Source organism: Cebidichthys violaceus, unplaced genomic scaffold, assembly GCF_023349555.1.
Source record: "Cebidichthys violaceus isolate CVI_PGR_0920_01 unplaced genomic scaffold, fCebVio1.0.p SCAF_8, whole genome shotgun sequence".
Taxonomy (NCBI): Eukaryota; Metazoa; Chordata; class Actinopteri; order Perciformes; family Stichaeidae; genus Cebidichthys; species Cebidichthys violaceus.
In genome coordinates this window covers 12,152,641-12,274,536 of record NW_027176964.1, presented here as the reverse complement: position 1 = coordinate 12,274,536, position 121,896 = coordinate 12,152,641, and the positions used below count along the sequence as shown (strand labels likewise).

The 121,896-nt window shown below is 39.7% G+C and overlaps 9 protein-coding genes across 15 annotated transcripts; 5 read left to right on the top strand and 4 right to left on the bottom strand.

Moving 5' to 3' along the window:
- Positions 1-345: 345 nt before the first annotated feature.
- ranbp3b (RAN binding protein 3b) lies at positions 346-12,612 on the bottom strand. Of its 2 annotated transcripts, XM_068737944.1 has the most exons (17): positions 12,521-12,612; positions 10,396-10,451; positions 10,205-10,241; positions 10,034-10,111; positions 9,854-9,925; positions 7,057-7,122; positions 6,746-6,838; positions 6,405-6,514; positions 6,056-6,169; positions 5,258-5,358; positions 5,083-5,158; positions 4,883-4,979; positions 4,155-4,279; positions 3,950-4,070; positions 3,263-3,405; positions 1,752-1,947; positions 346-1,538 (listed from the first exon to the last, which is right to left on the bottom strand). In XM_068737944.1, exons 1-17 carry the CDS (start codon positions 12,540-12,542, stop codon positions 1,495-1,497), a joined length of 1,551 nt encoding a protein of 516 aa, XP_068594045.1. In that variant the 5' UTR covers positions 12,543-12,612; the 3' UTR covers positions 346-1,494. The 2 variants fall into 2 exon arrangements, with proteins under 2 accessions (XP_068594045.1, XP_068594047.1); XM_068737946.1 differs by lacking the exon at positions 6,746-6,838.
- A 7,638-nt stretch (positions 12,613-20,250) lies between these two features.
- ccl25a (chemokine (C-C motif) ligand 25a) lies at positions 20,251-22,716 on the top strand. The gene is made up of 5 exons (XM_068738200.1): positions 20,251-20,324; positions 20,923-21,008; positions 21,290-21,407; positions 21,763-21,874; positions 22,067-22,716. Exons 2-5 carry the CDS (start codon positions 20,945-20,947, stop codon positions 22,088-22,090), a joined length of 318 nt encoding a protein of 105 aa, XP_068594301.1. The 5' UTR covers positions 20,251-20,324; positions 20,923-20,944; the 3' UTR covers positions 22,091-22,716.
- Positions 22,717-25,086: 2,370 nt separating this feature from the next.
- Positions 25,087-27,611, bottom strand: LOC137865966 (serine/threonine-protein kinase NIM1). The gene is made up of 4 exons (XM_068701575.1): positions 27,542-27,611; positions 27,116-27,388; positions 26,135-26,403; positions 25,087-25,842 (listed from the first exon to the last, which is right to left on the bottom strand). The coding sequence occupies exons 1-4, from the start codon at positions 27,609-27,611 to the stop codon at positions 25,087-25,089; spliced, it is 1,368 nt and encodes a 455-aa protein (XP_068557676.1).
- Positions 27,612-31,038: 3,427 nt separating this feature from the next.
- pnhd (pinhead) lies at positions 31,039-35,633 on the top strand. Its single transcript, XM_068701782.1, has 7 exons — positions 31,039-31,103; positions 31,617-31,712; positions 31,902-32,041; positions 32,368-32,644; positions 33,408-33,589; positions 34,418-34,476; positions 35,385-35,633. The coding sequence occupies exons 1-7, from the start codon at positions 31,052-31,054 to the stop codon at positions 35,533-35,535; spliced, it is 957 nt and encodes a 318-aa protein (XP_068557883.1). The 5' UTR covers positions 31,039-31,051; the 3' UTR covers positions 35,536-35,633.
- A 1,435-nt stretch (positions 35,634-37,068) lies between these two features.
- admp (anti-dorsalizing morphogenic protein) lies at positions 37,069-39,274 on the top strand. Its single transcript, XM_068701556.1, has 5 exons — positions 37,069-37,605; positions 37,706-37,842; positions 37,944-38,066; positions 38,181-38,370; positions 38,683-39,274. Exons 1-5 carry the CDS (start codon positions 37,311-37,313, stop codon positions 39,108-39,110), a joined length of 1,173 nt encoding a protein of 390 aa, XP_068557657.1. The 5' UTR covers positions 37,069-37,310; the 3' UTR covers positions 39,111-39,274.
- Positions 39,275-44,802: 5,528 nt separating this feature from the next.
- On the top strand, positions 44,803-48,951 carry LOC137865974 (calcium and integrin-binding family member 3-like). Of its 2 annotated transcripts, XM_068701585.1 has the most exons (6): positions 44,803-44,853; positions 45,699-45,733; positions 46,109-46,220; positions 46,695-46,842; positions 48,538-48,733; positions 48,930-48,951. In XM_068701585.1, the coding sequence occupies exons 1-6, from the start codon at positions 44,803-44,805 to the stop codon at positions 48,949-48,951; spliced, it is 564 nt and encodes a 187-aa protein (XP_068557686.1). The 2 variants fall into 2 exon arrangements, with proteins under 2 accessions (XP_068557686.1, XP_068557687.1); XM_068701586.1 differs by lacking the exons at positions 45,699-45,733; positions 46,109-46,220.
- Positions 48,952-49,681: 730 nt separating this feature from the next.
- On the bottom strand, positions 49,682-54,855 carry LOC137892568 (ras-related protein Rab-8A). Its single transcript, XM_068737822.1, has 8 exons — positions 54,685-54,855; positions 53,988-54,048; positions 53,422-53,482; positions 53,248-53,325; positions 53,033-53,122; positions 52,826-52,891; positions 52,692-52,742; positions 49,682-52,436 (listed from the first exon to the last, which is right to left on the bottom strand). The coding sequence occupies exons 1-8, from the start codon at positions 54,806-54,808 to the stop codon at positions 52,347-52,349; spliced, it is 621 nt and encodes a 206-aa protein (XP_068593923.1). The 5' UTR covers positions 54,809-54,855; the 3' UTR covers positions 49,682-52,346.
- A 7,034-nt stretch (positions 54,856-61,889) lies between these two features.
- LOC137866088 (tropomyosin alpha-1 chain-like) lies at positions 61,890-72,778 on the bottom strand. 4 transcript variants are annotated; one of them, XM_068701749.1, is made up of 9 exons: positions 72,425-72,778; positions 70,001-70,126; positions 64,665-64,798; positions 63,887-64,004; positions 63,727-63,797; positions 63,532-63,607; positions 63,067-63,129; positions 62,918-62,987; positions 61,890-62,236 (listed from the first exon to the last, which is right to left on the bottom strand). In XM_068701749.1, the coding sequence occupies exons 1-9, from the start codon at positions 72,536-72,538 to the stop codon at positions 62,154-62,156; spliced, it is 855 nt and encodes a 284-aa protein (XP_068557850.1). In that variant the 5' UTR covers positions 72,539-72,778; the 3' UTR covers positions 61,890-62,153. The 4 variants fall into 4 exon arrangements, with proteins under 4 accessions (XP_068557850.1, XP_068557852.1, XP_068557851.1 ...); XM_068701750.1 differs by lacking the exon at positions 61,890-62,236 and adding an exon at positions 62,467-62,702; XM_068701751.1 differs by lacking the exons at positions 70,001-70,126; positions 72,425-72,778 and adding an exon at positions 66,090-66,483.
- A 10,898-nt stretch (positions 72,779-83,676) lies between these two features.
- On the top strand, positions 83,677-94,801 carry ap1m1 (adaptor related protein complex 1 subunit mu 1). 2 transcript variants are annotated; one of them, XM_068738198.1, is made up of 12 exons: positions 83,677-83,864; positions 84,854-85,010; positions 85,137-85,204; positions 85,333-85,463; positions 86,073-86,220; positions 86,426-86,552; positions 86,858-86,997; positions 88,446-88,517; positions 88,818-88,976; positions 89,212-89,337; positions 93,475-93,550; positions 93,956-94,801. In XM_068738198.1, the coding sequence occupies exons 1-12, from the start codon at positions 83,823-83,825 to the stop codon at positions 93,976-93,978; spliced, it is 1,269 nt and encodes a 422-aa protein (XP_068594299.1). In that variant the 5' UTR covers positions 83,677-83,822; the 3' UTR covers positions 93,979-94,801. The 2 variants fall into 2 exon arrangements, with proteins under 2 accessions (XP_068594299.1, XP_068594298.1); XM_068738197.1 differs by having other exon boundaries at positions 86,855-86,997.
- Positions 94,802-121,896: the final 27,095 nt, after the last annotated feature.

Below are 121,896 nucleotides of genomic sequence, written 5' to 3'. Positions count from 1 at the left end.
TTTCCTACCGAGTGACCACACACACAAGGGGTTTGGGGGTAGCAGCACTTATGTTCCTAGTTTGGATGTATATGCTTATGTTGGATTATGCTGTTATGACAGGTACATGCATCATTCATGACCCTGGGCTTGATGCATACTTAATAAGCAGGTTTTGGTGTTATTCCTGCCCCATGGACCTGATCAAACACATAAATACAAAACAGATGAACCACTCTCCCTTTCTTTGGCTGTTTATCTTAAATACAATGTCAAGTATACCACTCTGATGATGTGCTCTGAAATGTGGATTTAAGTTTGGATCTTTCACAGAAAATCAAGTTTCAGAAGGAAAAATCCCAAAAGGTCAGTCCAAAATGGTTTATTTTGTAAAGGGGGTAGTTGGAGATGAGAAGACATGGTGCGCTACTAAATGATATATTAAAATGTACATGACATTCAAAGGGTATTAGAGTTATCACTCAGATTTTCCACACATGAACTTAAGTCTTCATTCCAAATGACAGTGGATAAAAAAAAGTTTGTATATCTTAAAAATAAAAATATGATCAACACAGTAAACCCTTGGGATGCTTATAAAGACAAGAACGAAATAACAGTTACATGCAGAATGTAGACCGATGAGTCAATTTTCATAATTTGGAAATTACAAAAAAACCACAAGGTGAATGCCTCACACAAATTTAGAGAAAAATTTGAGGTGAATTCTTCAGCTGTTTCATCTTCACATCATTAACTCACATTAGCAGAAACTGCATTGTTTCAGTCTTTTATTCTGTATAATATAGGTCAATAGGAAATATAAGAAACTATTAATGACAACTTGAGTGGTCTTGGCTAGCCATTACAAACAGCACATATGTGTTGAGATGCCTGATGAAAACGATGATCCAAAATAAATTACATTTGCCAAAACCTAACGCACACACTGGTTGGGATGGGAGGGATGAGGGGAGGGGGGGGAGAGAGACAGGAGGATGGTTGGACTCAATGTAGGAACAACTGACTGATGACTAGTCAAATACACTGTGAATGAAGCTCCTCTGGATGTGTGGCGTCCAGAGGTACGGCTGTAGAGTGAGTAAAAAGGTCCCAAAGTAGAAACTGCAGTCTTAACATGTGCCATACCTTAAAATGTAGAGGAAAACACCCTTACACTCATCAATATGATGAGCAGAAAAGTCCCAAACCAAAGCTTTGAAGTCTTTATTTTTGCTATCGGGGAGAGGAAAAAAAATACTCGAAAACAAAAATAAAACACAAAACAGGAGAGGGAGGGAAGAAACGACTCCAGATATTACGTTGAATGCAGAGAAGATGAACTGCACGAGTTGGGTGAGACACTCCGGCACAAGGGGTTATTTCCTGGAGCTAGACTTCTAATATCCAAAAGTACTGGTCTGGAGGACCCATGTTGGTCAAGGGGTGTCCATGGAGATGCCTACAGCAAAATGCCTCAACGGCAGCATGTTAGCAGGCTGTCCAAGAGTGACGCTATGTGCTTCCTGCTGCCTGGCTCTCTCCTCCCTCTGAATTACCTGCAGAAAGAAAAGTGACAGCAGGTTGTCAAGGTCTTTGTAAGCGAGTGGTCTAAATATTAACATCACAAAATAAACTGCTGCTATGGTACCAACAAGCAAAAAAACAACAATCAAACCCACAAACACTCCAAATCATGACGTTCATTTAATTTAAGAGTAAGTAAACCATGGAGTGTTGAAACACGCAGACTAACAATAAAAATCACTGACTCGTAGCAGGAGTGGAGGCTGAAGCTGAGGCGGAGGCGTTGTCTTCCTCGTCGCTGTCATCCTCGTTGGACTGTGGTACCTCGGCCTCAGGGATGGTTGTTGTTGGGGTCTCGGGCTCCTGATCCGCCCTGCTCTTCAGGGCTAAGATACGGTGATGTAACGCTGCAGCCAGCTGACCTACGTCCTTAGAGCTACCCTAAAGAGTGGAGACACAGCGGGAGAGACTACTGAAAGGAAGGAAAACTAAACAAATAAAAAACATATGCACAATGCATGCTGGTTTCATTTGTGGCCGACTTGGTCTGACATCATACGCACACATGGCCAACGATAACCTCACAAGATCGAGGTGGCCTAAATTCTAATTTTCTGTGTAATTGTATTTTTTAACACTAGATTGTTGATAAACAAGCTTATTATACTACAGCTGAGACTTGAGGCTATTCCACTACCAAGCCTACTCCTGGCTAATGTCCGGTCGCAGGAAGATAAGATGGATGAAAAAGGACTTCAGGCTACAGCAGGTCTGAGACTGATGTGCCCACATCTTTACAGAAACCTGGCTCTGTCGTATTATCCTGGGTCAAGCTGCAATTGACAACCGGACCGCATGGCTCCAGTGAAACGAGAGGAGGTGGACTTACATCAATGATGCTTGATGCTTAAACAGTCATCAAAGTTGATGAACAATGTTTCCCTGAATGTCAAATTGTTAATGTTAAGATACCAGTCATATTATCTGCCAGTTTTTATTGCTGCCATTTATATTGCATTTTGTTACGCAACCCTGTGTTGCAGAATTACAATAACTGAACCTTCGAAAATGGAAATATTTAAATGTGGGCATGTCTTTAAATCAAGCCATTTCAACAAAAAGGTTACTTTCACTTTAAAAGCCATGACAACTACCTACGTTACCTCTTGAGTCACAACAGTCCCATGAAATGCAATATACAGAATAGTTACAGTATATGTGCACACAACAAGGTTTATGGGACTTTGGCGACTCAAAGTGGCTTTCTGGCTCTGGATATCTCGTAGTGACTAACATAACCGTTACAGTAGCAAGCACCTGAAAAAGAGACAATTCCTTGCCCGAGTCCACTTGAATGGGTGGTCTCAGGCATGGAGCCCTTGGACTCGGTAATACTTATTATAAACTCTGTAACTATTTCCGGAAAAGTCCACCATCTCTCTGCAGTGACGTGAAACCGCCTCAAAGTGACAGCTATCAGTGGTGGTGAAGATGTGCTGGGTGAGGCAGATTATGTGGCAGTCACTACGATGTCTCCACTGTGCTCTGCACGCCTGTCAGCACAGAGTGTTTACTGCAGCGATTTTACACACAAATACTATATAATACTAAAATCGGACATGGCAATATATGCACAGTATTAGAACATATTAAAAACGACCAACACTCTGCAAATTAAAATGAATAACTCTTCCCCATGCTTGGAAGAAGAAGAAAAAATGTTCACAACTGCAGTATAATGTTTGATGATACATACCGATATTAGGAAGACCTTGACCCCCTGGTCCTCTGTGTCCATGGCAGTGATTCGTACACTCTTCTCGCTAGCTTTGTCCACCTGCATCTGGGGCCAAAGTTTAGTGTTGAGGATCAACCGGAGGCTGCCCTGGGTCCTCATCACTGGAAGAATTTAAAAAGAAACACACACACACAAAAGCAATGAAGTACAGACCCAAGCAGCTGTTTTGGTTTTGTCTATGGTATTCCACCTGACTCTATGTAGTGCTGTGAGTTCTTGTTATGAAAGATAAAAATACTTCAGGCGTGGATGAATAAAAAGGTGTTTTTCATTATAGATTCCTTTCTTTGATGATAAAACACATCTTCCTCCTTATTCCACCATCACACATGCAGTGCAGCATGTGTTGCCTAATCCATAGAAGTGTGTATCACAGGAATGGGCTCCCCCTTGTGTTCAATAGCAGGTATTGTAATATTTATCAAGCTGAAAACCACAACTAAGAACCAGTTGTATTTTACTGAGTGTGTTATCTCTAAGTCATGTATCTGGCACAAATCATCAACTCACGAACAAACATCAGCATTCATTACTGCAATTAAATCATGATCATTGAACCATAAAAACTGGAGCTGTGCACATTCTTAATGGTCAGATGTTTATTTACTTTTTTAACCCCCAAGACGTTTTTGAAGGTGTGTTTACCTAGACGAGACTGTAGCGTGCCGTCCTCTGTTGATGCCATGTCGTTGAGCCTCAGCAAACCTCGACCTCTTTCTATCCACGACTGAGCAGTCTTTTCAAAAACATATAACTTGCACTGCATCTGAAGCAACAGAGTAACAAAAAACAAGAATTGTATCGCTTTCTGCCACATGTATTCACTGTATATGTGGAATTAATCTTCTACCTGTAAAACATTGCTTTCTGATTCCTCTCCAGTTTTGACGTCGACTTTCTCTAAGATGCACTTCTTGGCTGTGGCTTTGGTGTAAGCTGCTGCAGACTCCTCCAAAGACTCTGACACGCTATTCACTGGTGAGATAAAACACAGGGGTGAGACATCTGTACCTAGTTGGAGCTGAACATTTGGTTTCTGCGATTTTTTGTATCAAAAAACTGATGTGTCAGTTTGAGAGAGTCTCCTCTCACTCCCATATCATCTTGCAGTGACACAAGAACAACATTCTGCAAAGTGTTGGACTATCTGGTGCTGACAGGAGATAATGAAGGACTCAGGCTGCCTGGTACTTTGTCACTTAACACTGGAACTAAAATTGCTACTGCTACAAACTGCTTTAATGTTTTAGGAAATGGGTGGGATATGTCACTAGTGGTTTGAAATTTGGACCTCAAATCAAAGATGTGGTATTTATTACACCCGGAGCTCTTTATGGAGTGCTAATCAAAACACTACCTCCCAACTGAATTTGAAGTGGAAACAAAGACATAACATGATGAATTGATTTCTGTGAATGTTTCTAGGATTAGAATTTCAACGTCACATTTCTGTTGAACTGCTTATTTGATAGCCTCAGGTCTTACTTTAGTGCTGCCAAGTGTCTTTCTTAAATCTAATAGTTGACAAGTTAAACATCAAACATGTGAGCTAATAATGAATGAGGTTTGTGTTTTTACCCTTCTCTGGGGTGGCTTCCTGTGATGAGGGCTCTGAAGCAGGGGCAGCTGAAACTTCTTTAGTTTCCTCATTTGAGGACTCGCCCTTTGGGGGACTCTGAAAGCACAACAAAGCGGATCATTGGAACTTGTTCAAACCTCAATCACCACAGGTATTTAAATATGGCCGGCTCACTGTACAACAGGTTGCACAAACTCACCAGAACTCGTTCAGACATGTTCTGCCCAAAAACAAATTTTGCCCCACTGTCTGTACTGTTTGTGGCATTTTTTGAACTGAAAGGACAAGAAAGAAGAAAAAAGTGAGTTGATGGAAGTTAAATATAGATGACGAGGAGTTGCTAAAAATACTCTAGGAGAACACCTTTTCATTACCTTGGGGTAGAGATGTACTGTAAGAAATAATTAGTGGCCTCTGACTGAGAGTCCAGTGGCACGCCATCCTTTGACTTGCCTTCTTTACTGTTCTCTTCCAACTAGAGAAAAAAAGTGTTACATTTGGAGTTATGCTAAAAAGAAATGACGCAATGTGTGAGAAAGACCAGAAATGTTCACAAATCCACATTAATGAAACTCCTGACTAACTTGCATCCTAGCAAGCGAATGAACATTTCCAAAATGATACAAAAATATATTGGACATTGTTCAAAACACTACAGGACATGCACCTGTTATCAGGAACTGAAACCACAAAACACTACAGGAAATTGTTATAGCAAGAGAACTGATAGTATAGAAATGCTTAAAGGACCAGTCTGAAGGACTCAGAAATGGAAAATAATTAATAAATGTGTTTTCATTCATCACCTGAAACTAAGAATGGCTATGTTTTCGTTAGCTTTGAATGAGCCGTTCATATCAACAGCGAGCTTTGACACATTGCCTTTTCCGGCTTTTTGAAGTACAAGCAAGAATTTAAATTACTGAAGAGCATATGGGCGAATATCCAACTATGTATTGCACCGAAAAAACAAAAAAACCTTAACATTGAATCTTAAGAAGTCACAAATATAAACGTTGACTATAACAAGGCAACTCATTATTTGGAGTATCTAACCTTCTGCATCTGCCACATCTAAATGTGCATATCCGTTTTTGTTCATCACACATTCTCACCTCAGTTTGCACACTCACCGTGTTAAACACATGTAAGAAAAGTGGAAAATAACCCACCTTTGCTCTGTCTTTGATATTCTGACCAAACACAAAAGATATTGCTACATCCGTCTCCTTCTTCTCTTTTTCGTCTTTGTTACCACTTGCTCCATCTTCCTCATTTTCATGTTTCTGAAACGGGAACAAATAAAAAAAATCAACTGTATTATTTGTCTGTATTTTTTTTCTATACAAAGTCAGTTATAAAACAAATGCAACCTTGTTCTGAGTAGAATAAAAGCAACTTTTACTGACAAATATTACTTGCAATACACTTCAGTCTTAAGAGCCTTAAATAAAGCCTGTACTGAACTGTTTATCAATAACAACCCCGTGATTATAAAAGGGAGTTTTAGCCTCTCCTCACCTGTGACCTGGCCAGGGAGGCTGAGTGCTCTGTGTTGTTCAAGAAGAGTGACTGTGTCACAGCTTCCCCATCCGACGACTTTTTCACACCGTTAGTTCCACAAATGGAATCTAAATGAAAAAACAGAGGACAAAAAGAAACTCACGTTTTTTGTTTTTTTACTTTCCCAAATGATATTTAGCCTGTAAGGCACATGCCAACAACACAGTATGCACTTGCACTATGCAAGTCATCAAAATTCAAAGTTGAATGAATTATCAGACAAAGAAGATTTTAATGATATTTGAGAATGTTTTATAAGTATCAACTAATGAGTGCAGGTGACTCCAAGCTGCACTCACTGGACTCTATATGTGATTTAGAGGGCGGTGCCTGAAGAACTGCAGGGCGGAGGACACTGCGTTGCTGCTCCTTGGGTTTCTGACTTGGGACGCCTGCAACAGAGCCAACTTGTCTCATACTTTTTGAACACAATGAGAAGTTCTGGGTCTACATGTTCAAGTCTAGATCTACCATTTCTAAGAGGGTTCATATAAAAGGGTGCACGTCCGGGTTCAAGTTTTTTTTTTTTTTTTTTTTTTTTCTTTTTCATTCCATCAAGTCAGTGTGAGAAAATGCTACACGATGAAGGCTCAAAACCTCAAACACCAACCTGAACTTGGTGCCTGTCCATGTATGAGAGTTGGTGGCTTTAAACGGAATCCCACAGGCTTCTCCTCTGGTGAGACGGAGCACAAGAGAAGGCAGACATTTCAAAAAGATTGTATACAACTTTTTAACTGTATGTTCCTTCTGTTTTTGCAATGTTCTAACCTCATGGCCCAACAGCCCTTGTAAAGCCTTGAGGGTTGTGTTTCAATCAACTCCTGTGCAGTAACATGGTGGGCTCTAGGATCTCTGATCTATTTCTCTCCATCTCAGTGGCTTTATTAGTTTGACATGACTTGGCTCTAATTACTGTTAAAGCAGAAAGCTGAAAGCATTCGTAAAAACAGCATTCTTTTTTTCAACATTTATCATCTTGTGTCTAGTGAACATTTATTTTATATTATTTTATTACAACCCGGGCCTTGTTTTCATTTTAGTAACCAGGATCAATCTTAGGACATGGAGGTGCACCAGACACAGCTGTGCAATGGACAAAGGCAACAAAAAAAAAGTCCAATTTAATCAAATTAGCAAAACGACAAGTACAGTACGGTGGACCTGCCATACCTACTGTAGTTCTCTATGCGCGTGTTTGATTTGTGTTCATCTTTTCATTCAGTTCCAAATAAGTACTTTATGCAATATTCTGAAGACGGTTGTTTAGTATAACTTGTTTGTTTGCTCCAGTGGATACCCTGTCCCCTCTGTAAAGCCCTGCCAACTCTAAACACTTGGTGGCTGTTGATAAGAATTAAAACAATGAAACAAAGCAAAAACTGTACAAGACATTAACAGAAAATGTACCATTCTTAAATAATTCACAAAAACACATACATTGCAAGTCCCACTGCAGTCATAATTATAGGAATAGCCTGACTTATAGACATTGTATGTTGTTGTATTGTATTCAGATCGATTGACAGTCTGAACAAAGCCAGGTATTTTGTTTATTTCTGGTATGTGTACTCAAACCCAGCTAATGAAGCTGAGCTGGTGATAATTTCACCAACAGTGTGATTTTAGTTTTGCATTACTCCCTGCAAAGAAATGCACATGGTCAACTACAACAACTATTCTGTCAGAGATGTGAACAGCATGCTACCAACTGCAATCTGATAAATACTGTATGTTTGAACCACAGGGATCCCAAACCTCAGCAAACGGTCATCACAAGCAGGGAACAGAGACCTGAACCAATCCTCACATGAATATTTAACCTAAACCGACGACTTACACTGCCAAATCTGAGACAATCGCAATGTTATATTTTATTCCTTTTTTTAAAAAACAAGACAGCATGTCTCTCAAATACATAATAACTAATAAAAAGGACAGCCATTATATATGTACGGTCTATACACAATAAGGCACATCAGCCCACCAGCACCAAACCTGTCTTGTAATCCCTCATAAGCCATTCCACTGACAAGTACAAAAGCACTACACAAACAGCAGCCAATTTCCAGCTCATGACACTGGCTAGAATAGTAAACCCTGTGCCGTTAGCATTATCAAGCTCAACTTTTTTCAATATTGGGGTCAAAATGTTTTGCTGGTAATCAGCATTAATAATTATGAGCTATCCTCATATGGATGGAACTGTTTCTTGTGTACGTTTGCTGCTGAAACGCAGCGGCGGTGATCAAGAGTCTAAACAAAGCCAGGTATTTTATTTTAGGCCTACATGTTGGCATAGGCTACAGTACATATATGTATTAACATGTTTATAGACCTAAATATGATCAAATTCATTTTATGGGCTATCGCTGTAATTTGTTTGATGTGATTATTGCATATTTTGTAGCCGTCTTCATTTCAATAATAAAAAGACAATCCGTGAAGTCCAATTTTTGTCCTCATCTCACATTAGACAATAAAAGCAAAATAAAGTACAATATAAGTAAATAATGACCGCAAGTTTGAGGAAAGTCTTTCCCCCTCCCACCGCCATGTTAATGCATAGGTGTACCGGGGATCAAGCCCGTTGGCCACAACAGGATGCGCTGTGTGTAAAGACGCAACGGCAGCAGTTTTTTTTTACTCAGACACAAACTGTCACAAGAGAAAAAAAACTTGTTCTAGAAGCTGTTCATCTGACTGAGATCTGTTTCTCTTGCAGACTGAGTGAAGGGTCGTAAGCAGAGGGGGGTTCTCTACCCTCCCTCTCTTTTCGGGACAGCCCTAGTACCAGCATGGTCGTAGGTCTTTCTAAGTCACAATGGTCCCACAATGAAGAAGCCTCCTCTGAATTGTAGGGGATTTTGAGAAGCTTCTCTCCAGTAGCAAGTTATATTTCATGTAATACTGACAATAAGCTTATCAGATAAATGCAACAAACAGCCTTCACCTTCCAGAAAAGATCCACTTATGCCTGTTAAAATTGGCTGTCTACGGAAGTTGTGCTTTCTGTAACTGCACATTTTCCTCAAACCATGAATAACATCAGACCTCCTCAGCAGACACTTGAAGGGATAGCTCTAAAATTTCCACATGCAAGATAACTAAAGCTGTTCAGAGTGAAAAGAGTGCATTTGCAGGCAGGGAATACACACAACTTCACTGACATCTAATTTACAACTATTGATGTCACAATGTTAGAAACAATAAACACATGGTGAAAGAGTTTTTCTGGCATATTTTTGTGATAGCAAACGTTATTGTTTAGCAAATCATTGATTGTGTTTGTTGCCTTTAAACTGTTGAGAGAAAAAAAAAACATGCTTAACCTCTGAAACTAATATTTTTACTGCAGGGGGGCTTTAATCTGTGAAATGAAACTAATGGTGGTCTAGATGCCTCACCTGGCTCAGAGTCAGAGTTCCCAGTTGGAGACTGGCAGAAACTTGAGGGCATGAATACATTGTTCTTGGGAACTGCAAAGTAGCGAACAAGCATTGCACTCAGCATACAAATCAATGTGTACACCACAAGCAAAAAACTAGAAAAAACAAATGCTCTGCTTAGTCACCACATGCCCTTACCAGAATGTGGGGGTGGGAACGATGACGTCCTTTCCCTTTTCACAGGGGGGCAATAGCTCCCCTCGTCTTTATCTGAATCTGAAAATGGAAACAAAATATTAATATAATTGCAGTTTCAATAAATATGAGAAAGATAATATTAACAAAAGCCAGTTTGGACATTAGACTTACCTTCCCCATCCTCTGCACTTGAGCCCTCCGCAGATCGCTGCAAGAAAAGTGAAAGATTTGAGCTTAACAACTCTTCTGCATTGTGTGCTTTACAAGAATGATGTGCACTGAATGTCAGTATAAATAAAGTCCACATATGCAATAAATATGGCTTCAGCCTCAATAGATACTTGAATAACAGAGACACTTACCTTCTGTGCTTTATCTTTTTGGAAAACAAACACAGGTGGCGCTATGGCAGGCTTGTCTGTTAAGAGAAGATGTAGGCTAGTTATCCAAGCACTAACGTAAACAACCCCGTCTGTCTGAATCTTCTCCATGGTATAGAGAACAAAAAAGCTAATGATATTGCAGTGACAACATGAGTGTTGATAAAGCTAGAAGGTTGTGTGCATTGGTACTAATCAGCATACTCATATAGCACTAAGTCAAACACCAAAAATCAATGCACAGTAATACATACCAAATTAATAAACATATGATACCAAAAGTCATCCAAAATATGGGGAGGTGCACTTAGACATCCTCTAATTCACAGACTGTATCGCAGACAAAAGTTTTGGTTCACAAAGTTACAGTGTCTGCCTTATACTTTTAGTGAAGCTTTAATAGTGGTAAAACAACTGTTCACAGTTTATTTAACTGTCAGATTTAGCTGGGTCACAAACAAATTTAAAAGAGGAAGTGACTATGGTGACTTAAAAAATAGACTTCTATAATGCTGAACAATGTCGAATTTCAGTTAATGTCAGTTAGTTAAAAGAAAGTAACTCTTAATCATACTAACTTACACCTACAGTTAGTCATGCAATCCTTTTAGGAGCAGGCCTACCAGTAAGAGTACATCACATTATGTTGACCTAAAACAAATCATCAAATACCAAACAATATCAACCCATGTATAAAACATGAACATAAATACCAATGTATCACAAAGTCTTCAGTCATTCCACAAGGCCGATCAGCAACTGTAGCTACTTTTGAAATCAAAAAGGGGATTTCATTCAGCTCACCGCCAACGATTCAGTTGCAGCTATAAAGCCACCATCACAACTAACCAAGAATAGAAATGGCAACGTAATAATCTGATGTCACCTCGGGCCACTTAACGAGTCTACCTTCACACTGTAACCTCTGTAAGATGTCTAATCCTTTAACGTTAGCAGACAAAGGTTTTGCTCTGTCTGGGTTGGGCCTGTAACACTGAGCAGGTGGAGCATCGTCGTGAGCCTTGTTGGGGCATAAATGCATGCGGTAATAGAGCCATATAGCCAAGGATCGTCTACTGGACCAACATTCACCATCACAAACACAACCAATCGTGGCTAATACTAGCCGTCCATGTATGAAACACGTTTAATCGCAGACAGCAAGAACATGTTGTGTGACCTATATTAACGTCCAGCTTTGTATCTTACTGCGGCTTGCAATCCGCTTACGTTATCTTACTTTACGGATGTACGAATTCAGGCATGCAACACTGATATTATCACAGTAGAAGTCCAAGCAGCCCGAGAAGCTCCCGGCTTGTATTAACCAGCTAGCATTTACACTATCTGACCCGTCCCAGCAAATAGTCGGCGCCACCGGTTGTTCCCTAAAGCCCCGAACGTAGCATAGCTCACTGGCTAGTTATTAGCTTACTGGCTACAGTTATTAGCTAATGTGCTCCATCCCGCATGAGTCATCTCGTCTGACAAGCAATGTCACAAAGAAGCTCACTAAATTCCCCCATAGTCAACAAATCAACGTAATGAAGAGCAGATCTGATCGGAATACATTATACAGTAGAAAAGAAGCAACTATTACACCACAGCAAGTCTCTTGGCTAACGTTTTTCTCTCTACGCGCCTAAATGAACGTAAAGCAGTCCTGCAATTGAGCGCTAACTGCATTAAACAAGGAAAAACGCCGAGCTATTAGCTATCAATAGAAATATCACCATAATAACGTTGGCCCATCACGCATGGATTTATTTCAGGATTCGATTTTTTAGCTCACCACAAATGGCAAAACATACTGCCTATAAATAGCCGGGTGCTAGCGTTAGGAGGTAAGCCAGCTAGTCGCAGGCATCGTTCGAGGGCGTTCCGAGGCATTCCAGGTATTACCCATAGCCCAGCCGTTAGCATTGTTAGCCTGCTTGCTAAACGCTGTAGTCTTGTAAACGCCGCCAAAGCTATAATTCACCAGAACTCACGATTAACATGCAGCCGAGCGGCGTCATTTCAGTTATCAAATATGCAAACAATGTACGGGCATCGTTGATAGCGGCCCAGTAGCTGTATTGTTTTTCTCATACTGCCACTTACTCACCTTCGTTTGCCAAGTCCGCCATTTTACTTCGACGCTCACACACCCACAACCCACCGCGCAGATAACACAAGTTGAAGCAGAAATGTTTTCACTCGCAGAGAGCACATTGAGCGCGACCCCCTGCCTCTCCTGTGCCCGTCAGTGAACCACAGTGAAAACACTGTCTGTCCATGACTGTCGATATGTTTATGTTTAGAGTGGAGCACGTGTTTCAACCAACCCTAAATATCAACTTAAAGTTTGCTTGGATGGTTTAACCTGCTATTACAGGAACTCCTCAGACCCCTATATAAATAGTTTATAGTTGACCATGTTGTTATAACACAGATTAAAAAAGCCCAGAATCAAATTAAAAACGTAACAACATTTCATGATCTTCTCCAGCGAATGGAGTTTGTTGAATTGTCATGGAGACATTTGTCATTTTTATTTTTGTCACAATGATTGACGTAAAGTTTGCTTGGATGGTTGACCGAAGTGGAGAGCAGGGCCGCCTTTCAATCAGAGGGTCGGAGGTTCGACCCCCGGCTCCTGCCTCTACTAGTCTCATGTCAATGTGTCCTTGAGCAAGACACTTAACCCCGAAATTGCTCCCGTAGCTGCGTCTACGGTGTTTAAATAGATACTGAATTGTAAGTCGCTTTGGATAAAAGCGTCAGCTAAAATGACTGTAATGTAATGTAACGTAAGAAAAAACAAAAAGATAGAGCGCCAAGGCCTTGACTGATAACTACATTTCCAGGAGGAGAAATTGCTGCACAGATATGACACTCCAGAAGCAACCTCATAATAGGATGAAAGATTTCCAGAGTGCAACAATAATGTGCCTTAAAGGGACGTTCCTGAGGAATAACACAAGGACTGAAAATAACTTAAAGCTTCTGTAATAAGTACTCCTAGTCAGATGTGGCAGGGGGAAGACAAGGTGAGTCATAGATTAGTCATAAAGTAAAAAATCAATAAATTCATTCATTGTGTAAAAAACGACCATGAGGTATAGTTTTCACAATGGTTTCCTCTTAAACCCTTCCCACATTGATTTTTTGGTTTGTTTTATTGACATTTACCTTTCCAGTTTCAGCTGAAGCTCTAAAGCCTTTGCCAGAAGTGTTGTACATGTGTACAAGTCGTGGTTGTATTTACGATGACAGTCAATAATGTGAAGGTAAACAAACAAGACATAGTTCACATTTCATGGATTCAGATTGTCTCATCGTGTTTACATTATTCACACGGTGGCTCAGTGCTGCCTCACAGTGAGAAAGTGAATGGGTTTGAATCAATCAGAGAGCTAGGCCTTTCTTTTACATTGATAAAAACAGACGTGATGATCATATTATTATGAAAATGAATGAAAGGTATTTAAATCTAAGATCCTAAGTTCTTGGATATTCTTTGGCAAATGGTCTGCAGTCATTTCAAGAATGAGTCATTTCCTTTAACAGATTTTTTTTTACAATAAAAGTATTTTTTTAACAGTCATTGTTCCCATCAAACCCTTTATGTTTATCCTTGAGGTTTATAAAACATGTTGAATACATTTAACATTTGCAAATCCCTTAAAAATGTGCTTTGAAATTATCATTGTTAACACCAGCTTGCACTCTCCTCATACATCATGCTGTGAATCAGACATGAACAATGCAATGCCGATTGGTTCACAGAACTTTAAACACAGAAATGCCGCTGATCAAATACAGGAGTGTCACATTCTTAGACTTTTGGGGACTCTAGACAAAAGCCAGCATTAATTGAACCCCTCTCAGTTACTTGATATTATTGCCTGATATTTGTGCCTGAATTAACTGTTTTCACGTGGGTGTTTTTACAGGTTGGTGTTGTGTACAGACTGCCTGTGATGTTGCTTTGCATGTGACATTTTTCATTTTAAAGCCAAAGCAGTTCACTTCATCTGACACCAGAGGGCAACAGCACTTAATGCTGGATGTAATCCTCCTTTATACACAGACAGTTAACGCAACACTGATCACTCCGGTGAAACAATGTTCACACTGAGTGAATTATCAAACCCAAGATGCCATGCTTTTAAAGTGGTACTATTACATCAAATGGAAATATTGTAAATGGCTTGTGAATCATTTTATACATATTTTCCCCACCGAGCAGAACAGAACAGAAAAGAGCAGGAAAGAGCAGAACAGAACAGAAAATTGTATGTGCTTGCTATTCTTGAGCAGGTTTTAATAAATCATTTGAACAGATTATTTTACTCTATCCAACAAGTGTCATTAAATCAATCTATATGAAGGTTCAATCATAGAGAAACATTTTGTTTCCCTCCATCTAAGGTTGATTTTGCAATGTTTTTTCAGGACGTCACTATGTTCTCAACTGGCCAATGGGTTTACATGCCATTTGTAATTCAAGACATACTCTCAACAATAATTAACAATAGTTGCTCTCTGTTGAGGAATGAAACTCTCTCTCCTTCATACTGTACTGCACAGCAGTTTATTTGCTACATTAAAAGAGTCGAAGCAACAGCTATTAAACAAACATGTGAGAAATGCTTCCATTAGAAAGTGACCGGGTGGACAAAGAAGCAAAAACACTGGTCAAATACAGCACAGACATACACATTTGTTTGCATTGTTAGTGTAATTATGGTTAAGGAACACTGAATAGAGCTCATTTCATAAGAGTTTTCATTGCACAATACCTACCAAAAGTTTTCAGCAAGAATCATACTTCAAATTTCCCTTCAGGCACAACTCGAACAAGCCACTGCATGTGTTTATGCTGTTTGCCACAAAAGCCGTCATCTGTCATAGAGCTTGGCTTGTGCTTCGAGCCATAACAGTTTCGTTTCTTTTCTTATCCATCAGCATGTTGTCCAATGTCCACTGAAAATCAGCCAGTCAACATTTGTATTGGTTGCAGGCCAGGGAGCTTAACGCTCACTAAACTCTAATTACACTCTAAATGTTTGTGCTTGTTTGTGGTGCTGACAAAACTGACTGCGTTCCCATCCAGTGTAGCAGATTTCCAAACAGGCTATGTAACCTTGTTATAATGGTAAACAGGCTATGTAACCTTGTTATAATAGTAAAAGTGGCTCCATCAGAGACTGGAAAAGCTGATATCCAGTCCTTCTGATAAGTGTAATGTGTGTGTAAAGATATGTGCTGCTTTGAAGTCCAGTAAGACCACCTCAGACACACTGTTACTTTAGAGACTTCTATCTCCCCCAGATGATTGTAACTAACACCTGAAGATAAAAACCCGGGGGAATGTCAAACAGGGGAATTTATGATCCAAAGATTCTTTCACAAAACCCAAAACTATCTCAGTTGTAGAGTGATGTAATATTTGATCTTATCTTCTTATCAGTGTTATCTGAAGAGGATAGCTTCTGGGTATAGAGCCAAATACACCTAAGTGATGAATAAATTAGAATAAAATAAGAATGTTAAAGCTTGAAAACCATACTCACAATTGTGCAGTGGAGGAGCTCTAAAAAGGACTGTAGGACTTTTCATGGTGAACAAAACTGAAGAGGTCTAATGCCAGAGAGAATGATCAAATTAAATGTTTGTGCAAAGCCCCAGATTGTATTTGTTAACGTCCAGTGCTAGCGTTTTTAAAATAGCATCTGTCTGCAATATTTATGGATGGCATCTATGGTTGTGAGGGAAAGTTCATGGTTAAGGTAGAGAAAAAGCAAATATTAATCATAGGTTAAACTGACATTAGGTTCTATTACTCCATGACAAATCACAAATAGACAAATCTATACCAAAGTACTTTTTGGAAAAAACTTTTGAAAAGTATCTTTTTAAGATAATAACCTAATTCTATTGTAAATGTCTCGTGAAATGGGGACTGGGAAGACACCACATCTTTAATAGTGACCTTTTGCTGCATAGTGGGTTTAACCAAAAAATTCAGAATCTTAACATCCTGTCACAAAAGGATATGCATCCTATTACAGATGTAATTACACCATCTCATGGCACCTTTAACATAACAGTGAAAATACTTTCTACCTCTGCCGATACTGGGATTGCCTTTGCTGGTCATTTCTTTCTATGTCGTTTTGTTGGTGGTATCTGAAAAGTAATGGCTGGATTGTGAACAGTTGGCTGTCGACATTCATGCCCCCAAGAGGGTGAAACATTTTGATGTTGAGACGTATCCTCACCTAAAACCATCTGGGCAAAGTTATCGAATCTCCTGAGCCTTTTAACATTGACACAGATATTTTTATTTACACGTTCGTGCTACATGCAGGAGAAAAACTACTGATTTTGCAACTCCTCTGACTTTTTTTTTTGTCATCATCCCGCCCAGAACATTCTGTTTTGATCCTTTACCTTTTTGTTCACTTTAATTTTTCATTTTCTTGCACATGCAGTTTACAAATGGATGGTTGCAAAAGAAGTAAATGTTAAATCAGTATCATTATTCAGTCTACAGCATGTGAGACAACTCTGTCTTCAGTTCTAATGTAGTTTTTTTGTACTGTGTGCCAAAGTAATGTTTCTCTCACAATGATAAATGGCTTCTCTGAGTCTTCTTTCATGTGCAAAACGACAGCAACGGTGAAGGGATAAAACAACATCTCATATTGTCTGAAAGGAATGCTGAAGACAACACAATGTATCATGACACTGCCTGAGTCCAAATGCCTCTGGCAGTGGACCATCATCTCTTGACAAATATCCAATGCCATTAATCCATCAGGATTTTTCGAATACGCAATCACAAACAGGAATAGAGATAACCACAGCCAACTCTTTAGTGTTGTTTTTTTCTCGTTTAGGTTGCAGATTGTTTCGCCAATGAACATTCAGATCTTTATCATTTTGTACTGTGATCAAACTCAAACGTCTAGCAGGGAGCAAGACCAGAATCGCACAAAAAGAGGCAATTTGTGACTAAATCACAGCAAACCAAATTTATATAAACTGCTTTGATGATCGGGTGGCAACTGGGGTAGGAATAGGAAATTCTCAGATTTTTTCTGTGTGCCATAATGCACAATGTCGTGTGTTTGGTAGTAGAAGTGTAGTAAACAACCAAAGTGAGCACCAGTATCCTGCAGGCCAAAGAAAAGAAAAGGCAAGGTTCATGAAATGCCTCATTGGCCTTTAGCAGTGTTTGGATGTGAGTGAGTATAAACAGTGAACAGAGCTATCCGATGTCCACTCAGGCAGTAAAGGCTCATTAATATCTGTCGCAAAGCGTTCAACAAAAATCTCTGTGAAACAAACACTACGGCGTGTTTTCAGGAGTTAACAGGAAAGGCTTTGAGTGGATACGCGATATGGCAATGCTGACAAGTGTTTTTAATACAAAGCTTTTTACCTGTCAGATCACAATATGACTAAAGGAAGGTTACTTCATATCTGATTCTGGACAACTGATTTTTCATGCATCAGAGTCAAGCTCTTCTGAGAATACTGACAAGCATGACTGAGAGAGTCAACAGGATTTTGCGTGGTGTATTTCCACACTTTTTGTGGTTTAAGTACAGACAGCAACCTAAATTTACAATGTCTTCATTTGGCACACTGTCCTCAACTCAATCTGATTGTATATAGTTTTTAAATTGTCAAGGAATAGTGATATCATACTAATAAATTTGAGGCATATGGGCCATTCATTTTAGATGTAGCCCACATGCATTAATGACTTTAAAATGAAGGGACTAATGACTTGTTACTGCCTCTTTCCAGTCAGCTGCAAGGGTCAAAACGGGTCTTTCATCATTTTTAATTGTCAGTTATGGTGAACTTTATTGATTCTGAGATACAGCCTTTATGGTCTGATAAGATTTATTGTGTTCCATCTGTTGGGGACTTCCACTCACAATTAAAAGTAAATGAGCAACAGCAACACTTTCACCTCTACACTGTACATCAAATAATGTTCTGCAAATGATATGCAGTGTATATGTTTTACACTTTAAAGAAAGCTAACCAGAGACAGTGAACCCAATTTATCTCAGCATGAAAAGTGATGCACAAGAGATAAATAATGGATAAACAATAGAATAATAACTATTAAATAGTGGTAGGATGTCCTCTCTGTGTGCATGGCAGTCAGGCTTAGAAATGATTTCACAAGACATTTACAGGCTGAAAGTGTGATGCAGTCAGACATGCATTTATTGTGGATTGTTCTGTAACTTTTTACTGTAACTATTTTATTGTAGAAAAATACTAATATTCAGGATGTCTCTAAAGATGTATAGGACTGCCCTCAATAAGCCTGGAATTAAAAATGTGTTTTTATCTACAACATTTTAACACATGTAAACTATTATTGTTTGACAAATATATTTTTGTATCTAAAACAGCCACTAATGTTCTAATATTCATAGTATGAGAATCACATGTTAACTGTACAGTATTTGAAAATAGTGAAAACAGTAATTGAACTACGTTTAGATGGCACTTTTATCCAAAGCGCTTTTTAGTTTGCCTCTCATTCACCCAATCGCAAACAATACACTGTAGAGAGCAAGCCCTCTATCAACATGTTGGGTGATGAATGAGTACTTGCAAGTTATTCAGAAAGGCTCCTTGGAAATACGCCTGTGTGTGCGTGTGTGTGTGCGTGCATGCTTCAACGTGAACTGGAGCCCGTTGTTAATAATGCTATTTTGCCTTTTATATATAGTAAGTACATTAGTTGCACCTATATGTAATAATGTGTTATATGAGTATGGTGTATGTATGTGTTTGTGCATTTAAATGTATGAATGGAATGAATTGAAATGTCTGTGCATGTGCATACTTTTCATGGTGAATATGCCTATTCATATTCATGTGCATATATATAAATTGCATATGTTGTATTGTTTTAATTGCTACAATGATATGAAACAATATTTACTAATATTAACTTAATATCTACCCAGTTTGAGCAAAAACATATCAAAGTTATCATAAAAAACACTGATATGAGTGTGTGCTTGTATTCAAAGAGAAACATGTCATTACAAGGTGAAGATTCAAATGTCTGATCTGTTAACACACTTGAAACTATATAAGGCCAAAGATTTGGGCAGGATTGGCTTTTAGTGGCATCTTAGCACAAACATTGAATTGTCTGTTATTCCATCCTTTGTGTTAAATGCTGTTGTTAAGTGCAAGGATTTACTCTGCAGACTTTTTAGACAAGGGTTGAGAACAAGTTATGTAAGAATAATGTCTCTAAACACCTTCATTCAACAGCCATTGACAAAGGCTGAGTATTTCTCAAACTATAACTGTCAGTGTGAGGAGAGTTAAAACCTTTAAGAGTTTAACAGGCCAGACTCCAATTGCAACAACCACAGGCAACATAGGAGTTATTTCTATGGTAGGATATGTTTCCTATTTCTAAATCCCAAAGTATGACTAAAAAGACATATGTCATTTGTAAGAACAACAACCTTCCACCCCCACATAGATGCATGCTGAGAATTTCCAACTTCTTGAGAATTTTGGAGATGTCGTGAAATTCTGAAAGTTCAAATTTCCGGCTGTAAATGCACTTGTTTGACTTAAGTCACAGGTATCACAATTCGCTTTCTACAAAAACCCTACATTAGGAGGTGCGCACATGTAAGACTAGTATTTGGTTTCAACAACACATCATGAACTCTTTTGGGGGAAAAAGCTTGACAAAAAAAAAGCATATCAGTATTGGTTCAGAAAAAAAAGAAAGCTGAGATGAAGTGCAAAGGTGAAGTGCGTTTATGGTAATATGATACCTGGCAGTCCTTTATAAGAGTGCCTCGCCTTGCCTGCACAGACATAAGAAGACAGCAACAAAACACATCTGGAGCTTTAAGGTGAGTAGCCTTTAATCTTTAAATAGAAAGAGACACTGCTCTGTTTTAATTTGGAGTTTCCTTAATATTTTGTAATGGTCATAAGTATTATATCAGATAAGATCCAGTAAGATTTAAAGAATTTGTAGCAGTTTTGTTTGGGTTATTTTTATCTTGACTTTATTTTACTTACTTTACAAGTAAAAGCATACCTCACATTTAGAGATTTAGCCAAAAGACAAATTTTCATTTTCAATCAAATTCAAGGTACGGGCACAGATTCAGGAAAGAGATGCGTATTCTTTTTTCATCAGCATATCAAAACCAATGACATTTAATTTAGTTTCTTACCAAAAGATCAGAATTAGTCGTTTTACTATAAAAAGCAAAGAAAATAATAATAATAATGGGTGTCAAAATTTCCTGTAATGTGTTTAAAAACAAGTCAAATTTGTTAGATACATGTATATGCACATATACACGAAGAGAGCTGACATGAAATATTTGTTAAAGGATCAAAGTTTCAAATGTGAATAGGAAGGGCGTGGGAGGAGCTCGGGTGATAAGGCTGATTGCAGATAAACATTGTAATTCCTGGCATCCTTCTGGCTTCTTTCAGTGCTGCAACTACAGACCACATCATGCGGTTCAACGCGATGTTCTTCCTGCTGATCCTATCTTGTCTCTGTCTTGCACTGGCACAAAGTAAGACACTGTAAAAGCTGGTTTCTGGAATTAATGTCACATAGATGACATTTAATACACAGCAAAGATAAAAAGAAGGCCAATGAGACAGATTTATTGCCTCAGTAACAGTGTGGGCAGATGTGGCCTCATTGTGCAATATTGCCCTGTTCAGGACCTTTACTATTTTATTACCTTTTGATTGATTGATTTGACTATATTGTACAAATAATATTATACTGTGGTGGCACTGGATTGCACTGGAGTTCTGACTTTACTGCACTGGATTTCTTATACTTCAGCGACCTATGAAGACTGCTGTTTTAAGTATGTGAGAACAATGAGCCGGCGCACTCAAAGACACGCAGTGGAGTACAGACAGCAGGTGGTAGATGGAGGCTGCAACATCCCTGCTGTAATGTAAGTACATGCATAGATGATGAGAAGATCCACTGTAAAACTGAACTGATTTTAAGTGCCTAAACTTACATTGTTTCTTTTTAACAGATGTTTTCTCTCATTACTACTCAAAATAAACGTCTTATCTTGCATCTTGTTATAGTGTTGGTCATTGTTGCTTTTTATTTATATATATATTTATATATATATATTTATAATTACACCATTCTTTTTCACTACTTGTGTACATAACAGTCCTGTCTATTATTTACCTTTACCTGTCTGTAGAGAGAGATGCAGAGAAACCAGAGTCAAATTTCTTGTAAGTGCACACATGAGCCAGTAAAGCTGATTCTGATTATTAATTATTTTCTAGCTTCACCATGAAGAGGGGGCGTGAGCTGTGCACAGACCCCAAAGAGAAATGGGTTGAAGAACTGATGAAGAAGATTGACGAAAAGGGAGCCAAAAGCAAGAAACCCAAGAAGGTGGGTGACACCTGAAGTGTTTGCACTGTAAAACTGTCCTTCAAATCAAGTCATGTCTGTCCATATTTAATCCCTAACTAAACATTCTGAAAAACTCTGCCAGTGCAATATATATATTACCAGTTCCCTATGGATATCATAGTTTTGAATTTATTGTAGTAATATTCAAATGGATGTCTTTGCTCTTCACAGCACCAACGGCTGTACAGAAGCTGAGGGCAATCTGCCTGATTCAATGGGCCCCAAGCCATCTTTCATCTATCTGCCAAATCCTATCATTGAGCAATGCACGGTTTCATGGAGGTTTTATGGTGTCTTACTGGTAGGCAGTCGGGGTGGGTAGCCAAGGAACTCTTGTAGCATTACTTTTGCTTTCACTCTTCTCTAAGATAAAGGTCAAAGCTTGGGTAGAAACACAACAGCACTCTGTGGTACAGGAATGAACTGCTGATGCCAACTGGCCACTACATAAATACATAAATGCCTTCCATAGCATGGCTGCTTCAATGACAATATTTGTGACAGTTTTTCTTGCCTTTTAAGACACAAGGTATTCAATAAGCTGTTTAATTAATGGTGATAGAGTGTAAATGAGAATATTAGATATATGTAACATTTAGAGTATATCTGGCATGATGTGTCTAAATGTCCATCAAATTGTTTATTTGCAGACACAAGTTGTTAAATATAAATGTCTTCTGAAATGTGTGTCATAGAAATGGAGAACTCTTATCTTAATTTGTTCAAAATATTTTAAATGTCTGTCTTTTCGTACATTTTTTGTATAGGTTTTATTACGTGTTCCCATAAATGCATTATAACAATAAACTTGCTTATCGCTTTCCACTGTTTTCCTCTTTGACCACTTTTGCATTTTCACACTATATTTACTAAAGCAGGGAACATTATGTAAAAAAAAGAGAGGAAAAGGGACGCCCCATTCCTGTCCTTGCTCAAACAAGTTTTAATTATATGAGGAAAATACTCCATTCATACTGAAATGTGAACGGTGTAGGCAAAGTTCAACAACATGTATGTTGTATGAACAGGAGGCATACAGCTTTAATAATCTAAAAGTTTACCTTAAGGCATGAGCTCCTTAAAACGAAACACACATATTCTATAAGGCTGCTATAAAGTATAATTCTCATCATCACCTGATGGTGCCATCATTAAATGTACTTTATGCTGACAGTATTTTACTTGACAAAAGTTGAAACACAATTTTAATATATTTCATGGTAATTAGAATTTGCTTTGTACAGGATGCACAGGCAATTAGATCAAACAATACAAACTAAAAATCCCCAGATTTAAGTATTTTGATCAAAACTGCAGTGCAAAAATATCTGCAGAAATAAATCAGACACACATGAAGTTTTATGAGACTAAGTGTGAATGTGATGTGCTGATTTACGACCAGCAATATCTGATCTGACATGGTGCTGGATTCACTCATTGATCTACGTGTGTTTCTCTCTCATCTGCATGGGCATACCCACGAACTGCTGGGACATGCAGCTGATAAAATCTCACTATGAGTAACGCAGTGCCTGTGGAAATTGATGACTTTCACACAGTTTGCCTCGCAGAGGCTTCGTCTTGCAAACTACTTGTCCCTTAAATAGCAACATTATCAGACAATACAAGCCTGTGCCCTACAGTGCATTAATTATCCAATGTTTGTTGATTAAAAGAAAGGTGAAAACACATTATCTCAACTAATGTACACATGAATGAGAGGTAAGAGTGATAAAACGTTTTTAAGTAGGGCAATCAACATTAAAAACCAAAAAATCCTCCACACACGCAGGTGAAGTATTTCTTTGAATAGACTGCCAACATTGCCTAAAGGGAACAGTGATAGATAACCTGACAAATATATAATAATTATCACGACATTTATAGCATATCAAATATTGATGGACATTCAAAATTGCATAGGGTATGACTAACAGATGCACCACTTCCAGAGGTCAAAGAATTGGTGCATCTTGGGTTTCAGCATGAAAAGGATTTTGGTGCTGAGGCTTTCGGTTCTTCTTGTTTATATCACAACAATGCTGACAGTTGTGCTAAGCTTTTTGCTTTTGCATGCTGAGGTAGAAAGAATTGGCTGGTTGGCATCGGGATCAGAAACTTTAGCCTTCTTTTATCAAGGGGAAATTACTATGAACATAAAACATGAGACAGGGAAACTGTCTCATGTGTGAATTACTTTACACTAAAACAAATGTGATGAATTACAGGAAATATGATGATGAAGCACATATAGACCAGAAAGCAAAAAAATAAATGATATGAAAAGTCATGGCAGAGACTTGTTGTTTCCAAATGTTGTATCTCTGCCATCTTCAGAACTTAGAAGGCTATAAAATTCATGTTAACAGAAGTCTGTGCAAGTTCGGTGTGAAAGACTTGGAAATAAATCATGAGTTCTGATTGTAGAAAGAGCAACAAGAAAGAAAGGAAGAAAGATGAAAGCAGTTGTAAAGCATTGCTCACCACAAAGTAATTTGAAAATGACATTTTTATGTCTACAGTATTTATCAGTTATTTTCTTTGAAAGAAACAGGTAAGAAAGAAGAAGGAAATCTCAATTGATCCCATTGTATTATTGTCAAAACATACAATATCTAGCACAGAAACACAAGTAATCTAGTTTATATTTAATGTGTTTATTGAAATTATATTGTACTAGTCCATTTTCCCCATGGTTTGTCTCTAAAGTATTTTCTGCTCAGAATTTATGGAAATCGTATGCAATTTTTTACATGCTCAGTCAGTTTAAATGCAGCTCACTCTATAAAATCTGTGAATGTTATCTTTGTGGACAGAGTGCCAAACATGATCACACAGTTTGCCATCGAGTCTACACTTTCAATCACAGCAACCTGCATGTGTAGATCTTTTGTCAACAAGATACTTTCATGGCATGAGAGCTATTCAATACCAGATTCTGTCCATTTAGCTCTGCTAAAACAAGAGATACACTGTTACAGGGTCAAAAAAACTAAAAAGTAATTGAAAGCAAAACCTCAGTCAGGAGGAAATTAGCTTAGCTTATATAAAGACTGGAAGAGGGGGTAAACAGCTAGCCTGGCTCACTAAAAAAATCCAAAAATACACATAACAGAACCAACTGGCCGTTGTACATATGTGTAAGGCAAATAAGCACATTCCCCAATATGTTAAACTATTGAGAAACTAAACTACATGATGATACAGACCACAGATTGGCGTTTGTTTAAGCGGCCATCTGAGCCTGCCCTCCATGTGAGTCTGTTCTGGGACTCTTTGGTGCAAGTCTGGCTGTATCCCACAGCCTCCACAGTCCTCCTCTTTTGGATACGGTGCAGCAAAATCCGGTAAGTACCATTGATGGGACTTTTCAAGTCTGGGCTGCTGTTGAGGACTTGGACCTTAGTAATGCCAAGATCCTCCAGCGCTGCCTTCACATTCAGTTCATCTGCACTGAGGATGTGGGAAGGTTCGACCAGGTGGTAGGGTGTGGGGCTACAAGCCAGGTAGGCCTCGGGGCATTCAATACCTCTCATCCAGTCACTGTCCATGATGTGTTCCACAGTGAGGCGATCCACAGGAACCGGCCTCAGGAGGCCCGCAATGATCTCCTTGCATGATCCGGGTACATAGGGAGGAATGGCATAGGAGCCCTGCAGGATACAACACCTAAGCCTGCCTGTGTTTGCAGCTTTGAATGGCATTGTGGCAGTCACCATGAAGTAAAGCAAGATACCCAGCGCCCACATATCTGCATATTGACCAATGTAACCTTTCTCTTTGAACAGCTCAGGGGCTGTATAAGGTGGAGAGCCACAGAATGTGTGAAGGACGTCGCTGGGGCAGCAGAACGTGCTGAAACCAAAGTCACCCACTTTAATGCAGTAGGTGTTGGTGTAGAAGACGTTCTCTGCCTTCAGGTCCCTGTGGACGATGTTATTATCATGCTGGGGAAAAAAGAAAAGAGAGAAATGTTTGAGTCATTACAAATTGAATCAGCTCTCCTGTACAGTTGGTTTAAGGTACGGGAACCTTTGAATGCAGAGTCACAAGAAACGTTGTATTCCCTAGTGTTATAAATGCCTGTTCATTATTCTACAGCTCTATTAGGCATATCTTCTAGAAAGGAAGGAAAGGAAGTCTTATCAAGCATTTTGTTGTTTAAATAGTCTGCATTGGGAATCTCACAACAAAATGCACTGCTCACAACGTGCACGTAAAGACTTGCTGGTGACTTACCATATGTTTGACTGCAGACACAACCTGAGAAAACACAAGCTTGCTGTCCATGTCTGAAAGGCGCCCCCTGGTGCTGATCCGGGAGAACAGCTCTCCTCCGCTGGCATACTCCATCACCAGGTGGAGCCTCTTGAATGTCTCCACCACCTCATACAGGCGGACGATATTGGGGTGAGCCAGCTTCTCCATGCAAGAGATTTCTGAGGCAAAAGGCGCCTGTGATTGCTTGGCCAGACGCACTTTATCCAGGATTTTTACTGCAACTCTTTCTATCAGATGACAACAGATATGGGCAATGAGGCCACAAGGAACACACACACTTTATTTGTTTCTATGCTTTTTCTATCAATCAATCTTCCTTATGTTATGAAGTGTTGCTTCTCCTTTTTGCTTTGATCTACGCCTTTTTATTAATTCCTACTAGTGTCTGCTTTTCAGCATCATCGTCTTGTTGCACACAAGCTGCTGGCTGTGCGACAGTAGTGAATGGCTGGTTGGTGAGATGTCCTCTGACAGCCGGAATGAACCAAACTGGTGTAATATGTTGAGCTGAGCTGACTGAAGTGTCTTCCATGAAATTAATCTGGATGTCTGCACATTCATTTTTTCATTCAACAGTTTCCAACTAAAATGTATATCGGGTAATAAGTAATTTCACAGATACATACAAATTCCTTTTAATGATACTTAAATGGAAAATGTGATTTAATACAAATACAAATCTCTCATAATATGACATGAAAAATCGATGAAAAAGTACTTAACACTAATGGAAGTGACAGATTATCAGATTATATTCAGATTAGGTAAACTAACATGACCCACTTTTATTGGCAGTGTTTGCAGTGGTGCTTCAGATGTTTTACCTGGGAGAGATATGAGAGGTGTGGCCTTTTCAGACCAAATTATCATTACTTTAACAGATTTAGGGCAATAACACACATGCACTTTATTGGCATCAGAATGCACCCAGCATCTCACCTTTGGTCAGGTCATGTATCCCCAATCTAACCTGGGAGAAGTTTCCAGAGCCGATCACTCCTCTCAGCTCGTAAAGCCCCACCCGCCGACCAAATGTCAGGTCATTAATCACCCTCTCTGAATGGGTCAAATCATGAAAGGCCTTCCCAAATGCAGTGAGCTGCATCAACTCCTCCTCCACTGTCATGTTCTCCTTGGGCTCCAATTTTTTCCCCGCCTTTGGGGACATCAGGGTGATCTCCTCCTGACGTGGAGTTGTCTTTAACTGAGCCCCTGAGAAAGAGAAAAGAATCAAGTGATGCAACAGAAACATTTATTAAGAGGCTTGAACATATTATTTACTGCATCTTAATGCCTTAAATATAAATAAGTCCAGCTAAATACAAAAATATTACAATTTTAATTTAGCAGTGTGTTTGTACTCACTTGTTTTCCGTTTTATGTTCTTCTTACTCCTTTCTGTTTCAATGGCATTATTTCTGCTGTTCAAATACATGATTTGTATCCCAGAAGGCACTCTGTTTTCTTTTGTAATCCGATTTTAGAAAAAAAAAGGTGGTAAATTACAGAGAGAAAAGATATCCCCGAACAAAAAGTGATCAGAAATTATGTGAGCAGCATGATGTGAATTCAAAACCATCTGCATGCATCATGAAAAATGCCCTATAGGTGTTCCTCCGATATCCATCTGTACCACTGCTCTTTTTCGCCTGCTGTCTTCCTATGCTGCTGTATTGTCTCCTGCTGTATAATCCAGGGGGACTACTGCATGACGCCCTGTAATCCAAGTGTTGGACTCCTCCCAGACAGACAGACAGACAATAGACAGGCTTTACAGCGGCTTCTTAAGACCCAGAGATGAACATACCGCCTGATGCATTTGCTTGATCAGGATTATTTCTACAATACATATGACCATCATTATACTGTTAGGGGTCAAGTGAATGCGGAAAGGTTATAAAGTGCAGTTAAAGTGGTTCAGTTTCCTGTGGTCGGAACATTTAATGAAGACTCACTGTAAATTACTTTTACATTATAAATAAATGTTTAATCATCAAGAGACCAGCAGCCTCGTCTGGATGTACAGATTTATCTTTTTTTGGCTGCACAAATAATTTAATTCAATAATTTAATAAAATTCAATAAAATGTATTTGTTGAGCCCAAAATCACAAGTCACAAACTGCCTCAGAGGGCTTTACAAACTGTACAGCATGCAACATCTTCTGTCCAAGGACCCTCACATCGGAACACAAATAACTCCCCAATAAATCCCTTTAACGGGGGAAAAAGGAAGAAACCTTAGCGAGAGCAACATATGAGGGGTCCCTCTCTCGGGATGGACAGAAGGGCAATAAATGTCATGTGAATGAACAACTTATTAGAATTACAACACATTCAATGCATTAATATAAATAATTGAGATGAGAGTAGTAAGCAGAATAATGATGGAAAAATGATGACTACTAATAATAACTGCAGCAGTGGATATAATAGAATAATATTGATAATAAAAGCAGTAATAGAAATGTAACTAATAATAACTATAAACCATTCATATTCCTCTATTCCCAGCAAATCAAAACAAAAAATGTGACTTTACATTCACAACCTCAACAAAAAGCTGAAGGAAGATTGTAGCCGCCTGACCGTTCTACACAGTTACACAGTGACCCAGACACTGACCATGACACCAGACAGACACAAGGTCACACCGTCTGCACAGTCATCCTGATGAACTGTCTGTTACTCGTCACTCCCGTCAACCTCTGCCACCCAGAATGGACACAGCGCTCATCTAACAGTCATCATACATAAGCTGCATGTCTATGTCACGAGCGACTCAGTATAATCCAATCTCCGCCTCAGTGATCATCTCAGCACATGCAACGTTGGAGGATTGTTGAGAATGCATTGAGGAAAGGTTTACTGTAGTGAGAGGCTGCATTCAAACAGGTATGTTTGTAAAAGATGGGGGCATTTTCTTTTTTTTTCAGGACAAAAAACACAATATCACTGCTTGGTTATGAAAAACTTGATTTTTAAAAGACAAAGAAGAAGCCATTTACTACCAGAATACAGATTAAAGAGGAGTAAGAGATGAAAAGAAATGAAATACATAAAAAAAAAATATCATATACGTTATCCTCAGACATGCAGCTAAGACAGTTGAATGTCTTGGAGATTTATCAGCTAAACCATTCTATGGAAAGTAAGTGACATCGATTTTATACAATATATTAATATAATATATTATATTATCTTCTCCAAATCATCCATTTAATGTCCACCAAGAAAGATGAAAGTATTTTAATAGACATGTTTAAGATTCTTGAGAGTTTCAGAAAGGTAATTCTTGACCTTTGAAACAACAATTGGCAAAACAATCTCACCACAATTGTCCATTAGTAACTGTTCTGAAGCTTTCAGTTGTATCACAATCTTCCTCAACACTGGAATTTTTCAGGAACTTGTTTAGATTTCCATTTTTGAGTCCCTAAATTTCTCAGAAAAATGCCAATTCTATGTCAACTGGGCAAACTTTATTGTAAAAAGTTGTGTGACACAATCGAAAGCTCCAGAAATAACACAGCATTTCCTTTTAGTATTCAAACTTGCAATGTTTATTTTGGGTTATGAGTTTTAAACTTGTTTATCTCTGACCCCTGATGACATTAGTGAATTCATATTAAAAAAATGTAGCATATTTCACATCTTACAAAACAAACCACAAAGATATAAATCATTTAAATAACGTTACAGTTTTGTGGACTGCCCTCCGCTCCTTAAGTGCCCCTTAAATTTTATAAACAACTGTGGTCATCTTTATAGTTTTTTGACAATATGTCATATCATCTACATGATTAAATCAAGTCATCACTACGACTTAATCCGGGTTTTATTGGGATTATGATTCATTACAATAAGATTTGTTGTAATTTAATGAAAGGAATCAACAGTTGAAACTGCTGTTGGTGTCACCTTAATCAAGGTGTCTGAGTGCTGATGGCTATCTGAACGATGATCCGTTGACCCCGGGGAAAATGAGGGGATCATATCAATACTTCAAAGAAGGACTAACACCTTATTAAGACATGAATGGAGAATCAGTATAATGCCAACATTATAACATGGCTAAATGTCTTCCTGTGCTTTAAAAAAACCTTTTTACAATGTGATGGGATATGTCTGAAAAAGGAACAAAACAGAATATCTAGGTTGCCCTTTTTAGATGAATTGACTTGCAGCGTATTCTGGGCCTTTTTGCTAATTAACTATGTTCTAAGTTAAGTTTCCATTTTAATTTATGAATGTTACATTTAAACAGAGATTGACTTTGTCTGAAAAAGTATGTTATTCTAATTCTTAATCTTGGCTCTTTCCTCTGCAGAGGAAAAAGAAGCAGAGATTTTAAGGGCAGCTCTGAAAGGTCTGGCCATTTGGTGTCATGTTGAATAAACACAAAGGTGCTGGAGAATTCTGAAGGGGAGGCTCAGGCCCCCACGCTGATCCTGTTTATGTGTTTGGGCCAGGTTTTGTTTTAAGTCGGAGGTGCTAAACACCTTCCCCCTGAGATAAAAGATGATTAATGCCTTTGAATGAGCGACGCTTTAATGGCTCAAGACTACTTAAGCACTTCATTAGGGTGAGCTCGGGCCGGTCGACACACTCGAGCCACTGGGTCCCCCGCGGCAGAAACAGAAAAACTATAGAGATTTCCTTTGAAGTGGGCCCTGCTTGTAAGAACTCCATCCCACAAGGCATTCAGCATGGAAATTTGATTAGCTCTCACTTTTTTTGATCCCACACCACATTGAGAGCTGGTTTTCAGGTGACATTTGGGGCTGAAGCTTGATCCCATATAAATATCAGAGGCATCAGTGAGCAGAGGGACACTCAGTATCTGGCAGCTGAGGAGCAGATTGGGACTAGAGCCATGGATGTATCCGGGCCATTTCTTCTCCTCCTGTGTGCCCTCCACCTGACCTGTAAGTACTGTTTGCACTTTTCTCTACTGCTGTTGTGACATGTAAAGAATCAGCTTTTCTCTAACTGGAAAGACACAGATCTGCTCAAATATACGTATCCCTTATGATATGACTGTAAACATGAGTGTAGCGGAGGGAGTGATGCTGCACCAAAGGGGGGGGGGGTCCATCCATATTCCATTTCACTAAATATAAACTATTTTTTCATGCAAATTCAAAACGAAAATTTTCCAGATCAATAATAGTCATGCATATAAGTTATAAGTATTTTTTTTAAAATAAATTAATAGTGTGTTTATATGTCTGTCTGGGCTTAAATAATGGATAATTAATGCATTTCATTAAAAAAACACAATATGTTGTGTGCAACATATTGTGATATTTTGGATTTGAGTTAGCTTATTTTGTAAAATACAATGTTTTAAATCATCTTTAAGAAAACATATGCTTACTCTACAACAACTATAATGCCAACAGTGTTAACACTCTGATGTTTTGTGTTATGTTTTCTAGTGACTGTAGTGTTGAGCAAACACATAGATCACAGAAACCTGTTCACACAGAGACTGTGCTGCAGAAGACAGAGCCGCTTTGTCTACATCGGACAAGGTAAAGCACCACCACATGTTCTACATCAGTACATGCGTATGTATACATTTGCCATAGTCCCCTAATAGAAGCCAAAGAATGATTTTTCAAACAAACAGGGAACGTTAAAAGCAACCGAGACTATAACTTTTTTTTAAAGTAATAATCTTTGAGATAATAATTTACATCAAATCTATTCTCTCTCCACAGACATCTCTGAGAGTCCTGTCAGTGTTGATGTGGGAATGTGCAGGTCGCATTGTGGGGGAGCATCCAGGCCATCACATGAAGCAGGACAGCAGGAATACTCCAAACATTCCTCAATGCTGGAATTTCTTAGGAGCAAGAAAGTAAGTGAAGATTCCCCTCACAAGCCACAAGGGCGCGCTGTAACTTTGTGATTGTCGTCAGGGTTGTCCTGCTCAATCTCCAATAGACTTGATAGTGTAAATAAAGTTATAACGGAAGCGTCACGAATCATTTACTTAATGATTAAAAGCGTAATTCATATTTTAAGATTAGCCTAAGGGGGCAACTCTGCATGAACCAAACAATAAAATCATATCGTAAACTACACGTGTAAAGACACTCAAACTACGTAGCACCACTACAATGATGCACACAGAAATATGTTGTGACATGTCTGACCCAAACAAACTCTCAACCCTTACAAAAGACGAGGACGCACGGACCTGCCTCACCAGACAGCCCGGAGCCGCTGAACCAGCTGCCCTCCTGCGGGATGAACCAGGTGTGTGAGCCGACCGGCATGCGTGTGGACCGGGTGCTTCTGTTAGAGGGACCCCGAGAGGTGGAGGTCATCGAGGGGTGCCAATGTGAGATCAAGCTGACTCAGTGCATCAGGGTCCCCGCACTGAGGACGTACCACTCCGAGACGCCGTATGAGACGGTCATCGACGTGGGAGGATGCTCCCGGTCCAAGGGCTCACCAGGTGTGTGTGTGTGTGTGTGTGTGTGTGTGTGTGTGTGTGTGTGTGTGTGTGTGTGTACCTGTCTAACAACAATCAAAGCAGGAAGAGGTGCTCAACCAAACAGTGAGCAGCTAATCAAATGAAAAATGACTGAAAACGAATGGCAAGTTCTTCAGACAGAAAAACGGTCGATTAAACTATTTAAAACAAATATAGATATAAACTATACAAGAACATATAAAACCAAGTCAAGGGGAGATTTAGGAACGAGAGTTGTTATGCTCTCTCTCAATTTAGATCAAATTAACTTGACCTTTTTATTTTATTGCACATCAATATAGGGGGCAGTGTCACTGTGTTATGTTTTGAAATTATAACAGCAACAGTTATAATGATATTCACTGCAGGTCCATTGACAAAGCAGCACTGCACTGCTAGCTTTGGATTCACCACTTCTCATTATGCTGATGAAAATGAAACCGTACTTTACTTTTTGGCCATTTCTAGATTGTGACAAAATGTATTTGATTCAGTAATGAAATATCTTTATTATTTTAGGTCTCTTTTACAAATTTTACTGATATACGCTATTCTCTAACAGCACCAGAACAAAACACAACTCATGGCATTGATGTCTAAGATGCATTGATCAGAGTGGTCACAAAGCTAATCCTGTGTTATACTGTATATGTTGCTAGTCTGTTTATTTTCCTTTGGATGACAGATTATAACGCAGCTATTGCTCCTGCTCATAAACAACTTTTTCTTTTGTAATCCTCCACAGAGGGATTCTCCTGTGTCCCCACTAAGTTTGACTCAGCCTTGGTGGAAACCCCCAACAAAGCGGACCTCATCCAGACCGTGGCGGCCTGTGAGCTGAAGGAAAGCTGCTACAGGGTCCCATACGTGGAGTATTACTATGAAACAGTCCACCATGCAGATGGAGTGAAAGAGGAGAGGCTCAAAGTAGGTGTTAATTCAGATTTAACACTAAAACGTTTAAGTCTAGTTCTCATAAATCACGAGTCTTGTTCATCCACAACATAAAACGTGTCTGAATTCAACTTTATATTTGTATCTGCAGCCTTTCAAAGTAAGCTTCATCTCTTCTTTGATCAGCAGGGCATACTTAACAATAGAAGAGTGATACATTTGTGATGCCAGTTTCACACTCTGACTTTTGTAGCAAAGTTGAGAGGAAACAGGGGTCTCGTTAGGTGCCAGACAGTAAGAAGTATCTTTATTCATCAGACACTTGTGTGGAAGACAGCACTTAATTAAGCTAATCCACTGGCCAGTGGCTGGACTGCAGGATGGGTTGCATGCTTATTCGTAAGACAATACACATGCTAGACTGGCAGATTTCAGTTCTAGTTCAACTTTATTCAGAGTAATAAAATGAAAACCTGATCTAAACAACTTTGTTGGCCATGTTAAAAATGAGGATTTAGACTCATTATTCTTTCTCAAACTTTTAGCATTCACAAAAGCCCCACTTTGATGCACTTACTACAAAGTTCATTCCCAACCCTCACAAAGATCAAAATAATTCAATAAAACATCAGACTTTACATGGTGAATAATTAGATTTCAGATTTAAGTTGACACAGTTGGTCATATGCTGTTCCTCAGCTCAAAAGGTGCGAGCGCAGTGCAAACACAAATGGCTCCTGCGGGTGTCGAATCAGAGCAGTTAAAATCATAAACAGCAGCTGGGCTCCAACTCAACTGGGTCAATATTTGTGACCAGCTGTGAGCTGATTGCCCTCTCTCTGTGTTGCTAATTTTCCACAGGAAATAGATGTGGGCAGATGTTTGGGAGGCTGCACTACAGGAAACCGATGCCTTCTCAGGTAAGCATGAACACAGCTGCTACACACACCCACACCCACACGTCCTCTGCCTCTCTCATAACAACTGCCTGTGAGTTCTGACACTTTCTGCACTCAGCATGTTGTCTCCGATTAATTCCTTTAACATATGTCCCCCTGTCAGAAATCCCAGACTTCTAACAGTGTGCGATAAGAGGTTGATTTGTTTGTACTATGTTTGCTCCTCTATTCATAAAATAAAGCAAAATGATATGATGAAGGAAATATATGGTACATTAGGAATGTGAACCTCTTATTATTTTCATTTAAGTACGATAAACTGATCTTTTACAGTTAAAGTAACCCCATCATACATGTCAACATGTTGCAGCACTCAAATGAAACTATACAGTGTTTACTCTGAGTGAAATATTCAAAAGCAAGACCAAAGATGTTTCATGGCTGCACCATTATATCAAGTTTAAATATTCTTCATATAATATGCCTTTTTTAGACACATTTTCTCTTCATTCCCCCTAACATGTTCTTTATCTTTGAAAACTTTGGTCTTGCAACTATAATTTAAAATGAAGCACATTTTTTTGGATGCAAAGCGTGAGTTTGTTATCACTGCACCAACAGCAGGTCATTCTGGTTTAGTAAGAGGTTAACGCATTCATTTTGCGTATTGTAGAGTTGTAAACCCTTTATATCAGCAGTTTCTTAATCAGACTCATAATACCGTCATAAATAGCGTAGGCATGATTTATTGTAGTTAAATTGGACAGTAAAAACTTCCAAAATGTCACTGTACAAACATGATCGATCATAACAATAAAAGAACCTCACATACTAAAGTTAACTGTAACTGTGTCACTAGAAATCAACAGGAGGCCAAATGTAGATAACTGACAAAGTGATTTTAATGTTCTTTCGATTTTCTTTTGCAGGAGTCAGTCTGATCCTACAATCTGCCACTTATGGGCTGAAAGACAGTCCAGCTCCTGCGCTCCGCAGGGCTACGAGAGCCACAGCTTCCGCAACCAGCATGGTCAGATACGCACCGTCCTCTCCATCACTTCCTGTCTTTGCCAAAGCTGAACATGGCGCCCTCTACTGGAAAAACAGCTTCCAATCTCTTCTCATGAGAAGTTATAATTCACAGCCCGTTGATGACCCCACCACTATTATAACATTTGTTTAAGAATTTGCTTCCCTAAAGTATTATTGTATTATATGTAATATATGTAAAAATGATAATTTTGTAAATAAATTTAATACAACAATGTGTGAGGACTTGTCATGGGACCATGCACAAAACATGTTTACTAAACTGCTAATAAAACTTAAAACATTTTGGAAAGGCACAATCCGAAGCAAACTAATTTGAAATGACACTTATCACATTCTAACACAGAGTATATTCAATGTGTAGCCCTATTTTAAATGATTATAAAAAACGTATTTAGTATTAAAACTTCATAAACTTTGTTTGAGTTCAGAAAACAATTTAACATAACAGGAACAAGAGGAAGTATTGGGAGGCCTGACAGACAGTATTTTTGACTTTAAGACAATCTATGAATCAATGAAATCTGAAATTAATTTAAATAAGTACCAGAGTCCAAAGTTTCAAAGAGACGAAATTAGACTTTAAAGAATCACTGTAAAGGAGCACATGAAAACCTAACCAATTTCGCAAACGTTTGCCTTTGAAAGAAAACACGTGCAGGTAGTAAATAGCTCTTTATTTGATATGAACGTGTGAAACAACTCTTTTGTGTTTTTTTCTGTCACACTATAAGGGGTTTTATGACTTGCTTACAGGGTGTGATGTAGAAAAAAAAACGTAGATCTCTTAAATGTTTATTACAGTGGGGGAAACAGACTTTTTTCAGTGTCAACCTGTCTTTTACTCGTGCGTAATTGTGCGTAAAGATCAAAGTAGCCAAATGGCACAGTTAGCCAGTTTCCTAGGAAGGGATTGAGTTGGCTTTGATGAATGAATACAAAATAACCTAGTTTAAGGAACACCTAACATTTAAAAAAATTTTTTTTACATAATATATATATATATATATATAAAACATCTACATAATTATATTGATTTATTACAGAAAAGTGTATTTCTTATGGGGAAAATGAGAGAAATTGCTGGAAGTTACAGTAATCTTTTCAGCACCACATTCATTTAGCCATTACAGGAGGTTAGTCCAGTTGAATTTCTTTTAAAACCACAAAACTGCAAATTTGGTGATTATCCAGCTGTAACTGGATAAGCAGTTTATGTAAATCTCGCGACGTGTAGCCAGTGACACCCGTCTCTTTATCGAAGTAATTGGTTTCCACCTAAGACACTGTGACCATTATTCTAAATTGATGGATTCATTTAGGAGCAGTTAACCTCCCATGGTGAGTACACTTCCTCAACAGATCAGCTCCAAGTGGATTCTGTTCATATTCGTTACATTCCTCCTCTATACATGGAACGTTATAGAGGAAAAATATCCCACAACAACAACAACATCACTGGTCAATAAGTATCAAGCTTTTTCAAAGGCTGAAATTAGTTTATTTGAGCGTTTATTGCCAGACGTGGAGACAATGGGCTTGAGTAAAATCTACAATCGGGTTCACACCTTGTTTACGCCGCCATTAGTCTCCCTTTACATTCGCTGATTGGTGATTTACATTTGCGACTAAATAGCATCTTTACTGCTGTTTACCAAGGCTTTGGGGGCACTGAAGAGTGAAGGGGAGCATTTGATATAAAAAGTCGAGCTTCCAGGACCCTGCAGTCACTCGTACTCCAAGTTGCTGGCCGGTTGTGTGGTCCGAGGACACCGACGCACAAGGGATCTACTCAATTTTTAGACATGATGCTGTTCGTTATCAGCTTCGCCGCTTTAGCGTGCACCGCCGCTGCACGGCCTTCACTTAGCTATCTGGAGAATCATTTCAGCGCCGAGACCGAGTCAGAGGAAGTACGCTCAGCTGCCATCAAGAGACTTTTGGAGGTTTTTGGGATGGAGGACCAGCCTGCTGTCCATGGACACAAGCAGGCCCCTCAGTACATGCTCGACCTGTACAACACAGTTGCCGATGTGGACGGTGTGACCAAAGACCCGTATCTTCTGGAGGGGAATACTGTGCGCAGTTTCTTTGACAAATGTAAGAGTTTGATTCACGTCTGTTACTGCTACTGGTTGCTGTAGCCAGTAGAGTATGATCACGTTTGTTCTGGTCTCTAATGACATAATTTTCATTGCAGTACATAGTGAACAGGTGGAGTTCAGGTTCAATTTGTCCACAGTTGCTAGAACTGAGAAGGTTCTCACTGCAGAGCTCCATCTCTTCAAGCTGAGACCTCAGTCAACACTGACATTCAACAGACACCATTTCTGCCAGGTATGTACCATTACATACCATTATGGTTACAATTTAATGAAGGCAGTATGTCTCTGTTGGACATTACTGTAACCTCCCCCCCTCTCTTCTGTCTCATTCAGGTCAGTGTTTATCAGCTGCTTGACACCAGCAGAAACAACAACACACAGGGCAGGAAGCTGCTGTCTTCTCGACTCATCCCAGTCCACTCTACTGGTTGGGAAGTGTTCACCATCACACAAGCAGTGAGTATTCACTTCTTTTTAGGGTTTGCACTAATTTATGTACGTGCATTCTGAACATAACTTCCTGAATTATGTGTTTTTGAATTGACCAATAATGTGAACTTCTTCATGAAGGTGCGCTCCTGGATGGTAGATGAAGGCAGTAACCTGGGGCTCCATGTGGTGGTTCGGACCCTGGGAGGAAGCATGATGGATATGAAACTGATCCGCTTTGCTTCAGGACGCACCCACCACCAGAGTAAACAGCCCATGTTGGTCCTCTTCACTGACGATGGCCGCCGCTCGACTACTCTTGAAAGCATAGGTGAGATTTAGGTCTCTATTTCTCTCAAACAAATTTTTTTTTCACATTTAAATTAATTAATATTTAAATTTGCACATTTCTTACCATACAGTTACCAGACACATTTCTTAAGGAAAATTTGATGTCCAATGCTAATTGGCTATCAATACAATACGTTCCTCAGTCGGCGTCTGACAATACATCTGAATAAGAGCAATGTGGGAAGAAAAATGTATAATAATTTAGAAAAAATAATGTTAGAGGCCCCAATTCATAAGAACCTACTGTGTAAAATACTGTGTTTTCTAACAAAATACTCTTTTTGCTCACCAGACCCAAATGACACCACAGCCACAGACACTTCCAGCCTGCCGCAAACCCCAATGTCAGGTCCATCCTCCCGCTCCGCCCGCTCCCTGGACTACAGCGAGGAGGAAGGTGCTTTGCCCTGCCAGCGCCAGCCCCTCTACGTCGACTTCGAGGAAATCGGGTGGTCGGGCTGGATCGTGTCTCCTCGGGGCTACAACGCTTACCACTGCAAAGGCTCCTGCCCCTTCCCTCTGGGTCAGAACATGAGGCCGACTAACCACGCCACTGTCCAGTCCATTATCAATGCTCTGAAGCTGATCAACGGCATTGAGACACCGTGCTGCGTGCCCGACAAGCTCTTCTCCATCAACTTGCTCTACTTCGATGATGATGAGAATGTGGTGCTGAAACAGTACAACGACATGGTGGCTGGAAGCTGTGGCTGCCACTGACATCAACTAGTCACTGGTGTCGGGCTGCACAGATATTCATTAAAAATACAATGTAAATTGAGGTTTTTGTGCATAAATAGCCAGCTGCCCTTTAAATTAGTAATGTGCCATATGTGGCGTTGTAATATATGTAAATATCTATAAATTATAATATATGGCAGTGATGGAAGTGATATCATGTGAAAGATGTAAATGTGTATATTTAATTTTGTTTCTGTTGTGGAGTCAGAATAAATGGTGTACAAAAAAAAGAAAAGATTATAGAACTAATTTATTTGCAAAATATTTTTCTCTCAAAAGTGTGTGATTATTTCAAGAAGGTCTACTGAAGTGTTATTGATTATGACAACACTATAGTTTTCTGCCGACAACATTTTGATTAAGAAGAAAGGTCACAAATACACGTTTGTATTCCTAACTAAACTAAATAATTAGATTTATCCCAGAGGTCTTGCTATTTTTAAATATTATGACAATTTTGCACAAAATATTGCACAATTTTAGGGAGCATTTCTGATTGAAATTTTCACAAAAAACTTGCGATCTTGTTCAGACCACACAAGTAAAAGTACAGTGAGACATTGTCACAGCAGTTCTTGTAAATTAGGTCAGATTATACACATTTTTGGGACTATTGTTGACTCAATAGTGACTTATTTTCATAAAATGGACGGATTTATTTGAACAAAATATATGTTGTATTTCCAAAATGTTCCTGAAATTGATTGGATACTAATGACCTTTTATTGTAACATCTCCAATGAGGAGCGCAGCAAAATCATGTGAAGTACAGCAACGAGTGTATATCAAGGAAAGCTCTCTTACAATTTCATACATTTTAAGTGTCTCTTTTCAATAACACAGACTCTACAATCTATAAAACCTAATCCAAAGTGGGAAAACAGTTGCTTCAGAAAGTTATTTGTCATTGTTAATAAAGAGTTATACATGTCTTCATAGCTGGCATCATGCATTTTCTTAAACATTAGCCTAGCTTAAATCAAAAAAAAAAATACTCTAGCAGGACTTGTTGCTCAGGACTAGGCCAAAGGAGATGCAGAAGACCAATAATCCCAAAATATTGACTCCATCTGAGGTGCCTGTCATCAGCACTGTGTCATCTATAGGGTTACCAGTAATGCCGTTACAAGGCATGATGATAACCATTTGTCTTGAATAAAATAAATGTAAAAAAATGTATCACAATTACTAAGACGATCAAAAGAAAATAATCTTACTGAACCTACTTGTTTGGGTCAGATTGACGACACCAAGACTTTTGGGATAAACTGTTTTATCCTGAACAAAAGAAGAAAACCATTGTTGTCAAGTACAATTATGAAAAAGACAAAAAGCAAAACATGACGGCTGCAGATCTCACCTTTCTAAAACAAACAGCCACCAGATTTGAGGGAAACATATTTCTGCAAAGAAACAGAGTATGGTTAGTTTAGACTGAATTTTTACATTTGATTAAGTAGATTTATCCTTTTTGATGCGTATGCACCTGATCAGATCCAGAAAGGCATCCACAGTCTGCACAGCCTTCACTTTACCACCAGAGGACGCTAAGGCACCTACAGGTGATTTCCCTGGCTGGACGAGAACAACAAGCACAATGCCAGTAAAAACAGCCATAGCGGTTGTTATTATGTAATAGCAAATAGCCTGGAGCCCCATTTTACTAGAAGTCTTCCACTTCACAGATGACACACCTGAAATAAAAATAAGGTGCAGCATAATGTAACTCCATGTTTTAGATGTTTGTTTTTTTAAATACCACAAAAAAATATGTTTGATATGTACTATATGTACAGTATATAAAGTATATTTAGTATATTTGCATCATGCAAATTCTTAACATTTTCACAAGGTAAACTTACCCTTACACACCTTTCTTCAGCATACATGAAAATAATTTACCACGGTTTCATGTGCAATTCAATGCAATTCATCAAAGATCAGCAATAAATCCCAAACATGTGAATCTTATAAAGTTGAATTATAGGCTGTAGCTATTGGTGCTGTTGCTGTTTTGGATTACATTGTATTGATGTATTGAGGATGTTTCTAACATTCTGTACCTCTCAGCAAATGAGGTGAGAAAAGGCAAAGAATGCTGTTAAAGTGAGCATGTGCTAGTGACAAACATCACTGGATTTACAAGGTTGGCAGACTGTTAATGTAGAATGGCATGGAGGGTAATACTCTTGTACAGGACACACTATAATACACACACATAGCCACCCAATTGGGCCATTTGACTGTAACATCCAGGGATTTAACCTGTAATCAGACTAGAGATGATGAGAGGAAACACCAGCGACTGTAGCATCCGCAACAACAGCTTTCCAGGAAAGGTGAAGTATTTTATATTTCTGGCTGTCAGGTTACAGGATTGCAGAGCAAAGCCCAGGCCAATCCCTCAGAGAAATGTAAACAAAGCAACGTGTCAGTGTGTCTATCAAATTACTGGTTCATTCACAGGAGGTAAAAAATGCAGTGCAATCAATAAAGCACTGCTGGAAAGATAGCATTATGCTAACAAGAACGGGTGCAATCTCCAATAACATGCCCGTAATGTGATAAAGTACTCAGGTGAAGAGACCCGACAGACATGGAGTTTCATCCTAGATTTACATCAACTACAACATCAACTACAACATCAACTACAAAGAGACACGAAAGACTACAAAGAGACAAAAACAACTTACAACAAGAGACACATAATGAATATGAAAAGGGGCAAGACAACCACAAAGAGACACAAAATGACTGCAGGGAGACACAATGCAACTACAAAGAGACTCAAAAGGACCAAGAAGAGACACCAAAAAGGGACTAAACAGCCACAGACAAAAAAAATAACTAACAGAAGACCAAACAATAACAAAGAGACACAAAATGACCACAAAGAGACACTATAACACAAAGAAATACATAACGACTACAGAGACACAAAACAGAAACAGGCTTAACAACTATAACGTTTATGTGACTTTATCCTAATTAGAAGAGGTGATGGGGCCTTTTACATGCCATAAACTGCCTATAATTACTGCTGGCATGGCAAGAAAGTTGTCATCACTCACAAATAAATGTGCAATTCTTTCAATGATGCACAGACGCATTACAGTTAACATTGTTTTATCACCTATCTCGGATTCGATCAAAAAGGTCATAACATTATTCATTTTATTCCATCCATTCAACGGTGAGATTAAAAGACAGTTACTTTAGAAAGAAGTTTAATTTTGACTGATAATATTTTTAAAAAGACTCACCTATGACGATAGCAGCCACAGTGAGAAGAACAAAAGCATTTCTCCTGAGAAAACCTTTGATATCACATTTATTCTGGGGTGGAGAACCCAAGCTCGAGGGCTCAGAAGTCTCCTGGTGTGTCTGGGTGTTGTGGTCATCTGTAATGTCCTCTGTGCTCAGCCTAGACAGACGTTTAGAGTTGGGTGACATCTCTGGAATACTCTGGCCCTACACTTAATAGAGAGAGCAGAAGAAACGACAGCAAGGACATTTCATTTCTCAACATGGCATAACAAAAACTGCTTGTTTATGACAGCTGACCAATGTAGTATGAAACAGAATTTACTTTAATTTGTAAAAGAAGATACAAAGCTACATCCTCGGCCTCAGCCTCAACTCATTGAATCAAACCTTTTAAGGAGCCGGGAAGTTCCAGATAGTTCCGTCTTGCAACTTGAACTGGTTTTGGTGTAAGTTAATTTTCTATGTTAAATAAGATTCCACCCCTTCCCTTGAGCCATCTGAGTTGTCCAATGGTTTGTCTTTCAGTCCACATGAAACACTAAACAGGGTCAACACCATTTGCTTAAATGTTTGACTCGTCAGTGTGGATCTATGCAAATCAGTAACACTTCAGGATATACAGCATCCTTGTAAGATAATCTTTTAGGAATACAGTCAGTGAGCAAATTTATAGAGTCAAAACACTACCACACCAGTGAGATGTGATCAGTTTAGTAAAGTAGCGTATCACATAAAACAGTGGTGGATTTAAGGAATTTAAGACCTTTTGAATACCTCATACATTTCAATTAAATATCAGTTTCATGATCGTCTACTCAATATTATAATGGAAAACCAGTGGGGACAATATGGCCTGCAATTATTTATTATCATATCCTATTTTTAGTACTTCCCAGCAGTACATAAGAATAATTCCTAATGATATAATTAATTTAAGTAACTGTCCCAAAATGCCTCCACACAAATTACCTCTGGATAAGCAGCAGAAACATGGATAGCTGTATTAGTGACATTTTTATTTATTTATTTAAATTATATTATTATTTAAAGTTGCTTCCTGAAACTTTCTTTGTGTTGATTTTGTGTAGTCCCTGTGGACGATAGTGGTAATGTTTCTGAGCACCAGAATCCCTTCAGAAAACCTCTCATTTTACTGCAGCAGGGTCTGACAGCCGGCCATGTGCAGTCCTGGTTCTGTTTCTCCCGTGCCTCTTCTCTCAAGCTACTAGCTAGCAGGAGTTACACTTGTCTGTTCTACAGGTCTGATGACTGAAACACTGCAAAAACAGGATTGACTGCATGAAAACTTGGACTCATCCATTCACAAACCAACCTGCCCAAACACCCCACCTTGACTTTCAGTCTGGCTACTTATAGAATACACTACTTCCTACAATGGAACTGAACAATGACATTAGACATTAGTTGTAGAGTGCCCTGACTAAACAACACCATGGGATTTTCCAGCGAAAATAATGTACGCTGATTTTTCATGAAACCTTTCTTTGTGTCATTTAAACCACTTGTTCTACACTAAGGTCTTCCTTATTGCTCAATGAGCATGCAACTTGTCTCTAGTTCTTTAAACTAAACGTTTTAAAGCCAAATGCCTAATCATCACTGTTTCATTATTGTTACCTTTTAGAATCATATTATTATCATTCTTATTTGAACTCTCTTTATCTTGTATCTTTTCTTTGATTGTATCGATTTAACGCCAAATTGATTTCATCTAACTCTGTAAATGTATTGTTTTTAATTTCTCTGTACAGCACTTTGAACCTACCTCCGAGTATGAAACATGCTTTATAAGCATAACAGAATGAGGTGATGGTGGAATACGATAGTCTAATGCAATAGTCTTGTAGTGCATGTTCTTCTATTTTCAAATTATAAATAGGATAAAAAAAAGCAAAGTTAGATTTTAAATTTAGTTTTAGATCAGATATGTAATAACTGACCTTAAACTGAAAGGGAAAATGCATTAAATATTTGGATAAATATCCAATAACGGAGTTCTTAGCTGAAATAAAATTTGTCTCCCATCAAAAAGTCTATTTGCCCACTACAAAACCCTGTCTCTAAAGAGTGTAACCTGAGCTGTGACCGAGGCGTTGGCCATAGAGTGGCACTAAAGGGGGGTTGATACCACTTGGCATGATGCTGGACGACAGCCCTTATTCATTGTCAAAGGGTCTGCTATTCACAAAGGAGAAAACGATGAAATGCTGCCATTATAATGGGGACCAAAGGGCCCGGTGGCAGCCCGACACCTGATCTCCTCTTTGGCTCTGGCTTCCTTTTGTCCCAGTATTTCATATCTACCATATCCACACACCCTAAAAAAAAGCACTTGATGCTGGAGCAGCGATGGACCTGAGGCTTGGTGTTTGCGGGCTCAGACATGGGGAATAAGCAGACCATCTTTACAGCAGAGCAACTAGATGCGTATCAGGTTGGTGTCAATCCTGTTTCTTTCTGAATGAGACGATTAGCCTCACTCACTTTAAATGGTGCTTCTCTTATCAACACGAGCTACCGGCATCTGTAAACAACGCGATAATACACTTGTCAGACTTCACGACACAACCTCCAACCCAGCTGTTGGGAAGAGTCTGTCTTCAGACATTTTACAATCAACATTTAGTTAATGATAGGATGCATATAATTCATTGGATATTTCTAATCAAGTGTTAAACAGTTATTTGTATAACAGATATGTTTGCATATAAAACCAGTGGTGGAATTTACTCTACTTTATTACTTTACTGGAGTTTGTATTTAAGTATTATTTTGAGGCCCTTGTACTAGTACTGTAAGTATTTGCATTTGAGGCTACTTTGTACCTTATAGAAATTAGCTTTTTAACCTCACTACATTCATTTCATAGCTATACAGTAGTTATTATTACTACTACTACTACTACTAATAATAATAATATGATCATGCACAAAAAAAACATACAAATATATGATGCATTATTATAGATGAAACTACTCAAAAGTAAACTAGGTAGTTATCTAAATGTGTACATGTTAATGCAGCAATACATTCTACATAATGAGTACTTTTGATACTTTAAGTACTTTAAGTGTTGTCAATATTTCTTGAGTCACATTTAGAATGCATAACTTTTATTTGAACTGAAGTATTTTTATAGTTTGGTATTGCTACTATTACTTATGTAAATATCTTCTTCCAACTTGTATCAAACAAGTGATTTAGATCACTTGAACAGTTGTATCCTGGTGTTCTTTGCAATAACTTGACTTTCCCGCACTAATCTGATTGTATTTGCAGGACTGTACATATTTTACAAGAAAAGAAATTCTCAGGTGAGCAAATTATTTCACGGATATCAGAATGGTACAACATCTTATTATATCGGAGTCATTGCTGGTGTGACACACAGGACACAGCTGAATTTTGCTCCGCTCTGCATAATACTACTCTGTAACTTTAAACTACAGTATCAGGAAGCCTGTCCTACTGTGGGGCAGGCTACCATTGAGATCACATTGTATTTCAAATCTTGCTTTCAGAACTTTACAGTACTGAATCTTTTTTCAGTGTTGACCACAATATAGAGAAATAGACAGAATGGTTTTTTTTATCTAAAGTTGTCTTAATGATGCTCTAAAATACACAACTACACATTATAGAAGATATTTCGTAATATAATAATAATACATTTTATAAACCTTCTCTAGACTGTTCGACCGCTATCGGGATCTGGCACCGCAGCTTGTTCCCCTTGACTACACCAGCCAGCCAGATGTGAAGTTACCATATGAGCTGATTGGCAGCATGCCAGAGCTGAAGGTAGACCCACTGGTCCACACACACCCTGCAGACCCGCTCTCTCCCTGTGTTCCCAATCCATAATTAATGGCCAACTAATCGACAGAATTCTTTGAAACATTATATGTTACCCGACTCCTTTAAACTTGAAGGATGCTGGTGAGTCCCTCAGGGCACACTTGTTGGATATGGGTATATTATATGCCTCTTTACACAATGACAGCAAGGTAAACAAGTGTGTTAACATGCTGATCTCCGATATGTCCTGAGAAACTTTCCCCTCACCGTCATTCATTAATCAAAATTTTAGAGCTTACTTGAATTCTCATTAGAAAGACAAAAAAAAAGAAATCTAACAAGAACATGCAATATGAATTGAACAAAAACACACACTCATGAGCCCAGGAAACAAGCACCAGTTCATAGTTCTGTAGGATTAACTGCGCTGAATTGTTTTATCAGACTGTTAGAAGGACTTGTGTCCCCTCTGTTCAGGACAACCCATTTCGTCAGAGGATCGCTGAGGTTTTTTCTGAGGACGGAGAAGGAAACATGACACTGGACGACTTCTTGGACATGTTTTCGGTTCTGAGTGAGATGGCGCCGCGCGACATCAAGGCCTACTACGCTTTTAAAATTTATGGTAAACTATATGAGGAATTGGTACAATTACAATTTACAAAAATCATATCAAGAAGTTCCAGTTCTCATAATTTCGGTTGGGATTGGCTTTATTTCCTTGTTGTTTGGGGTCTCACAGATCCCAATGTTGTTTATGTAAAAATTACAATAATAATATAACAATATCAAAGAGATATAAATTACAACTCCATGTTATATATGTGTGACTGAAAACATATTGTTAAACAATATATAAATGAGACAAAATAAATGCATTTAGGCAGAGTTAACAGGCTATTTCATTTTTCAAAATTCTTCTCACCAGTTAAGCAAACAGAATGTCGCTAGCCTTTCATCTGATATTCAATGTTGTTAGTAGGCTACAATTATCAGAACAATACAAACATTAAGGCTGCCTCATGTGGCTCAAAGGTGTTCTGCAGATAAACAAGAAATTCTACTAACTTATTTGGTGGCCCTAATACAATTCCCTGCGACCCAGTCTTTGCATATTATTGTTTTATATGAATATATATATATATATATATATATATATATATATATATATATATATATATACACACATACATACATACATACATACATACATACATATATATATATATATATATATATGTATATATGTGACATAGTTGTGTTCCAGAAACCGATCGGCTCATTTTAAAGTTGAGTGCTGGCTTTGTGTACCTTTCCACCGCTCTCTCTATATATATATGAAACTGAAATAATGCACCTTTAAGGAAACAGTCCAAAAACCTGCTTATAAATAATTATAATAAAATTAAGAAAGTCATTAGGTGTCATGGTGATAAAACAAGTAAAGGTTTTTTTTTTTTGCTGTCAAAGAGGGCCAGGAGTCCCATAAAGCCAAAATAGGCCTCACCTTTGTGCAACAAATTCATTCAATCGCTTGTATAAATTTTAACTATGAAGCAGGTTCAATAACAGTAGATAAAACATGGATATCTTTTTAATTTTAATATGGTACAAGCATATGAAAAGGGATCATGGTGAAAGGTTTTGGAGCTGTAAGCATGATGGATGGTGCATGGAATGTCATAAATGATTAACCAGCCCGTCATAGAGGCAGAGAGCTTGTCAAAGGACAGTTTGTCCTCAGCACTAGAGTCCCCTCTAATTAACAAACGCTGACAGATGAAGAAGTTCCGTACACCAAAAGAGGACGAAAAAAAAACATGGAAGTTGACTGTAAAAGCATAGTCACACTGGCTCAGATACCTATTTGCCCCTGAAGGACTGGGTGTGTTGGGTGAATATTTAAGGCTAAACATATAGTGTATATTCAGTTAGTGCCGTCAGTATGGATCAAGATATTCCTTTAACATGATACTAGCATTAGTTTCTACCTTGACAATAAAACTATGGTAGTTTATGCTTTTTTTTATTTGGAGGGAAAAGTCAAGTTCCAATACACTGAATATTGTCACAAAATATCAGCTGCATCTGTACGTAACCCTAATAAACGATTAATCTATTTATTAAATTGTTTGGTCTATATAATGCCAGAAATTTGTAAAAAATGTGTCTACAAGTTTGTTTTGTCCAACCAAATTAGTCCAAAACCCCAAGATATTTAGTTAAATATTATAGAGTACAAAGACAATAATCAAAATTGTTGCTCAACCAATGATCGAGCCAAACATTTCATACCTCATTCTTTTCCATTTTCTGGAAGATTTCAACAATGACGACTTCATCTGCAAGTCAGACCTGGAGAAGACACTGAACAAACTGACTCGCAGCGAGCTGACAGAGGACGAGGTGAGGATGGTGTGTGAGAAGGTAATAGATGAGGCTGACCTGGACAACGACGGACGTCTGTCACTGGAGGACTTCCAGCACATGATTGTTCGAGCTCCAGACTTCCTCAGGTAGGCCAATAGTAACCATTAACCTTAAGATATAATCGGGGGGGGGGGGACCCTACAAGCAATACAGAAAAATACATCTTTTTTTATATTCGGTATGTATCAATGATTGTCATCTAATGTACATTTATCTACTTACATCTGTTTTTAACACTGACTCCTGATGAGGAAAGCAATCTATTCTTATTTCTGTTCACAGCACCTTCCACATAAGGATCTAAAGAAATGAAGCAATCATGTGCATTTCTTAGTTTGAATATCACCTAAGGACGGACTTATAATACGGCAGAATGTCTGGAAAGTGGGGGAACCATGATGTCACCCAAAAATCAACTATCTCATCTCATCAATAACTACATTTTTTGGCCTTCTCTGGAAAGACAAACATTCTGATCTTCATCAGAGATAATCTGATTTTGACATTTAGTATCCAGAGTAAATACTTTGAGAATTGTCTCGTCTTTACCGGAGGCATTGCTGTAAACACGTTGGATTTGTACAAACATAGTGAGTCCACGTCTGATTTTTCCTTTAATTATCATAGCTGCAGAAATAACACCGATCACGGTGTGACTGCAGCAGGTCCATCATCACGAGGAGGCCGCAACCAACCCATCAAGACAAGGCTCATTAGTTATGACCATCAACAGTAGATTTGCGTTTTGTAACGAAAGGGGTTCAGTTACAGCAGACTATAAAAGACACACATGCCAGAATATTCCAGTGGGTCACAGCGGGCCAATAAAAGGAGAGCCATTTGTCATTAAAGCAGTCAAGCTCCATTGTGGCAGCATGGGGTCAACTGACAGTGTAGTTTCCTCTGACAGCCAGCCAATGAAGACAGTGAATAGAGGTAAAGTAACTTTTATAATCTTATTTTATTAAATCAAAAGTACACATATCTACAAATTGTAGATACATTTTCATATGGGTTTAAAAAGTACAGTACAATGTAAGTAGATGTCTTTTATTTCAATGTGATATTTACAATGTATTTTTCACTTCTTTTTTTCAAAATGTAATTTTATTTTTCTGTGTACTTCACAATCGATGGAATGAAAATATGGCTGTAAAAAGGGATGTACAGTATATTATTAAAGGATATGATTTAAAAAATAAAATAAAAATCAAAGTATATCAGCTGAAAGTGATGCCGTTTGAGTCCCACAAAAGGTCTGCTCTCTGTTTGTTTATGACTTAAAGCTACAGTATCACTCAAATGAGACAACAGCACTATCTCCACTGTCTCTTCCTACTTAATCTTCCATCATGATCAATTCCACTGGCATTGTTGCAGCAATGCCACTTCAGAGTTTTGTGTTTGACTCAGTGAATGACACAAACAAACAAAAAAAGCCCATACATTCAACGGTATAGGTCTACAAGTATGGCTAAAAGTTACATCACACAAATATGCACAGGTCCAAGATTCACAATGCATAGCTCGTCTATGACAGAACTGAGTATTAGCGGTTAAGACAAATGGCCATGGTCATGAGGTCCCGAATTATTTGATATTTTTAAAAAAAAAGAAAAGGAAAGTGCAGGCAAGCAAAAGCAAATCCTCCCTCGATATTGTGCATATAGGAGTTTGATTTTCAGAATAGTAACACATGTAGGAAGGATTCATGAGGAACAGTGGAAACAGATTGAGACTCAACATCAATGTTAAATAGTGGGTACATGTTCGGATCGTAGTTCGCTGCGGCTCACGCAGTTAATAGAATACTGATGGAAATTCAGATGGCCACCTATAGTGCATACTGTGCCTCTGGTGCCACCTAGCTGTCAAACTAAAGAGCCACAATCAAACAACAGACACTGTGTACAATAATATTAATGGGCCATCTTTCAGCGTCAGACAAGCCAGCGTTCATGTAATAAGTCAAGAAAAACATCACTGTTAAACTAGAATGTTGCAGGGCAGTAGCATAGAAACAAAGGCTCGCTAATTCTTCTTTCTTTTATAAATATATATTAGTACGTTAGGGCAATGTTTTTCAGTGAACTAATACCAGGACAGTGGATCACTAGTAGTGAAACAGCCAAAGAGATCAAGTCATTTATAATAGGTGTAATAAAAAAACAAGAGTAGAAATTAGGCCCATTATATGAGATTCAAAACGTTTTTTTTTAACTAAGTAATCATATTGTTGTATTGCAAAACTATCACTTGGCACAGACTACATACAAAACACGAGTTACTGGTAAAGTGCAAGGAGAGCTGCATGGATAGCAGGAGGAGGAGGGGCTTACAGTGAGAAACTTCAAGAGTGATTTTAATTGCTGATGAAATAACCGGAGACATCATTTAGCTCGACTGTGAATCAGAGCTGCAACAAAACCTTGAAGTCAAATTAAAGGAAACACTTTAAATTATTTTGATAAGCTGTTTAAGTCAATTTTCAAACAAGAACACTTCCTGCTACTCAAATGTGAGGATTTGCTGCTTGTCTTTGTTTTAAGCGATAGTAAACTGAATATTCGGACTGAAAACAAAATGACACATTTGAAGACATCACATTGAGTTTTAGGAAAGTTTAACAGCCATTTTTTTTTTTTTCCTTTTTACGATTTTCTGATGTTGTATAAGAATATATAAGAATAATTATTAAATGCAGCCCTATCAAATTACACAATTACAAAATGTTGGATTATTTATATTGTACTGTGTGCACATCCTAATATTTTCCAAATTGTGTACTTACATATGGGTCACAATGCAGTGTTAGCATATTTTCACTTTCACACCACAGTGTACAATACTTTCCAGCAGGTAACTACACCAGAGAAAGCCTAAGCTGGAGAACGTCATCTCACCAATGTTCTGCTGATGGTTTAAAAGCAGAAATCTGAATTGTATTTTTAGGTTTTGTGCCTTCCAGCACCTGAAAGCTTTAGCAGAAAGGGTACAATGAGTTGGAGGCACTGTGTTATGATCAGGACAAGATGAAAGACATGTTAAGTCACATCGAATGATTGTCAAGGGCTACTTGCAAACCAATGAGCAGAACTCAAATGGAAAACCTTCCAATCCAATTCCTCTCTGATCCTTGACTGCCTGATGAGTGATGAGATTCACAACTCCTAAAATGAAAATGAAAGCATGTGCAACTCTGTTTCACTAGAGTTCAAGCCAATCAGTCTCTGGTTGACATTTACCACTTAAACATGGAAAGGGCACTAATAAAAATAGATCTCAATCTCGCATTTGTATTCGCAATCCCAAAACCTTGACATTAACTGAATGATTTCTCATCCCCGGCTGTGCTACCGGCTGTGTGAAATATGAGTGTGTAGAACAAAGAGACTAACACCAGAAGTAAGAGCCAGTCTTTTGTGTGATGAAGAACATCTGGACAATGCTCCTGGTGGAGTCCTCTACCAGTAAAGCACTCATGAAGACAACAGATCTCCTTTAAATGGAAGAGATGCACCACTGGAAGTTTTCAGAAGAGGAAGAGAGGAGGGGGAAGTCCTTCGCTTACTGGGAATATAATGGCTTGTGTGGACTGGGAGGACAGGCTGTGGATGGGAAGAAAGAAGGAAGTGCTAAGAGCAAGCACAGTCCATTTATGTCCAGCCAGCTGGCAGCCAGTACCGAAGACCTTGGTCCTCAGAGAAGGCTGCAGCGGAAGAAGCTGGTCTTTTTCTGAGGCTCTGAGATCTTGACTCCATGACTGCTCCCCTGCGCCGTGTTGCCCTCCTGCAAAATGACAAATGAACAGGTCAATGCTGTCATGTAGAACTGCTGGTTCAGCAGCTGCTCTCATATGGTTCAACAACGTCCTCTACAGGAATCCTCATGTACTTCTCAACAACCAGAGGCCCACTGCTATTGACAGGGAACGTTTTATTTTACATAAGAGAATATTCAAAGAGATGCTGAAAAATGAATTATTACATTACAACAATTTCTCACATTGCAAAGAACTAAGATGTATAATCAATGAGTTCTTACCAATTTTGTGTCCATTTTTGATTTGATGTCTCTGGCAAGTGTCAAAAATGCCTGTAAACCAGAATAAATACACATGTTGTTACATTGATGACGTATGATCTCTTATTATAACTCAAGGAAGAATGGCTTCTTACATTTTCCACGTTGATGTTGGCCTTTGCACTGGTCTCCATGAACTTTATTCCATACTCCAATGCGAGCTGAAAGAAAAACCTTACATTTTACCAAGTCTGTTGACATGTTTTACAATTTCATATTAATATAATAGTGCAATGTTTTTATTTATTATCAAATATAACCCAGTGACAATGTATTACTTTAACTTAAACCAAGCTTCTCACCTTCTCGCCCCTGTCTTTGGACACCTGCCGCTTGTCGTTGATGTCACACTTGTTGCCGAGGACCATCTTCTCAACATCTGATGATGCATGCTGGATCAAGAGAAGAACAATGTTTTAGAAAAACAACACTCTATATGGAGCCATTTGGATATTTGAAAAAGTAGCAAGCAAAAAAGAAAAGAAAAAAAAGAGGGTCTATTTGAGACATTAAATACCTCCTCTATGTTCCTAATCCAGTTCTTGATATTTTCAAAAGACTTCTCATTGGTGATGTCGTAGACAAGCATTATGCCCTGTAAAGAAAATCAAATGTGTTGACAATAATAGAGCTCAAGATCTGTGGTTTCATAGTAGAGTGGATTTGTATTACAACACTTGGAGACACTCACCATTGCTCCTCTGTAGTAGGCTGTTGTGATTGTTCGGAAGCGCTCCTGACCAGCGGTATCCCTGAAAAACACCAGAATTGTGACATCTCATATATCAGAAAGTATCATCAAGTGTATCATATATCAGAAAGATCAGGACAAATATGAAACGCCTTTAAGACCAATATTGGGATAAAAATATGTCACTGCAGTTAAGTATGCCAGCTATGTATTAAGAAGGTTGATTTATGTTAAATGGACTTTTTCCAACACGCTAGTAAAAAAATGTTGATGATTTTTGTAGCCTACAAAACCTGTGACTGTATCACTGAAAAGAGAAACTGTTAATGAAAAGGGTGAAATCAATTCTGCTAAAACTACAATAATTAACGTGTAGATTCTATTCTAAAACAATTGAACAATCTTTACGGCCGATAAATCACATTTTGAGAGCGTTTAATGAGCTGTAGGCACCCTATCTGTAAGGACACTTAGGTTAAGTGTGAGTCATCCATTCTTTATTAGCCACACATTGCTAGCATGTCAGACGTTCTGAGTTAAAAGGAATTACATTTTTATAAACTTACCATATCTGTAGCTTGATCTTCTTGCCGTCAAGCTCTATTGTCCTAATCTTGAAATCAATGCCTAGAGGGATAAAGAAGGATCGGCAACGTCAATCATAACGTTAACTTGCTAGCTCACTGTAGCAACCTGTCAAACATTAGTCGACACTACTGTGATACAAAAATGACACTTGTGGACTTAGAAAAAACGGCAGCTCGGCTTCTTGTCATTGCATACGGCAGTAATATGTGCATTATAGAACAACAGAGCTGGTATCATGCTTAAATTAACCAGTTACGACGTGTTACAAGTCAGGTTTTCCGGTTTCGTACCAGGATATAGACGGCGCCTAATGGCTAACGCTAGAGCTAACAGTTACTTAGCTAACCGCAAATGTTACCGCTAGCTGGAAGGGGAGCCACCCGGCATGAATATATAATACAACTCAAACGTTGGTACTCATACATTTGTCTTCTTCAAAACACACGGGTTACAGTGTTTCCTTGTCATCTTGTATTAATGAGTTACTTCTATGTATGACATCGAAATGAAGTACAGGCTCTTTACTAATGACAAAGAGAAACTAACGTTACTTCCACCCTTAACCGTAGCATAACCGTAGCATTCCAGTAAGTAGACGGAGCCACTGAGACAGATCTTTGGCGTGTTGTAAACAGTCAGAAATACAGTTCAACGTCACATCACCAAAAACTGTACCTATAGTTGAGATAAACGTCGAGTTGAAGGCGTCTTCTGAAAACCTGAAGAGGACACAGGTCTTCCCGACACCAGAGTCGCCGATTAACAGTAATTTAAACAAATAGTCGTATGTCTTCGCCATACTTGATATTATTGCGGAAATCCCGCCCGGCGGAACAGCGAACTGAATGTACAGAATGTACGCTCCCTGCTGGCTGTTTATATCTTACTGGGACCAGTAGGCGTTTACTAACTTTACTAACTGCAGCCGTCATTAGTCGAGTGGCAGAGTCTACTGAAGTATGCTTTCTAGGTACTTGTACTTATATAGAGTATTTTCATTTATGCTACTTCACTCTTGTGCTTACCAGTGACATCCTAAATGTTCTTCTTTTTACTCCACTACACTTATTATGCAGCTATAGTAATATATTATGCAGATTCCTATTTTACCTGCAAAACACATTTTCAATTTATAAAACATGATGCATTACAAGATAAGATAAAATGCTGCATACATAATACATTTATACAATGACATAGAATAATACTCGGTAGCTGGCCATTTTAGATAAGTAGCCTACTTCTACTTTTGATATTTTGTGTATTTTATTCATGATAATCCTTCTTGACTTTTACTTAAAATTGGGACTGCACTACTTTACACTACATTGTGGTGTTGCATTTTAAAAAGGCACTGTTGCCATCATTCTTTTTTAATTTTTTGGCAAAAAATGTCAATACAAGATCCATTTGAGTTGCTGCTTTCTGAGTATTCAATCACATCACATGGCCTTCTTCAGTACACTACTGTGTACAATATTTTCCAAATTGTGTACTTACATATGGGTCACGATGCAGTGTTAGCATATTTTCACTTTCACACCACAGTGTACAATACTTTCCAGCAGGTAACTACACCAGAGAAAGCCTAAGCTGGAGAACGTCATCTCACCAATGTTCTGCTGATGGTTTAAAAGCAGAAATCTGAATTGTATTTTTAGGTTTTGTGCCTTCCAGCACCTGAAAGCTTTAGCAGAAAGGGTAAAATGAGTTGGAGGCACTGTGTTATGATCAGGACAAGATGAAAGACATGTTAAGTCACATCGAATGATTATCAAGGGCTACTTGCAAACCAATGAGCAGAACTCAAATGGAAAACCTTCCAATCCAATTCCTCTCTGATCCTTGACTGCCTGATGAGTGATGAGATTCACAACTCCTAAAATGAAAATGAAAGCATGTGCAACTCTGTTTCACTAGAGTTCAAGCCAATCAGTCTCTGGTTGACATTTACCACTTAAACATGGAAAGGGCACTAATAAAAATAGATCTCAATCTCGCATTTGTATTCGCAATCCCAAAACCTTGACATTAACTGAATGATTTCTCATCCCCGGCTGTGCTACCGGCTGTGTGAAATATGAGTGTGTAGAACAAAGAGACTAACACCAGAAGTAAGAGCCAGTCTTTTGTGTGATGAAGAACATCTGGACAATGCTCCTGGTGGAGTCCTCTACCAGTAAAGCACTCATGAAGACAACAGATCTCCTTTAAATGGAAGAGATGCACCACTGGAAGTTTTCAGAAGAGGAAGAGAGGAGGGGGAAGTCCTTCGCTTACTGGGAATATAATGGCTTGTGTGGACTGGGAGGACAGGCTGTGGATGGGAAGAAAGAAGGAAGTGCTAAGAGCAAGCACAGTCCATTTATGTCCAGCCAGCTGGCAGCCAGTACCGAAGACCTTGGTCCTCAGAGAAGGCTGCAGCGGAAGAAGCTGGTCTTTTTCTGAGGCTCTGAGATCTTGACTCCATGACTGCTCCCCTGCGCCGTGTTGCCCTCCTGCAAAATGACAAATGAACAGGTCAATGCTGTCATGTAGAACTGCTGGTTCAGCAGCTGCTCTCATATGGTTCAACAACGTCCTCTACAGGAATCCTCATGTACTTCTCAACAACCAGAGGCCCACTGCTATTGATAGGGAAAGTTTTGTTTTACATAATAGAATTGTTAGGCTGGCCACGCAAGCCGACACAGAGATTAGGTGCTAACCAACCAAAAGATGACGCACTTTTCCAAAAGTGCGTCATCTTTGACTAACTCTTAGCCAAGTCGGTTTGTAGGTAGTGAAAAGGTTTCTGGACATGTACATTCCACCCTGTAGCCAGCAGGGGGCAGGGTGGCGCTTTACTTTGCTTTAGGCAGGCGTTAATTACGACCATAACGTCGTTGTTTTCCTCATTCTAGCTAGCTTAAGTAACCAGCAAATAGATTTCTGTAAAGATAGATTAATGTGTGTGTAACGGTGCACCGTGCTTTACGAGCACGGTGTGTCGTGCTCGTAAAGATGGCGCCGTGGTAAACTTTGCTCTTAATATCAACTTCATGTCCATCAAGAATTTTATTTTTGACTCAGTGAACATTTCACTTGTAATATTTTGCTATTGTGTAAAACTGTTAAAATGTTTAGGTAGGTTAACAAACGTTGAAGCACTTTGAACATAAGAGAAAGATAAAGTTAAACTGTAAACTCATGCACTGAATGGCCTTATACTGATACTAGCAGTAAGCTAGGTTTGCTAACAAGCTGCATCCTTCACTGTCACACTGGGAATATTTTAGCCTTTGTATTGGTTTGATTGTCACTTACTGCACTGACCACATGTTCCCACAATACAAAACAAAGATTTTAACCTCTCACGCCTTCTGCACTGCAGGTTACTCAGTCAAATAACATGTTTTTTTTCTTATTGGCTCATTTAATTTTGTGACCCCACCAGTATCCTAACATGCCACAACCTTCTCAGCTGTGTCTTTTCTCTGTGTAATTGTCAAACGGTCCTGAAATGCAAAACACATGCATAATATACACAAAATATATATGCATGTGTATGTGCAGAGATAGTTAAGTGACATGTGGAAAAGACTCTTGCAGCCATTCAGATCAGAGGTCAGATGTCAGCATGTCCCAAACGAACAACGTGTTCATGTGTTCTGCTTTTTGTCAGTTTATTGCTGCTTTACATTCAGATGGCATGTGGTCAACAATAGGCTCCACGCTGTTGTGTGCTGAGACTATTTATCACAAACTGGTTCAACTCAGTTGTCGGCACAGTTAATAATGGATAAATACAATTTCTGCTTTTTACATTTTTTTTTGTCATTTCAGAGGTCAGTTTTTGTCACAATTACTTTTAATGATGAAGGGAAATTCAACTGTGCCAAAGTATTTTTACAGGTGAGGTCTGATGAGGTGTAGTTTTATGTTTGGGCAGTTTGAAGAGGCCAGATTGGGAAATGCAAATTGACCTACAGTAAAGTAACAGGCTAGTAACTGTCTGTGTCAGGGGTGTTCAGAAAATATCAGTACACTTTAGCATTGCATGTTTACTTTTGTATATAGCTTAGTGATACTGGATTGATTCTCAAAAATACTACATTTTTGATTAATAGTTGACATGCAAAGATTCATGGCAGACAGGGGCTCAAAAGTAATAATATGATGTTGGATGCTACAGGCACTGTGACAAACGCAAACACAGATCCCACTGCAGATCTAATTGGGTGGAAAAGTAAACTTTTTTCTCTCCGATTTGATGCATCTGTTTCTAGGTCCAGTGTTTAGTATTATCTTTCTCTTTCTAAAGATCTTGAGACCAACAGGATATAATAGAGAAGCGGCACAGGTTAGCTGGTTAAAAAACAGATCTCCTTTGATATTTCTCTTGATTTCTACTGTTTTCTTTTGCGCATTGTAATTTTATGGATCAGCTTAATATTCCCTGACTTTGGAGGTTATTTTACAATGCTTCTTTTGGTTGCTGGACACCAAGTTTCAGTGTCTTTGTTTTACATTATGCACATGATGATTCAATGTGTATAGATTAGATTTAATCACATCGCATCAGAGCTGGGTGTACTCGTGAAACGTAATGTTTATCTTCTCATCGTCTGTTATGAACTTCAAGGAGAGAAATAACCCTCAGGTTTTTAATTCCTCAGGTATTCAAGCTTCTTTCAAGAACATATGCAAATACACATGAGACAATGGCCAATGAAAATGCCCAGTGTGGATCGTTTCGTACAAACATTCAGAACGGAACTGTTAATGGAGCACAGTGGTCCAGCATTGCAGGTGGTGAGTTTAATAATTGAACATTATTCCTCAGTAACAGTGTCTGAAATATAAATGAGATGTCAGATGAAGCCACTAGGGGTCGCTGTAAGACCAGTCACGATTGAGGAGGAACCTCTGAGAGGTGGAGGGTGAAAGATCAGCACGGTTTCTCATAGACTTCTGGGTAAAGCAGTTTTGTTTTTGTCTCTCTATCACGCATGCAAGACTTCAACTATCTTCACAGCAACTGTTTTGAGGTGACTGTGGAGCTGGGTTGTGATTAATTCCCAACTGAAGAGGAATTGTTTACCAGCTGGGAAGAAAACCACAAGGCTTTAATCACATTTATGGAAACGGTAAGAACATGATTATGGTTCAGTTTTTCAGTCTTCTTGTTTTTGTTGATATTGTGATCTTTGGCTTCGACATGCTCCGATCCAGTACCAATGTGTTGGATCTATCCCCCCCCCAACTTCTAAACACATCACTTCTTAACTACAGTGTAAGTGGAGGCTATGAGCTACTATGTAGTGACGTCAGCTCCTAACAATGGGACTTGTCCTGTGAGAATGCACTTTGAATTACAGAATGATACCTGCTGGCAAAAAAACGACCAGACGCAGCTGATTAAAGGTGTCACCACTGAATTTTAATGACATATTCACGACAAGCATTACATGAAGACATGCAGACTAGCACACAAGCATCGGGCAGTGGCAGACAACAGCATCAGGCAGTACAACCACAGAACAAGAGAAGTATACTACAAGCAGTAAGACAAACATGCACAGGATAACAGTAAACAGCAGTCAAAGGTTAGGGAATATTAACGGGTTGGGAAACAGCAGAGTATATCAGCCAGAAAATATCTGTGTTGTGTTGTTCCTCAGGCCCATGGAGGTATCAAAGGAATCGTTAAAGATGAGAAGGGACACGCTGTCACAGGTGCACGAATATCAGTCAGAGGAATACGGCATGACATTACCACAGGTATTTAATATCAGCTGCCAACAAGATGCACCATTTTTCACAGATGAATTAGCCAAAACTATGACATTTAGATCTGTTTCCAAGTTTTTGTGGCCAACATGACACAATTTGTTCTATCAAGGGGCCCTCCAGCCATTTATTACCATCTTCCATAAAGTTATGGGATTTTGACAGATCAATATTGGGGCACTTGCAAGTTGTAAACATCTCTACCATCCATCCTATTTGACATGAATGCTGCACCAGACCCTCGCTGCCTGGTGAACACCCGTGTCTGGCAAATTCAGATTCAGATTCAACTTTATTGTCATTGTACAGAGTACAGGTACTAGTACAACGAAAAGCAGTTTAGCATCTGACCAGAGATGCAAAAAGAAGCAGTAAGGTGCAGTGGAATGTGCTAAATAACAGATGAATACAGATGAAAACAGTATAGATACAGATACATTATGAAAAGAAAAATAACAATATGAGTAATATAACAATATTGACTGTATAAACAGTATGAACAGTGGATATAAAATGCAAGGTATTATATAAGTATATGGGGGGGGGGGGCAGCGCTTGAGGTGGACGTTCTCGATGGCAGGGAGTGGAGTACCGGTGATGCGTTGGGCAGTTTTTACCACCCTCTGCAGTGCTTTCCGGTCTGAGACAGAGTAGCTGCCATACCAAACTGTGATGCAGCTTGTAAGGATGCTCTCGATGGTGCAGCAGTAGAAGTTCACCTGGATCTTCTAGTGGGGCAGGATACATGTTGGTCAAATTTGGGGAGTACAGACTTCAGGTTGGAGTAATTGAAGTCACCCGCAACAACCCCCAGTTTATAGCACTGGCTTTCCCTGTGATGACTGTAGAGTAAAATTAGTGGAGTGCCCCTTCAAATATGTCCCACTCAAATACAAGCATGTAAGTCCAAACACTCAGCCTCCTTTTCCCTGCCCAGCTGAAAACGGAGACTACTGGCGCCTCCTCACCCCTGGCATCCACGTCATTTGAGCCTCAAACGCAAGGAGAGGGCAGAGAAGCCCTGGTGGTGGAACTACTTTGTCCTGCCGGGGGGCCCTGCACCGGCCTGGCTGCTCAAACACTATTAGAGAAGAAGAATATCTCTTTCTACCGTAAACACACAAAACAAGCAATCGTGTAATGAATGTGTAGCTTTTTATTGATGTCACACTGCAGAAATGTGTAAAAGCTAGCTGGCTGGCCTTCATGTTACCTTTGAGCCTTTTACCTACAAGTGCTCTGTTTGGTCCCAACATTACTTTAGTTAATACAAGAATGTAAAGAAGTACAGGATCTTTATTAATGACAATAGAGAAACGAACGTTACTTCCACCCTTAACTGCAGAATTCCAGTAAGTAGACGGAGCCACTGAGACAGATCTTTGGCGTGTTGTAGAACAGACAGAAATACAGTTTCAACGTCACATCACCAAAAACCGTACCTAGAGTTGCGACAAACGTCGAGTTGAAGGCGTCTTCTGAAACCCTATAGAGGACACAGGTCTTCCCGACACCAGAGTCGCCGATTAACAGATAAGCATACATAATATATTTATACATAATACTCAGTAGCGGGCCATTTTAGATAAGTAGCCTACTTCTGATATTTTATTCATGATAATCCTTGACTTTTACTTAAAATTGGGACTGCACTACATAGTGGTGTTGCATTTTAGGAGGCACTGTTGCCATCATTTTTCTTTTTTTGGCAAAAAAATCCCAATACAAGGTCTATTTTAGTTGCCGTTTTCTGAGTTTTCAATCATGTCGCATGGACCTTCTTCAGTCGATGAAGTTGCACAGTTGCCATGGAGAGAGTTTAGTTATTGTTTAGTATTTATTACTCCTTTATACCCTTCTGTGTGTGGTGCTTGTGTGAAACAATGTCAGAATCAGTGACATTATTGTTGTGGGACCAAAGGCCCTGCAGCTAAGCCATATCTCCAGATTTGTATTTGATGAATCCTCTGTCTTAGCAGAGCACAAATAAAACACTGTGCATGTCAGCACATGTAAACTGAAAGGAGAGGTAGTTTATGGCTCTGTTTTGAAATGACACACATGCAGAACTGTGCATACATAAACATAGTCTACATAACACATAAAACTCAGTTCATCATCAGTTTTATTTGTGCTCAGATTTCGGTCTACAACACAATTTCCAGAACCAAAACTGATAAGCATATGGACCCAAAACCATTTTTAAAAAAGGAAAAGAAACAATAAGAACCATAAATATATAAAAGGGGTACATGTGTGTGTTAACATCCAGGATTAAGAGTGAAAATTACAGAGAATGGATGGCATGTAGAAAATATCTTTTGCAAAACAAGCGTTTGCTTTTTTATTTGCTTGATGTTCTTCTTGGCATTTTACAAGCTATTCAGCTCCTGCAGTGTTTGGTCCAGGACTTGATGCATTCCTACATTTTGCTCTTTTTCTTTCGATAGGCTCTCTGAAATAAAAAGTAACAGCAGATATAAAATGCAATTAACATTAATTGATCATATAAGAGCAATGGGTGATCTATATCATGGTTAGAGCAGAAATACCAAAAGAAACACACTTGTGTACAATACGTTAACCTACAAATCTGACCTTTTCATAACGGCCCAAAAAATATATAAACTATTGCAGCTTCAGAGTGATGAAAAGCAGGCAGAACTCAAATGACAGAAGACAGAATAAAAGAGATAATATCTTTATTGAGCTTTAGTTTAATGCAAAAGGAGCAAGGGGCAGTGAGAGCGAAGGGGGAGGAAAAGAAAAGACAAGTGCTTCCAATCGGACGAGGGGAGACAAAGAGAAAGTGGAAATATCATGAGCTAATTGCAAGGTTTACAAGGTGTTCATATCATTGAGGGCATGATCCAGCTCCTCGCTGATAGCCTTGTATTTCAGCTTCTGAGTATACAGTTCGTCTGCAGATCAAAGGGCAGAGAGAGGGAGCAGGTGGAGGAGGTTCAGAGGAGAAGGCAGAATTGTGCAGACCATGATGGGAAATCAGGAGGAAAAAGAGAAATCAAAGATTAAGAATAAGAAGATTAAGAACGTTAAAGTTTGGAACAAAGGTTGAATAAAGAAACAGTGGATCACTGAAGGATTGAAAAGATAAAAGGATTCAAATGAAGTGTACCTTCTAAGTCATCTATGGTCTTTTCCAGCTTAGCCACGGACCTCTCTGCAAATTCAGCGCGGGTTTCCGCCTTTGAAAAGACAACACACATGGTAACCATCCCAACACTGCTTTCCTCAGACAATATAGTATAGTAGGCATGAACTTACCTCCTTAAGTCTGTCACTCAGGACTTTAATCTCCTCCTCATATTTGTCTTCTTTCTCAGAGTACTATAGAGACAGAGATATAATAGATGACGGAAATTATCTCACAGCCAAAACAATAAATATAGCAATGTTATCATAAAGGAAAATTCTTCATTCTGCCTTTTTGTGCTCAATATCTATGTCGTAAACATCATGGATATACATGTTACAAGACATTTGTCTCTTTTTTCAGAATGTCAGATGAGAGTTCTACAGTTTTGAAGCTCATCGTGAACAGAATATGGATATGTAGGCAGCTGAACTGAGTGGGTAAGACTTCCTCAGCTTTATAAAATGTGATAATACATCAAGATGCTCTGCTGAGTGGTCGCACTGAGCCACTCCGTTGATTGTGAATGTGTGAAGTTGTTCAAACAGCAGGCTGACAATGCACCACCAAACTGCTGAGAGATTAACAACACTTACCTTATCAGACTGAGCCTCTAGCGACTTCAGGTTGTTGGTGACGTTCTTCAGCTCTTCTTCCAGGTCAGCACACTTGCTGTATGAATAGAGGAAACACATTTGCATTTTCTGAATATGTCTGATGTTGACCTGTTATCTGATAACAACTGAATGACATCTGCAAGCATTCATGTATCTTCTTCAATTTGTGCTTACAGTTCTGCAATTTCTGCCCTCTCTTCTGCTCTCTCCAGCTCACCCTCGAGGATTACCAGTTTACGGGCAACCTGATATCAAAAAAGATGTTAAATCACAGTTACGCAGAAACGTATCTGAAAACCGAAAGTCAGCTGAAATATGATCTCCGTGCCCATACCTCCTCGTATTTGCGGTCCGCCTCCTCAGCGATGTGTTTCGCTTCTTTGAGTTGCATCTCCTGGATCTCCATCTTCTCCTCATCTTTCATTGCTCTGTTCTCAATCACCTTCATGCCTCTGAAGATCAGAAAAGACAGACGGCCTTTAGTTAAACACAAATTGACTTCCTCTGACTATATGTTCATGCGTTTGTGGTTTTGAGTATCAACATTATTCGGATGCTTGGAGTCTGTTCTGCACCTTATGCTGGCATGCTCTCCATGAAGCTACAAATGAGCTCACTGGACATACTAAACTGACAAAAAACAACAACAACAACAACAACAACAACAACTACCAAAAGTCCTGATGGGAAAAAAATAAATAAAATAATATTAATAATAAATATATATGTATATATGAACAGGCTCTTGTCCTGTACTTTCTTTTGTATCTGTGTATATTTTTAATTTATATTGATAGTTTAGCTTCCTTATATTTCGCTCTAATTTTATATTTTTTGTATCTTAATCTGGTCTGTTTCTTGTGCATCTAACACCTAATTTCACTCCTGGAGATCTTATTTTATCTTATATTGCCAGAACTAATAGCTCTGCCACTTTGTCCACAACTAAAATGTATCACCTACTCATCCCACTGCTCCAAAAAATATGACAACATGGGCAATTTTTGGGACCCTCAAAGCTATGAGATGATCATTTTCCAACTTTGCAGCTGATGGTGTGTCTAAAATGTTTGTGGTTAATACACTATGACTGAGGTCTGTGTGGATTTCACCTTTCACTCTCATCTGCAGCCTTCTCAGCCTCCTCCAGTTTCTGCAGGGCTGTGGCCAGTCGCTCCTGAGCGCGGTCCAGCTCCTCCTCCACCAGCTGGATCCTGCGGTTCAAAGATGCCACATCGCCCTCCGCCTACAACACACACACACACACACACACACACACACACACACACACACACACACACACACACACACACACACACACACACACACACACACACCCACACACACACACACACACACACACAGAGAGAGGTCAGAGGTCAGCCAGGAAACAAGCTGCTGCCACAAAAGGAAGCATCCTGTTGAGGATGGCCAAAGCTGCACATTGGAAACTAGCTATGTGGAGTATAATATTGGTTTTGAGTGTTTTGTCTTAATAGCACTGCAGTAACGGTTAGGTGTAATCAGTTTAGGTATACTCAATTTTTGCAGTCAAATGGTCTCAATATTATGAGCTGTATTTTGATAGTTGTTTAATTATGTATATTTATTCTTTGGAACCGATCAATACTTTCTAGGTATGCATATAACCTCGGTTTCCTTTTTCCAGCAAGTCAGATTTCTTCCATGTAAATCAATTTCACTCACAACAACCATTCTGGACTTTGAAGCTTGACCAGACACTTTGAAAACTGCTGATACAGAGAGCGACAAGAGTGGCAGATTTAACCCTGTCATATCCGAAGTGGCACAGCTGGTCTGACTGTTTGTAATGTTAAACCATTGATGTTTGAGGGGACAACAGATTGCTTCTTCTGGGCCTGTTTCCTGTGGGACTGATATCACAGATAACCACCTCTGCTCTCTTCTTCCTGTGCAGTAACTGAGTAGGTGGAGGAGGGATTATAGTCAGCTCCTGATTTCAGATATATGTCAAATGATATTCAGGCAAAACGCTCATAGGGCGAGCAGGACACAGATTACTAGAAACAAATAATTTAGGTGTTGCTTTTTTACATAATTTTGGTGAAAATTCCAGCTTTTAAAAACGTCATAAGACTGCCACACCTTAATATTAAAACAACACGCTGGCGGTTGATGCAATAGTCAGCCGAGTGCTCTCGTTGCAATTGTAGGTGTTTGAGAGGATCTAGGGCGGGTTTAAGTTAGATAACGTAGCCGAACAAAAGTCTGAGAAGGAATGTCGATACCATGATGCCCCAACTTCCCATAAACCTCTAAAACGACCAAATCGACACATTACAGGATTAAATCGACAAACTTACTATAATACGCAGGAAAACGTTAACATTCTTGGAGTGTTACGCGAGTATCGATGTCACTACCTGCAGTCCAACACTGACAGTTTGCGTGTGAATTATTTACAATATGCAGTAAACATGTTCAACTGGTATGAGAGCAGTAAATATAAAGTAAAGAAATGCGACTGAAGTTGGATAAATGATTAATTATCTCACTTTTTCGCGCAGTTCCCGTTCAGTGTCCAACTCCCTTTGTACTGCCAGTGCACGGTCTTCTGCCTCATCAACTTGGAGCTGGAGAGATTGGATTTTCTTCCTCACCACCTCCATAACCTCGATTACTTTGTTTTCTCAACAACAACAAAAAGGAGCCCAGATAATGTAGCGGTCTAGATCGACTTGCTGCGTCCTTAAAAGTTATTGATTTGCGTAAAAGTCGTAGGCTCCGATGGAAAACTTTTTTTATCTCGGGCAGGAAGTCAAGGACGTGTAGGGTTGGGATGGGGAAAGAAAAAAAAGGGGTTGGGAGTTTTCAGGAAATTTATGGCGAGATCCTCCAATCCTGTGAGGAAGCCTGTCTCAGATGACATCACAGGATTTAGGAGGGGAAGGCGCTGCTCGTTTCCTCCACAAAAGAGGTGTGTAAAGTCAATGCGCGAGTCTGTCTATCGTGGACTTATATGGCAAATGTAAGGTGTTGCTTAGGCTGCGTGTTTCTGCTCCGCTTAGAAGGAGGGAGGGCACAGAGGAAGTTACCTCATCTGATTCAGAGATATGAATCATATCTAACGTGAATCATAACACACGGATATAAGTGCCTGTGTGTCTGTGAGGGAGGGAGAAAAGATAAGACAAGTTCAAGCTTGAGTGGGTGATATACGCGAGTTGTAAAATTGTTGTTGAGTTGTGAAAATCAAAGGTCTAAAGATTTACTCCTGGAAGGGGAGGAGGGAGGATCAGTGGTGGGCCGGTTATAATGCAGCTCAACGGGGGTTGTTGACCTGCAGCAGCTTGGAATGTAAATGAGTTTGTTTGCCAACATGACCCGCAGCCATCGGGTGGCGACACATTCCTTCAGCGCCCCCTTCGGTCACCTCCTCGTCTTCCTTACTTTTCAGTGCAAAACTCGGTTTTATTTTCTCTGTCTGTCCTTGTATGACATGTATGTGTATTATCAGCACCGTGAAATACATTAGAAGAAGTAGTAGTGGACTGACATACAATAAGCAGATCAGCGGGCATCCGATGGGTCACCTGAGACAGAAATAATTTGCATTCTTGTAGTCTGACCTTTAACCTTGGTGTTACTGCTTTCACTAGTTTTAGATTCACAGTGAAGGCTACTTTCATTTGATGGTATGTATTCAATTGTTTCAACTGAAACATAAATTGATCATCCGAAAATTCATCATTCAATTCAGTCAGGATTTCGTTTAGCCCACAGCACTGAAACAGCTTTGCTCAGGTTGACGAATGACCTGCTGATGACAGCCGATGCAGGATCACCCTCACTCCTCATCCTCCTGGACCTGACTGCTGCATTTGACACAGTGGATCACACTATCCTCCTAGAGCGCCTCCACACCACCATTGGACTATCAGACTCTGCACTCAAGTAGTTTCAGGCCTACCTTTCTGGCAGAACTGAATATGTTTCACTGGGAAGATGCAAGTCCAGACTGCTCCCTGTCTCCTGTGGTGTTCCACAAGGGTCGGTCCTCGGCCCCATCCTCTTCATTACTTACATGTTCCCCCTCGGTCGTGTCATCAGCAGACATAGGATGTCTTTCCACTGTTATGCTGACGACACACAACTCTACATCAAAACTGCCCCAAGTCCCTCTGCAGCCATGTCATGTCTCACCGCCTGTCTTAGGGCGATAAAGGCATGGATGAGCAACAACTTTCTCCAGTAAAAACAGTAGCAAAACCGAAGCCCTCCTTGTTGGCACTCCACACCAGGTTCAGTCATCCTCCATAACTCATCTCACCTTCGACGGTCAGGTCATCCCCCTCTCCTCCACAGTCACTAATCTGGGAGTTAGGTTTGACCCTCACCTGACCTTTAATGACCATATACAACACCTGTGCAAAACCTCCTTTTATCATCTCAAAAACATCTCCAAACTCCGCCCCTCTTTAACCCTGTCAGATGCAGAGAAGCTCGTCCACGCCTTTATCTCCTCAAGACTGGACTACTGTAACTCACTCTTCACTGGGATCACTGGCAAGAACATCCAGAAGCTGCAATACATCCAAAACAGCGCTGCCAGGATCCTGATGAGAGTCCGGAAATATGAGCACATAACAACCATTCTACACTCACAACACTGGCTCCCTGTCTCATTCCGGATTGACTACAAAGTCCTACTACTCACACATAAATGCATGAATGGACATGCACCTCCCTACCTACAAGTACTCCCCATACCTCCACCCGCACCCTCAGATCTTCAAACAGCTCGCGCCTCGGGGTCCCCAACACCAAGCTCCACACCACGGGCGACCGGGCCTTTAGCTCGGCAGCGCCGCGCCTATGGAACAGTCAACCTGACCACCTAAGGGCAACGCAGACACTGGACTCTTTTAAGACTGGCCTAAAAACCTTTTTATTCAGGAAGGCGTTTCTGACCTTGTGTTAAATCACTGTCAGCGATTTATTTTGTGTTTCTGTTCATTTACTGTTTTCTATTATGCTTATGTTTACTACTTTTTTATTATAGTTTGTTTTAACTACGTTTTAACTATGTTTTTACTATGTACTGGCTCTGTGGCACTCTGAGATTCCCTGAATGAAAAGTGTGTTACAAATAAAATGCATTGTTATTATTATTATTTACTATTTTGACAGTGGATTAATAATTTTACTAATTTTTCAACTGAAATGCCAAACATTTGCTGGTTCCAGTTTCTCAGCTGTGAGAACTTTCTGCTTTTTAAATAAAATATATATTTTATGTAAAAGTTTTTTGGTTTTGGACTGCTGGTAAGACAAAAGAAAACATGTGGGGCTTTAATAAATGGTGATTGAGTGAACCTGGTAGAATTGTTTTTCATTATTTTCCGCCATTTTATAGATCGAACGATTAACTGAGATGACAATAATCAAGAAAATTTGTGGATAATGAAAATAATCTCTAATCTTATTGTTGCTCCCCGATAATGCATCATCCTAAAAATGTGAAAAACTAGACGGTAAAAGAAGGTAATTTAATCAGATATCGTCTCTCTAAGGTAACTGAGATATTGTTGTTAAAGAAAGATCATGTTAAATAGATGCTCTTTGAAGGCAAATGATTATTCACCATTGTTGCTGATAAGGTATGTACTGTAAGGGCCAGACAGAGCAGAGTGTCATAACTCCCCCCCCCCAAAAAAAAGGCCAGAGCATTGATTTCATTAGACACTGCAGTATGGAGTTCTCTGTTTGCTTAAGCAGCATTCCTGGGATTCCTGGTCGGCTACAGGCCGGCCAAGTTGTGTCTGTGCTTGAGAAAAGGCTCTTACAGACCTCACAAAGACACCAACAACTCAGTGATTCTCTATGTTCTCTATTCTCTATGAACACTATGTGGGGTAGAAGATAATTAGTAGTTTTGTGTAAATTGTTTCCAACGTACATCCTGTAATTCAAGGCAAACCTTTGGTGTGACTTGACTGTATTTTTTTTTCCCTTTGTTTTGTTGAAATCATAGAAGCCAAGGGATCTGCAGATTGTGCTCTTTGTTACAAATAAACAAATAACTTTTAAAGCAGTTTTTGATTATTATATTTTCTGAGCGTCACTCTGCTGCTAGTTTCATCACTCAAGAAACAACCAAACTATTAAGGCGAGTCCAGACATGGCCTTTTTCAGGGAGTGTAAGCAGTGGAGGCAACACTTAGACTGAGTGTATAACACTCTTAATTCAATGCTTTTTTTATAATAAATTTTCATAGAGAAGAACATCTGTCTGCAAATTTTTAATGTGTCTCTTTTAGTGGTCTTTTTCCAATCCTGGAGTGATATTTAGTTTAGCCTGTCTGAAAGAGTGGTAATCAATATGTTATAAAAATAAAACTCAGAAGTTGTGGCGTTCCACTGCAATGTGGATAATGTGTTTCAGATGGCGTCGTGGTTAACTTGCATCTCCGGCCTTCTTCTCCGACAGTTCCAGTTTCTCCTGAGCATCCTTCAGGGCCTCCGAGTACTTGTCAAGCTCATCCTCTGTTCCCTTCAGCTTCTTCTGCATAGCGAGCAGCTCATCCTCCAGCTGGAAGAAGGCAAACGTGACAGAGTCAGAAAGGATACAGCAAAACCAAACCAAGTAAGTCTGAATAAAACACTGCTTTGTACAATCCATGATTGCTTTGATGTAATGACTGGGAGGGAGTGCTCATTCGGTGAGATTTTTAGATTAAACCCACTTAAGTAGATCTTTTAAATTCCCAGAAGCACTCTGATGTCAGGACATGACTAGTGCCAACCTCTGCTCTATGTAGGAACAGCAATGCTTTGAGCTAAATGCTAATATCATAATATGCTAACATACTCACAAGGATGATGGTAACATGTTGATGTCTAGCAGGTATAATGTTTACAATGTTAATCATCTAAGTTTAGTGTGTTAGCATGCTAACATTTGCTGATTAGCAGTAAACAACAAGTATGGTTTAAGCTGATGGGAATGTCAGTTTTTGATCATAAACCAAAGCATTGAACAAATTTACATTTTAGGCAGAAGATGGCCCTAGATGAAAAGTCAGAGGACCACCAATGTCATCAGTATTCATCCCCTAGGAACCATGAATGTCTGAACACCATTTAATTGCAATCCACCCTGATAGTTGTTTAAATATTGCATACCGGATCAACGTGTATTTATAATCTACAGAAGCAGCTGTCAAACATTTTCATCAGGGCTAATTCTTTGGGAGAAAGTAGCTCCAATGTAAACCCTTTGTGAAGTCTGTGGATTATCAATTATCAAGTATGCATTGCTTCTGAAAAGGCACATTGCTGCTGAATTGCTGCCAGAGACTGTTTGTGATGTATGTTAAGAGTGAGTATTGCTTTTGGCCTCTGATATTCATGCCATCGTGCCAAGAATAGCAAAGAAAGCATCTCTTAGCACTGCTTGAATCAATGCCATAAAAAAAACTAAATAACTATGCATATAGTCTTCTAGGGTTTCATGCTGACTGTTCCTTGATGTGGAAGACATGATGGGGGTCCATATGTGCAGTGCCATAGACAACTGTCACTCCTTGGGTGTGATTAGGGCATTAGAGACCAGAGAGAAGATTCTTTCCACTTGCTTCAATGTAGAACCAGTTTTGTCTGTGCCTTTCCAACTCCCTGCTCTCCAGCATTCCTGTCGTACCGCCGCGATGACGACACCACGTCTCACTGGGCAATAAGCAGTAGTAGTGAAGTAGCCTCAAATGTCATATTACATCTCCAGATTATTGTGTCAAGTGGTACAAGTATCATTAAGTTAGCCCTGGACATATCAAACTCTGTAAGGTTCTTACACTGCAGCACCGAATATGGATGTGCAGATATTTGTGCAGGAATTTGTGAGGTTGCTGTTGATAACTTGTAGACTTAATTTCAGATAAGAATGCTGGCTAATGAAGTACTCTCCTGGTTAAGAGTCAGAGCAACAGCTGCTATGGGTTGTTTAAACTCCTGCAGCACCACTTCTGGTAGCTTCAAGTAATCCCTCTGGTTCACTGTGGATGTGGATAGCAGTCGTCACTCTGCCATTCTGTTTGTGCGTCCCTGTTGACATCCTCCACCTTCGTCTGCCCACCAAGAGACAAGACTCAGGGGCTCAGTATCAGCTGCTCTCTGTAATTCAGCATTTGGTGCTTTGGGAAATACTTGACATTTTATGTTAAGCCCCTCTGCAGTCTGCACAAGTGGTTTGCTATTTATTCATGTATTTATTTATTTACGACCAGACCATAAAAAACAACAATATTTTAAGCTTATATGTGAATAGCAAATTTATCACATTAGGCTGTTTTCACAAAATAATCAAAAATAAAGCTGGTTTATCAGTGAATGAAAGAGACTGAAAATACTTCAGAAGGAAATAATTTAAATACACATGAACCTATTTCCAACTTTGTTACAATACGGTTTATATATTCTTACCACTCTAGATGGAGCTGTATAATTAGAAAAATAGTTTAAATCAATAACGTAATAATATTTTTTGATATTGATGTATATCATCATATGGAAAATGTACACACAATTACGTATATGATAATGAAGTTATGGAGTACATCACAAAAAAACTTCAATAACTAATTTAGTAACTTTTTAATTACAGTTTGCTTAGATTAATCAATTTGGACAATTATAACCACATCATTGCAGTAGCTCTCTATACTTCTTGTATTTATTTCTTCAAGTACACTGTGTGGGATCAATAAAGTTGATCTCATCTTGAAAGTCAATATATTATGATATCTAATTATTGCCCAACTGTCAACAATGAGTGTTAAACAAGAGCACACACTGCTCTGTCAGTCCGTCACCTCCACCAGCCTTGTCTCACCAGCTTGCATTTATCCTCCGCCGCCTTCTTGTCGGACTCGGCCTGTTCTGCCCTGTCGATGGCGGTCTCCTTGTCCAACTTCATCATCTGCATCTTCTTCTTGATGGCGTCCATGGTGATAGTTGAGTCTCAGTGTCCCGCAGGCTTCGGAGGAATAAAAAAAGGTTTTTATTGCTTTAGGTGAAAAGCTGTTGCAGATGTTCAGAGGAAGACGCCTCACAAGAGCCCGCACAAGGTTGACGGGAAAGAGCAACCAGCAGATGCAGAGAGGAGGAGAGAGACAGAGGGAGCTCAGAGCGAGAGGGCAGAGAGGAGGATGCAAACTGAGAGTCGGCGGAGCTCTATGCGACTTAAACTTAACTGGAGGTTTGGAGACAGCCCCAGTCTCTAGTGACAGCCCTTTCCCACTGTTTACCCCTTTCGCCACTCCCCTACGTTGGCTACTCTAGAACTGTGCCCCCCTCCCTCATATTAACTTCACCTCTTGAAGGCTCTTTGGAGGAGCAACATGGTGTAAATCTCCTTATTTGGTTCATGTTCCCTTTGTTTTGAACAGGACAGGAGAGAAACAGCAGATAAGAAGAAAGAAAATTATCCAGAACTCAGTTATCAAAAGGACATTGTTCACATTAGTAACTGGAGTTTATTTTCCCCCTTTGGACTGCATATCTATATTCCTGGGCTCTTACTTAGGAATGTTCAAATTGATGTTAATACCAGAGTTGGTTAGAAAGGACATAGTTTTCATTCTACCGCTGCATGAAAAAAGGGCTTTTGGAAAATGATCCAGCCAGAGAAAGTTTGGAGAAAGCTGTCTGCATGTGATCTACACCAGGCAGCTGGAGCGTTCCAGTCGAGCTACACACATAAACCATAAGTCTACTGCAATTAAGATCCTCTCAATTACTATTGCTCTGAAATACCTTTATTTAGATCTGTCTTCTGTTGCTTGTAAGGCGCACAACATAAAAGGCATTGTTGACTGGTGGATACAGCTTTTGTTACTGAAATGGTTTCCAGGAATTACATTTTCTGCACCAATACGAGATATTTTGAAAGTGGGTCATGCATGGTGTTCCCTTTATTTATTTGAAGTTTAAAGTTGAATAACATGGCAAGAAAATCAAATGTAAGAAGTTGAAAACAATGTAAAGTAGATATTGATATTTTTGTAACTTCTGATTAATCTTGGTGCATACAGTGGTAAATTTGAAATTGCTGTAGTGAGTGGGAGCTGTGTGTGTGTGTGTGTGTGTGTGTGTGTGTGTGTGTGTGTGTGTGTGTGTGTGTGTGTGTGTGTGTGTGTGTGTGTGCTGATGACATCAGCGCTAATGGACCTGTCTGCTTGCTTTCAACTCTTCTGTGCCAGTTGCCTCAGCTAAAAATAAAGATTACAAGGAAACTCAAAACAGTGAGGCATACAGTGGCCATTTAAGTGACATCTGAAGATAAACTTGGACACATGCATCTCATGTTTTTCATATTGCTTTGCCACTATTGCAGTCTGTATCCCCCTATTGGATGTCATTCCTTATACAGAAGAGGGATTTCTGAAGTTTTGAGGAGCATATTGCTACAGCGATATCCATGTGACAAAAATTCTTCTCCAGTTTAAGCTACATAAACCATTTAAAAACTCAGCAATTATATTAACAATGCTTTGTTGCAAAGATATTTTTTAGTTTATGAAAAGTTGTCACTTTGGAGATTCATTTGGTGTGAGGTCAGAGCCAGTTCTGCCTCATATATCACATCCAGAGGAAAGAACTGTGTGTTACACAGTGTGTAACTGAAATCTGCCAAATTGAACGCCAGCAGATGCATTGATTAACAAATATTTTCTCATTGACAGAGACCGATATTGCTGGATTCTACCTATCAGGGGAGGAAAACTGCAGCCTTTTTGGCATAAGTTTATGAAATTGGTGGCAGTTTGATACAATGCGTTCAACACAAGCTGGCATCATGACAATGTAACTGTGTGCCTTACTTGGTCTGTCAGGATGTTGGCTGCACACAATGTTATGATAACAGATTGCTCAGATCCAGTTCTGACAATTTAATGTAACAAATATTGATTTTGGAGGTGTTTTAGTGATGTTTTCTTTAAATAAAAGTCTTCTTGGGTTGTATAGTGAGCAGGAGGTTTGGAGCCGAACCAGGAGAGGAGAACAGAAAGAGGAGGTACAAGGCAGAGAGAAATAGAGACGGAGTGGATCAGATGCAGAGTGAGAGAAATCAGAACCCTCCCACAGGAAATCGAGCTAAACTCCTCTTCTCCTTGTATGGTAAAAACTCCCCCAAAAGCCACAGGATCGCCTTGGGAGTAGAGTCAAAGTCCTGCTAAGTATAAATCACAAAGCCATGGGAATAGTGGAACAGATTAGAGTGTATATGAACGCTACCATGAAGAATTCAAACTAGCACAGTTTTAGGAGCCTTAAGTGCTTGATGTCATGCAACGGATATGTGGACATTGACACTACAGTTCTGGGTTAAATGTCCCCACCGATAACTTTTACTAACTGAAAACATATTTGTTACAGTAATCAGTCCAAGGTGACAAAAATGAACGACTAATACTCCTAAAGTTTACTGTGGCAACACCTGCACATGTGACTTATCAAGTATGTCACACCTGTGTGATGTGTTGACTCATAGTGTACTGAGACAAGCCCTTTCTGCAACAGTAAACATGTCAGCTCTGCGGCTTCTGTACAAACATGTCTTTGTACACAGCTGACATCCAGAGATCCCCAACTACAGCCCCAAACACAAACACTGTGTATAGTGTATTGAAGTAGCTGAGGGAAGTGGCAATCTGTTATATTTGGCTCTGTAACTCAGTCCAGTTGTATCTTTGACTTCTGACAATGTCTAGACTCCATCTTACCAGCCAAGGGACCAGAGATCTGTCACTTTGATGAGGCACAGTTGTCTCACACAAGCCCAGCGCTGAAAGGCTTTTCACACCAAGAGGGGAGGGAAGAAAATCAGATGGTACTCCTTATTACCGTCCCTTCTTCAGTTGCCTCTGTTTTTAACTTTATCAAATGTCAATGTGTCATATTGTGCATTTTCCAAAACTACCCAACTGTTCATTCACACATTACTTTTTCTTGTGTCTCTGCTATTGCTTCACATCTCGATCTCCATCATACACTAAGCTGAAAAGTACCAGCTGCTTGTTTAGTTTACTTGAGCAGGCTTTTAGACCTAAGTTATTTTAATGTTAAGCCTTTACCTCAATAACTACTCCAGTAGCTTTGTGTATTATCACACAGGGACATATTCATAAGTGGTATATTTTTAGATGTATGAAGCAGCAATGCCTCTCAGTATTTGTTGCTTGGCTGCCATTTAAGACTTGCAGTCTGTGAGATGATCAAGTTCATTAAGTTTCAGTATGACGTTAAAGAACTGGGGTCACATCTCTTGTGACAGTGAAGACTTACACAAACTCAGAGCAGTTGAATAAAAATCTGAGTTCAGCTTTAGTGAAGCTAGACACATATTTCCACCATTGCAATGGAAAATACATATTGATTGGCTGGTTATGTAAGATTCACCATCCGACCACCCAACTAATGACACTATATGACCAAAAGTATGTGAATGTTACAGGTCCCAGCTTGAAAGAGCCTGATAACAGATTTTATGCCTGAGAAAACAGGAAGTAATTGAGACAAACATGTGGCTTCTTGAAAAAGTACAATGTGTAGGAGCCAGATAAAAACAAGGGATGTAATACAGGGCTACTCTCAGCTTAGCTAGCGCTCGACAGTCAGTCTTAACTCACGTAGCTACCAAATAACTACATAAAAACACAAAATACTCGATAAAATGTTAAGTACACATTGGTCCCCAATTCATATATCATCTTTGTTGCACTTTACATATTACTGACCTGAGAAAACAGGAAATAATTGAGACAGGCAAATGTGTGGCTTCTTCCTTCAACGTTTTCTCAAGCTATGAGGAGACGCTGCACGCACACAGGAGATTTCTGTGAAGAGTCTGCACTCTATTCCCACCAGCCTCTGGGGACACCTTGTAGACGGGGTTGTCATTCACTTGTTCTCGAACAACATACACTGTTTGTTCCCAATAGGACCTTAACTTCCCTGGACCCCCTCTCTCACCCAGGTTCCGGACCAAGACCCTGTCACCAGGCTGGAGGATGACTCCTTTCAGGTGACGATCATAATATCTCTTGCCTCTAGCGCTTGATTGTTGACTATTCTGAGAGGCAACTTGATAGACTTCTCTCATTCGTTTCACCCATTTCTCTGCGTAACCCCTGGGAGAATCGGCTTCCTCTTCTGTGGACAGTCCAAACAATAGGTCAACAGATAGGCCCTGATGACGTCCATACAGTAAGTAGTGTGGTGAAAACCCTGTGGCTTCATATTTGGTGCAATTATACGCATGCACAATCTGTGGTAGGTGTTCTTTCCAGTTGCTCTTCTCTTTCTCTTCTAGGGTTCTCAGCATCTGAAGCAGGGTTTGATTTAGACGTTCTGCTGGATTACCCTGAGGATGGTACGGTGTTGTCCTGGAGTGGCTTACTCCGGTTAGTTGTTGTAGAGTTTTGAATAGTTCGTTTTTGAACTCTCTGCCCTGGTCATGGTGTAGCTTGGCTGGGTATCCAAAACGGGGAATGAAGTCGTTGAAGATTCTTTTGGCAGCTGTTCTTCCCGACTTGTTTCTCGTTGGATACGCTTGGGCAAATCTGGTGAAATGGTCTATGACAACCAAGATGTATTCATAACCACCCTTGCTCGTCTCTAGATGCATGTAGTCAATGGAGACCAGTTCCAGTGGTGAAGTTACCTTGGTGCTCTATCGTCCACTGGACTGGGGACCTTGATGAGAGCTGGTCACCTTTCCCTCTCTTCAGTATCCTCGGTGGGTTTTCTGCTGTACTTCCTTTTACCTGCAGCAATTCATAGATGGGCTTGGCGATGCGGGAGAAGTCTTGGATGTATGTCCTATAATAACTGAGGAATCCCAGTAGCTTCCTGACATCTCCTACCGTGTTGGGCGTCTTTTCCCTCAAAGCTAAGACAGCATCCAGGTCCTTTGGGTCTATCCGTACTCCCTCTGCAGAGACAAGCTTTTCCACATACCTGACCTCATGCTTGAATAAATCACATTTTGTTGGTCTGAGCTTCACACCATGCTGCTGCAGAGCTCTCAGGACCCGCCTTATCCCCTCAATGTGATCTTCAAAGGATTTGCCATAACAAAGGACATCGTCCAGGTAGGGAATACAGCATTCATCCCACAGGCTGTCAAGCATTTCCTCCATGCTTCTCTGAAAGGGAGCATTGGAGAGGCCAAATGGGATCCTCACCCATTCATATAGGCCCCAGGGTGTGACAAATGCTGTCATGTGACGAGACTCCTCAGTGATGTAGCCCTGGTGATAGGCCTTCCCTTGGTCCAGAATGGTGAACCAGCTGTGACCTCCAAGGGTTTTAATTAGGTCTTGAATGCGAGGTAAGGGGTGTCGGTCCGGCACAGTCTTTTGATTGAGTAGTCTGTAGTCAATGCACAGTCTGAGTGTTCCATCTTTCTTTCTAACAGACCACTGGAGCAGCAAATGGTGATTTTGACTTTACTATCCATCCTTTAGCAAGCAGAACCTGTACATATTCCTTGACCTCCTTGTAGAGTGGCTTGGGAATAGATGCATAAGTTCGCTGGGGAGGAATATCATCCTTAAGGTTGATGCTCAACAGCATTTGGTTGACTTCTTTCTGTTGTTCCTCTGTTAGATGGCTTATGTCAACAGGAGGGTGCCACAGTGGGATTGAGTTACCATTGTTTAACTGAGTGGCTGGTGCAGAGTCGGCACCATGTACTAGGTTTTCAAGTTTCTTGTGACTTTCTGGCTCTGCTACTTCTATTATTTTCTCAACAAGCTCAATACAGCCAATAACTGTCTTGCTGGGCAGTATCACGTCCTGCTCTGTGTGGTTCCCTATAGGCACTTCAACATAGGGCCTGTCAGACTGACGGACTTCCACTAGCCCCACACCCATGTCTAGTCTCTACAATGGTAAGCTGTTGAATTTGGGTCCAAATAACACCAATGAGTCAGAAGAATGAAAATTGTCTGGGACTTGACATTTGACATAGGCAACTTCTCCAGGACGGATGATAGCCCCTTTCAAACCGACCTTCACAGTAGTATATTCTTCCTCTGGTTTTTGGGTCTGCACAAAACTCACTATTGCTTCAGCTTTGACGCTGTCAATTTCCATGGCTCCAGCGAGGAGATTGGTGAGGATAGACAGGACTTTGGGTCTACTTTGTTGCCCCATGATGAGCCCTTGAATGACATTAAATCCAATCAATAGCCTTTCTATCTTTAAACGACTCACTAGGAACGGCACTCGAATAGACAGGTCTGGGTCATCGTTGCCTTGTAGGTTGACTATTACCTCAACCCATCCGTCGTAGGGTACTTCGTCTCCTGTGATGGCTAGCACATCCAGTTCCTTGTCAATGAGCTCACTGAGAGGTTGAATGTCTTGACAGGGTAAGTATTTTTCTTTCCAGGTACGATCAAGGATACTCACATTTGCTCCAGTGTCTAACAGAACGGTGACAGCATAGCCAGCCATGCTGCATCTTAGCTGGGATCTGAGTCCTATGAGTGGAGCTACTTTGTCTGTGACTGGCTGTGTGTTGTTGGACAGCTGAGGGTAAGTGACTGAACTGACATCGACAGTTTTGGATGCCAGAACATCACTGCAATGGGACTTGGTCTTGAATGCAGTCACAAGTCGTCCCTCTTCCATGACCGAGGCCCGTTTCCCGACGGCTTTGGTTTCTTCAGGCAACCTACAGCACGGTGACCTTTATCTCCACAAGCAAAACAATGGCTTCAGTTAGGTAGACCTTTTTCTACTCACTGAGGGCATCCAAAAGGTCTTTTTTTCCTCTGTGACATAGCTTTGTCAGTGGGGTACTTATACACAGGTGAGTATGGCTGTTCAGGCGCCTGAGTTTGTGTTCTAAGTTGTTTCAATGACTCTATGGTCTGGTTTAAGGGCTCGGCCTGAGCCGTTAGTCTCTGAATTGTTTTGTCTTTATTTTCAGTTTCAGTACTCTTATCACCTTTGTTTGTCTTTTCCGGTTCAGCATGAGTACTGTGAGCTTGAGTCACTTTGCGGATGGAGCTGCGACCCAGTCTGCGCTTCCTTTCACTTTCTTCATTGGTAGTTCTGATTACTTGCCTCAGTAGGGATTCATCAGACACGGTAGAGTCAGACAGAAGAGGTTTTAGATCTTGCCTCACATCCTCATGTTTCTCACCCAGACCTTGGTAGATGGTGTTAAGGAACACACACTGTACTGTGGATGCATCATACTTAACCACAGAGTTAGATTGTCTGGATGTGAACATTATCTTCTGCTTTAGTCCAATTGTCCTGTATAAAAACTGCTGAGGTGTCTCATGTTCGTGTTGTTTTGCACACATCGGTTCTTGAAACAGCTCTGTGCTGCCCCTCTCACCAAGATGAGATTGGAGGAAACTTTTCAGCTCTGTGACAGTCATTTCTTCTTTGTTTGTGAGCATATCTCTGAAGTTTCCAGGTTTGATTATGCGCAGAACTCCTCTGATGATCTCATTCTCTGTGTGTCGCTCTCTCAGTCCCTCATCTACTTGTTTGCAGATGCCGTTATAGCTCGTATCTGATGCAGTGTCCCCGATCTGCCCTCCATGTATTTTAAATTCCCTACGCTGTAGCAGTGGGAGATCCCTTAAGGCTATCATAGTTTCACCTGCATGAGTGGGCTGTTCTGTTGTGAACTGAGGTACGTATGTAGTGAGGTGAATGATCAATGTGTAGCCTACTGGTTTGGGTGGGCTGTTTTTCGGTGCTGGAGTTACGTAAGCATGAGGGACTGTGTTTAGCCTGCTGGGCTGGTCACAGTCCCTCAAACTAGGCAGCTGCTTGTCTGCAGTGTGTGTGGTAAGTGGAACATTTAACTGGAGGAGTTTGCTGTAAATCTCCTCATAACTGGACAGTGACTTCTGCATATCAAGCTCATTGGTATCGGTATTAGCAGTGGCTGTATCAGTTTGTGTGTGTGTCCTATGTGTGTCAGTGTTCACTCTAGTCACTTCATTTAGCATTGATCCAGAATAATCATTAGCAGTAGCTCTGTCAGTGGGAAATGAATGCATCATGGTTGGTGTTTTAATCTCCACCTCAGTATTAAATTGTTGAGTCTCTGGACTCTCGCTATGGTCCTCAATGATCTGATCTACTTTATCTTTCAGGTCCAGTAACCATGACATACCCTCATCTTCTAACATCATTAGGGAGTTGCTAGACATATAAGCAGACAAATATTCAAAACAACTCTCCTCGTCATTTTCGTCCAATTTATCTGATTTAAGCTCATCAACTGGTCCAATACTTTGAGTGAACTCAAAGATCTCTTCAGATGTCAGGTTGTGGAGTCCTTTCTTTATTGTCCAATCAAGTCTCTTTCTCTCGTTGTCAGACATGCCGCACGTTGTCGACGCCCTGGGACTGTTGAGTTGCACGCTCTTGGCTTGGATTCCACTCTGCTGGTTTCCTCACCCTGGCAGTCGCACACTCGTAGTGCCCCTCGCTCTGGCAACGTGTCGTCACTCTGGCCCACGGTTCATGGATCATGTGAGGAATTGTATGTATATTGAGTGTCTGTGAGGGGGTTTGAGGAATGTGAGAAGGTCTGAACCTGCGGGGGATGGAAGCGTGCTGACCAAAGGAAGATGACCTACCAGGACAAAGGTGTCAAAGGCCCGGAGGGGCTTATCAGATTACAGCCAATCACTGAGATGATCGATAGGCTGAGGAATGTAACTTTGGGGGGACAAGAGAACTGTAAATCCGAGGAGAGAATCAGACCTCCGCGTGGCCCGGACGGGGTCTCACTTTCATGAAATGAATATGTTTGTTTTGTTATTAATAGTGTATTCGGTTTGTAACTGTTTTGCTTCTGTCGTTATTAAATATCTTTTGATTTAATTTTAACTTGGCCAGCTGATTTTTTGCCACTACTTTGTTGACGAAAGACGCAGCAGTGGGAGACATGCGGCCTCCCTTTGTCTGCGAGAGAATTGAGACCCTAACAATCACTGGATCAGCAGTTGACCCCCATAGCATTGCCGATCCCGGACAAAATATGCTCGTCAATGTACTTTTGTGTTGTTGTTGAATATATTTATTGATTTTCATATTTTTCCACAATAAATAAGGACACAAAAGCAAAACAGATATACAGATAAAAACACAGAATAAAAGAAAAAAACATGATGATCATGGTCATCCTGATATGCATAAGCTACATTTCTTCATCAGAAAAAACAGAGTTGGTTGGGTGACTTAGTTTTCAGGTAGAGCATTAAGCGTTTTTTAAAATATCTGTGTCTTGCCTTCAGTAGTATACGTCAGTATTTCCATTGTAAGGCAGCCATTGATTATTAGTTGGTGCTTCACATTTTTTCCATTGAAGAGCTATAAAATACTTTGCCAATAGCATTCAAAAACTGAGCAGTTTTTCCTCTGATTTTGGTAGTTTCATTTCATCAGAAAAGAGACAAAGACATGGACAGAGAGGTAATGTACGGAAACAATATTAGATACCCAGAGAATGTGCATCTCCTGGCAATTCCACATACAGTGTATAAATATCTCGTCCTCTGAGACACATTTGACAAGTGTCTGGATTTTTTTTCATTAATTTTGTGTAAAATAATCTTGTGTTCTTGTAGTCTGCGACCGTTTTTCACTGCCTTTTTCACATTTAGTTGCAATAAATGGAAATCGTAGTACTACAGCATACCATAAGACAATAGTGAGCTTTCAACTTTGTGAGAAGTGTTTGCATTGAGGTTTCATTGAAACATTTGAAAATGGTACTATCTTTTGGTGTTCATTATGTGGCAAGAGCTGTTTTACCTAAACATTGGTAGCAGTAAAAGTTGTCTAGTGCAGATCAACCATTCATCCAGTAGAGGGAACTACAGGATGAAAACAAGGTTGATGACAGAAAGAAGCAGGTCTGTGTAACATGGCTCAGAAACCATGGAAGCTTCAAAGAGCGTGTTTACATGAAAGAAATGCAAACTCTGGATTTATAGTGGTGTTGCGGCGTTCCGTCGGTGTTGTTCTTTGTTAAGCCGCAAATGAGCTGCAGACACAGTGATTTCAGTTTCGTACGCGAATGACAGGAGATCGTTTAGTTCTTTTCCGTTTGTCTTTATTTTGAGCAGCAACGCGTTAACTAAATAAACAAATAATATTCTCTGTCACACGGTAGAAAAACTACATGTTCCTTGCCTAAGCAGCTCTTCGTTTGCACCTGCTGACGTCATTAAAACACGACAAAAGGGAGCGTCAATCATTAACATAAACGCCTTTCAATATATTTCTTAGTTCCTACACAAGCATAATTCAGAAATGAAATTATTAATATTCCCAAAATTCCAATTAAATAATATATACACTTTAATATATACACTTGGGGCTCTTACAGTGGTCTTGGTAAAATGTAATTATTTCTGATGTGTGCATTGCGTTTTTTAGGGCGACCGTGGCACACTGGGTTAAGAGGGTCGTCTGGTAACCGCAAGGTCGACGGCTAAATTTCGTGCATGTGTAAAAAATGTAAATGACAATAAAAGAAATTTCATTGTGTTCCAAAAATCAAATAAATGAACATTGCATTTCGCCATGCATGTGTGGATGACATCCACACATTATCAAACAACATTTTACACACGCTTTACTACAAAAGATGATATAGAGACAATTTAATAATGTTCTATATCCGAATCCATGTCCATTCCATATCAATAGAAATAGGATGAGACTAAGACATGGGCACGGGCTCGTAGTTTCTGTCTGTACTGTTGTCAGGTCAACAACGGGAGAACGGGTGACATGTTGCATCCATCAGTGACCTTGTTGCACAGGTTTATATGCAGAAAAACACTTTAAATTGTCACACAAGGCAACGATAATTTAACTTTTACATGATTTAACCTGATGCATGCTCAATAAAACAAAACGTTTCTATGTATTTCTTAGTTTTTACGCCTATGTATCAATATACCAGCCATTATCCCCATCCATTCACAAAGAAAGTGTCTATTAAATGATTTTGGAACCTCTCTGGAGCACTAACAGTACATCCTCCGGTCTACAGGGGGCGCTCGTCAGATGCCCGGATGGTGTGACAAACCAAACAGGGAAGGGTTGCTTTCCTCCTCTTCAGTATTATGAATGAAAGTCTGTTCTTTGATTTTAGCCCCGAAGTAGTTATTATCAAACGTTATCAATAAGCTGCTGACACGGAGCTGAACTAAGCTCGCGTAAATTAGTTCAAGATGTCTGCGAGTGCGGTGTATGTCTTGGATTTAAAAGGAAAGGTAAGATAAAGGGGCAGCCTGCTACGTTGCTAAACTGTCTTTAGCCTAGCTAGCAGCCCTGCTAACACATTCTTTGCTGACAGATCACGATGTGGTTTAATCTGCAGTAGAGCAGCTGAGCATCGGCATAGGTTGATATGCTATGTTAAGGTTTTGGCCCTTTTAATTTAAGCCAGTAAAGTGCACAAGGAGGTCAGATTCATGTGATGGTTTAACTGGAAAATATTAGGCCACGTAGCGACAGGAAAACAAAACAGGTGACCAGCTGTTAGCATCAGGGACATGTCAACGGTTGCCAAAACTCCCTTCACAAGTCTACAGTTTAACGCCTCTTTGCTTACATGCAAGGCGTTACATACATGGTATGATGTTCCTACAACCTATTTTCACCCGTGTGCGTCTTCTGGTAAATACGGCGTAGAAGTTATTAATCCAGAAAAATCACATTTAGCAGCTGTTCGTTGCTACCACGTACAAATGTTTCAGTGGAATAAAAAAACAGTTAAAACTAATAGGTGCATCAGAGACAAGGCAGCTACTTGTTTGACAAATTGCGATATTGTAACGATGTTTGCATGTAGATTAAGATGTCAGATTTTCCACCTAGGTTAGTATTGTTTGTGCACAAAGTATAAGTATAAGTAAAGATTAATACACATGAATGAACCCATGTGACAATATGTTTAATTGGCTGTATTAGAAACTTTACCCATTTGTGACTGACAACTAACATTTCAATAACTTCAACCATAAGTTACAATGAAAAACAGGACACAGTTTAAGAGGAAATATATACATTTACATACACATACATTACATACACATGTGTGTATATATATATATATATATATACACACACACACACACACACATATATATGAACATACACATACTAATGTGTAAATGATAATAGCAAATACAAAAATACAGTATTGTAAACTAGTAGTGCAGATGTTGCTAACATTGAGTAACATCAATATTCCTTTCAGGTCCTCGTGTGCCGAAATTACCGGGGTGATGTGGACATGTCAGAGATCGAGCACTTCATGACCCTTCTGATGGACAAAGAGGAGGAGGGGACCCTGTCTCCAATCCTGGCCCACGGGGGAGTTCGTTTCATGTGGATCAAACACAACAACCTCTACTGTATCCTTCACTCTGTGTTATTGTACCCAACCAACTTGTCAACATTTGGTATTATGTCTCTTGTGTCGCTGTGGTGCGTGTATTTTCAACTCTTGTAGCTAAAATTCTTAACACGCATCACATCAGTGGTTGCAACATCCAAGAAAAATGCTAGCGTCTCTCTGGTCTTCTCCTTCTTGTACAAAATTGTCCAGGTAGGACTGAACTCTTTTTCACTGTCTACAGCAGAATTAGATAGTAAACAACACTAACAAAGCCATATATACTTGATGTTTGTAGTGACGGACAAATGGGAATATAAAACAGCAGTTGTGTTTTTCAGGTTTTTTCCGAGTATTTCAAAGAATTGGAGGAAGAGAGCATCAGAGATAACTTTGTCATCATATACGAGCTGATGGATGAGCTGATGGATTTTGGCTATCCTCAGACTACCGACAGCAAAATTCTTCAGGAGTGAGTTTCTTCTTTAGTCTCATTGCTGCTAACTTTATGTACGTTCTTTGTAGATGCAACTAATGAGTACTCCCGTTATTGATCCATAAAAACAATATTCTGGCAATGACAAAAGCTGTTGAGAAGCTTTAATGTTTGGTATTTCTACCTGATAATCAACTTTAGTGATTTTGTGACATTGTTGATAACCCTAACCCTTGTGCAAATATTCAGAATGACATTTCCTCCTGTTTTTACCAATCAGTTCAGCACACAGAATTAGACAAGCTATTTGATGTAACGTATTTTTATGCAGTGGTTGTTGTGTTCATCAGGTTTCACAGATTGTCATTTCTATAAGTCAAAGTGAGCTTAGTGTCCTCACCATGAAGTACTGCAAATGACCGTTTACGTGACTTGTCTGTGCTTGCTGCAGACATGTAGTAAGCTAACTCTGGATTTCCCCCGAGTGTCGTGAGGAAGGACAGTCAGACAATCCTCCCTAAGTAACCATAAGAGTCTCTGCTCGTCTTTGATGCTTTCGGGAACTCGCCTCCGCAGACAGTTGATTTTCCCTTTCCTCTGTTTTGCCTCTGTGTTTACATTTTTTTTTTTTTTTTTGTCTTTCAGATACATAACCCAGGAGGGGCACAAGCTAGACACTGGCGCCCCGCGACCCCCCGCCACGGTCACCAATGCTGTCTCCTGGAGGTCAGAGGGCATCAAGTACAGGAAGAATGAGGTCTTCCTGGACGTCATTGAGTCAGTCAACCTCCTGGTAGGAACTCCTTGTTTTAGAAGCGCTGTGTTGCTCAAGGAATGCTAGTCACAATGCTTGTAAACTTCCTCCCTGTGTGCGTCACAACATCAGCTATCTGAACTTCTGTGGGCTGCTGTGAGAGCTCTCCTTAAAGCTCTTTTTAAATGGCTAATGCTTTCTATGATGGCGTTCTCTGTAACACTTTTATTGCTCTATTTTTCAGGTTAGTGCCAATGGTAATGTTCTACGTAGTGAGATCGTTGGCTCCATTAAGATGCGTGTCTTCCTGTCTGGAATGCCTGAGTTGCGGCTTGGCCTTAATGACAAGGTTCTGTTTGAAAACACAGGAAGTGAGTCCTCTTATAACAGACTTTTGGTTGTTTTGTGTGATCACACTATTCGAGCTGGGTGAGGAGCTGCCTGACGGACGATTTGATGATAATACATATCCCTTTCAAACTATACAAGTGTGAAAATTAGACAATTCTTCCTGGCGCTCATATCTGTCACCTCATACTTAGCAGAAAAAAAACAAAAAGTTATATACAAATGCAATTTGACCTTGGCCTGATTTGTACCAGTTCATGCAGTGCAGGTACGCTCTTGTCTCTCTTTTTCTTCTTTTCATTTCATCTCTTGTTTTTTCATGGAGGAGGAAAGAGTAAATCCGTAGAGCTGGAAGATGTGAAGTTTCACCAGTGTGTCCGTCTGTCTCGCTTTGAGAACGACCGCACCATCTCCTTCATTCCTCCCGATGGAGAGTTTGAGCTCATGTCCTACCGCCTCAACACTCACGTGAGTACTATAGATCTATCAGCAGGGACTGGTGGTCCGATAGACTGACCCCTAACAAGAGGAAGGGTGTCAACTTAACGCCTGCCAAGCACCAAATCCCACTGCACTTACTGGTAATTTTCTGAGATATCAGTTTTTAGTTCCTTGGGTTCCACTAGCCTTTTTGACTTTGCATGTTGCATGCATGTTGTCCTCACAGCATATCAACCGATGAATCAGCTGTTGGAATTACAGGCAGACAATCAAATACAATGTATTTGGAATCATAATTAAGCAGCCCACCACAATAACTCCCGGCACTCTTAACGGCCAGTCTCCCCCTAGTAGCAGGTTAATCTTTACAAAACTGTAAATCCTAGAGATAGCTTGAAGGCTTATATTTAGCAAAGGTGTTTACAACAACTTTTTTGGGAGGCACAGTCAGTAAGCTAATATTTAAGTGACGAGATCTTGACCAAACCAGCATTTGCTCAAATGAGGCTAAATTGCTTCATCAAGAGAACCAAGAGCATTTCAAATACCAAAAACATAATCCGTGGAGAATCATATGGAAGGAGGACAGGGGGAGGATTTAGGAACTCAATTAAGGTTAAGGACATTTAAAGTGACCTCAAATTCTCGAATACATGTTTCACAATAGAATTGCCAGTAAGCTTGTGGGAAAGGAAGTAGCACAGTGGAGCAGAGGTCTCTCCAGTTGTAGCTACTAGGGGTCAAACTTGAAACGTCTAGAGTGGCACATTGCTCAATCATACCTGTCATACCTCCTCCTTCCACAAATTCACCCCAATTTCATGATTGAGTTGTGGTAAAGAAGGAATGAACACAACAAGTTAAAAGTTACATATTCCTTCACTAAAAGTATCACTCAGTGTGTATCTTGGTCACAAATATAAAAAAAGACCCAAATTTAGGGGATCAAGATTGTTTTCATGTGAACACATTTTGTGCCTCATTATCTTCTGATTGGCTGATATATTTTTATCAGATTTTTTTTAATGCGATTTTGAAAAACTCTAATATCAATATCTCAAAAGATATAGTAGTATCTCAAAGATGTAGTATCTGCCGGGCTATATACTGTATATATGTTTAGTAAGAAACATGTTGCATAACGACACAGGGTGTCAAGTACCCCCCCCCCCCCCCCACGTTTTGCGCAATCTGTGTCTTTCCCTTGATTTCCTCTGCAACACAGCACACCGCACTGATTTCACACAATGCAAAGTTTGAGTGTATGACTTTTTGTTGTTTTTGTTGGTAGTAAATATATGTATGCCTACAAATGCATGTCCTATTCTTAAATGTTTAGTGTTGGTTCTATCCACCAGGTGGTGACTGTGTCACATGTTGTTATTTAAGCGGACATGTATGTTCAGTGTAATAGAGCCTGTTCAAGATGAATTTGATAGTGGGTAAAATGTGTGTTTTCTTTTTTTATTTCTCAGGTGAAGCCCTTAATCTGGATTGAATCTGTCATCGAGAAGCACTCCCACAGTCGGATCGAGTACATGATCAAGGTAGGTCACTTTTGCGCTCGTCATTCATAGCAACATTCTTGTTGTTGTCAAATCTGGTTCCCATAGTTTATTCTTAAAATAAAAAGTCAGAAAGAAACATGTGATTTGACGGTAATGAAGTTCAGCTCGACTCATAGTATGTGAACCATCACATCAGGGTACCGAATTGCTTTTCAGGGACTTAATTGTTGCTTATGTTGTGTATCTAGTTTTCATGTGAGGCAAACCGTATACAATACTGTCATCAAGCTCTGCTTTGATGGCTGTTAAAACTCGACCTGCTTGTTTTTCTCGTCTCAGGCGAAGAGTCAGTTCAAAAGGCGCTCCACAGCCAACAACGTGGAGATCCACATTCCTGTGCCAACGGACGCTGACTCACCCAAATTCAAGACCACAGTGGGCAGCGTGAAGTGGGTGCCCGAGAACAGCGAGATCGTCTGGTCAATCAAGTCCTTCCCTGTGAGCATAAATCCTGACTCATGAGTATCGTGCAGATGTTAAAAAGTGATCGCGTGAGCTTACGGTTGGGTTTTAAATAATGCTGCAAGATGTTGTGTTGCAATTTACTTGTTTCTCAACGGACTCTTGTTATGGTGGGTCAGTGCTGTGCTATAGATAATGTTTATAATGACTTAGCAGTAGAATATCAAATGTAAGTTTTGTATGAAAAAAAATCTGTGTTGTCTTCTCACAGGGTGGGAAGGAGTATTTGATGCGCGCCCACTTCGGTCTGCCGAGTGTAGAGGCTGAAGACAAGGAGGGGAAGCCACCAATTAGTGTCAAGTTTGAGATCCCATACTTCACCACCTCAGGCATCCAGGTACTCTGTCAAACAGTATTTGCATATAGTTCCACAAGTAATTTGTTCAAGCTACTTGCAGGAGCAAGAGGGTAGAAGTAAGTTAAGCCGAAACTCAAATCCCCTTGGAGATAAAATACACATTTTAATTAAAAAAAAACAGGGTGTTTGTCACAGGAAATACACTAAATCTGTTTACAGTTCGAACTGTGTTTATCATTCCTATTTAGTAAACCATCTGGGAGCAGGTTCAAGCAAATGCCTCAGTTTATCTGCACCTGCTGTCTGATTATCGCCCAGCGTACATGCATGCGTAGTCCACATATCTTGCGGTGCTCGGTTGTTTAATCCTGGATTTAGAATTTATGGTACGGAGCAACGTCTCTCGTATAAACTCTGTCTCTCTCTAGAGCAGGAATTCAAACAATTCATATTTGACCTGTTTTTGGCCAGAGGGGGCAGTACGGATGCACTGTTAAACTGTGAGACTCTTTTTTGTGGTAGAGAAATTGTCTACAGTTGAACAAACCAGAAAGCAACTGCTCATCAACTTGGACTGAGCCCTCTGCCTTCATGTTAATCACAGTGATAGAAAATGTCATTCTTAGTTACAGGTGAGTAGATTCATTGGAATTTGATTGTGATTCCCATGAAAATGAGAGAGGAGGTAATGTTTTTCCTTCATGTTTGAATAAAAACTTGCTGACCACAGACTTACACAGATGGGCTAAACTCACTGTATAATCCCAGTTGTCCTGTGATTATATGTGTAGCATTACAGCAACACAAACTTATGTTTCTCCATGTCTGAATGTGAGGAAACAATGGCAACTTGACAAACTCCATTTGAAAATAGAAGTTTTCCACAATGATTTATTTTACATTATTCCACCCCAGTGTTAAATTAACCAGATCTCAAGTGTGCTTCATCGTCTAAACCCTAAAGCAATAACTTTTGAATGTTCTCAACTGATGTTTAAACCAGAAGTTGTAAAAAAAACGGTGCATTCATTTAAATGCTGGTTTTCTAAAGACCTAGAACAAGTTATCAATGCCACTGTTGTTAAGAGCTTTAATATGATGGATGCTTTATTATTGAGCAGTAATTCACTGTCAAATGTCCTATTCAAAATATTACTTTTATAGCAATCTTATTTTTAATATTAAGCTCTTTGATCAACTTAATTCTTCTCAGCTGATGTGGGGCCTGAATCTCTCCTTCTTACACTTCTGTTTACTTCTTAACTTTAAACACTGCTTTCTGTTTCATTCAAATTAAAAGAGCTGAGTGGTCATATTTTCCAGCTTCTCCACATTTCCTATGATACTCAATAAAACCTTATTAAGTTGTATGGACATTATGCAGCCCACTCGGAAACAAGAAGCTTGAGCCCACGGTAATTGAAATATGTGATACTTTTAATTGGGGTGGTTTTGGCAGTACAAGAATGCTTGCCATTTTCCAAGGTAATTTGGCAGCTGAAAGAAGTAATCTTCTTTTCCTTCCTTCCTTTCACATCTTTCCCAATCCACAAATGAACAGATGCTTGAATAAAAGGAAGCGCATCAAGTCATTGTGCAGCGAAAAAACAGGTGTCGAGATGCTTCGCATATCCATGAAATAGAGATAGGGATAGAGATTACTCCTTTGGTGCTTATGGTTATTTATAAAAATGATTGTCCAAGGTAATTTTTCAACGCTTTTATGATCACAAGCAGAAAAAAACAACAATGTTCCTTGGGCACTAACAACAGAAAACTTATTTTTTTCTTAACTGACCACTGCTTTATTTACAGTGAAAGTGAACTTTCAGTAATCCACACTTCTTTTTATGGACCATGGCAATGTGTAAAATGTGTTACATACAGCATACACATGAAACATTGAATAAGTAGAATAAAAAAATAACTAAAGGTAATAGAAAAAAACAACCAAAAGTCATATAATACACAGTGCAACTAGATCAAACTTGCTCATCTGTTTGGTTGATGGATCCTCTTTTTGTGGTGTTCTACAAACCATTGTTAAACACCACAAAATATATATATAACGTACTTTAACTGAGTGCTAAATGGTTTTTAGGGTAATTTTTTCAAGAAGACATGACATGTCAACTACATAGCTGAAACTTGTTTGAGAAGTTAAGGGCGATTTAGGATCTACAGGTATCAGTCTACGATATTGGTGCTTTAGTTGTAGCAGTTTACCAGTTCCCAAAATTGTTGAACCAAAAGCTTAAAAACTCCTTGCTCAGCGTTTGCAATCATACTGTGGTGCACCCACCATCTCAAAGGCAACTTATGAAGAGCCATATTCCCATCGAACTCTTGTGTCAGGCCAGTAACCTTTTCCTTATTACAGGGCAACAGCAGACTGGGTCTCAGACTCTAATGCAGCCATGAACACCACTCTCTACGTGTGAGAAGAGGCTGTGAAGCTTAATTAGACACATGTAAATATCAAAGCATGAGAAAGTTCCTCTTAACTCTACCACTAAGTGTAGGGCAGAGCACATGTGAAGTGTGTATGATGCACGTAACTGCACCTTATAAATTTAACTAGAAATGGAGTAACCCCACACTTTGGCCGAGTGGCAATAACAGCAGAAGTGTCGCTACATTTTTTAAATCGCCCGTCTTTAGGTGATGCTGAGGGAACGTTGGCAGATGCATTTTGGGCCGTAGCTTCTACCAAGAGCCTGATAGATCCAGACCACACATGTAGTCTGTACTTACCAAATGAGATACAACAAACATCCTCCTTTTCCCTTCTCATCTTACAACCCATAATGATATTTTGCGGAGGATTGCTTTTGATGCCGTTTTGCTGACTGCGTACCCACGGTCAGACCGACTGCATGTTTGGCTGCTGGGGTTCAGAGAGAAGTGCTGTGCTGGGCAGACTCGGTGATCCCGCGTCCATGTGTTTGTCGTCATGTGTCTGGTGTCCGAGGCGCTCTCTCTCTCTCTCGCTCTCTCTCTCTCGCTCGCTCGCTCGCTCTGTCTATCTGACCTCACTGTGTAGTGGAAGGTAATAACAAGGCGGCCACTACCGAGGCCTTACCAGAGGCTCGCCGCCGCTCGACCCACAAATTCCTGCCCTGTCTGTCCAGCTTTCGGCTGGGAACGGGCAGGATGGAGACATGGCAACGTCTCCCAGAGAAAGGTCATGTCAGGCCTTTAGGTGACCGCTCTCATCACTGCTAATTGTGAGAGGACAGAACCGAATGTTGTTGTTTTGTTTTGCAGAAGGGTTTGTGTGAAACTTCGTAATAGCAGTGACAGTGACATACTCCATTGTTACCGTTAGATTGATTGATATACCACAGAGAAGTGAATTCTCGATGTCATTGTGGTTGAATTGTGATATAAATGATCTCCATAATGCATGTAAAGTAATATTTCGTCATTTATGAAGAAAAACGATGTGCAATCATGTTCAGTGATGGCGTGGTATTTTTAGAGTATGTTTTTTGAAAAATCAGCTCTGTTGTAACACAGGTCTGGTGAAATATCAGTTAATGGCTTGTGAAAGTTGTATCTTGTTAATGCTGATGTGCATTTTTTTTCCTCAGAGGCCTAAAAAATTACAGTTATGTAAATTAACTTAGTTTCCCTTGAAAGCTGTTCTGTATCTGCTTCCCTTCTCGCACTGTGACTCATACTACTACTTCCTCACCATCAACACTACTCTCACTACAACTTGCAGCTCGCCGCAAGCTTAAAGGAGTACTCCACTTAAACTGTGTCTATGAGTATCGAATGATGCTGTTGGATTGAAAGGAGGCTGTGAAAAGTTTGTAGCTTTGCTCCTTTGCAGACGATGTAGGCACAGCAGAGACTCAAAAATCAAAATACTGTTTAAAAATATTCATAGAAACTTCTCCAACCATAATGCACTTCTCCACTCTCTATGTGCGATATGTTACGAACAATTCCAGTGTATGCTGGGATGGGCTCCAGCCTGCAATGATACCCTGCACAGGTTAAATTCAGACTGTGAAAGTTTTAAAGAATAGGTAGTTTTAGCCTCTTTTTGTGTTACTGGTTAGACTATAACACAGCAACTTACAGCAATGATGTGCAAACCCCAAAACTGTTCATATCAACAAACGAAATTGTTGGTAAAAGTCATTCAGCTTTGTTTTCCCTCAACAGGTGCGTTACCTGAAGATCATTGAGAAGAGCGGGTATCAGGCCCTGCCGTGGGTGCGCTACATCACCCAAAATGGAGGTAGGTTATGATTTCACTAATACTGGTGCAGAGTGCCCGTATCTGCAGCTCTTAGGCAACAGTTGGGCAATGCAGTGCAATGTGGTGGGAACCAGCCTTGAACTGATGCAGTTCTATGAAAAGGGGATACACTGTAGAACATGAGGCAATGTGGCAACGTCCTGCGAAATGTGAGAAAGTGAACTTTTTTCTGTCGAGCTTCCCTGATCTACATACCGAAATTTTGAATGTTGCACATGTTGGTCTTTTTGCTAATGTTGCCACTAATTGCCAAACATCCTTATCTCATTTCCTTTGTATTCCATTCATTCTGGGTGGAAAGCATCAGCTGCCTCCACTTGATTTCTCTCCGATTCTCTCTTTTCTTTTGTCCATTTGATTAAGTTTTGTCCATTTCCTCCTCAGATTACCAGCTCCGGACCCAGTAGGCAGCGCCTCAGCCGGCAGTAGGCAGGTGGAAATCAGAGGGGGCGGCGTGGAGCCGCTAATGCGCTATCAATGGCAGGTGTCAGTCATGAGACCAGAGGACTGTCTTTTTCTTTAGTTTTTGTATCTGTTGAAGTTATAATGATTTCTGATCAATGCAAATATTAGTTGGAGCCTTCAGTTAGGTAAGGTTATCAAATAAAAAAAAAAGTAATTTTGTTTTATTACTGTGTGGCTCCTAATGTGAGCAAGGCCAAGGATAGCAGGAGCAATGTTTACATCCAACACACATAGCGCAGAGATGTATACAATCGTATCACAATGGGTCAAATGGTTTAAAAGAGTATGTTACAATTCTCATTTAAAGTTACTGTAATCACATCCTCGCAGGTTAATAACACTCTCCGGTCAGTCTGAGTAGGATGTTTTTTTATATGAAGCTGCTTTGTTCTGCCACAATTCCTATTTGTTGATTAAGTGTATATATTTGTTACATGTTGATGAACTTCAGTGTTATTTGTTTGCTAATTGTAAATTGAAAAGCAAAGTTGGCTCTCTTTTTTTTGGTGGTGGTGTAGTTTTATCACCTGTGATGCCATTGCTACATGCCAGAGCATTGCCCTCTCGGCTCCATGGCTGTTGTGCTTTTCATCAGTTTGACTCCTCTGACATTCAGCTTTGCAGAAAACATGAAGTTTAAGTCGCACGATAAAAAGAATACCGATTGAAAATCCCTCTTTTCCAACTTGACACATGTTTCCCTTTCCCCCGTCTGTAACCACACACCTTTTAAATCATTAAATGTCTATTTAGAGAAAACCGTTCCACCGTCTCCCTACGTCATTTTGTTTGTGATGTCAGCTCAGTCATCACAGTGAGCTGATATAGCGTCATTTGCAGGCACCTGTCCCACAGACCAATGAGGAATGCTGAATAGAGGGGAAAACTGTGCAGAGGAGGGGGGGTTTCCTGTATCAGGCTTGTGGGTGTAGTTGGTTCTTTCCACCCCGTCCTGGAGGTCTTTTCAAACAGTGCGACCCTTAATACCCAGGGCCCGTGATATCATAGGCAATTGAGCGCCAACACTCCGTAAACACGCAGGAGAGCAGGGAAGGATGTGACTCAAGCTGTGGTCAACGTTCACAGACATGCTAGAGAGAAATGTAGGATGGACCAGCACAGACTAGCTATTGTTCGTGCCAAGCCAGACTGCAGTGGTCCTGCATGAGGTCATTCCTTAAGTTTGTCCTGTAAGGGGACTGTGATACTTTTAATTCATGTGACTCAAAGCAGGTGCTGAAGCTCCACGTCACCATGACCTATCATTTTTTAACTTGTCACATGATGGACTTGATTCTATCATTGGTGTTTTTTCTTCTTCATTACATTTTTCTTAAAAGCACCTGTTTCTGTTAACAAGGAACACCTATAGAGCAGGTGTTCCTTGTCTGTGAACAAAATATGACTCACTTTTTAAAAGAGAGAAGCTATGTTATTTGGCAGTCAGTGTTCTCGATAGTCATCAAGTATTAACCCGCCTGTAACCGAAACATGAAAGCTGCTAAAGTTATGTTCTTATCTTCAGCTGTTTAGATCTTCTTCTTTTTCCCACCCGCAGCACATGAACCTTTTTCTGAGATAACGTCTCAAATATTACAGTAACATGTCGAGCAGCATTTTTCTGTCATACTTGGGACCGTGTGAGAAAAGAAGTTGGCAAATCTGCTGAATTGGGAGATAAGCAAAGTGAGTTTATCGAGCTTTTTGCAGACTTGCAGACTTGATCTCTTGAGTGAGCGCCCCCATTAGAGTGCAGTTTGGCATGTGAATACTTGTCCTATCCAGCAGTGATCTGAATGACAGGTATGAGACTGGTAATAACACCTAGTCAGACCAGATTAAAATGTATCTCGTCTACATCAACCTCTTAACAGTCTGATGTTAGGAGAGCTTTGGTTCTGGATCAAATACAGACATTTTTACAGGATTGTGTTTTCATGTAGACACTTTAACAACTGATAGTGATAATGTAAGATTCTCTAACTTAAAATCCACGCAGCACAGCTGTTGGTAGAACAGAGTTACTCCTCTCCCTCGCTGGGGAACAGTCTCTGTGATACTTGGCAGAGCATGTGAATATACTATTTGGCACATGATGAGAACGTTGCATTCATGAGGAAAATCCAACCTCTGGGGAGTCGGAGGGGAGACCTGACATACACCTCATGTTGCAAGATTGCTTACAGAAGTTACTGGAAAACATGAGTATCCTTTTTAAGTTCACAAATATTTACCATAAACTATCTTATCTAACATTAACCGCAGGGTCATAATGTTTCCTCATTTTTGTTAAACTGATGTGAGATTATGAAAAAAGCTAATCATCATCATTATGAGCGGAAGAATTGAGATTATTTACTCAAGTAAAAGTAGCAATGCGGCCATATAAATATACATTATTACAAGTTAAAGTCCTGCATTCACAATGTTATTTAAGTTCAAGTTTGATCAGCAAAATGTACTTAAAGTATCAAAAGTAAAATCACTCATTATGCAGCAGAATAGCTTCTTTCAGTGTTATATGATCATATATTAAATTATGAAATATGAATAAATATAATTATTTTACCTACTTCCTATACAGTGTTTATTTAATCAACTTATCATACTTTTTGTATCTAAAAATGTAATGCAAAAAAACAATCTTTCTTTTTAGCAGAAACAGAAGTTAAGTTGAGCCTTTACTTGGAAGTACAATATTTAAGTAAATACACTTTGATTCAGTTTGATTCCGCCACTATATTTTTTAAAATGTTTTTGTTGAACTTAAAGTACTGTGATTGTAAACCAATTGAAAATAATCATCAGAAATTAGGAGCTGGGAATAAGGAATTAGTATAAATGAATCCTGCCATTTTCAAATTTACACAGACCTTTCAAAAAATAGTCACAAGCTTCTGTCAATGCACTGTATTTTATCATTTGATGGTATTTAAAATGACAGCATTGGTGTTAACTTCAATAGCTCTGAAATTCATAGTTTGGAAAATTGTATAATATTGCTTGTAAAAGAATCACAGTAACTTCTAGGAAATAAAGTGGTTTTGCATTAACTTTAGGGTTAAATAAGTCAAATTCACCCCTGCATAGTACTAAGCAAAACAAGTGAACCTTGTGACACCTACATCATAACTAGGATAACAGGTAAATGAAATACAAGCTTCACCTTTCCCCTCATGGAGTTATTTGGTTGCCGTGCCAACACGCCATTGTTACTGATTTTACAGCAGAGGCCTCACTGTAGTTATTGTCAATGGAAAATAACTATGGTTACTCAACAGTGTGATGAAGCAACAGGTAGAGGTCTGACAGCGTGACAGTGTCGACTTCAAACACAGGTGTGCCACGAGGAACCCCATGTTTACCCACACACGGAACCCCGGCGCCTAGCAACCGAGGGAAATCCTCTTGTGTCGCATCAGGACTGTGATCCCGGTGTGACGTCAAGACAGGTCGTTCCCCTCTCAGGCACGCAAAGTGCCCCGATAATCACCGGAGTGGAGCCTTTCACTCTCAGTTGTGAAATACAAATACTTGAGTCACTGTGAGATAGTAACTGGAGAAAAGGTATTTCTCTCGGCGAGGGACTTCCTCCCACAGAAACCTGAAATAGTTGTTACACTTGAATAACACCAGGAGCTCAGTGTGTGGTCCGGACTGGCTTTACAGTAGGGTATTCCTCGAGTGTGGAGAAATTTTCCATCGTCCTGTGTAGACTGTAGAACAATATTGGTCTAAAGAGCACATAGCTGAGTGTTCAACGTAGCTGGCCTTGAAACACTATTGTTAACCCTCAGTGCCTCCAGGCCACACATCGCTGACAGATACAGCCCAGTGCAGTGCTTCATTTTAGGTCAGTTACTCGTAGTGTCACAAGGTCAAAGTGCACATCCGGCTAAACATATGGCACCATTGTTATATTTACCTACCATTAAGAGCTCTCATATAACAAGTGTTTTGTTATGTCTTTGCCTTGGAAACTGACTCATCAGCAGCGGGGTCTAAAGTCTGAAAGATCAGCAAGTACAGTAAAGCACGTACAACCTTATTATCAACCTCATTATCAACCTCCTTTCACCACACAGACCGTATTATTATGGACTACCAGAGCAATGCATCACAAAGTGGGGGTCGGACCCCCCAAGTCGTCCCAAGATTAATCACATAGGTCAGTAGATGATTAAAATAAATGTTAGACATTTTGTGAAATACTCTTATTCACTTGATTAAGATTACAAGATCAAGATCACCCTCATGTCTTGTGGTTTTGAAACCAATTAGCATAGCTTTGCATAAAGACTGGAAACTGGGGGACACAGCGAGCCTGGCTCTGTCTAAAGGTAACAAAATCCACTAAACGGAAGATCAGGAGTTTGATCCTCTCTAAAACCCCTTTAAAAAATGTTCAAACAAGACAAAAGCTCACAACTTATGGCCATAAGCTGTGATAAGGGATCACAAGTAGACACTTCGAGGCGCCAACTAATGATTATTTTCTTGATAAATTGTTTGGGCAATAAAATGTCCATTAAAATATCCCAGAGCCCATTGTGAGGGTCTTCAAATCGCTTGTTGTGTCAGACTAACAGTAGAAAACCCAGAAATATTCAGTTTAATATCACACAAAACAGAAACATGCAGAAAATGCTTACAATTGAGAGGCCTGAACTAGCAAATGTATGGCTTAATCTGACTTTTATTCAGCCTAACTTTCAGTTCTGTTTTTTATATTCCTGGAAAACTACCCTGGATACCGTCATGGCATCCAAAACAAAAAAGCCACTCACTGCTCGCTGTCAGCGGATCGCTGTTTGTTTTGTCAGTTAGTAAATGTGTCCTCCTTTTACACTTATCCAAACTGAATGTCAATACAAGAAGCATAGCTTGCTAAATATGCCCCCGGTCGTTCTTTCTTTCTATATTTACATGCTTGTCTTTCCTCTGTGCTGTGGAGTTACAGTGCCACGACATGCCCGACGCTGCTGAAGGATTATGTGAAAATTAAATATCTATAATGACGGTTCTGTACAACCTGAGGCAAAATCTACAGGCCAGTTCGAATCATGTTTTTCCTTTTGACAGCTGTCATGTCAAGTAAACAACCCCCCACTAAACAAATATAGATGTGTCCGGCTTGTATGAGAAGGAAGTTGTCTTGGAGAAAAAAGATGTCTTCCTTTATCAAATGCATAAAGAGAGAAGAAGCATCTAGTGTGTTCACATAGCACTGGGCATAATTTATGAATTATTACAAAGGAGGAAGTCCTTCACTCTTCTCTGTCGCTGAACAAAACCGTCAAAATCAATGTTGCTTGAGGCAGAATGCTGATTGAGAAGTCCTTTCTTGTAGCACAATAGATGGTGAAATCCTTGTCTGTCCTCTTTGAGAAAGCACAGGACACCTGGCTGTTAGATGTAAGTTCAAAGGCCTGTAGGAGCTTTCAGTAACCTTCTGTTCTTCTTTTATATTTGGATAAAGAAAGACAAGTGCACAGTGGACACAAAGACACCTTGCAATCTGGATAATGACAATTGCAGACCTTCAGCAGCACCACAGAGGACACACCTCTACTCCCTGTCCTTCAAATTGCTTTTTTAACCAGCTACAAATCTACATCTGGATATTATCTGGACAGTAACAGCTGTAATAAACATTGACACACTCGTCACAAACCACCTAATTCACTTTGATTGTCCACAAGAGCGCCTTTTGGTTTCGCTCCCTGCTACTGAAAATATTTGTGTTTTCCCGTCTCTCGCTCCTCTGGACATTTGATGGGCCTTGGACGGCGTCTAACATACTTTCTGCTGTCTTAATGCCGGCCTGTTGCACCAAATGGTATTTTAGCACAAGTGCATGGCAACAGCAAAACAAAGAGGCACAAGATGAATTCTTTGGCCGACCACTTTTTGAATTACTGATCATGTAAAAACCCGCTGTGGCTCCCAGATTGCAAACATCAGTCCTTGGAGCCTGCATGCAAACCAGCCCTCTAAATAGGCTTGTCTATTTCTGTTGGGCTGCGGGGGGAAACATGTGTTTGACATCAGTGTCACTCGCTATGGACGTTTTGCAGTGGGGCTTCATTGTCCCCTTACAGCAACTCCACTTAAAATGAACTGGTGACAATCGCTGATTTTAAAGAGTAATTACAGTCCAATCAATGAGCTCATGTTTGAGGACAGCCCTGCTTACTGAGGTTAAATGGTTTTTGGATCCAATCTTGTGTTTCATTTTGAATCTGTTTGGGCTACTGTTTATACTACCTCTTAGAAAAAGGGCTCTGGATAGACAGCAGCAGAGTAAACACACGCACAAAGTACAGCGTGTCCCGCGCCACAAGAAAGTCTCCAACACTATATTAAGCCATGTACAACATGCTCAACATCAAAGAGCAAAGTCGTGAGCAACTTTAAATCACTGAATTACTCAGAAACCTGATGCACAGGGACAGTTCAGGCAGGCGAGAGTGAATGAGCAGCTCCATTCTGCCATAACTACTGTTGAGGAGCTCATAATAAAAACACTAAACAGGCAAATTGCTCCAGCTGTGCTACTGATGACCCAGTGGAAAAAAAAAATGCTTAGTAGCTCCCAGGTGTAGATATGTAACAGCTACAATGTGTTTCAGCTAATAAATAATATTAGGTCACACAAGACTTAGTCTTATGAAATGTTTTGAAATGAGAATGACGTTAATATTCAGTCCATGTAGGGAAAGTCTGAGACATACTTTTCCCAACACAGCAGGATTACATGAAGGAGACATAAAGAAAACAGTGGACTTCAGGAGGATTTGCCTTCAAATCTGTCAGATTTTGACTTTTACTGCAAGTGAAGTTTTCATTTTCAGTTTGTCTTCAGTAATTCTAACCCTAAACTTCATTCTAAATATATATATATATATAAATGCCCTTCGCATCCATTGTTATTTTAACTTGTTGTACTATTTCAACTTTAAAAAGAAACCTTTTTACACGACATGCACATGGACATTTGCGGTGCTGCCTGTCACATGATCCTTTTACGCTAAAGGAGCAGAACCTTCATGTTATTCATGTCCATAACACAAAGTCAGCTTTTTGGAGTTTCATACAATTTTGTGAATCTGAGCTGAATGTCAATGTGAAGTAAACGTGAAAAAGAGCAGCTCACATCGCAACTCTCTGAATGAAATGTTCAAATAACAACTCTCCCGTTGAAAAGGCAGGTGATGCTTTTGACCAGTATCCTCATGAATCCAACCAGTAATTGTTTCCCAGTCGCAGAGTGTATTTACCCAATCAGCTCGTGGAGAAGAGGAGGAATGAGAGGCCTGTGTGACACCAGCTCTCTCCCTCTATAATTTCCGTCCCCATTTTCCACCAAGACCACTCAATCTTACAGCCATATGGCGGTTTGCTGCCATAACCATTCACAGCTGAGTAAAAATAAACCTTTGGGACGCATCCTGGGACAGGGGTTTGAAAATGCATTCAGTACAACTTGTGCTTGACTTTGAGCTGGTTACGATAACCTACTGTGATTCATCCTATCTGCAGATGATTCCCCTCATATAATTTGCAATGGGAGTACGGTCAGGGTATACAATATCATTCAGTTAAAATTCAAGGGTGAGGCAAAAATAGACATTCAACCACATGAAGGCGTTGAGACCAGAAATAGCTTGTTTGATGGGTATATATTTCAGTGGTGCAATGATGGGGTCTCTCCAGAGAGCTTTAAAAGCTCCCCCTCATTTATGATTTGGGGTAGGGTGGTTGCGCACATGGTTAGCTTACTGTGTGCTTCTGCATAAGACACAGACAGTTTAAGAATTCAAACATCCTGAAGCATTTAGATAGGAATAAAAAAAACGTCTTGAAATGTAAATTACACACTCTCCCAAAATAAACTCACTTGTTGAGAATGCCACTTATTGTTAATCTTGGATAAAATTAATTAGATTAGCCGATGCTCTTTCTTCAGTCTTTCAGCAAACACTGCATGTCTTCATACCACAGTCTGATGTAGTAACTACTGCACATTAGGAGGTGTGGCTGCCTCCCACGTTGATTAACCTGTAGATGTGGTGTAAGGCATGCAGACATGGAGACACGATCTTCGCCCACCTTCGAGCAATTACAGAGATTACTGTCTCCGTAATTATTGGGAGCGATTTATGGCCTAGTATTGTAACAGTTAGTATTTCACAATGGGGAATAACTGTTGAAACATATGTTCATTAACAGCTCAAATGCTTTTGTGCAGACAACCAGAGATTTAGGCAGAACGTTTATTTAGTTATTAGGCTCTTTAAACTCTGATATGAAGACTAATTCTTTTTTTGAAATGGCACACCGAGATTGATAAATCCCAACGTAGGTTTTCAACCACACTATGGCTCTAAGATGGCAATGTCGGTCAGACACTTTGGTCTGGACAAAAATATCTAAACTATTGGATGTATTGCCATGACATTTTTCACAAACATTTGTGATGCCCAGGTGAGGAGTTCTGACTTTTCCTCTAGCACCATCATAGGATTCACATTTGTAGTTCTGACCAAAATAATCTAGCATGCTGGCATTAAGTACAGCCTCACAGAGCTGCTTGTCTTGTTTCATCTGTAATCCTTAATTTCAAAAGCAATAAAGAACTGGAAGTAGAGGGTTTTCCCTTGACAAAAGAATATTCTAAAAAGGTGGTAAAAAAAGAAAAAGGAAACTGGTCATACTATGTATCTGAGAGACATGAATATTTGACAGTGAAAAGATCCTTTTAAATTGACCTCTTCACCCACAGGTTAATTGACTTTTCGACTCTCAGCATTCACAAGTGACTGAAAAAGCTTCAGCTGCCATCTGTCAGCATACCAAAGCTGAGGTTGTAGTGCTGTGATCACTATCTCAACATCTACACAGCGGGGCAATTTACTTGCATGCCCACAGGAGATCATAAGGCACTCAAGCGATAAATTACAAGACTGAATCAAAGACTGCGGTTCCAAGTGTGTGAACTGGAAATATTTCAAAATGATGTGTCCCTGACAACATTTCAGCAGCGTGGACATTTTTTACAGCTATTCCTGTTTTATGTGTCACTGTCACAATAGGATGTGCTTCCTCACAACCTCACACTCAACTTTTTGTTATAACAAGAATACACCAGGGATCTTTCAACCGTATCAGCATTGACATCGGTATTGTTGTCTTAGATGAATAGATGGGAAATAATTATTAAAAAGTGATGCAAATCCCCTGGGTGCTCTACCCAACAGGACACGTTGTTGAGTCACAGCTTGGGACAGCATGCCGGTGTTTTCTGTCAACTACACAGGAAATCCTACTTCGGTTTCATAAGTCTACATGAGCTCTGACTTTAAATATGTGTGTAGCAGTTGATTGTGGAGTGAAAAGGAGTTAAAGTTTGATTATAATAAATGACCACTACCAAGGTTTTTCACCTATTAACAATAAATCACAAACTTTACATTACTGGCAATCATTTTCCAAAGAATGCCGTAAGTTAGATTGACTTTCAGGCACTGGTTTCTGCTTATCACACTATGAAAATCTACTTGGGAAATCATTTATTGTAACATGGGAATATTGAATATTGTTTGCTGAACACACCAACAAGAGTTTCCACAATAGTTGTTGCTCACAGCTGTGTCATGGAAAGATAATGTAAATATTTGGGGGCACTTTTCTCTTTGTTAGATAGTAGCCAATGAGAGATGTGATGGGAAATAAGGGAGGGAGAAGGGAGATCTTAAAGGGAAAGTTGATCTATCTTTGTTGTTGGATTCAAGAAAAGAAAATAGGGGGATTTAGTCCTCTCTTACATTATTAAAGGATTGTTGTTTGGTTGCCAAGTGTCCTTACATTTTGCAGCATCCTTAAAAACCCATGGAGTTGTTTGAGTAAAGGCCACTAAATTTAGGGGATGGATTCGGATCTGACGGGAGGACGCCTTTCATTACCTTAACACTGTGTAAAATGTTTGAAGATTGAAGGGAATTCTTCACCTGCTTCCTTCTTCCCTTCTCTTGTCATCTGTCACACCTTAGACATCCACACCTCTCTCTCTCTCTCTCTCTCTCTCTCTCTCTCTCTCTCTCTCTCCCTCTCTCTCTCTTTCTTTTCCTCCCCTGTCCTCCACATACACATCTGACAGGACAGGTAAAGCGAGGTGAGGTGAGGAGCAACAAGAGGCAACAGCATCCCTCAGGGCTGAGACTCCCCTCCTTTGATCCTCCACAGCAGATATGATCATTGAAGGTAACTCACCCCCCCAAAAGACCTTCCGAGTCATCTCACTGAATTCAAGCTGCACTAATCTCAGTGATCTTTATCTCCAAACTTAAAAAAAAAAAGGACCAAAGAACCAAAAAAGGACTGTTTGTGTCTCAAAGTTCAACAGAATCTCTTGGCCTAAATCCTAATGAGGAGTTTCACTACCAAGGGATGAAACAGTTCAGCTTTGCCACCTGTTTGTGTGCTATCTGGGCTCCGCTCTCCAAAGGAGGCTGAGGGTGAGCCAGAGTTCCCCCGTTTATGTCAAGCTCATATAGCTTTTAAACAGATGCTGGACCTGCTGTAGCCAAACCAGCCTCACTTTTAGTGTTGACCCATGTGGTGATTCTATTTAGCTTCTTACAGACCCCATTAAATTTACCCAAATGACTCGAGCCAAATGCAATTTCAGTTTATATGGAGTCGACTTTAGTGAGTTACTTTTAGTTTTACCAGCGTGCACAGGTTGGTTTGAAGGAATCCTCCAGGAGACATATTTTGAGGATGATTTAAAACTCAGGGGGGTTTAACTTGCTTTACTCCCACAGGAGATGTGTTAAAGTGTTTAAAGTGTCTAACAGTTATATTGTTAGAAGCTTGTGTGGGAAAGTCCTCAAACATATGTTCCCTTAGAAAGAAAACTGTGTGCCCTTCGTTGACTCAAACTACCATACAATATGCAGCATCCACTCCCTCTGCATCTGACTGAAATTGAGTGACAAATACATTTCAGCCATGGTAGAGAATTAGTGGAGTAGTAGGCGGGTTACAGAGGAAGAAATTAGTCAAATGTGTTGATTGTCCTTTTCTAATTTAGCAGAACATCCTCTTAAACTCATCTGCACTCCCTCATAATTATCTATTACCCTCCTACATGGACAACAACAAACAAGAAAGTCCATTTCCCTCAGCGGATGGTTAGCGGCAATGGCTTTATAATGGCTTTCACGTTGAAATGTCCTCTTCTATAAAGAAGGAAAAATAATAACAGCAACATTCCTGAGGGGCTGTAATTTTCTTCCGGCTGGTAAAAGTTGTCCATTATGGTCAGGGTCAAGGAACACATGCAACCCCGTCATCAGGGCCGCATGGTCGGCCACATCAGAACCGCCCGTCACGACCAGTGGAAAGGCCCTGTCTGTTAGCACAACGCACAGCCAATCACCAGCCAGAGGCCCCAGCGCCTCGGTACATTTGCCCCCTAACCACGCCGTGCTCTAATTTAAGCACACATATTCCATTGAAATTACAGTATACATACCCACCCTTCCCTGCAATTTACATGATTTGCACGCTGATGGGGTGAGCCTAGACAATGCTGATGCAGTGCATACTCAGGAAGTTTCTTTTTCTTTGTTTTCTTCAGGTCAGTGGAGCGACAGAAAGCTCAGAGACAAGCTTGTCGAGTTCACAGGAAAACAAGAAGACAAACTATTTGATTCATGCAGTGATGAAATAGCAGCACTGTCAGAAAGGAATGGATCACTGAACAGTAAAAGTCACTCACTGAATTAATTTGCACATATGAGATCGGCTGCCAAACAATTTTATGAGTGAGCAAAAAGAAGTGAGAGAAACTCACACCATTTGTGCTGCAAAACCATATTCCATTCAGATGTGCAACAAACACAAAAGTAATGAGTTTGACACTTAACTGCCAAACATCATCCAGTCAGTCCGTTACAGTTTGAGTATTGGAACAGTTTAAAGTCACAATGACAGTCTGTGAAGATTCATGCTAAAATATATGTTGATGGATGTGATACAAAAATACTCTATGAAAGATGCAAAAACATATGATATAATAATGAATAATAAACTTTTAACAAGGTTAGACATTTTACAGCCTCCAAAAAGGTGTACAGCAAATAACTATTGACCTGAATGAATTTAAACAATCCTCATATGGCAAGAGATTTGCAAAATCAAACAATTGTGACTGACTTATTGTTCCTGAAAATATGTTTTGACTATTTGCGCATCAACTGTTTGTCAAAGTCAATCAATGTTTTGTAAGCTCTTGTATACAGCAGCATGAGTAAAGACACAACACACCCTGGCAACATGTCTGAATATCTGCTGGTGGAACAAACTGTCAATCACAGGGTTCAAATCTTGAGGGTTTTGGTCACACAAGACTACACCTCTCTTATCTTAAGTATGAGCAGTGTTGGCTTGTGTGGGATGTGCCTTGGCTGCATCAACATTACAATCCAGAGTGGAATTTTACAGGTGTTGTGGGAATGTGAGGCTCCTCTCTACAAAAAAACGAAAACATCTTCATACCTACACAGTCTTAAACCCTCATAGTTGTTGTTGGACATGAAGTTATTCAGTATCTCCCTTTGAGACGTTGACAGAAAACACCACCAGGATCTCACAAGGGCTGTCTTTGTGTAATAGGTGCAATGAAAGACATGACAAACAATCAGACACACACACCTCACCTGGGAATGCCTCAAAAACCACACACCGCTGCCCAGCGTGGTGCATCCTGGGATAGACGGGGCAATGATGAGTCATCGTGGCATTCTTGGAACCTGAAGGGGGAAGTGTGTTGTGGTGTTTTGGTATTTTGACTACAGTATCAGATCAGACATGATCAATGGCATTTGACTTTATTTTTAGTAAGCTTGTCTGTTGTGCTTTTCATTTGTTGTTCTTAAGTGTTTCCTGAAGCAGATTAGTGTACTGTACAGAATGACATTTTTTTGCTTTTGACACCAATAAAGATGACAAGGGCTGTACACAAGCAGTTTGCAGGTGGGTGGCCAATGCAGGGGCATATTTACCTTCTGGTCACCAAGGAGACAAAGATATAATAACCCTGACTGGTGGTTCTTAACTTCCTTGTATCCCTGGGGGTACCTCTGCAGTTGAGAACTGAAATTGTAAGCTAAAAGTAAACAGTTGAATCTAGTTAGATAGTCGAAATTAAAAGTACAGATAAACAAGAATAGTTAGCTAAAAGTAACATAAGCAGCTGAAATTGTTTGCTTAAAGTAAGCTAATGGATAAACATTAGAAATAGCTAGCTAAAAGTAACAGGTGAGTATTTAAAATAACTAGCTAAAAGAATAAACAATTGAAATTGTAAGTTGAAAGTATAAACCGTTAAAGTAATAAAGTAACGGATAAACAGTTAAAATAGTATCAACAGATATATAGTTTAAATTGTTTGCTAAAAGTAGATAATAGTAGTATATAAACAGTTGAAAAAGCTAACTAAAACTATAAACAGTTGAAATAGTTAGCTAACAGTAACAGATAGATAGTTTGCTGAAAGTAATGGTTAAATGCTTAACTTCCAGCCCAAGTGGTAACTGTTAGTAGGATGAATGAAAAGTTGACCAAAGCAACTTAATCACTGACAATTCAATAGTATTACTATTATTATTAACTATTATTATTATTCTAATTATTATTGGGTTATTTTGTATTTATTTACAAATAATAGCATTTACCTACAGTACAGTAACATCTATTTACACATCTGGAATGATGGGTGTTGGGTGTGAAATATGGGTGAGCCAGACACTTTATTTTGTTTAATCCCCAGTGAAACATCTTTATTTTGGCCTGATGTCAATGTGTCCAACAGGTTTTTGAGAAATGAAACAAGGCATTTGTCCAACAGCATCATACATGTTTGTCACGTTTACAGTTCAAAAACCATAAACATGCTTTGTCCCACGTATAGATGTGGTTCATTCATTTACTCAGGTGTGTTAAAGACACCACAATGCTACGCTATTGCACAGTAAGTGCTTTTGAATAGGAATTTGTTCATTGTCACATATGATGGAGAGCCGAGGGGGCCTTGGCATTTGAAAAGGCCATATTTGAGGGCCTCCTCTGTGAGTGTTTACTTTCAAGGACAAATGAAGCCATTGAGTCCCTGTGAGCTGTGAATGAGCTCCTTCTGCACACACAGGCTTTTTGAATTCACATCAAAACAACCTCAGCAAACCCAGGGACGAATTCCTCAGGCGTTTAATGTGAGGGCAAATAGGCAACCACTTCAATAAAATACCTCTTGGATGGAATTGCATAAGTCAGAAAAGCAAGCGCTGGCCAGACCGGGGTGAAACTCAGCGAACACCAACGGTTGAAGGTTTACCTGAAGTTCTTAAGGACTATTTAAAGAGAGGGGATTTATTGTGTTGACAGGTTTATAGTGGACATACATGCAACTGGTATGTGCAGGTACAAAAACTTGATTGAGGGAATACTGAGGCTGTCATTTCTCTAGATATCGAGAGGTCGCTTTGAGTCACCACCTCAAAGCAAAATTCATTCACCGAATCTTTGTAAAATATATAGAGGATGAAGTAGAAAAACCTCGGCCACAAGTCTATTTTTACATGCCGTCTTTGTGAGTTTGAAAAGACAATAACAAGTTGAGCCCTGCGAAGGCCATCCTATTATAATTATATTGTACCAAAGCTCCCCCGCCCCATCTCCCTCCCCTTTCCGCAAACCCCTTCCCTTCACAAACACACACAACAGGGCATCACATTACACGCTAACATCCCCGCACCATGCAATTATACAATCGGCAGAAAACATGTATTTTTAGGGGCAGTAAATGTTTGACTTCAGCTTGTGCGTATGAGGCTGAGAAAACAGGCAGGGGTATTTCGCTATAAAATATTTAACAACTCAAGCTTCATTGTCCAGTTTGGGGATTTTATGATCTTCTAGGCGTTTACTTGAGTTGAAAGCGTTTCCAGTTTCAGCATCATCCGAGAAAAGACTTGAAGCACATAGTGCTCACAGTATAACAGGTGTAACTAGTTAAAGCTTCTTGCTTGCTGTGGGTGGATCATCAAGGTAACACTGCTAAAATGACATGCATTCATTATAGATTTAATGAACATAATTATCTTTAACTAGAGTAATTTATGAAATACAGTACATGACTCTGAGGCTGGCAAAGTAATCAATGAGTCATTGGGATTGGTTGACAACTCTATCAAAGTCTTATAATGCATTTGGCCATTTTGTGCTTCAGGGAAAGTAAAATCCCCCAGATTAAGACCTGGACCCCCCTAAAAGAGGTAAAAACAACAGGTTGCCTTAAAGAATCTTGTAATATGATTTCAGACACCCCTAAAGTGGACCATACCATTTGTTAAGCTGTCCTTGACATCAGTTGAATGTATCACCTGCCAGCCTCACTCCAATCATTGCTGTGGTGCGCGTCTTTCTATGCAGTGGAGACGCTAACGTAAGTAGCTAGCTGACTAGGTAGTTTAATTAATGCACTTCAGTTTCTTGTTCAAAAGTGGTTGTGTAGTACGTGCTCCATGACAGGATTTTGGACTGCAGACATTACGTTAAACAAGCAAGATACTAAAAGGATAGTTCAAATTTGTACAAATTTGGTCAATAACAAGAAAAATTTGACTACTTCATCACTAGCAGCATACCTTTTGGGGGTACAATGTTTTATTTTTTTATTTTCATGCATAAATTGGTGCATTTGCCAGTGATAAAAGTCGTTGCCAGAATGCACCAAATTGTGACTACGTGGCTGGAAAAAGCTAACGAAGCACCCGTGTGAACTGGGCTCCCTATTTGCCCTTGAGAAAAAGTTGACCCAATAAATTCATTGGAAAAGTAGCACTCTGTTTGATGGGATTTGTTGACTTTAGAAATAATATAGAATAATATCAGACTTTTTATATACTTTAAAAAAGCATCATACAGTAGAATTGACACTCAAAGTTGACAAAATCTATTGTTAAATTTGTACAACAACATGCAGTCTTATATCAACAAAACAGAATAGTAAAATAAAAAGATTGATAAGAAGAAAAAAAAGATCACTATGTTTATGCCTCTATTATTATTTTTAAAGTAAACTCTTAAGAGTTTCCTAACAGAAGAGACTTGAACATGACTTTTATCAGAAGAGCTCATTTTATTTTGAAGATATTTAATTTCTGGGCTTCTGCAGAAAAATGTGTGTGCTTGTTAACAGGTCAAATATTTCCACTTCTGCTTGGTGAATATGATTCAGAGAATTTGTCAAACATTAAATACACTGCTAGTTGCAGAACTTCATCATGAAAAGAGAGAGAGTCATTATGCTCATCACTATCGCTGGTAGCAGAAAGAACATGACTGTACATGGTTTCTGCTGTTATTTATTACTCATCATAAGTTCATCACATGAAAAATGGGACAAAGAATAAGAAGAGATAATTGGTACTGCTGCTATGCTGTGACTTGTCTGTTAAATGTCTTGCTGTCCATCACATCTTCTGAGGGCAGACGTGTATTTGTGGCTCTGCTCACTTAACAGCTCACTGTTCATGTAGGTTCAGGCATGATGACCACAGTACCAGTGTTGGGTAATTGCTGCTTGTTTCATCTGAGAAGTGCATGTGACCTGCAGGGCTGCAGTCAGTCTACACCTCGCTTTTGTTTTCCACGATCACCCAAAGTGAACTGTTTGCAAAAGTCGAGGCCTTATCTCGGGTTTAGAATAAATAAAACATTTGCTACAGAAGTTATTGAATCTGGTGATGTGCCAGTTTTTAATCTAATCTACAGCAGGAGGAGATAGAATCCATGCCAAGGAGTTTTATAACGCAGAGGAGAAATTATCTGCAGGTCTCCTCATGTGGGTTATCTTATCTAACAGTTCTTATACGTATCTCATTGTCAGATAAATTTGCTGGAACAGATCCAAGTTATGTTTTCAAAGTATTGTTGTGGTTGTGGTGACTCATACTAAAAAAAAAACTCAAATCAATCTGTCGGTACTACAGCACGGCATATTCACTAAACCTTCTCACACAATCAATTATGCACATAATAAATGAGATTCTAAATGATTTATTGTCTCACAAATGTGTCAGAAAATATCCAATGCAACTGCAGCATTTTTTAACATGTGCTGCGTATGTACTTTAAAGAGTCAGTTCAGCTTTATCATAAACATATCAAGACAGTAGTAGCTGATAATCTTGAAGTGAACTCTCTAGTAGTCCCAGTAGTTTCCAATCAAAACATGATTGGCAAAATTCAGCAAAATGTAAACGTTAAAATCGAGGTTGGCACGTGAAACCAAAACTATTACCAAAAGGGGTACTGTTGGAAAATATCTGTAAAACATCTCTTCACTGGTAAGTACCTGTTTTTGATTAGCAGGCTTTATTGAGCTAATTGCATCACTATTGCGTCGTTGCTGCTTCATTTGATGCCTGTTTTCTTTCTGGACTGTTGGTTCCTTCGTGCAACCTGAGACCTTCAGGCAGAAATGTCCTGACTATTCCTTATTCAACTTTAGAGACCAAAGGTGACCTGCCTTTTGGCTTTGGAAAGACCTGCCTGAGGAACTCCAGCTGGAGAACACTAATCTTACTCATGCAGTATCGTAAAGCTTTTTTCTTATAAACTTGGGCTCTGACTTTCTATATTTTTTATCTGTAGGAGTTTCTTTACAGCTTCTTCAGCATTGAAGGTTGAAAGTAAACCATCTGGAATGTTGAGTTTAATCTCAGCTAATCAAAAGATTCTGCTGCTGGATAAGTCAAGTTAAAGTGAGTTCTTCCTCATTTTGAATTGTGATGTTAATCAGTCTCAGACAAGAAATCGCTGGCATGTACCAATAAATAATCCTCATTGGAAATCCCTCTGAAGAAGAAAGTTGCACATTGTGTTCAAGCAAAGTAGTTTTTATCAGGATTTTATTCAGAAGTCGCAGGGTTTACCTGACAGATTCTGATCGCTAGCATTTGTTAAATCAAAATTTCTACCTGAACAACACCTCTGTTTCATATTGTCTGAATGTTTTTTCAACAATAGAAATGAGATTTACTGCTATTGTCATTCTTGATTAGTTTGGAGACAGAGGGACCTCAGGGCTACAGCTTCGTTACCTGCACTTAGTGTTTGGTGATGATGGGAGAAGGGGGGGGGGGGCACTTTACCCGAGATGCTATCAGGTGACGGAGTATTTACCTCCATTGGTGTTTTCTGTAATTAAAGAGTTTGCCTTTACTAAACACTGTGACCACTAATCACTTCAACAACTGTTGTTCTCCAGTGGCCTTTCATGGATCCACATCTCCAGTATCTTAACATACAAGACATACACAGTGACACATCTGAACACATTTGTCATTTGAATATGAAATTTATATTTCAGATCAATTCTCTACTGCTTATTACAAAATGAATCACTCGTCTTACTCTAATGCTTTTTGAATAACATCTTTGAAATATGACACCGCCGCACAAAATCTGAAGCCTGCGGGAACGCCATGCCTAAAGGAAACCACTGAGAAGCCTTGACTGTGTTAAGCTGGACAGCTTATCTACAACACATCTCCGGGGCTGCTTAAAAAGTCTGCAATTATAGGTTGTCACAAAGAAAGAGATGATGAGGTAAGCTGGGCTGCTGCAACGGCACAGGCTTATTTTAAAGGTTACAATTTACATCCAACATTGTTTTAGCGCTTCATCCTTTTCAATCCATAACTTAAGAATTGTGTTTTGGTTTTAATTTTTCTCTGTTGGGTTTGATAAACAATGTAATGCATGTCAGCACTGCAGAACAATAGGACTTTAAAATGTAGCCATGTTGTAAACAGACAACAATGATCATGACGGCTGTCTGCCACCTTGTTGTTTTTGGTTATAGACAGAAAAATGTATTTTGTCTGTGACATGGCTCACACAGTACACACAGAATAAAACATAGTCAACAATTGATGTTAAAAACAAAAACCAATACCCTTGCCTTAGCATCGTCATTCAAATACCAGATGTCTTTATCAGTAAAAACATAATGTTTACAGATGTAACACCACCACCAGATACAAAAAAGTTAGTCCAAACGACTGTCATAGAACCTCGTTGTGAATGTTGGCCAATATCAAATTGAAACATAGTTTGATATTATCATTGGACACTTTTTTTCCATTGTCAGCTTGGATTAGCAACATTATACCTTCAAGAAACTGCTAGTTGAGAAGCTCACAATATCAAGAGACATGACCTCCATCATGCTGGGGACAATAGTATCTGGGACAGTGATGCATTTTGTATTTTGCAATGTGATATCGTTTCAGCAAGTCATGTGATGTCCGGTCCTCTGGGTGTTCAATTTGGCAGAGTTGTGGGAGATTAAAGGTTCTTCCGATGTGCTTCCTCTCCTTCTGAAGAAGCAACCATGCTCCCCTTCTAATTTACTTCCTCCTGCCATTTGCTTTGTGCACAGACTGAAGCCTTTGAAGTGGCAAAGCTCTCTTGCATATAATATAAATGTGTGTGTGTGTGTGTGTGTGTGTGTGTGTGTGTGTGTGTGTGTGTGTGTGTGTGTGTGTGTGTGTGTGTGCGTGTGTGCATGTGTGTATGTGTGTGTGTGTGTGTGTGTGTGTGTGTGTGTGTGTGTATGTGCGTTTCAGCGCTGGTGTGGTAATACAAAATATAAGAGTTCAACAAAAGCTAGGTTTCCAGCCGTCCTCATTCCCATGTAACACAATGCAGGTGAACAATAGAAGCGGGCTCAGTCACCGTCATTATCCGAGGAGATTCACTGTAAGCTTCAGTTACATGAACTCAGCACACATCTTCCAGTGACTCCACTGAAGAGGTAGCCCTACATTTATCTGCGTGACAGTCAGTATAAGGTTGCATATGAAAGATTGTGATTGTGTTTCCAAATGCTACTGTATATATGTTTTCTTGTACATTTACACACAATAAATAACAGCCAATATTTAAAAAAAAATCCCAGATAAATTTGAATTTATCAAGCTGATTATGCACTTCCTAAAATAGCATGCAAATTCATTGTCATTAATTTTTTCATATTCAGGGTTTGTCATTTTTTAAACATGCTTTTATTTCCGGTCTGTCCCTAGAGATAGTGGACTCCTTTTGAAAGTGAACTGAATGATGCTTACATATCAACACATCCCTGACACTGAGTAGCTCCAATAGCCTTGAATATTAGATCATGTAATGTAAACGGCATATATCATCCTCCTCCCTTTTCCATGAAATGAAAGAAAATCCAAAATCAGCTTCACAGTTTCTTCTCTCCCTCCTCAAAGTTGTTCTTTTAGCATCATCTTGCGTGCTCAGAGAGAGGCTGTTAGGGGGTGCTCGACTGATTCAGTCTGCTGACAGACGTTAAAACGTTCCCTGATCTGATAGTAGCAGAGTCTGTGATTAAGCGAAACAATGGCTCTGCAACAAGCACAAGAGAGAAATCATAACACAGAGCCCCAGAGAGAAAGAGAGCAGATACAGTTTTGAAGGTTTAATTGCGGCATCCTGCAGGAACAACGTGGAGTCCAAACATAAATACAGTACATTCCTTTCTCCTGAATGTGCAGCTGAGTGCATTTGAATATAGAATTACTGTTTCAGTATAGTGTGTTTGCATGCGTGAAGTGCAAATGTGTGTTTATTTGAATATTGGTTACGCGTCACTACAGTATGTATTATGTACTAACACAGGTATCTATTGTCCATAGTACCTAAAGTGTGTGTGTGGGGAAGGCAATGGCTCCTATCCCCCTCCTATTGCTCCCCCTTGCTCGGACCAGGCCCAGCTTCGATTGAACTTCATTTTGATCTCAACTACACATCTGTCAAGTTTCGTGCCAGCATCTTGCACGGTTGCGACACTACCGCTTTCACAAAATCTGTCCACAGACACATAAGGTGAAAACAATACCAGCGTCAAGACTGGTAACATGCTGATTTCTACTGGACATAAACTGAAATATCCTCACTGCACTGATATCATTTTTCACTATTTTTAATGAATTACTCACAGTATATTATTGAATGACTCCAATAATATACTGTGAGTCAACGACTACCACACAATCACTCCGTCTACAGTTTAAAAATCATTGGTTTTAATAACTACAGCAATAAAACCAGTTTCACTTTTAGCACCATTATGTTTTAATTTTGTTTTACAATTGATGCAGTAGGCAGTAGGCATACAAGTTTTTTATATTATTTTGAATATGTGTGTTGTTGACGTTCCACTGACATATTCCCATTGTATTAGTCTCTATTTTAGCCTGTTATTAATCCAGACGGCAGCCGTTTGTCCACATTCTTCAGTCCTGGTGCCCTGACAGAACCTCAGGTGGCTCCATTCAACAGGTCAACAAGACCTCACAGGAGTCGCTGGCAGCCCAGTGCCCACACAGCCAATTCTCCAGCACTCTGCAAGACAATATTACCAGAGGCCCCTCACAATACAAGTGGCCCCTCACAATGCATGGTCCCCATTAACAATGAGGGGAGACAAAAGACTAAAGCAGCAATCAATGCAGGACTCCCAATGAGGCAGACTAGAGCTAAGCAGACGTCTGGGCTCCAGATTTAACCGGAGGCCTTGGGCCATCCTACCTGACTGCAGGCAACCTGAGCCACAGCGTGGTGGGAGGGGGAGGGATGGAGAGATGAATGAATTGAAAAATATCTACCTGAAAACTGTTTGAAGTATTTGTGATTTACCTAGCATTTAGGGGCACAATTGTTTATGTTTTTGGTGGTGATCTCGTCACATCCAGATGTTTTCAGCAGCTATGATGGGCAGTGGATTGTTTTAGGCATGTTTATTGTCATTTCTTGCAGTTGCATGAATTTTAACTGGACCATGGAGCAACTTTTTTGAAAGTCAAAGAGTCAGTGTTCATTCCCACACTCGAGACAATGCTCTATCCCACAAGCATTCTTGCTAAGAGCCTGTAGCACAACTGAGGGCATGGATGGATTAATGGGCACAGACCAAGGGCCCCAAGGAGTCAGGGGGCCCCACCTAAGCCAAAGCCTCTATTTGACTGTTATTAACATTTGTCCTTGAGAAGTCAAAGCCTCCAATCAAAACTAGAGATTTAATCCTTTCATATTGATTATAAGCCAGAATATATTTCAGATAGAGTACATATAGTACAGTTGCACAGCATATACTTGTGATTTTATGTCATCTGCAGTACCAAAAAGTAAACGTTACACACTCACACCTAACTAGTGGCTAAAAAATGTTTAGATTCCGATTCTGACCCAAGACCATAAGTACAAACAACATGCAGCATACAATGCTAATAATAATAATAATAAAAGTTATGATAATAATAATAATCACAGTTATGATAATAATCATATCAAGTTAGTTGAGTGTTTGGCACTTTTATTTTTGAAAATCAGTGATCAGCTCTAGAGCCAAAGCACAATTATTCAAGCCAGAGGAGCACGATTTATGTCTAAACATTCATTTGGAACCACTTTGCATGAGAAAACAAAGAACTAAGTAATAAAAAGAAACCATCAGGCAAAACAACACTTAGATGACCCAAACTCTTCTGATACCAGCTCAAATTGAAGAACAAAAAGGAAACGTGAACAATTGGGAGGGTAAATGTGTGCTTGCATGTGTGTGTCTGTTTGCAAGTTGTGTGTGTGTGTGTGTGTGTGTGTGTGTGTGTGTGTGTGTGTGTGTGTGTGTGTGTGTGTGTATGTGTGTTTGAGACATAGCGCATAAATATTTACCATCTCAAACCAAATGTGTGTGCTGATGTGGATTTAAAAGCTAACATTACAGTGGATGAAATAATGAGCTTGTGGTTTCAGGGAGCTGGAGGGAAACACGCTTGGACAAATAAGGATGGTGAGTAAATGGGGCCTTTGTTGAGCTCTGTGATACTTCTCGCTCTGCACAAACAGAAAGGAGGTGTCGCAGGTGATTAGGAAAACAAATGTCAAGTTCTTTCACTCTGCTATCAGCTCTTTTCAGTGCAATCCTGCACAGGTGCATGGTGTGTGTGTGTGTGTGTGTGTATTTAAGTGAGTGTGTGTGAAGCACGCCCAACTGAAGCTGCTGATAGTCAGGGTCTGACTTGATGTAACCTTCATCCATCAAATATAATACTCCTCATGCATCTAAAAAAGTTAGTCAGAAACCCACATCTGAGCTGCTGCCGTGTCAAAGCATTGCACTTTGAGAGTCCTTTATTAGAAAAAAAGTAGGAGATAAAGGAGATTTTGCAAAGCCAACAAGCTAACAAACAACTGCAGAATCCTATAAGCTTCCTCCACAAACAACCAGGAGTTGTATAAAACTGAACATAAAAATCACATGCACTCTGAAGAGTAGGTGGACTGTAAGGGATGCCTGTGAGACAAATCAAACCCTTAACTGGCTTTTCCTGCATGACTTGATGTTCCTTATAAATGGTAAATAATTACAAAGTAATAGGCAGATGCAGCACAGAAAGCGCTTTGTGAAAGGACAGACAAAACGCAGTCAGTGCTCTTTTATTTCTCTCTCTCTGTCAACAGAAGTGCATATTTAGTTTATGTGCTCATTAAAATACTTGCAGAGTTTCAGGTAACATTTTACAAGGAGCTTGCATTCAAGGAGCTCCTCTGTAGATCATTTTATTACCGTTTTATGGCTGTAAGATGTAAACAAAGCAGGAAAAAACACTCTCTCAAATGGTTTGCAGAAGTTTTCTCACTTTGTTGGAACTTTTTTCTGTGTTGTGTGAATCTCCAGGAGGCAAAGTTGTATTTCTGATGCTGGTTTTACATTACATTAAGTTACAAAATTAAACTTTTCAGTTTAAGTTTCAGATTAGACCATTGTTTTTAAAGGATTTGGTTTGCAAAAACAATAAAAGAGTTAGATTGTGTAATATCAATAAAAACGAACAGAATTAGAGTAACAATATATAGGGGTACGGAGACTCCTCAAAACACTTGTATGGGTTGACTACTAATACATAAATCTATGGCTGCTACTATAAAAAATTGAGGGTGTGGTCGAAGATGAGACCTGAGCAGACAGGTAAACACACACATGGAATGCATTAATGATTTTATAAGCCGGTTCAAGACAAAACACACCTACACAGTAACATGGCTACAAAAATATGTCCAAGGTTGATTTATTACCCAAACAACATGTCTCGGATAGAAACCTCACTATTGTTAAAAAACTATGTACATACCATATTATTTTAACATTAGTCACTTTGAAAAATGACAACTGAAGCGATCAAGTTCAACCCCTTGACAGTGATGAATCAGAACCAATTTATCAATAGAAATAAAGATAAGTCCAAAATGAAGAAAAAAAAATCGCTGCAAAGCTAATGTCAACGCCCAATGCTTTGCAAACAGTTTTTGACATCCTTTCAACTTTGCATTTACCTTGAACGATAGCAGGGGTTTTATCAGTTTCAAGAGTAGAGTGAAGAAAAGCTTGCTGATTTCCTAGAAAAGTACAACAGGAGAAGAAAACTCGGGGTTGATAAATAGAAGGCCGATTTTTATATCTGATTTTCTCTCCATTTCTTGTTCTTACTGTCTTTCTTTCTCTAATCATTGTTGCTTCTCTCTTTGTATTCAACTATCTTCTTTTCTTTTTTCTCCTTTTCGCCATTTCAGTTTGGACCATTTGATTTGTGTCACCAAATCAGATCCAAAGTTTGTGAGCATGTCTATGGCAAAAATAAGTCTTAGTTTTTCATCCGAGAGCATAATGTTCCTTGGCTGAGCTAGCGATGGCATGAAGCAGCATGAGACTCGACAAAAGGAAAGAATGCAAAACAGTCAAGTGGACTAATAGTTGGAGAGACGCCACAGTTCACAAAAAATGAAGGGATGAACTGTAGATGAGCTGTGTTCGAAACTATTGAGTGAAATAAAAATCATTGATGTCTCATTCATACTGGCTGACATACGACGTATTAAACATTTGTTGTATTGTTTTGGTCTTTTTGAAACAGACAAGTTAACTCTACGTATCCATTTACTTGCTGAAAAACACATAATAACATTTTCAACGTGACTCAAGTGTGAATAAAAGTGCCCATAGTCTAATACTTTTGTGTACAGGATGTAAACCAATCACAAGACACAACAAAATGAAGCTTCAACTGTTGTTAACATGCAACATTTGACGCTAAAGATAGTTTTGTAAGCTTTTTAGAAATGGTTGGAAATTAGGCTGAAATTAGAGAACTACATAAGACAGACAACACCTGCTGCATTAGACAATGTTTCGCCTTGTACATAATATGTAATTCCCTGCATGTCTTGAATGCTAAATGCCAAATGCCACAAGAGAATGGAGCTTTTTCCACATTTAAAAGCTAAAAAAGCCCATACGTAACATAACAGATAAACAAACCCAGCAATTTCAGTGATTCCATGTCCGAAAGGGGCTTATCTTTCTGGCTTTTTCTGCTTCCATTTCCCCCTTCCCTCCATCTCTCTCTCTCTCTCTCTCTCTCTCTCTCTCTATCTCTCTCTCTCTCTCTCTCTCTCTCTCTCTCTCTCTCTCTGCCACAGTATAGTTGTCATGTCAAGTCTTTCGTCACCTCTGGGGTCAGGCCCGGGGCACTGCGTTTTCTCCAGGTGAGAGGACAATCCTCCTCGTACTCATGTTTATCACTCCAGTGCTGAGGAGCTGCTGAGTGAGGTCAGTGTAAACCAGGATTAACCCTTCCCACTTTCTGGTTGACCAGAGGGTCAGAGGGAACTCGCCTGCCTCTCACTCACCTCCCTTGTTTTTACTTCTTTTGTCTGGAGGAGCATCTGAAATATTTCAATCATTTAAAGAGCTTTTCTTTGCTGAGAGGTTGGCCTGTGTTGTCGCGGACGAGAGCTCATTGGTTCACTTGTGCAGCAGCAAGTGAAACAGGAGATGCTGGGGGGGGGGGTGAGCGCAAACACTGGAGGAATTCTTCAGGGATTCATTACCAAATCACCAAAATATAAACAAAATTATATCTCTCATCATTTTATTAGTGAAGAATTTAGGTAAGATAGCTACAATAATTTGGTGTCATTTCAAGTCATCAAGACCACAAGCCGATATCACTTTCTCAAATGCTACTTTTGTCATTTTTGACAGCTGCAAAATGAGCTATTTAAGTTTCTCTCTCTGCATCAACAACCATAACTTTACACTTACCCATTTGCTACGTAATGCATTCTCATTATATTAATTTGGAAGATACTTCTGTCAAAAGCATTTACATCCCACAGGATCAATTCGTAGTTCAGTGACACTTAGATACATCAAACCATCAAATCTCAGTAAATTACTGACCTACTAATATGGGTTAAGCTTGAGTCAAGCATTTGATAATATTAACAAGTAATATGGTTGACAGGCTACATTAATCTTGCATTAATTCCTCCCAACACAAAAGATAATGTACTGAATGCAAAGTGAACGTTAACTTGTCAGCATCAGGCCGCAACCTCCGATTCTGAAAAGTGAAGCCAATGCGGTAGTGCCTTAAACTTGCATTCTTTGTAATTGCCATCAGGGGGCGACTCCTCTGGTCGCAAAGAGAAGTCTGATTGTATAGAAGTCTATGAGAAAATGACCCTACCTTTTACCTGATTGATTAGCTCTGTAAACATTTTGTGAGTCGCCCCGCAAGGCATGTTCTAAAAATAGCACTAGTCACCATGGAGCTCCATCTAAAAAATTTTGTTTCTGTTCTTTTTGAATAAAAAACGCATTAATGTAGATTTTAAAAGGACGAGGTTTTCAGGTTTCGAATGGCGGGCGCTTCCCATTGGTGCCGTACGCGCGGATGCTCGCACGCCTCGGATGGTTGGACCCCCCTTCAGCTATAGACAAGGCGTTTTACTAGTTTCTTCGTGGAGAAAAAGGTACCGATAGAAAAGCTGGTGTCGGTGACAACAGACGGGGCTCCCGCCATGAAGGGCCGCCATGCAGGCTTCATTGCGCAATGCAAAGGTGACCGTACTACTCAGTACCCTTGAAGTAACTCTCAGTTTCAAAAAGGTTGGTGACCCCTGCTTTAGAACGTGGCTACCTTGTTGTTGATGGTCTGGGAGTGTTTTCGTTTACAACTTTAACCCTACCATAGTGTGTTTTCAGCTCATGAAATTGTGGCGGCCGATCCATGTTTTTTTAGCGTTGGGTTGTACTTAGCTCCACCCTCTTGTTTCACTTATGGTTGCAAAAAGCCAAGATGGCGATGGCCAAAACCAAGATGGGGATGACCAAATGCCAAACTCGAGGAATAAAAACTTCAGTCCACAAACCAATGGTTGACGTCAAGGCGACTGTGTCCACTTCTTATATACAGTGTATGGTCAGCGTGCTTGTCCCCTTTTTATGTGGTTTGGCCCAGCTGTGTTGTTGCTGCTGCTTGTTTAATTTTAATTAGGATTGTATATGATACATTATCCATATATCTGTCATTTCTTCCTTCCAAGAAAAAGAAACGTATAGGCTAACATTACTGATGCGGCCAACTTCTATATCAGGTCAAGCAGCTGAATCAATTTGTAATTAACCATGCAATCAGCAAATACGATGTGGTCACCAATGGTCCGCCATGAGACTTTCTAAGTGTCCTGAACTTGGTCTGAGGACACTCCAGAGCTTCCTGCGGGTGACGTGACCTCCCAGGCGATGTTTGCTCTCCGGCGCAGCACGAACATGTTTTTCCTGTGGATCCTGGGCTCATAAAACACACTAATTAGAGGGCATCCTTCGGCAGAGTGCAGCTATCAGTCAGTCATTTTATGTTTATGGCCATTTT

Coding starts and splice junctions, on each gene's coding strand:
- LOC137892568 (XM_068737822.1), bottom strand. CDS start 54,808: ATGGCGAAGACATACGACTATTTGTTTAAATTACTGTTAATCGGCGAC. Junction 53,483..53,987: donor AAGATCAAGCTACAGATATG/GTAAGTTTATAA, acceptor GGTGTTTTTCAG/GGATACCGCTGGTCAGGAGC. Junction 52,743..52,825: donor CCAACATCAACGTGGAAAAT/GTAAGAAGCCAT, acceptor TCTGGTTTACAG/GCATTTTTGACACTTGCCAG.
- pnhd (XM_068701782.1), top strand. CDS start 31,052: ATGGATGTATCCGGGCCATTTCTTCTCCTCCTGTGTGCCCTCCACCTG. Junction 32,645..33,407: donor CCGGTCCAAGGGCTCACCAG/GTGTGTGTGTGT, acceptor AATCCTCCACAG/AGGGATTCTCCTGTGTCCCC. Junction 34,477..35,384: donor GGAAACCGATGCCTTCTCAG/GTAAGCATGAAC, acceptor TTTCTTTTGCAG/GAGTCAGTCTGATCCTACAA.
- admp (XM_068701556.1), top strand. CDS start 37,311: ATGATGCTGTTCGTTATCAGCTTCGCCGCTTTAGCGTGCACCGCCGCT. Junction 37,843..37,943: donor ACAGACACCATTTCTGCCAG/GTATGTACCATT, acceptor TGTCTCATTCAG/GTCAGTGTTTATCAGCTGCT. Junction 38,371..38,682: donor GACTACTCTTGAAAGCATAG/GTGAGATTTAGG, acceptor TTTGCTCACCAG/ACCCAAATGACACCACAGCC.
- LOC137865966 (XM_068701575.1), bottom strand. CDS start 27,611: ATGTATTTGAACAGCAGAAATAATGCCATTGAAACAGAAAGGAGTAAG. Junction 26,404..27,115: donor GATACATGACCTGACCAAAG/GTGAGATGCTGG, acceptor GTCATCTGATAG/AAAGAGTTGCAGTAAAAATC. Junction 25,843..26,134: donor TGTCTGCAGTCAAACATATG/GTAAGTCACCAG, acceptor TTTTTTCCCCAG/CATGATAATAACATCGTCCA.
- LOC137866088 (XM_068701749.1), bottom strand. CDS start 72,538: ATGGACGCCATCAAGAAGAAGATGCAGATGATGAAGTTGGACAAGGAG. Junction 64,799..70,000: donor CGGAGAAGAAGGCCGGAGAT/GCAAGTTAACCA, acceptor TGTGTGTTGTAG/GCGGAGGGCGATGTGGCATC. Junction 63,798..63,886: donor CGGACCGCAAATACGAGGAG/GTATGGGCACGG, acceptor TTTTGATATCAG/GTTGCCCGTAAACTGGTAAT.
- ranbp3b (XM_068737944.1), bottom strand. CDS start 12,542: ATGGCGGACTTGGCAAACGAAG. Junction 7,123..9,853: donor GAACTCTGACTCTGAGCCAG/GTGAGGCATCTA, acceptor CCGTCTCACCAG/AGGAGAAGCCTGTGGGATTC. Junction 4,280..4,882: donor GGAAGCCACCCCAGAGAAGG/GTAAAAACACAA, acceptor TTATCTCACCAG/TGAATAGCGTGTCAGAGTCT.
- ap1m1 (XM_068738197.1), top strand. CDS start 83,823: ATGTCTGCGAGTGCGGTGTATGTCTTGGATTTAAAAGGAAAG. Junction 85,011..85,136: donor CAAACACAACAACCTCTACT/GTATCCTTCACT, acceptor GCATCACATCAG/TGGTTGCAACATCCAAGAAA. Junction 88,977..89,211: donor GGTCAATCAAGTCCTTCCCT/GTGAGCATAAAT, acceptor GTCTTCTCACAG/GGTGGGAAGGAGTATTTGAT.
- LOC137865974 (XM_068701585.1), top strand. CDS start 44,803: ATGGGGAATAAGCAGACCATCTTTACAGCAGAGCAACTAGATGCGTAT. Junction 45,734..46,108: donor ACAAGAAAAGAAATTCTCAG/GTGAGCAAATTA, acceptor AACCTTCTCTAG/ACTGTTCGACCGCTATCGGG. Junction 46,843..48,537: donor CTACGCTTTTAAAATTTATG/GTAAACTATATG, acceptor ATTTTCTGGAAG/ATTTCAACAATGACGACTTC.
- ccl25a (XM_068738200.1), top strand. CDS start 20,945: ATGCGGTTCAACGCGATGTTCTTCCTGCTGATCCTATCTTGTCTCTGT. Junction 21,009..21,289: donor CTGTCTTGCACTGGCACAAA/GTAAGACACTGT, acceptor CTTATACTTCAG/CGACCTATGAAGACTGCTGT. Junction 21,408..21,762: donor TGCAACATCCCTGCTGTAAT/GTAAGTACATGC, acceptor ATTATTTTCTAG/CTTCACCATGAAGAGGGGGC.